At 41.9% G+C, this 144,179-nt stretch overlaps 2 protein-coding genes, 1 long non-coding RNA gene and 1 pseudogene across 10 annotated transcripts; all 4 read left to right on the plus strand.

Moving 5' to 3' along the window:
- The first annotated feature begins 795 nt into the window (after positions 1-795).
- VAMP7 (vesicle associated membrane protein 7) lies at positions 796-59,850 on the plus strand. Of its 6 annotated transcripts, none has more exons than XM_077987741.1 (8): positions 796-946; positions 8,649-8,738; positions 14,607-14,664; positions 17,086-17,223; positions 19,443-19,533; positions 34,930-34,997; positions 55,502-55,594; positions 57,970-59,847. In XM_077987741.1, the coding sequence occupies exons 1-8, from the start codon at positions 816-818 to the stop codon at positions 58,036-58,038; spliced, it is 738 nt and encodes a 245-aa protein (XP_077843867.1). In that variant the 5' UTR covers positions 796-815; the 3' UTR covers positions 58,039-59,847.
- Positions 59,851-70,135: 10,285 nt separating this feature from the next.
- On the plus strand, positions 70,136-105,534 carry IL9R (interleukin 9 receptor). 3 transcript variants are annotated; one of them, XM_077989021.1, is made up of 11 exons: positions 70,136-70,269; positions 92,171-92,347; positions 94,279-94,555; positions 96,157-96,270; positions 96,700-96,811; positions 97,104-97,282; positions 97,617-97,762; positions 98,483-98,684; positions 99,017-99,122; positions 100,505-100,589; positions 102,368-105,534. In XM_077989021.1, exons 4-11 carry the CDS (start codon positions 96,192-96,194, stop codon positions 102,938-102,940), a joined length of 1,482 nt encoding a protein of 493 aa, XP_077845147.1. In that variant the 5' UTR covers positions 70,136-70,269; positions 92,171-92,347; positions 94,279-94,555; positions 96,157-96,191; the 3' UTR covers positions 102,941-105,534. The 3 variants fall into 3 exon arrangements, with proteins under 3 accessions (XP_077845147.1, XP_001100521.2, XP_077845148.1); XM_001100521.4 differs by lacking the exon at positions 94,279-94,555; XM_077989022.1 differs by lacking the exons at positions 70,136-70,269; positions 92,171-92,347; positions 94,279-94,555; positions 102,368-105,534 and adding an exon at positions 94,568-94,809 and having other exon boundaries at positions 100,505-101,144.
- A 13,757-nt stretch (positions 105,535-119,291) lies between these two features.
- LOC106996530 (large ribosomal subunit protein uL23 pseudogene) lies at positions 119,292-121,142 on the plus strand (annotated as a pseudogene).
- A 9,113-nt stretch (positions 121,143-130,255) lies between these two features.
- LOC114674715 (uncharacterized) lies at positions 130,256-131,778 on the plus strand. The gene is made up of 2 exons (XR_003725833.2): positions 130,256-130,328; positions 130,454-131,778. It is a non-coding gene; the product is annotated as an uncharacterized LOC114674715 (long non-coding RNA).
- Positions 131,779-144,179: the final 12,401 nt, after the last annotated feature.

Genomic DNA, 144,179 nt, shown 5'->3' on the forward strand with positions numbered 1-144,179 from the left:
CTACAGAGTTGAAATATGGTAATGGCTGAAAATTATCTATTTGTTTTAGCAACACTGTTGAGAATTTTGTCTGTAAAGGAGAGGTAGGAGAAAGACCACTAGCTTTTCTGTGTTTGGTGAGGGGGCATAGGGTATGGGGTTAAGAAAGGTGACTTTGGAATGTTTTAGATGAGAGAAATTTTGACAGCCTTTAAGTCCTGATAGTAAAGAGCCAGTTAGCAGAGAGCCGTCGAGGAGTCATGCAACAGCAGGGTTCATCAGAGGAGCTTGACTCTGAGTCAGCAACAGGGAATAGGGATGGAAGAGGGCTGGCTTAGATCAAAGGAGAGTAGTCGTTTATTATTATTATTATTATTATTATTATTATTAGTGCAAAAAGAACAGGAGAAAGGATTGGTGAGAGGTACAAGAAAATTAGAAAATTTCATGGCGAAAGTAGAGGCAGCTCCTGTCAGATGAACTCTATTTTGTCTGTGAAGAAACAGGCGACGCTGCCTACAGAGACTAAGCAGGAGAGACGGGGCCAGCTTGGTTCTTCATTTATGCCGCCCACCATTGCTGGTAGATTCTTTATCTAGCCTGCATCCTCTCATTTTCCTGGATCCCTATACGGCGTTTGACGCTGTTTACCACAAGAAATGTCGAACGAACGTGAGACACTCAGGGATACTCCAGTCGGAACTACTACTCCCAGAATGCAGTACGGCTCCTGGGAAGTGCGGGCAGCTGGGAACGCAGCAGGCCTAGCCCTGTCGCCTGCTGCCATTGGAGGAGCGCTCCCACTCCCAAGAGGCCACGCGTAGGCGGGGCGCTTCATGCGGAAGTCGGCGGCGTCCGGTCCCGGCGTCCGGTCCCAGCCTGCTCTGGGAGCTGGCAGTTGGCGACACTTCGCTGACCCGCGCCCCTCGGTCCCGAGCCCGCGCGCCCTTAGAGGGTGCCCGGACAGGTAAATGGAGTGGGGCGCGCTCTGCGGGAGGCGAGGAGAGAGCGGAGGCGTAGACGGAAAGGTGCTGGGGTGGAGCGAGGAGGCAGTGCAAGGGTGGCTTGGGCTTCTCTGGTGTCGACAGTTTCAGTTGTCGGGCAGGACCAGTTTTGGCGTCTTATGCCACTGGAAAGGCTTCGAGTTAGAGTGTCAGAATGCGTCACGTAAGCTGTCATTACAGGAGGGAAAAAATGTTAACTTTCTCTCAGTTTGCATTCTACAAGACCTTTCTGTAGCATTTAAATCTCTTGAGATCCCCCGAGTCTTCCAAAAACTCTCTACGTCCTTGTTCCATGACGTCACTTTCTGCTTCACCTTCTACTTCTGGCTGTTTATGCTCCTTCGTGGGTTCCTAGCCCCTTATTCGCCCTTCCTCCACTGCTCAGTATTGACAGTCCCCTTCTTCGTCTGTTCAGGAACTGTATTTCTGACCGACCCGTTTCCTCAGCTTCAGACCTGTTTGGTGTTTTTATTAGTGGTCAATGTTTATCAAATTCTGACCGCGTACTTTGGTAAATGCTTTACATCTCCCCCTCCCATAACTCTCACAAACAATCAACTGTCTTCATTCGGCCTCATTAATTGCTTTCAACTACCTGTATCTCCATTCTCCCTCCATTGATCCCAGAGGATACAGTCATGTTTGGGATATTAATTCCCTTTGAATACCTGTGGCTGAGAGCAGATCCATTCATATATTTAACAAATATTTATTGAACGGCTGGTATATGCTCGACACTCTTTTAAGTGCAGGGGATACAGCTGTAAATAAGACTTAAGAGGTTGCTACTCTCAGGAACTTACATGTTTGTGTCTAGAGGGGAAAACAGGAATAATCGGGATTATGTTATATATTGGTTAATGCGAAATAAAACAGGTGGTTGACTTGAAAGGGTAGGATCCTATCCTAAGAAAGTCAGAGGGATCGGACTGGGTCTCAGAGCATCGTCCAGAAAGAATAGTTGTAATACCAACAGGAATAATCTTGATCTGTAACATGACTTTTCATAAACACCTCTTCTTTTCCCCTGTCTAAGCAGTGTTTATTCTTCATTCTTCTATCTCCTCCAAGGTTGTTGCATCAGAATTCATGGTTTATCTATAGTTGGTTTATTCCTTATAAGACCCAGAGAGAAGAGTGGGGGATTGAATTACTATTAGCTCAACTGCTTTATCTTACTGAGAAAGATAGTTTGGTTGTGAAAATATTATTCTTACCAGGTCCTTCTGAATATAAAGTTATCTACCATTTATAGTATATTTAAAACCAAAATATGCTCAATGTTCACTCATTTATTCAACAAATATTTGAGGAAATATTAGATGGTAGGCACTGTGCTGAGCACTGGGAAAATAGGGTAAAATAGACACTTTGAGCTCTCTTCCAAGGATAAATAATCCTAACAGTATACTGAGGAAATTCCTAAGGCATAGGCTGACACCTACATTCCTGTTCTTCATCCAAGGTGAGATCATCACAAAACATTAAGACATTTTCTGAGCAATTGTGGACATTCTGAGATTATTCACTTATTATTCTTTATCGCGTTTATTTATATGTCTTTCCCCCTTGTTCTATGGCTCCCTCAAGTATTGGAATCCCTTCTTCCTTAACTTTATACCTCTAGTGTCTACTTTGACTGTCATATAGTAACCTGCCAGTACATACGTGTTGGATTGAGATAGACTCCCTATTTGATCAAATTTAAATGACATGATTTATACAAGGCCTTCTTTATGTAAGGCCATCAGCCATATTCCTCAACCTTCTCATTCACCAAAGGTGGACCATTTCATCTTATCAGGCTAACTTATGTACCTTCTTTACTTTGTTCTCACCTCTATGCTTTCTCGTTCCATCCATCCCTCCTAAAATGATCTCCTATCTCTTCCCAGGCACCTTGTGTACCTCCCTCCATTAATTTAGTGGGCCAGTTAGTTTAATAATCTGCTCATGATATAAAGGTGGAAAAAAATTAATTTCATTTTTATATTTCCTATGAAACATTCTGCCAATGAACTCTTGCAAGAATTAACATAATAGGTCCTCCTGCAATAATATAAATAATGATACAGAATACTTTTTAAAAATTTTGCATTGCCTTTCACCATGTGCTATGTAGTGAGTTAATTGTACTACTTTATTTGAACAGTTGTATAACCTCTGTTCACACAGCATGTTTTGGTATCATTTGGTTTCTACTTGGTAGAAACACATCTTTTTTTGTTTGTTTTGTTTTTTGAGACGGAATCTTGCTCTGTCACCTGGACTGGAGTGCAGTGGCGCGATCTCGGCTAACAGCAACCTCCACCTCCCAGGTTCAAGCAATTCTCCTGCCTCAGCCCCCTGAATAGCTGGGATTACAGGTGCGCACCACCACGCCCAGCTAATTGTTTTTTGTATTTTTAGTAGAGATGGGGTTTCACCATTTTTGGTCAGGCTGGTCTCGCCACGCACCTCGGCCTCCCCAAGTGCTGGGATTACAGGCATGAGCCACCGTGCCTGGCCAAGAAACACATCTTTGAGTATTACTTTCTCCTTCGCCTGAGATAATTTAAGTAGTAATGTTATTCTGCCACATTGTTATTTTCAGGATGTCAGTTAAAGTCTTAAGTATTAAAATTAAAGTTTTTTGGTTTTTTTTTTTTTTTTTTTTTGAGGCAGAGTTTTGCTCTTGTTGCCTAGGCTGAAGTGCAATGGCATGATCTTGGCTCACCTCAACCTCCATCTCCTGGGTTCAAGCGATTCTCCTGCCTCAGCCTCCCAAGTAGCTGGAATTACAGGCCTGCGCCACCACGCCTGGCTAATTTTGTATTTTTAGTAGAAACAGGGTTTCTCCATGTTGATCAGGCTGGTCTCGAACTCCTGACCTTGGGTGATCCACCTGCCTCGGCCTCCCAAAGTGCTGGGATTACAGGCATGAGCCACTGCGCCCAGCCAAAACTGAAGTCTTATTCCATGCAGATATCTTTCAATTGTAAATCATTACTGCAAAAGACAAATTTTGTCTTTATAACGGATTAAAAACAACAGCAGTACAAGAGTGCTTGAGTCATGACTGTCATGAATTTAGGATGTGCCAACCTAAGATCAGCCAGATGCTTCTAAGATGTAAACATTAAGCATTGTCATTTTAGGTGATTTATTGACACCTATTTCTTTATAGACAGGAATGCAAGTGCAGCACTGAATTGTGTGCCATTGCTCATTTATAAGACACACATGTAGATGATCCAGAATATTGTTATACATTTTTCAGCGTTGTCAAAATACAAATGCAGAATTAAAAGATTTCTCAAAACACATGGACTTGGCCTTTCCCCTTAGTTACCTGAAACTGTCTTCAGCCTCTACTTGAAGATGCTTTTGCTGAGAAGGAGCAGTTTCATCATTGCTGTTCTATTTTATTACCAAATTTTTTTATACAGGCAATTCCTTACTTACAAATGTATATATTTTAAAAGTACTGTTGTAAGCTTGTTGTTTGGAACGCTGGATGTATTTTCTTCTATAAATAATGCTGTCCATGACATTTACATTGTTATGCCAACCAGTATCATTTTAACTTTTAATTTAGTGGACTTGAAGACCTTCCCCACAATTTACAATAACTCCTCTATTAAAAGACTGCATTTATAATTCTCATTTGAATTCCCTTATAGCATATCTTTTTTTTGAAACCCAACAACTAGAACAAAAATATCATTTCTTTAGTCCCTTAACATAGTAAAAACAGACTTTTCTAACTCTAAGCTGTTGTGGGTGACCCTTCTAGCCCTTAGCTCTAAGGACAGTCCTCCAGTATGAGCAAGGAAAAAGAAGGGATAGAGGTTTTAGAGAGGGAGGCAAGTTGGGCAATATGAGTATCTGGAAAGGGAAGAGTAGGATTTGTTTGGGTGAACAGTGAGTTTCTAAAATGGAAGTCTGCATTGCTTGTCAGCTTTTTGGCTAAGATCAGGTGTAGTATCAGTTTAAAATGGGGGCTTGTTGTGGGTTGAATTGTGTCCTCCAGAAAGCTGTGTTGAAGTCCTAACCCGTGGTACCTGTGAATGGGACCTTATTTAGAAATAGGATCTTTGCAGATGTAATTAAGATGTAATTGAAAATGAGGTCACACTGGAGTAGAGTGGGCCCTTGATCCAATATGACTGGCATCCATATAATAAAAGAGAAGAGACACAGAGAATGCAGTGTGAAGACACAGATACAGAGTGCACCATGTGACTACAGAGGTAAAGATTGAAGTGCTGCATCTCCAAGCCAAGGAACACCAAGGATTGCCACCAAACTATCAGAAGCTAGAAAGAGATAAGGAAAGATTCTCTCCTACAGGTTTCAGAGGGAGCATAGCCCTGCCAACACCTTGATTTTGGACTTTTAATCCTCAGAACTGGTAGGCAATACATTTCTGTTGTTTTAAGCAACCAAGTTTTTGGTACTTTATTACTGCAGCTACAAGAAACTAATACAGGGTTCTTAGCAGGAATGAAGTAGAATTGGGATGATGGCTGTGGGACCAAGTGAGGAGTGAATAGGAGAACAAAGAGGAACAGAGTTGATATGGGGCTTTCCTTTATGTTGCATTATCTTTTTTCTTCCCTTCTCTCTCTGGCTTATCTTTTCATTCTTTTTCTTCTTGGATCTTATCTTTATATAGCACTTCATGGTTTAGCAGGCATTTATATACTGCTAATAATTAGCAGAGCCAGGTTTTCTAACTTCAAATGCAGTGTTCATTGTACCACAGTTGTTTCTGTTATCCCAATACTCATCAAGACGTTATGGATTCTATTACAAGACGCTTACAGTGGGGGCAGGTAAGACTTCATAGGTGGGATTTTTAGCAGTATAGGAGAGAGGAAGGAATTCCCATTAGTGACATCTGGAAGGAAAGTAAAATTTCTGTTGCTATGTACCCACTGTTTAACAGTCATTTTTAAGTTGGGGACTGTTTTTATTGAATGAAACACTACTTGCCTATAACTTATATCCATTGTTCCTAGTTATATTCCGAATAATGTGCTCCCTGTTCCAGGTGACTGTACTTTATATAAACTCAAAAACTATTGTAATGTTCCTTCTAAGTCCTCTTTCTCATGTTACATATCTCTAGTTCCTCCAGCCAGTCTTCAGATGACATAATCTCCATGTCTCTCACCCATATTGTCTCCCTTTTGTCCAATCATTAAATATTCTACCCAGAATTGAATTCAGTATTTCACATATGTTCTAACCAGCACAGAGTGTAATGGGACTAGTACTTAAACAGGTCAAGACACCCTGTTTCTTAATGTACTTTGAGATTATGTAAGCATTTTTAAGCAATATCTCATACTGTTGGTTCATAATGAACTTACAGTCCACTGAAACACTAGATCTTTTTGTATTAATTGTTGCCAAGCTCAGTTTTCTTCTTGAACCTGCACAGGGACTGAGGCTCCTACTTTTTCATCTCTCTGTTCCAGGGACCATATGATTTCTTATCTCTGTTTCTCTTTGCGTTTTTGTTCCTCTCTACTGTATGTCTCTTTGACCCTAAGCAATGACCTCCTTCCTTGTTATAAAATTTCATTGATGGTTTTACAGTCTTCATTCTCTTTCTTTCCTTTTGGCTTCTGGGCCACCACACTTTTGGCTTTCCCATTTGGTCCTCCTTAGTCTTTGTGAGTCTCTATCTACCTTTCCCTCAACTGTTGGTTGTGCTTTGGGTTTTTTCCTCAGCACTCTTCCTTTTTTCTGTATGCAATTTATCTTCAGCAAATAAATCATGTTTAAAATGGCAGATCTAACTGAGCTCATCTGGGAATAAAAGGGCACAGAATCAGTCCCGGAGGAAAGTCAACATTTAGAGGTCAGGTAGAGGAGGAAGAGTCAGCAAGAAGACAGAAAGAGCAGCCAGAGACGTAGGAGCATTTCAAGGAGGGTTGGTCAGCAGTGTTGACTGCCTGAGAGGTCAAATAAGGTAAGAATAGAGAAGCAACCACTGTATTTTGCAACACAAAGGCTGTTGGTGACCTTAGGAAGCGTGGTTTTTTGGAGTGTTAAGGGCAACAGCCAGATTATAGTAAGTAGAAGAATTAAAAGGAGGCAGAGGAGCAGAGATAATGCGTAGCAATGCTTTGAAGAAACAGAACAGGGCCAGGCATGGTGGCTCATGCCTGTAATCCCAACACTGTGGGAGGCCAAGGCAGGTGGATCTCTTGAGCCCAGGAGTTCAAGACCAGCCTGGGTGACATAGTGAAACCCTGTCTCTACAACAAAATACAAAAATAGCTGGGTATGGTGGCACACACCTGTAGTCCCAGATACTACGAAGGCTGAGTTAGGAGGATCACTTGAGCCTGGGAAGTGGAGGCTGCAGTGAGCCGAGATTGTGCCACTGCACTCTTGCCTGGAGCTTGGGTGACAGAGCAAGATCCTGTCTCAAAAAAAAAGAAAAGAAACAGAACAGTAGGATCCACAGTTAGGGAGGCTTTAGGATCAAGGGAAATTAAAGTATAAGACAGCAATTTGGAAACTATAACTTGCTACCTATGTGTAAGGAGAATTCTAGAAAGAAGATGGTCGAGATCACAACCCTGAGGAACAACTTCAATTCAAGAGTAGGAATGAAACAGAGACCCCCAAGAGACATTCAGCCCAAGAGACAGATGAGCACCTTCTGCTCTGTGTGCTGTCCTTCCATGCTGGGATTGCAATAAGGAATCTGCATATTCCCTAGTCTCAAGCAGTTTGTAGTTTGCTGTTGTGTTTCACAAAGTATATTTGTGTGAATCACCTGCATCCAGACAGACTTGTGTTAAATACAGATTCCAGGGCCCTACCTCAGGCCTACGGAATCAGAATTTCAGGAAGTGATGCGAAGAGTTTGAATTTTTAGCAAGTGACTCATACTCTGCCACACAAGATGATTCGTATTCCCACTACAGTTTGAGAACCACTGGTATGTTGGGTGCTGAGCATGTTAACAAATAAGAGTAGGTTTAACAGTTAATCGAAGACTAGTAAAGCATTTGTTCATCTCTTTTTATGTTTACGTCATTAAATAAGAGAAGCTGGGCTTGTTAGGTGGGAAATAATAGCACATATTCATAGGCAGACTTAAGGAAAATAATCTTAAACTCATGCCATATTGTTTTAGTAATGTTTTGTTTATGAAGGGTCTTACCATTCCTTTCTTGTGGAAGCTTTGAGTTATTTTCACTTTGTTTCTATTATGGATAATGACTTTATACTGGCAGTGTACAGTAAAAGGATAAGATTATGGGCTCTAGAACCGTACTGCCTAGGTTTAAATTGCAGCTCCACACTTACTAGCTCTGTAATTTGGGGGAAATTATTTAAGTCATTTGTGCTTCAGTTTTCTCATCTATAATAGAAGTATCATAATAGTGTATAATCTCATTGAGTTGTGAGGACTAAATGGATTAATAATTATAAAGTACTTAAAATGGTACCTGGCACATAGATAGCAAAGGTACATAAAGATGTCTTCATTCTTTAATGTAGAATTAAAGCCTGCTGTTAAGTCTGTTGTTAAGTTTCATGTTATAGTACCTTGTTAGATATTATCTCCAGGTAGTATGTTGGCAAATAATAGTAAGTTACTTTTGAAAGATTATGTCAAATAAATATTCTAAATCTGTGTCTTTTTCCTTTTGATAGACTGAAGCCATGGCGATTCTTTTTGCTGTTGTTGCCAGGGGGACCACTATCCTTGCCAAACATGCTTGGTGTGGAGGAAACTTCCTGGAGGTGACAGAGCAGATTCTGGCCAAGATACCTTCAGAAAATAACAAACTAACATACTCACATGGCAAGTGAGTTCTGTTCTGCATGTGGTAAGGGATGAAAGAAGGGAATTCTGTTACTGTAATCAGAATGGTAGAAAAGTAGAAAACAAGCTTCTAGGTACATAATTTGAATAAGCTGACAGAATAGTAACCTTCAACAACTTAGAAAATATCTGGTTTTGTTACTTATAAATTTAACTTGTAATTATTTTATTCTGTTATTGAAGTGATATTATTTTATTTTGAAGAAAGATATGGAAATGTTAAATATAAAAATGACTTTGCTCTAGAGCTGTGTGATATGTGAAATGATTCAGATAAGATAGATAATGTTCCTTTGTTCGTTCTTTCAGTAAATATTTACTGAGCGCTTAACTATTGCCAGGCACTTTGCTTGGTGCTGGGGATATAACAAGAAATGTAGTATTTGCCTCATAAGGGTTATAGTTTAATGAGGGAGGCAGTCAAATCCATGATGTCAAGGGTGGGAGGGTGGGAAGTAGTAGATAGGAGGATGGTATTCCAAGTAGAAGGAACAGCAGGTAGAGAAGTATGGAGGCATGAGATCATAGGGCGGGCATATTTAGGGAATTGCAGACTGTTCTCTGTGACTGGTGCCCAGGATGGTGAAAATAAAGCTAAAGAGAGATGGGTAGAAGAAAAGTCATGTAGAGCCTTGTAGGCCATATTAAGAGCTTGGACTTTACCCTGTGGGCAGTGGGAAGGCATTGAAGGTTTTCAGCCAGGATGTGACACAGTCAGGTTTTATCTATTTATTTATTTATTTAGAGACAGAGTCTCACTCTGTCACCCAGGCTGGAGTGCAGTGGTGCGGTCTCGGCTCACTGCAACCTCCATCTCCCAGGTTCAGATGATTCTCGTGCCTTAGCCTCCTGAGTAGCTGGGATTACAGGTGTGTACCACCACGCCCAGCTAATTTTTGTATTTTTAGTAGAGACGGGGTTTCACCATGTTGGCCAGGCTGGTCTCAAGCTCCTGACCTCAAGTGATTCACCTGCCTTGGCCTCCCAAAGTGTTGGGATTACAAGCGTGAGCCACCGCGCCTGGCCTTCAGTCAGTTTTTGCTTTAGAAAGATCACTCTGGTGACTGTTAGAGTGGCCATAGATGGGAAATCTTAGTAGTTAGTTTTAAAAAGTGCCTCAACCTTCCCCATAGGCACTTGAAAATCTTTTCTTACTTAACCCAGCCTTACTTCCTTAGTTCTTATCTCAGAATGAGGTCCTTATTACTTTCTATGGCTAACCCCTTATACAGTTTAAGGTCCACTCTAAGCTACTGTGAGAGAGACCCCCGAGATACAGTATTAATTTTAGTGAGATAGTCCAGAGATGAGTGGTTTGGGATGTTGGGGTGGCTCTGCCATTTCCAATTCCCTAATTCCCAAAGCAATTAGTGCTTTCCACCTCTGGCCAAGGCAGCTCCTTTGGTGCTTGTTATATCCCAGTGCTTGCCCAGTAATTTTAAAGGAAGGACCCAGAAGTGGCCTGATATTGTTGAGAAGTTTCTACTTACATCTTATTGTTCACTACACAGTCATGTAGCTAACATAGCTAGAAGGGAGGCCAGGAATTTTCTTCTGGCTATCCAGTCGTAGGCTCAACTAAAACTCTGTTACTCTGGAGGAAGTTATAGGATATCAGGGGATGACTTGCAGTCTTCCAGTCTGCTCTTCTGGCCACCCAGATATTTCAGTGAACCTTTCTTCCCAAACATAGAATACACCTCTTCTCTGAGAAAGGTAGCTCAAAAGACCTAGTCACTGTGTTTGGCTCCAAGTCCAGCATGTCTAGGTGGTACACAGTCCTCTCCATCAGGCCCTGGTGTGGCTCCTGTGGTCTACTGACCATAAACTAAAAGATAAGTCATATGTTTTCCCTGCTCTCCCAGCCTAACCCAGTAGACAACGGTTCTGCTTTCTTGGAGGAACTCCCTCACCTTTTTTCCCTGACTCCTGGCTTTGTTCTACAAGAAGTTCTTCCTTTCTGGCCACATCCAAAATGGGAGTTAGAGAGTATATCATCTTTGGGAATTGTACACATTTTGTAGCCCTCTTCCTGCCAGCATAGGTTTGTGGGCCTAGAGGTTAAGGGTTAAATAATCCTAGCCTCTTATGATTTGGGCTTTATACTTTCCCTAAAAATGTATTAGACTTACAAACTGTGTTTCTAGGTAGCTCCTGGGAAAATGTCCAGGGAAAGCACATGTAGTCCTTTTAGAGGCAAGACTGGGAAATAGGGCATATATCTTCTGCTCATGTATTATGAGCCAGAATTTAGTCACAGCCATATGTAGCTTTAAGAGAGTATAGAATATGTAATCCAATTAAAATGCAGTTATAGTAGAAGGAGATGTTATCTGTCTGCCATGCCTCTCTACCTGTGCCTCTGATCTAGCTGTGTTATTTTGAGCTTTGGTACCTTTTTTCATGCTTTTGTTATCTTCTAGGAATGTTGTTCTCCTGTTAAGCCTCCATGTAAACTTTTGCTCACTTTACAGGTCCCAAGCGAAATACTTTCTTAATTTGTAGTTTAATGCCTCTAAAAGGGCAGTTCTGATCATGTTCAACAGATACTGTCTGCCCTCAAGGTAAAATTCCTTAACAGGACTTGGAATATTCTTCAAGATCTGCCACTTTTTCCTTCTCTGGGCTCATCTTTTACTACTTTAGTCCTCAGTTTTGCTTTCCAGCCATACGTAGCCATTTGCAGTTCAATGCTAGGTTCTTTCTCTCTTCCTAGCCTTTGCAATAGCTGTTACCTTTTACTGGAATATATTTATCTGCTTACTTTTTAAAAAATCTCACTTCGGGTTCCTGAACTTAGATGTTTCCTTTTCCAGAAACCCCTGAACACTAACACTGAGTCAGTCACCCCAATCAGACACTCTTTTTATGTGTCTACATAGCATCTAATTTGTTCATATTGTAACACTTATCACACTGTATTATTATTATTATTATTGTTATTTTATGTTTTATTTTTTTTTGAGATGGAGTTTCACTCTTGTTGCCCAGGCTGGAGTGCAGTGGCGCAATCTCAGCTCACCACAACCTTCACTTCCTGGGTTCAAGTGATTCTCCCACCTCAGCCTCCTGAGTAACTGGGATGGCAGGTGCGCGCCAGCATGCCTGGCTAATTTTTGTATTTTTAGTAGAGATGGGGTTTCACCACGTTGGCCAGGCTGGTCTCAAACTCCTGACCTCAGTTGATCCACCCGCTTCAGCCTCCCAAAGTGCTGGGATTACAGGCATGAGCCACCGTGTCCGGCCTCAGACTGTATTATAATTGAAATGATTGTTTATCTCTGTACCCTGACTGTAGGCTTCTTGATGGCAGGGATCATACCTTGCTACCTTTTGTGGCCTGTGCACCAAGTGACTCACAAGTCTGGTTTAGGAGAAACAAATTTTATGGGTAAAGTGATGACTTTCATTTTGGGCATGTCATGTTTAAGCTGTCTATGGTATGTCTAGTTGGATATGTCTAGTAGACAGTAGTGTAGGTCGTCCTGGAGCTCAGGAGATAGGTCAGATCTAGATTTGGGAATCATTAGCACAATTGTGGTAGCTGAAAACAACAACAAAACATGAGAATGCGTGCTGCCCTCCAGGGAGTAAGTGTGAAAAAAGCAGGAGGCTAATGAAGCTAGAAAACGTTAGTGTAGAGGGAAAGGGACTATGATATAAACCAGGTATATTAGCCTGCTTGGGCTGCTGTAACAAAATACCATAGACTGAGTGGCTTAAACAACAGATACTTGTTTCTCACAGTTCTGGAGACTGGGTGAGGTGCCCACCGATTCAGTTCTTGATGAGGGCCTTCTTCCTGGCTGGCAGATGGCTACCTTCTTGCTGTGTTCTCAGGTGGTGGAAAGAGAGTGATCTCTTTCTTCCTCTTTTTCAAAGCCACTAATCCCATCATGAGGACCCCACCCTCATGACCTCATCTGATCTTAAGTGCCTCCCTAAGGCCTTGTCTCCAAATATAGTCACACTATAACATATGAATTTTGAAAGGGCACAGTTCAGTCTATAGCACCAGGCAAACCTGATGTCAAGAAATCTAGTGAAGAGAAAACACTTTCCAAAAGAAAGTGGTCAACACTATCATATGTTTCAGAGAGAGCCACTGGATATGGCAATGTGGAAGTCATTGGTGGAAATGGTGCAAATAGTTTTAGAGTGTTAGAGGAAAAGATTTTGCCTGAGTTCCTGTATCTCCTTGTAATTCATGTCAGTCCTCTGTGAACATTAATATAATTCAACAGGTACCCCTATCTATCCACTTGCCCAAGGTATAAATCTGGGAGGCAAAATTTAGTTAACCTGTCTCATGCCAGTCACCAAGTTCTATAAATGCTGCCTTCTATCTGCTCTGTCCCTTTTTCTTTATTACCCGTTCTACTTTAGTTTATTTCCCTCCTCATTTCTTACCCGGTATACTGCAGTAGTCTCCTGTCTGGTCCTCCTTTGAGTCAGTTTTCCACACTCTAGCCACTGTGTCCTTTTTAAAGTGCAAATCTGATCACAGCCTCCCTAGGCTAAAACCTTTGGATGCTTGTTCATTATTCTTAGGATAATGCACAGTGTGGTTTATAAAGTCTTGTATAACCTGGTTTTTGCTGACTTGTCCAGCCTCGTCTGTCCAGATAATTTACCTTTTCTTCACATTCTGTACTCTAGTCATGTGAGCCGATTTTACTTTCCTAAATCTATTATGTGCTATTTTATCTCTAGGCCCTTATGCTTGCTGCTTCCTCTCTGGAAAAACTCTTCGCTGACTTTTTTTTGTTGTTGTTGTTTTTGAAACAGGGTCTCACTTTGTTACCCAGGCTGGAATGCAGTGGCGCAGTCTCGGCTTACTACAGCCTCAACTTCCTGGGTTCCAGTGATCCTCCTGCCTCAGCCTCCCGAGTAGCTGGGACTATAGGCGTGCGCCACCATGCCTGGCTAATTTTTGTATTTTCTGTAGAGATGGGATTTTGCCATGTTGCCCAGGCTGGTCTTGAATTCCTGAGCTCAAGCAATCTGCCTGCCTCAGCCTCCCAAAGTGCTAGGATTACAGGCATGAACCACCACACCTGGCCTTTCACTCACTCTTTACCTTGCCGTCTGTTACTTATTCTTCAGGTCTTAAATCAGACATCACTTGTTTCAGGAAGTCTTTCTGGTTACCCTTTGGCAAATCTCCATTTCGTGCCTCATCTATTAATATGTCCCCAGAGCACCATGTACTGCCTTTAACTTTCCTGTCATCCTGTTTGCCATGCTGCACTGTAATTTCTTATACTGTGATCCCTGTGAAGACTGGGAGTTGGTGGTTTTGCTTTTTTGTATCGTCAACTTCCAGCACAGTAACTAACTCAAAGTAGGTACTCAAATGTTGAGAATTTGGTAGAAAAGATGTTTGCTTTAAGAACTTAGGAAAAAGCAAAGAAAACCATATGGCAAAGAAAACCATATGGCCTATTGGGGGTTAATCTTAATTACATGCTCCTCCTAAGATGTCATCTCTTGTTCATGCTTTGAGAGTCCAATTATGCTTTTGCAGCTGTGGTTCTAATGGGTAATACACATGCTGTTGTGCTATGTAGCTAGAATAGAGATCTTCCTTTTATTTCTTATTTACTTCTCTCAGTTTGACTTGAAAGAAACAGGTATATTGGGAAGGGGAAGAGGGAGAATAGACTGTATCCGTAAGTAATGTGGTGACATTGGCAGTACTGAACTTGCTTATACATAGATAGAAGATAGAAGTAAAAGTGATGTTGCTTATAACCACAGTAAGTTTTATATCTTTTATTCTACAGTTATTTGTTTCATTACATCTGCCAAGACAGGATTGTATATCTTTGTATCACTGATGATGTAAGTAACTTGAAGACATATTGCTATTTAACTATGTGTACTATTAATACAGCCAGTTCTTTATTATCTACACCAGGGGTCCCCAACCCCCAGGCTGCAGACTGGTACAGGTCTGTGGCTTGTTAGGAACCAGGCCACATAGCAGGAGGTGAGTGGCCTATGAGCGTTACCACCTGAGTTCCACCTCCTATCAGATCAGCAGCAGCATTAGATTCTCATATGAGTGCGAACCCTGTGATGAACTATACATCCGAGGGATCTAGGTTGCATGCTCCTTATGAGAATCTAACTAATGCCTGATGATCTGAGGTGGAACAGTTTCATCCCGAAAACATTCCCCCTCCCCCAGTCCTTGGAAAAATTGTCTTCTACAAAACCGGTCCCTGGTGCCAAAAAGGTTGGGGACTGCTGATCTGTACCTATGGTGGGCAAAGGTGATGCGAACTTTACATAGCTGGAATTGTTAATATTTTGCATTTGTCATATAGAGCAGCAAATGATAAGAAAACTTGATACTGGGGTATGTGCAAATCAATTCGATTTTGGTAGAGTTTTAGCTTAGCCTGTTGCAACTTCTATATTCTATTTTGTAGTGAGAATTGGTGTTCATAATTATAATTCTTTGATATCAAAACCTCTCAAAAATTGTTTACCTGGAATGTTAAATTAGATAACGTCATTCCTTCTATCAGTAGTTAATGAATTCTTTCATGTGTGTGAACTTTGGAAAAACAAAATTACAGTACATTATGATCAGCTATATAAACCTGTAGTTTACATTGGCTAGGTATGACTGTCGGCTCTCAGCCCAAAATTCTCAGTAACTTAATGATGTCATTAAGGTCCTTTCTCTTTTCTGCTTTCCTCCGTGTCTCCTTCTTCCCAGGCAGGTTGCCATTATGGTTATGTAGAGCTACACACTTATTTATTCATGTCCAGAGAAGAGGGACTGTGTCTTCTTGAGTGTCTTATTGTAGGAATGAGGAAGCTTTTCCCAGCTGCATGCCCTCCCCCCCCCCTTCTTTCAAAGTGAACTTCCTTTCATGTCTTATTGGCTGCATGCTCATTTCTAAACTGTCTACTGACAAAGAGACATGGAATTGGCATGGTTGCCATAGATCAGGGTTCCTAATCTTTGTTGTATCACAGACTCGTCACTTGTGGAACACTCCCAGAATGCTTTTGTTTTCTTTTTTTAATTTTCCTTTTCCAGAATGCTTTTAAATGTATAAAACACACACAATTCTAACAAAGCCAGTTGTATTGAAATATATATATATGTAGTTTTCAAAATATTTTAAAAACTTGATGTAGTCATATATATGCTTCTTTATTAACTCATTAACAAGGTCTAGTCGTGGGTCTAATAACTAATAATCTTGATGTGATGGGTGTTAACAATATTTTGAGATATCTATAACTGTGATGGTATATGAAAAAAGATTTCTGTTGGTGATAGTTACAGGTACTGTTAATACTACCTTGGTTATGAATATACTACCTATATTCACAATTGAAATATAAGTTAACAATTGATAAAAATAATGATGTGATTATCTTTTTTTCTATCCAAGTACAAGGGCCCCTTGAATTTGGACCATTGACCCCAATTTAAGAACCCTCGGCTTAGACTAAGCATCTTGGGTGAAAGGGAAATGACTGTCAACCATAGTGATCATCACAATGATTTTTATCTCTGGCTTCACAATATTTTCCAAAAGTAGAAAAAAATCCAGCTATATGTGAAATGACTGATGTGAAAGAGCTTGGAGTAGATAAAAAATAATAATGAAATCTGGGATAGTCAGAGTCGAGCCTCGTATTTCTTGAGCTGTAATTTGATACACACATACACATACATACATAAACACACATACACACATTCATTTTTTTCCTCTAAGGTATTCTTCTAGAGAACACACATAATTTTTGGCTGGCTGAGATTAGACATGAGTATGTCACTTGATCTTTTCAAATGTACCACCACTATTGAAAAAATTCAATTTGAAGTTAATATCAGTAGTATTATCTGTGTATATGAAAGACTGTATGATTATTATGGGATTTATTAAACATATTCTTGTGCTGGGCCTTCTAATAGATCCTGTAAAATATATGGAGGAAGTAAAACCCAATTCCTGATGTCAAGAAGTTGATAATTATCATTATCTTCAGTTGTCAATGACCGGATATATCTGGATTCACTCTCAGCTCTTTCATTTACTAGTTGTTGGACCTTTGGACAAGTTAGTTACTTTTTCAGGGCCTTCCTTTACTTATCTTTAAGATAGGATCATTGCTAGTTCCTCCTCATAGAATCATTGCTCAATCAATGTTAGCTATTTTTTATTGTTGTTCTTAATCACTCACATCATCTTTGTTTACTTTCTAAATGTGAGTTCTGTGTTGATCTCTTTTCAGGATTTTGAACGTTCTCGAGCCTTTAATTTTCTGAATGAGATAAAGAAGAGGTTCCAGACTACTTATGGTTCAAGAGCACAGACAGCACTTCCATATGCCATGAATAGCGAGTTCTCCAGTGTCTTGGCTGCACAGCTGGTAAGATCTTTCTCAGGATAAGGTATTTTGATTTTTATCTTCTTTATTACCTTCAAATGCTATGAATCTAGGGGGCCCTGACCTGCAATATAGTTTTCTGATTGTGTTACTGTAAGTCAACATAATAAAACTTCCCTGATTAAAAAAAATGTAAAGGAGCAATTTTAGGGTAGAAAACAGTGATATTCTTTATTATCTCTGTATTCTCTATTAATAGTGGTCATAGTGTCTCATGATCGGAAGAGCATTAAAGATCATCTAGTTCAACTACCCATCTGATGCTTAAATGTGTTCAACATGCCAAATGATCTTTTAACCTGTACGTAAACCTTCTACCCTTCCATGAGGCAAATTTAATTTTCTAACAACCCAAATTAATAATTTGAAACTCTCTTCATCTGTATGAGTCCATAATTATCAGCTTCGTGAGGTTTTACATGTGTTTATACCTGTGAAATACCACTGTACTCAAGACAGCATTTTAATCTCCCTAAAAATTCCCTTATGTCGGTCCCCTCCCCCACACTCTGCCCCAGGCAACCACTGATCTGTTTTCTATCACTATAAATTAATTTTGTCTTTTATAGAACTTTCTGTAAATAGAATCATACAGTATGTACTTTTTTGTGTCTTGATTGTTTCACTCAGTGTAAGGCTTTTGATATTCTTCCATGTTGTATAAATCAGTAGTTTGTCGCCCTTTTTGCTAAGTAGTAGTATATTCATATACCACAATTTGTTTATCCGTTTACCTGTTGCTGGATATTTGGGTTGCTTCCAGTTTTCAGCTATCATGAATAAAGCTGCTGTGAATCTCCATGTATGTCTTTGTGTAGACATATGTTTTTATTTCTCTTTGATAAATACCTAGGAATGGAATTGCTGGGTCATATGGTAGGTGGTGTGTAATTAAAAAAAAAAAATCATCACTTTTTTTTTCCAAAGTGGTTGTACCATTTTATATTCTCACCAGCAGTTCCAGTGTCTCTGCATCCTTGCCAATACTTGATGTGGTCTTAAGTTTTGCCATTCCAGTTGATGCGTAATGGTATCTCATTGTGGTTTTAATTTATATTTTCATGATGTCAGACACCTTTCAAAATGCTTCCCTTTTATCCACGAAACTATTTGAGTATAAAGACCTAAGCTCTAGGTATGATTTTGTTGTGAGTTTAAAAAAATGATGTATTGTAATTGAATACTTTCACTTCTCTTGTGTTTTTAATACTGAGTATTACATTTCTAAATTTTATACACACAGGCACACACATACACACACACACACATACTCTTCTGGCAATAAAGGCTTTTTAAATTGGTTACTTATAAACCTTTATTATTCAAGCAGTTGGTTTGTTTCATACTCCCCACTAGGAAATGTTCATCTATGTATAACTGTATAAAACACTACCAACAACAAAAATACCAGTGCTTAGTCAAAAGTAAATAGGGTCAGCTAGAAACAATACTTTCAAATTAACCAATTTGTCATTAGCTCCAGATCTGTGTGACCTTCTGAACAAAATCTCTACCTGTTCCTTCATCTGTAAATAGAGATAATAATAGCATCGTTTCATAGAGTTTTGGGGTGGATTAAGTAATATCCCGTTTGAAGCACTTAACACAATGAAATGACTGGAACATTGTGTATTAAGCATCCCGTAATTGCTAGCTATGGATAACAATTTCAAAATATAAATTATCAGTGTCTTAGATTCTAGATCCTGTGAGAAGCCAATAAAAATAGTTTATATGTTGTGATCCTGGCAGATACAAGAACAGATGCTAAGAAGCTGGGCCAGCCCCTACCTCATCATACTCAAGAAGTGGGGAACGATTTTGCAGCATTCTTTCCCCCACTGCCCCAACTACAGTCTTTTTTCTCCTTTCTTCCTTGTCTGAGCACAGATTATATATGCCCCCAAATCTCTGCCCCATAAGTCACATGTATATTTGATATAATATTTATTTTTATTTTATTTAAAATAAGGTAATTTTTAGACTATATACTTATAGTTTGTATAGAAGCATTTTTTTATGCTGCCCGTATTTTTTCCTGGGTATTGTAACATTTTTCCAGTGAAGTGACATGTATCTTTTATATCAATAGAGACATAATTTTATAGCATTCCTCAGTGTAAATTGTCATTCCCTTTATTTATGTTTTCCTATTGTAAATAATGTCTGGGTACCGTAAGTTAAAACTTATTTTCTTATAGAAGCATCACTCTGAGAATAAGGGCCTAGACAAAGTGATGGAGACTCAAGCCCAAGTGGATGAACTGAAAGGAATCATGGTCAGAAACATAGGTATGTTTCATGGCATAGTTTCATACATGTGGGCAAAAGTAATAAAGATTACTTGACTGGGGTCAAATTATTCTAGAGAAGCCAAAATAGCACTTCCTTATTCTTACCATTGGGAGTTAATTGTCAGCTGAGACACCTATGATACTGTCTGCTTGTGCAAATGGTTTCTTCTTTGTCCTTGCAACTATTCTTCATTCTAAATTTATTACTTTGCTTAGCGAGACTAATTTCTAAGAACCTTATGATAATTCAGCAGTTTAGAATAATTTGGTCAGTTTGGTCATACAGTATTTCGCTGAGTTAATGTATCACAGGTTACCTAACCTTGCCTGAATTTTGGATGCATGGGTTCTTTAGCACAGTGTTACTCAGAGTGCTGTTTTGCAACCAGATAAGGAGCTTGCTGAAGAATGTCAATCAATGTTGTGCTTCCTTCATTGAGGCCCTCTTGCTATGAAAATAATGTCAATTAGCCTGAACAGTATGCTTAGAGACTTAGTCAACCAGTTGCAAACACTGTTAAGTAGCACTGATGTAGAAGTTTATGCTATAGTAACAGTACTGTTATGTCTTTGTGCCTATTATGTTTTTCTTATTTTCTTGAGATTAATTTTCAGGAATGGAATTAACAATCAAAATGCGGAAACATTTTCGTGGTTCTTGATATGTATGTCTCAGCTATTTAAAGTGATTTCCTTTGATTTTAGTTTTAATTATATATCTAGATAGAGACTAGAGAATCTGTTGAGACAACTACTATTTGTTTTACTCTTTTTTTTGGTCACCAAATGTATTTATTTTGCCTGAAAGTGGAGGCAGACAATTGCTACAATATTATTTATTGCAGTCGCATAAAGTGTCCAGAAAAATCAACATTTTTAATCAACTCCTTTTAAATGACTTATTTATTTTTAGAGTTACAGAAACAGCAAATTTAAAATGTGACAAGAACATTCCCAGTTAATTCCCTTTCATTTTTTTAACAGCTTAATTGAAATATAATTCACATGTCATATAATTCACCCATTTCAAGTATAGTCAGTGGTTACTATATTCACAGAATTGTGCAACCATTGGTGCAATCAATTTTGTAACGTTTTTATCATCCCTAAATGAAACCCTGTACTCATTTGCAGTTACTCTTCATTTCTCCTCAACTCTCAGACCTAAGCAACAATTAATTCCCTTTTCATCTTCATAAATTTGCCTATTCTTGACATTTTGTATAAATGGAATCTTGTAACATGTGGCCTTTTGTGTCTTCGTTCACTTAGCATAATGATTGTGAGGTTCATTCATGTCATAGCATAAATCAGTACTTCTCTTGTATGACTAATAATTCCATTGCATTAATGTATTTTATGTATCTAGTCATTAGTTCATGGTCTAGTTATTATAAATAATGCTGCTATGAACATTTGTGTACAAGTTTTTGTGTGAGCATATATATATATATGTTTTTGGTTCTCTTGTTTACATACCTAGGAATAGAATTGCTGGATCACATGGCAACTCTTCAACATTTTGAGGAAGGGCCAAACTTTCTTAAAGTGACTGTACCATTATACATTCCTAATAGCAATGTATGAGGATTCTGATTTCTCCACATCGTTGCCAAAATGTATCTTTTTTGATTATACCCAGTCTAATGAAATGGTATTTTATTGTGATTTTGATTTGCATTTCCCTGGTGACTAATGATGTTGAGCATTTTTTCATGTGCTTATGGCCCATTTGTATATTTTCTTTACCTTTGGAGAAATGTCTATTTAAAAATACTTCGTTGTTTTTAAGTGGGTGATTTGTCTTTTTATGGTTGAGCTATAAGAGTACTTTATATATTCTGGATACTAGACCCTTATCAGATACATGATTTTCAAATATTTTGCTCTATTCTGTGGGTTGTATTTTCATTTTCTTGATGGTGTTCTTTGAAGCACAACAGTTTTTATGAGGTTCGATTTATTTTTTTCTTTAGTTGTTTGTGCTTTGAATATCATATCTAAGAAACCATTGCCTAAACCAAGATCATGGAGATTTACTCCTTTGTTTTCTTCTAAGACTAGTTTTAACTCTTACATTTAGGTCTGTGATCTATTTTGAGTTAATGTTTATGTATGGAATACAGAAGAGATCCAACTTAACTATCTTGAGTATGTATATACAGTTGTTCCAGAACCATTTGCTGAAAAGGCTTTTCTTTCCCTGTTGAATGATCTTAGCATTCTTATAAAAAATTAGTTATCAATGGATGTATGGCTTTATTTCTGGACCTTCAATTCTGTTTAATTTATCTTTATGCCAGTACCAGGCTGTCATGATTATTATAGCTTTGTAGTTTTAAAATCAGGAACTATTAGTCTTCAAACTTTATTCTTTCTCAAAATTACCTTGACTATTCTGGGTACCTTTCATTTTCCTGAACTTTAGGATGAGCTTGTCAATTTCTGCAAAAAAAAGCTATCTGGGATTTTGATAGGGATTGTGTTGAATCTATAGATCAATTAGGGGAGCCATTTTAACAATATTAAACTTTTGATCCATGAACATGGGCTTTCTTCCTATTCATTTAGATTTTCTTTAATTTTTTCCAACAATGTTTTATAGTTTTCAGTATGCAAGTCTTACATGACAAAGACTCTGCTTCACCAAGTTTTAGACAAGCTCCTCTGAGCACTCTTTTAAACTAGGTCTCATCCTTGGGCTCTATCCTTGGCCTGCCTAAGGAAGTCTTAGCAAAGAATCCTGCTAATACCCCACCCTTGATCAAGTTCCTCATCCCCTATATTTGATATATAAGTCCAGCCAGCTTTTAGCAGGAATCCTGTTAGGCCAGTTTAGAGAGAATGCCCTTGCCCTTGATGTCTCCTCTTAGTAATTTTCCATCTTCTGACCCCCTCACTCTGTTCATAGGCCACAAATCCCCACTGGTCTTGGTTGCATTAGGAGTTGAGCTCAATCTCTCCCCTCCATTGTGATAGCCTTGACCTCTATTGCAGTAATCTCAAAATCTGCCTTACCATTTTTTAACAAGTATCAGAATAATTTTTCTTTAACAATATCTCTTCTAACATCCTTCTTGCCTTGTTCCTAACTATTTTTTTTTATGCTATTGTAAATGGAATTTTTCTGTTTCATTTTTGGATTGTTCAGTACCAATGTATAGAAATTTTATTGATTTTTATAATTGGTCTTCTATCATACAACCTTGTTGTTCTCATTTATTAGTTCTAATAACTTTTTAATAGTTTCCTTAGGATTTTCTCTATATAGAATCATGCTACTTGCGAATAGAGATAGTTTTAATTGTTCCTTTTCAATCTGGATGCTTTTCATTTCTTTTTATTGCTTAATTGCCCTAGCTAGAACCTCCAGTATAATGTTGAATAGAAGTGGTAAGAGTGGACATCATTGTCTTATTCCTGCTCTTAGGGAGATCTTGAAGAGTCTTTCACAATTAAGTATGAGGTTTTTCATAGATGTCCTTTATCAGGTTGAGGAAGTTTCTTTTTCTTGTTCGTTGAGTGATTTTATCATTAAACAGTGTTGGATTTTGTCAACTTTTTTTACATCTATTGAAATGATGGTTTTGTTCTTTATTAATATGATATATTATAATAATTGATTTTCAGATATTAAACCAACCTTGTGTTTCTGAAATAAATCACACTGCATCATGGTGTATAGTCCTTTTTGCATATTATTGGATTCATACTGCTAGTAGTCTGTTGAGGATTTGTTAAATGTCTGTATTTTTAAGAGTTGTTGGTCTGTCGTTTTCTTTTCTTGTGATGTCTTTGTTTGGTTTTGATACCAGGGTAATGCTGGGCTCATAGAATGAGTCAAGAAGTGTTCCCCTTTTCTTCTATTTTGGAAAGAGTTTGTGAAAGTTTTGTATTAATTCTTCTTGAAATGTTTGGTAGAATTCACCTCTGAAGCCACCTGGGCTTGGGCTTTTCTTTGTGTGAAGTTTTTTTGGTTTTGTTTTTGTTTCCTGAGGCGGGGTCTCGCTGTCACCCAGACTGGAGTGCAGTGACACAATCCTCTCTAATTCCTCTTTCATTCCCTTGGTGGGAGAGTTACCTGCAGTCTTGACCTCCTAGACTCAGGTAATCTTCCCACCTAAGCCTCACGAGCAGCTGGGACTGCAGGCATGTGGCACCACGCCCGGCTAATTTTTGTTTTTTGGTTTTTGTGTAGAGACAAGGTCTTGCCATGTTGCCCAGGCTAGTCTCAAACTCCTGGGCTCAAGCGATCCACTTGCCTCAGCCTACCAAAGTGCTAGGATTACAGGCATGAGCCTCCGTGCCCAGCCTGAGGTTTTAAAATTACTGATTTAGTCTCTATACTTGCTGTAGCTCTATTCAGATTTTTTTATTTCTTGAGTCTGTTTAGCGGTTTGTATCTTTCTAGGAATTTGTGCATTTCATCTAAGTTACCTAATTTATTTACATACTCCTGTTCATAGAATTTCCCTAAGATCCTTTTCATTTTGTAAGTTTGGTGGTGATGTCTCCTTTTTCATTCCTGATTTTAGTAATTTGAGTTTTCTCTCTGTTTTACTTGGTCATTCTATGTAAAGGTTTGTCCATTTTATTGATCTTTCTAAAGAACCAACTTCTGGTTTCATACATTTTTTTCTATAGTTTTTCTGTTTAATTTTTTCACCCTAATATTTATTTCCTTCCCACTGCTAGCTTTGGATTTAGTGTACCCTTCTTTTCTAGATCCGTAAGGTGGAAAGTTAAGTTGTTAGGTTATTAATTGAGATCATTTGTCTTAGCTCTGGCTGCCATAACAAAATTCCATAGACATAGTGGCTTAAACAACAGAAATTTATTTTCTCACATTTCTGGAGGCTAGAAGTACAAGATCACGGTGCCAGTACGGTCAGGTTCTGGTAAGGGCTCTCTTTCTGGCTTGCAGACTGCATTTTCTCTCTCTGTTCTCCCACAGGGCAAGGAAAAGAGAGCTAGCTGTCTAGTGTCTTTTATTTACTTGATACATAATATTTGTACACATTTATGGGGTATGTGTGATATTTTGTTACATGTAAAGACTGATCAAGTCAGGATGTTTGGGGTGTCCATCAGCTCAATAATTTATAATTTCTGTGTGATGGGAACATTTCAAATTATCTCTCTAGCTATTTTGAAATATATAATACACTGTTGTTAACTTCAGTGAACCCTACTCTGCTGTCAAACATTAGAACTTATTCCTTCTATTTAACTGTATGTTTGTACCTATTAACCAACCTCTCATATTCCCTGCTCTGCCCCGCATACCCACACCCTTCGTAGCCTCTGGTATCTATTACACTATTGGCTACCTCCATGAGATCAACTGTTTTAATTCCCACATGTGAGTAAGAACATGTGATATTTATCTTTCCATGCCTGCCTTATATCACTTAACATAATAACCTCCAGTTACATCCATGTTGCTGTAAATGACATGACTTCATTCTTTTTCATGGTCAAATAGTATTCCATTGTGTTTATATACTACATTTTCTTTATGCATTCATGCATTCATGGACACTTAGGTTGACTCCATATCTTTGCTATTGTGAATAGGGATGCAATAAATATGCAAGTGCAGATCCCTTTTATACACTGGTTTCTTTTCCTTTGCATAAATACCCAGTAGTAGGATTGCTGGATCATATGGTAGTTTAATTTTTAGTTTTTGGAGAAATCTCCACACTAGTTTCCATAGTAGCTACACTAGTTTACTTTCTCACCAACAGTGTGTAAGTGTTTTTTGTTTTTTTTTTTCTTCATCCTAGCCAACATCTGTTATTTTGTGTCTTTTTAGTAACCATTCTAACTGCTGTGGTAACATGATATCTCATTTTGGCTTTTATTTGCATTTCTATGATGTTGAACATTTTTTTCATATACCTTTTGGCCATTTGTATGTCTTCTTTTGAGAAGTGGTTATTCATGTCGTCTGCCCACTTTTTAAGGGGATTATTTGTATATCTCCTGTTGAGTTCGTTATGTATTCTGGATATTATTCCCATATCAAATGAATAGTTTGCAACTATTTTCTCCCATTCAACTGGTTGTCTCTTCACTCTGTTGATTATTTCCTTCGCTGTGCAAAAGCTTTTTTTGTTTAATATAGTCCTATTTGTCTATTTTTCTTTTCGTTACCTGTCCTTTTGAGGTGTGTTAGCCACAAAATCATTTCCTAGACCAGTGTTCTGAAGTGTTTTCCCTATGTTTTCTTCTAGTGGGTTTATAGTTCTGGGTCTTAAATTTAAGTCTTTAATCTATCTTGGTTGATTTTTGTATGTGATGAGAGACAGAGGTCCAGTAATTCTTCCACATATGGATATCCAGTTTTCCCAATACCATGTATTGAAGGGAGTATCCTTTCCCCAGTGTACATTCTTTTTTTTTTTTTTTTTTTTTTTTTTTTTGAGACGGAGTCTTGCTCTGTAGTCCGGGCTGGAGTGCAGTGGCCGGATCTCAGCTCACTGCAAGCTCCGCCTCTCGGGTTTAGGCCATTCTCCTGCCTCAGCCTCCGGAGTAGCTGGGACTACAGGCGCCCGCCACCTCGCCCGGCTAGTTTTTTGTATTTTTAGTAGAGACGGGGTTTCACGGTGTTAGCCAGGATGGTCTCGATCTCCTGACCTCGTGATCTGCCCGTCTCGGCCTCCCAAAGTGCTGGGATTACAGGCTTGAGCCACCGCGCCCGGCCCCCAGTGTACATTCTTGGCACCCTTGTTGAAAATCAGTTGCCTATATATGTGTGGCTATACTATGTGGATCAATGTCTGACTTTCACTATTCTATTCCATCGACCTTGTATCTGTTTTTATACCAAACCTTGCTGTTTTGGTTACTGTAGCCTTGTAATATGTTCTGAAGTCAGGTAGTGTGATGCCTCCAGCTTTGTCCATTTTGCTCAGGATTGCTTTGGCTATTTGGACTCTTTTTTGGTTCCTGAAATACTAATTTTAGGATTGTTTTTTCTGTTTCTGTGAAAAATGACATTGGTACTTTGATAGAGATTGCATTGAATCTGTAGATTGCTTTGGGCTTATGGTCATTTTAATAATATACATTCTTATGATCCATGACCATAAGATGTCTTTCTGTATCTTTGTGTCATCTTCAGTTTTTTTCATCACTGTTTTGTAGTTTTACTTGTAGGAGTCTTTCACCTCCTTGTTAAATTTATTCTTCGATATTTTGTATTTTCATAACTATTATAAATGGGATTGCCTTCTTGATTTCATAAAGTTTTATTTCACCAAGTTCATTATTGGTGCGTAGAAGCATTACGGATTTTTGTATGTTGATTCTCTATTCTGCAACTTTACTGAATATATTTATCATATCTGGGAGTTTTTTGGTGGAGTCTTTAGGGTCTTTTAGATATAAGATCATGTCATCTGCAAAGAGAGATAATTTAACTTCCTCTTTTTCAATTGGGATCCCCATATTTCTTTCTCTTGCGTGATTGCTCTGGCTAGGACTTTCAGTATTGTGTTGAATAGGAGTAGTGAAACTGGGCATCCTTCCAGTACTATGTTGAATAGGAGTGGTGAGAGTTTTCCAGTTCTTAGAGGAAAGGCTTTTAGTTTTTCCCATTCAGTATGATGATAGCTGTGAGTTTGTCATAAATAGCCTTTATCATGTTGAGGGATGTTCCTTCTATGCCTAGTTTTTTGAGAGTTTTTATCATGGAGAGATGTTGAATTTTTTTTGATACCTTGAACTATATATTTTTATATGAATAGATAAAAGTAGAATATCCTATTTTCCTTTTGAGCTATGTCATCATATGGCTACAATTAGGGATGAAAATGGAAATGTTTCACCCTGACCCATTGCAATTTCTATGTTACACATTTGCTCTTTTTTTTTATTATTATGCTTTAAGTTTTGGGATACATGTGTAGAATGTGTAGGTTTGTTACATAGGTGTACACATGCCATGGTGGTTTGCTGCACCCAGAAATACATTAGGTATTTCTCCTAATGCTATTTCTCCCCAGCCCCCCACCCCCACCCCACAACAGGCCCCTGTGTCCATGTGTTCTCATTGTTGAACTCCCACTTATGAGCGAGAACATGCGGTGTTTGGTTTTCTGTTCCTTTGTTACTTTGCTGAGAATGATGGTTTCTGGCTTCATTCATGTCCCTGCAAAGGACATGAACTCATCCTTTTTTATGGATGCATAGTATTCCATTGTGTATATGTGCCACATTTTCTTTATCCAGTCTATCATTGGTGGGCATTTGGGTTGGTTTGAAGTCTTTGCTATTGTGAATAGTGCTGCAATAAACATAAGTGTGCATGTGTCTTTATAGTAAAATGATTTATAATCCTTTGAGTATATACCCAGCAATGGGATTGCTGGGTCAAATGGTATTTCCAGTTCTAGATCCTTGAGGAATCGCCACACTTTGACAATGGTTGAACTAATGTACACTTCTACCAACAGTGTAAAAGTGTTCCTGTTGCTCCACATCCTCTCCAACATCTGTTGTTTCCTGACTTTTTAATGATTGCCATTTAATGATCGCCATTGTAACTGGTGTGAGAGGGTATCTCATTGTGGTTTTGATTTGCATTTCTCTAATGACCAGTGATGACGAGCTTTTATTAATATGTTGGCCACATAAATGTCTTCTTTTGAGAAGTGTCTTTTTATACCCTTCACACACTTTTTGATGGGGTTGTTTTTTTCTTGTAAATTTGTTTAAGTTCCTTGTAGATTCTGGATATTAGCCCTTTGTCAGATGGATAGATTGCAAAAATTTTCTCCCATTCTGTAGGTTGCCTGTTCACTCTGATGATAGTTTCTTTTGCTGTGCAGAAGCTCTTTAGTTTAATTAGATCCCATTTGTCAATTTTGGCTTTTGTTGTCATTGCTTTTGGTGTTTTAGTCATGAAGTCTTCGCCCATACCTATGTCCTCAATGGTATTGCCTAGGTTTTCTTCTAGGGATTTTATGGTTTTAGGTCTTACGTTTAAGTCTTTAATCCATCTTGAGTTAATTTTTGTATAAGGTGTAAGGAAGGGGTCCAGTTTCAGTTTTCTGCATATGGCTAGCCAGTTTTCCCAACACTGTTTATTAAATAGGGAATCCTTTCCCCATTTCTTTTTTTTGTCAGGTTTGTCAAAGATCAGATGGTTGTAGTTGTGTGGTATTATTTCTGAGGCCTCTGTTCTGTTCCATTGGTCTACATCTCTGTTTTGGTACCAGTACCATGCTGTTTGGGTTACTGTAACCTTGTAGTATAGTTGGTAGTCAGGTAGTGTGATGTCTCCAGCTTTGTTCTTCTTGCTTAGGATTGTCTTGGCTATATGGACTCTTTTTTGGTTCCAAATGAAATTTAAAGTAGTTTTTTCTAAATCTGTGAAGAAAGTCAATGGTAGCTGGATGGGGATAGCATTGAAACTATAAATTACATTGGACAATATGGCCATTTTCACTATACTGATTCTTCCTCTCCATGAACATGGAATGTTTTTACATTCATTCGTGTCCTCTCTTATTTCCTTGAGCAGTGGTTTGTAGTTATCCTTGAAGAGGTCCTTCACATCCCTTGTAAGTTGTATTTCTAGGTATTTTATTCTCTTTGTAGCAATTGTGAATGGGAATTCACTCATAATTTGGCCCTCTGTTTGTCTTTTATTGGTGTATAGGAATGCTTGTGATTTTTGCACATTGATTTTGCATTCTGATACTTTGCTGAAGTTGCTTATCAGCTTAAGGAGGTTTTGGACTGAGACGATGGGGTTTTCTAAATATACAATCATGTCATCTGCAAAGAGAGACAATTTGACTTCCTCTCTTCCTATTTGAATACCCTTTATTTCTTTCTCTTGCCTGATTGCCCTGGGCAGAACTTCCAATACTATGTTGAATAGGAGTGGTGAGAGAGGGCTCCTTGCCTTGTGCTGGTTTTCAAAGGGAATGCTTCCAGCTTTTGCCCATTCAGTATGATATTGGCTGTGGGTTTGTCATAAGTAGTTCTCATTATTTTGTGATACGTTCCGTCAATAGCTAATTTATTAAGAGTTTTTAGCATAAAGCGGTGTTGAATTTTATCAGAGGCCTTTTCCGCATCTGTTGAGATAATCATGTGGTTTTTGTCGTTGGTTCTTTTTATGTGATGGATTACATTTATTGATTTGCATATGTTGAATCAGTCTTGCATTCCGGGGATGAAGCCCGCTTGATCATGGTGGATAAGCTTTTTGATGTGCTGCTGGATTCGTTTTGCCAGTATTTTATTGAGGATTTTCACATCGATGTTCATCAGGGATATTGGCCTGAAATTTTCTTTTTTTGTTGTGTCTCTGCCAGGTTTTGGTATCAGGATGATGCTGGCCTCATAAAATGAGTTAGGGAGGAGTCCCTCTTTCCCTATTGTTTGAAATAGTTTCAGAAGGAATCGTACCAGCTCCTCTTTATAACCTCTGGTAGAATTCGGCTGTGAATCCTTCTGGTCCTGGACTTTTTTTGCTTCGTAAGCTATTACTGCCTCAAGTTCAGAACTTGTTATTGTTCTATTCAGGGATTTGACTTCTTCCTGGTTTAGTCTTGGGAGGGTGTATGTGTCCAGGAATTTATGCATTTCTTCCAGATTTTCTAGTTTACTTGCGTAGAGGTGTTTATTGTATTCTCTGATGGTAGTTTGTATTTCTCTGGGATCAATGGTGATATCCCGTTTATCATTTTTTATTGTGTCTATTTGATTCTTTTCTCTTTTCTTCTTTATTAGTCTCCTAGCAGTCTATTTTGTTAATCTTTTCAAAAAACAGCTCCTGGATTCATTGATTCTTTTTGGAGGGTTTTTCATGTCTCTGTCTCCTTCAGTTCTGCTCTGATCTTAGTTATTTCTTGTCTTCTGCTAGCTTTGAATTTGTTTGCCCTTACTTCTCTAGTTCTTTTAATTATGATGTTAGGGTGTTGATTTTAAGTCTTTCCCAGTTTCTGCTGTGAGCGTTTAGTGCTATAAATTTCCTTCTCAATACTGCCCTAGCTCTGTCCCAGAGATTCTGGCATGTTGTATCTTTGTTCTCATTGGTTTCAAAAAACTTATTTATTTCTGCCTTAATTTCATTATTTACCCAGTAGTCATTCAGGAGCAGGTTGTTCAGTTTCCATGTAGTTGTGCAGTTTTGATTGAGTTTCTTAATCCTGAGTTCTAATTTGATTGCACTGTGGTCTGAGAGACTGTTGGTTATGATTTCCATTTTTTGCATTTGCTGAGGAGTGTTTTACTTCCAATTATGTGATCAATTTTAGAATAAGTGTGATGTGGTGCTGAGAAGAATGTATATTCTGTTGATTTGGCTTGGAGAGTTCTGTAGATGTCTATTAGGTCCTCTTGGTCCAGAGCTGAGTTCAAGTCCTTAATATCCTTGTTAATTTTCTGTCTCGATCTGATATTGACAATGGGGTGTTAAAGTCTCCTGCTGTTATTGTGTGATAGTCTGAGTCTCTTTGTAGGTCTCTAAGGACTTGCTTTATGAATCTGGGTGCTCCTGTATTGGGTGCATATATATTTAGGATAGTTAGTTCTTCTTGTTACATTGATCTCTTTACCATTATGTAATGGTCTTCTTTGTCTCTTTTGATCTTTGTTGGTTTAAAGTCTGTTTTATCAGAGACTAGGATTGCAACCCCTGCTTTTTATGTTTGTTTGTTTTTTGCTTTCCATTTGCTTAGTAAATATTCCTCTATTCCTTTATTTTGAGTCTATGTGTGTCTCTGCACGTGAGATGGGTCTCCTGAATACAGCACACTGATGGGTCTTGATTCTTTATTCAGTTTGCCAGTATGTGTCTTTTATTTGGGGCATTTAGCCCATTTACATTTAAGGTTAATATTGTTATGTCTGAATTGGATCCTGTCATTATAATGCTAGTTGGCAATTTTGCTCGTTAGTTGATGCAGTTTCTTCATAGTGTCGATGGTCTTTACAGATTGGTATGCTTTTGCAGTGGCTGGTACTGGTTTTTCCTTTCCATATTTAATGCTTCCTTCAGGACTTCTTGTAAGGCAGGCCTGGTGGTGACAAAATCTGTCACCATTTGCTTGTCTGTAAAGGATTTTATTTCTCCTTCGTTTATGAAGCTTAGTTTGGTTGGATATGAATTTCTGGGTTGAAAATTCTTTTCTCTAAGAATGTTAAATATTGGCCCCCACTCTCTTCTGGCTTGTGGGGTTTCTGCTGAGAGATCCGCTGTTAGTCTGATGGGCTTCCCTTTGTGGGTAACCCGACCTTTCTCTCTGGCTGCCCTTAACATTTTTTCCTTCATTTCATCCTTGGTGAATCTGACGATATGTGTCTTGGGGTTGCTCTTCTCGAGGGGTATCTTTGTGGTGTTCTCTGTATTTCCCAAATTTGAATGTTGTCCTGTCTTGCTAGGTTGGGAAAGTTCTCCTGGATAATATCCTAAAGAATGTTTTCCAACTTGGTTCCATTCTCCCTGTGACTTTCAAGTACAGCAACCAAACATAGGTTTGGTCTTTTCATATAGTCCCATATTTCTTGGAGCCTTTGTTCATTCATTTTCATTATCTTTTCTCTAATCTGGTCTTCATGCTTCATTTCATTAAGTTGATCTTCAATCTCTGATATCCTTTCTTCCACTTGATCAGTTCAGCTGTTGATACTTGTGTATGTTTCACAAAGTTCTTGTGCCGTGTTTTTCAGCTCCATCAGGTCATTTATGTTCTTCTCTAAACTGGTTATTCTAGTTAGCAATTCCTCTAACCTTTTTTCAAGATTCTTAGTTTCCTTGCACTGGGTTAGAACATGCTCCTTTAGCTCAGAGGAGTTTGTTATCATCCACCTTCTGAAGCCTACTTCTGTCAATTCATCAAAGTCATTCTCCACCCAGTTTTTTCTCTTGAAATTGTCAGCCTTTTTGCACTGGTTTTTTTCATCTTCATGGATTTATCTACCTTTGGTCTTTGATGTTGGTGACCTGCGGATGGGGTTTCTGTGTGGACGTCCTTTTTGTGGATGTTGATGCTATTCTTTTCTGTTTGTTAGTTTTCCTTCTAACAGGCCCTTCTGCTGCAGATCTGTTGGAGTTTGCTGGAGGTCCACTCCACACCCTGTTTGCCTGGGTATCACCAGCGGAGGCTGCAGAACAGCAAAGATTGCTGCCCGTTCCTTCCTCTGGAAGCTTCGTCCCAGAGGGGCACCTGCCAGATGCCAGCCGGAGCACTCCCATATGAGATGTCTGTCGACCCCTGCTGGGAGATATCTCCCATTCAGGAGGCACGGAACTCAGGGACCCACTTCAGGAGGCAGTCTGTCCTTAGCAGAGCTCAAGCGCTGTGCTGGGAGAGCTGCTGCTCTCTTCGGAGCTGGCAGGCAGGAACGTTTAAGTCTGCTGAAGCTGAGCCCACAGCCACCCCTTCCCCCAGGTGCTCTATCCCAAGGAGATGGGAGTTTTATCTATAAGCCCCTGGCTGGGGCTGCTGCCTTTCTTTCAGAGATGCCCTGCCCAGAGAGGAGGAATCCAGAGCGACAGTCTGGCCACAGCGACTTTGGGGAACTGTGGTGGGCTCTGCCCAGTTCAAACTTTCTGGCCGCTTTGTTTATACAGTGAGGGGAAAACTGCCTACTGAAGCCTCAGTAATGGCAGACGCCCCTCCCTTCACCAAGCTCGAGTATCCCATGTCGACTTCAGACTGCTGTGCTGGCAGCAAGAATTTCAAGCCAGTAGATCTTAGCTTGCTGGGCTCCGTGGGTGTGGAATATGCCGAGCTAGACCACTTGCCTCCCTGGCTTCAGCCACCTTTCCAGGGGAGTGAACAGTTATGCCTCGCTGGCATTCTAGGCAACACTGGGGTATGAAAAAAATCTTCCGCACCTAGCTCAGTGTCTGCCCAAATGACCACCCAGTTTTGTGCTTGAAACCCAGGGCCCTGGTGGCATAGGCACCCAAGGGAATCTCCTGGTCTGCAGATTGCGAAGACTGTGGGAAAAGCGTAGTATCTGGGCCGGAGTGCACCATTCCTCATGGCACAGTCCCTCACGGCTTCCCTTGGCTAGGGGAGGGAGTTCCCGACCCCTTGTGCTTCTTGGATGAGGCAACACCCCACCCTGCTTTGGTTTGCCCTCTGTGGGCTGCACCCACTGTCTAACCAGTCCCAATGAGATGCACCGGGTACCTCAGTTGGAAATGCAGAAATCACCCACCTTCTTCATTGATCTCACTGGGAGCTGCAGACCAGCGCTGTTCCTATTCGGTCATCTTGCCACCCTGAGATGTTGAATTTTATCACATGCTTTTTTTTATCAGATGCTTTCTCTGCATCTATTAAGGTGATCATGTGGCTTTTGTTCTTCATTCTGTTGATGGAATGTTTCATATTTATTGATTCGCATGCATTGAATCATCATTGCATCCCTGGGATAAATCCCACTTGATCATGGTGTATTATCTTTTTGATGTGATGTTTGATTTGGTTTGCTAGTATTTCATTGAGGATTTTTGCATCTGTGATCGTCAGGGATGTTGGCCTGCAGTTTTGTTTTTTTGTTGAGTCCTTGTCAGGTTTTGGTATCAGGGTAATGCTGGCCTTATAGAATGAGTTAGAGAGAATTCCCTTCTCTTGAACTTTTTGGCATAGTTTGAGAAGTGATGTTAGTTCTTCTCTGTAAGTTGCATGGAGTTCTGCAGTGAAGCCAGCTGATTCTGGGCATTGTTTTGGTTTTGTTGGGAGACTTTATTACTGATTCAATCGCATTACTCATTTCTGGCCTGTTCAGGTTTTCTATTTCTTCCTGATTCAGTCTTGGTAGGTTGCATGTGTCCTGGGATTTATCCATTTCTTCTAGGTTTTCCAGTTTATTAGCGTGTAGTTGTTAATAATATTTCTATGGTCACTTCTTCCAATTTTTAGATTTGCTTTAATATGCAAGGACTTTTTCCTGAGGGTGTATCTATGGTGTTGGTTGGGCAGGGCACTTTGACTTTGATTATGGGTACATTCAGTAGTGTAGTCTGTATAATTTCTTCAGCTATAAACAGCATCAACCATGTCTGTATTTTTCTTAGTGGCTCAGGGTGTAGTTGTTACGGAGGCTGTGGTGAAGTTTTGCTGGGTATGGGGACTCCAGGTGGGCTAGTCCTTGTTTTCAAGTGGTGTCACCAGTGGGTGAAGCATGCCTGTCCTTTGGCCCCAAGACAGTGTATTCATTAAGTTATATTACTTTTTTAAAAAAAATTATTTTATTCTGCATGCATATACTTAAAGGCGTAAGTACTTCTGTAGTAAATATGAGCTGTCAAGAATACCAGTTTTGTAAGTTATATCAGATGTGAATTAAAACAAAGATAACGATAGCACATATGTAATGTAAAACTTGACCTTTTCTATTTTTCCAATATTTTCAGATCTGGTAGCTCAGCGAGGAGAAAGATTGGAATTATTGATTGACAAAACAGAAAATCTCGTGGATTCTGTAAGTGTGGAATCTGATAATATTTTTCAGGATGTAAAGTGGAGAAAGTATGGATGATGGCTAACATAATTGGGAAATGCCTTGAATTCAAAAATTTGGTGGGTTTTTTTTTTCCTTTCTCATTTCCATTATGTGATTACTTTGTAATAATGAGGATAACAGTGAGGCACAGAAAAAAAAACATCATCCCCTATTAGCCATTAAGGTAGCTTTGGTTTGGAAAACATACTTAGTATACAGAAACAATTTTCTAAAGCTTTGGATTGAGGCCTATATAATTTAGCACCTCAACTGCATGTACCAGTCTGTTCACTTTACACATTTGTAAAACATGAAACAAATGTGCAAGACATTTGTGACCCAATACGAATCCTGAAAACTGGACAATTCACTTTCTTGCTTACACTGATAGTTTCATCTTGCGTTGTATCAATCAAGAGACATGAATTGGAAAGGGCCAATAAATAAGCCTTAAAGGAGACAGTGTGTCCTTGTGAGCTGCTTATACTATGGTTCCATATGTCCTCACATTTTCAATGCAGTTACTGTGAATGAAAGTTTTAAGGAAAGATGACAGTTGTATGGTGAACAGAAGGAGGACAGAGATCAGCTACGATTTGGGTCTACACAATTATAAATTTAAATGTACAGTACAGGTTTACACCTTGAAACAAAACAGTGATTGATTATGTTCGTTGTGACTGACAGCTGGATTGTAGTGGTTAAGAACACAAGCTCTAGTATCAGGTTGCCTGGATTTGAATCCACCTCTGCTACTTACTAGTTGTGTGACCTTAGGCAAATGACTTAACCTATTTGTGCCTCAGTCATCATCTTCTGTAAAATGAAGATGCACCCACTTCAGAGCATTTTAAGGATTAAATCAGATAATGCATGTAGAGTGCCTAACACAGTATTTGATACATAGTAAGAGCTATTTAAATGTTCGTCATTATTGTTAATTTTACAGAGACATCTATTAGCAGCAGGTTTTAGAATATACAATCTACTATCAGGTTTTCTAGGAGTTTATAAACAGTTTTTTCATCAAAGCATGTGGTAATTGGAGGAAGGATGGTACCATACAGGAAGTCAAAACACCTGGATTCTAGATCTCACTTTTTGACCCATTGCTGGGGGGAAAGAAAACAGAGAAGTATCTGATTCCAGATCTGCAGAACAATATCTTTGATACTTCCAGACTGTCTCTTAGTTACTCTTAATTCTTGAGGATTACCCTGCTTAGCTGGAATAGTCTGTCTTTGACCAATACTAGTATAATCTGTACTTTCCAAATAAAAGTCTTAATTTTGTTGACTTCATGACTGAAAACAACAGAGGGTACTAATGAACTAACAGGTATCTCTCTTTATGGTAGAATAATATACATGCAGCAAATTGTATCAAGTATACTACTTTTAAGTTATAGCTCAATTATTTTTCATGTGTATCTATACCCTGTAACCACCACCCAGAACTAGATAGAAAACATTTCCAGCACCCCAGAAGGCTGCCTCATACCCCTTCCAGTTAATAATCCCCAATAGATTTAATTATGTTTCTGACTTATATCACCATAGATAGTGTTTTGCCTGTTCTTAAAATTTATTTGTCTCTGGCCACTTTCACTCACCATTATGCCTGTGAGATTCATCCACTTTTTAAATTATAGTTATCACATATTTTTTGTTGTTTTGTATTATTCCATTATACAAATCTACCACAATTTGTTTATCCGTTCTTCTCTGTGGGGCTTTATTTCTGGATTCTCTATTTTGTTCTGTTGGTCAGTTTGTCTACCTTTATGCCAGTGCCACGCTGTGTTGATTACTATAACTTTATGGAATTCTTGAAATTAAGTAATGTAAGTCTTCCAACTATATTCTTGTCCAATATTGTCTTCACTCTTTTAGGTGCTTTGCATTTCCATATATGTTTTAGAATAAGCTTGTTTTCCATCTCTCAACCCCACAACAATGTGTATCTTTGTGACTGCATTTAATATATAGGTCAATTTAGGGAACATTGGTATCTTGACAGTATAGAGTTTTTTGGTCTGTGAACATGACATATCTCTGCTTTTGCTTAGGATTTAAAAAATTTTTCTCAGCAGTATTTTTTAGTTTTTGATGTACTGGTCTTGCACATATTTGTTAAATTTGTCCTTGATAATATCATGCTTTTGTATTGTGTAACAAATTTTTAAATTTTGTTTTTAAGTCTTTATTGCTAGTATATGGAAAGAAAGTTGGTTATTGTATATTGACCTTGTTTTTATCCTGCAATCTTAGAAAAATTCACTTACCAGTTCTGGTTACTGTTTTGTACATTGCTGCCTTTTATTTTCTTTGCCTTATTCTGGCTAGAACCTTCTACACAATACTGAATACAAATGATAACAGTGAACATCCTTGCCTGTTGATCATCTAGTGGGGAAAAATTCTATATTTTTTGAAAAAAATAAATTCAGTGTTAAGTTTGTGGTTTACTGTGGATTTTTTTGTAGGTACCCTTTAATAGGTGGAAGGATTCCCTTTAATTCCTCATTTGAGAGTTATATTCATGATTTTATCAAATGCTTTTTCTCCATTTATTGAGATTTTTGTTTGGTTTTTCTCCTTTATTCAGTTACTGTGGCAAATTACATTGCTTTTTGAATGTTAAACCAACTTTGCATTTCTGCAAGGTCATGACTTATTATCCTTCTTATATAACACTTTATTGGATTTGCTATTGTATTGTTCAGGAATTTGGCATCTATGTTTATAAGAGATAGTGGTCTGTAATTTATTTTTGTTTTTAGGTTTTGGTATCAGGAATATGGCTGGCCTCATTAAACAAGTTGGGAAATGTTAACCTCTCTGTCTTCTGAGTTTAGGTGCTATTGGTATTATCTGTCGTAGATGTTTGGAAGAATTTACTAGTAAGGCAGATTGGGCCTCGAGGTTTCTTCGTTAGAAAATTTAAAATCTGCCATCTTGCTGTTTGTTTCCTATTTGTCCCACCTAGTCTTTGTGCCCTTTTTTTTCTGCCTTCCATTGGATTTAGTATATTGTTATTCCATTATGTCTCCTTTGTCAGTTTATTGGCTATAGCTCCATTTTGTCATTTTCTGATTGCTTTAGGGTTTACAGTATGTCTTTGATTTATAATCTCCCTTAAAGTGGCATTTTTCCACTTCATGAAGAGATAAGAACATTATAATAGTTTACTTCTGTTTCTTCTTGGCCTTTATGCTATTGTTGACATATTTTTATTTACACATATATTAAAAACTTCAGAATACATTGTTAACTTTTTTGTTTAAAGAGTTATCTTTTAAAGAGATTTAAATAATAAGGGAAGTCTCTTCTATTTACCTATGTATCTACCATTTCAGTGCTCTTAATTCTTTTGTGTAGGCCGAGTTTCTATCTGATGTTATTTTCTTTCTGCCTGTATGCTTTAATTTAACATATAATCTTCCATTGTAGTTCAAGTGTGTAGGTCTACTGGAAATGAATTTCAGGTTTGGTATGTCTGAAAAGTTTTTATTTCACTTCCTTTTCTTTCGAAAGATATTTTCACTGAGTATAGAATTCTAGGTCAGTGATTTTTCTTTTCCTTTAATACTTGACGAACAGTGGTTCATCACTGTCTTTTACATTGTTTCTGACAAGAATTTTGCTGTCATTCTTACATACATAAAGTGTATTTTTTTTTTTCTTCTGGATGCTTTAAAGATTTTCTCTTTATCATTGGTTTTAAGAAATTTGATTACAATATATATGCCTTGATATATATTTCTTTATGTTTCTTTGGCTTTGAGTTTGTTGTAGTTTTTATGAAATTATGAAAATCTTTAGCTCTTTCTACGCTTCCAGTTACATCTATATTAAGCCACTTGAAGCTGTCCCACAGCTCACTGATGCTTTGTTCATTTTTCAGTCTTGTTTCCACTGTGTTTCATTTAGAATAGTTTGTATGGCTATGTCTTCAAGTTTACTTATCTTTTCTTCTGCAGTTTGCAATCTGCTGTTTCTGCCCTGTGTATGTTTCATCTTTACAAGTTTGTTTTGGATCTTTTTTATATCTTCCATGTGTCTCCTTAACATGTGCATACTTTCCTCTACCTTCTTGAGTATACGAAGTGTATTTATAATTGAAGTGCTTATTCTACTTACATGTAATGCAAATTTTGATAGTTAGGTGTATCTTGCTCTTTGTTTTTTATTTGCCCCATCCCCATCCTCTTCTTTTTTATTTTGATTGCTCAGGTATTTTTAAATTGTTTTTTTTTAAATCATCTCTATTTGTTTTTTAACACCTCTATTGAGAAATAATTCACAGACCATACAAACTGCCCATTTAAAGGGTACACTTCAGTGGAATTTAGTATATTACATTATTAAAACTATGGTAAAATATGTATAACATAAAATTTTGCCATTTTAACCTTTTTAAAGTGCACAATTCAGTGGTGTTAATTACATCCACAGTGTTGTGTAACCATCACTACTACCTATTTCCAAAACTTTTTTATCACCCCCTAACAAAAACTCTGTAACCACTAAGTAATAATAACTCCCCATTCTCCTTACTCTCAGTCCCTGGTAATTCTAATCTACTTTCTGTCTCTGTGAATTTGCCTATTCTAGATATGTCATATAAGTGGGATCATACAAAATTTGCCCTTTTGTGTCTGGCTTATTTCACTAAGCATAATACTTTATTGCTTTAAAAAAAAAATGCTAACAATCACCTGAGCCTTCAGTGAGTCTTAATCTTTTTGCTGGGTGGAGGGTCTCACCTTGATGTTAATGGCTACTGACTGATCGATCAGGCTGGTGGTTGCTGAAGGTTGTGGTGGCTGTGACAATTTCTTAAAATAAGACAGTAGTAAAGTTTACCACATTGATTGACTCTTTCACAAAAGATTTCTCTGTAGTATGTGTTGCTGTTTGATAGCAATTTACCGACAATAGGACTTCTTTCAGAATTGAAGTCAGTCCTCTCAAATCAGCTACAGTTGATGTAATTTTCTAAATTTTTGTTGTCATTTCAACAGTGTTCACAGCATCTTCACCAGGAGTAGTTGCCATCTCAAGAAACCACTTTCCTTGCCCATGCATAAGAAACAACTCTTCATTCATTAAAGTTTTATAAGAAACTGCAGCAGTTCAGTCATGTCTTCAGGCTCCAGTTCTAATTCTAGTTCTCTTCTGTTTCTACCACATGTGCAGTTACTTGCTCCACTGAAGTCTTGAACCCCTCAAAATCATTTGTGAGGGTTGTAATCAGCTTCTTCCAAACACCTGTTAATGTTTATATTTTGACTTCCTCTCACGAATCGTGAATGTTCTTAATGGCATCTAGAATGACGAATCCTTTCTAGAAGGTCTTCACTTTACTTTGCCCAGATCTATCAGAGGAATCATTATCTATGGCAGCTATACTAAATGTTTTTCTTAAATAATAAGACTCGAAAGTTGAAATCACTCCTCGATTCATGGGCAGCAGAATGGATGTTGTATTAGCAGGTGTGAACCCCGAAAGTCTGAGACAGGTCTCAGTCGATTTAGAAAGTTTGTTTTGCCAAAGTTGAGAGTGCACACCCATGACACAGCCTCAGGAAGTCCTGACAACATGTGCCCAAGGTGGTCAGAACCCAGTTTGGTTTTATGCATTCTAGGGAGACATGACACATCAGTCAACATATGCAAGATGAACATTGGTTCAGCCTGGAAAGGCGGGACAACTCGAAGCAAAGGCAGGAAGACTCGAAGTGGGGAGGGGGCTTCCAGGTCTTAGATAGGTAAGAGACAAATGGTTGTATTCTTTTTTTTTTTTTAATTTATTTTTTATTATTATTATACTTTAAGTTCTAGGGTACATGTGCATAACGTGCAGGTTTGTTACATATGTATACTTGTGCCATGTTGCTGTGCTGCACCCATCAACTCGTCAGCACCCATCAACTCGTCATTTACATCAGGTATAACTACCAAAGCATTCCCTCCCCCCTCCCCCCTCCCCATGATAGGCCCCGGTATGTGATGTTCCCCTTCCCGAGTCCAAGTGATCTCATTGTTCAGTTCCCACCTATGAGTGAGAACATGCGGTGTTTGGTTTTGTGTTCTTGTGATAGTTTGCTAAGAATGATGGTTTCCAGCTGCATCCATGTCCCTACAAAGGACACAAACTTATCCTTTTTTATGGCTGCATAGTATTCCATGGTGTATATGTGCCACATTTTCTTAATCCAGTCTGTCACTGATGGACATTTGGGTTGATTCCAAGTCTGCTATTGTGAATAGTGCTGCAATAAACATACGTGTGCATGTGTCTTTATAGCAGCATGATTTATAATCCTTTGGGTATATACCCAGTAATGGGATGGCTGGGTCATATGGTACATCTAGTTCTAGATCCTTGAGGAATCACCATACTGTTTTCCACAGTGGTTGAACTAGTTTACAATCCCACCAACAGTATAAAAGTGTTCCTATTTCTCCACATCCTCTCCAGCACCTGTTGTTTCCTGACTTTTTTAATTTTTTTTTTTTAATTTTTTTTTATTATTATTATACTTTGAGTTCTAGGGTACATGTGCATAATGTGCAGGTTTGTTACATATGTATACTTGTGCCATGTTGGTGTGCTGCAACCATCAACTCGTCATTTACATCAGGTACAACTCCCAATGCAATCCCTCCCCCCTTCCCCCTCCCCACGGTAGGCCCCAGTGTGTGATGTTCCCCTTCCCGAGTCCAAGTGATCTCATTGTTCAGTTCCCACCTATGAGTGAGAACATGCGGTGTTTGGTTTTGTGTTCTTGTGATAGTTTGCTAAGAATGATGGTTTCCAGCTGCATTCATGTCCCTACAAAGGACACAAACTCATCTTTTTTATGGCTGCATAGTATTACATGGTGTATATGTGCCACATTTTCTTAATCCAGTCTGTCACTGATGGACATTTGGGTTGATTCCAAGTCTTTGCTATTGTGAATAGTGCCGCAATAAACATATGTGTGCATGTGTCTTTATAGCAGCATGATTTATAATCCTTTGGGTATATACCCAGTAATGGGATGGCTGGGTCATATGGTACATCTAGTTCTAGATCCTTGAGGAATCGCCATACTGTTTTCCATAATGGTTGAACTAGTTTACAATCCCACCAACAGTGTAAAAGTATCCCTATTTCTCCACATCCTCTCCAGCACCTGTTGTTTCCTGACTTTTTAATGATCGCCATTCTAACTGGTGTGAGATGGTATCTCATTGTGGTTTTGATTTGCATTTCTCTGATGGCCAGTGATGATGAGCATTTTTTCATGTGTCTGTTGGCTGTATGAATGTCTTCTTTTGAGAAATGTCTGTTCATATCCTTTGCCCACTTTTTGATGGGGTTGTTTGTTTTTTTCTTGTAAATTTATTTGAGTTCTTTGTAGGTTCTGGATATTAGCCCTTTGTCAGATGAGTAGATTGCAAAAATTTTCTCCCATTCTGTAGGTTGCCTGTTCACTCTGATGGTAGTTTCTTTTGCTGTGCAGAAGCTCTTTAGTTTAATTAGATCCCATTTGTCAATTTTGGCTTTTGCTGCCGTTGCTTTTGGTATTTTAGACATAAAGTCTTTGCCCATGCCTATGTCCTGAATGGTACTACCTAGGTTTTCCTCTAGGATTTTTATGGTATTAGGTCTAATATTTAAGTCTCTAATCCATCTTGAATTAATTTTCGTATAAGGAGTAAGGAAAGGATCCAGTTTCAGCTTTCTACTTATGGCTAGCCAATTTTCCCAGCACCATTTATTAAATAGGGAATCCTTTCCCCATTTCTTGTTTCTCTCAGGTTTGTCAAAGATCAGATGGCTGTAGATGTGTGGTATTATTTCTGAGGACTCGGTTCTGTTCCATTGGTCTATATCTCTGTTTTGGTACCAGTACCATGCTGTTTTGGTTACTGCAGCCTTGTAGTATAGTTTAAAGTCAGGTAGCGTGATGCCTCCAGCTTTGTTCTTTTGACTTAGGATTGTCTTGGAGATGCGGGCTCTTTTTTGGTTCCATATGAACTTTAAAGCAGTTTTTTCCAATTCTGTGAAGAAACTCATTGGTAGCTTGATGGGGATGGCATTGAATCTATAAATAACTTTGGGCAGTATGGCCATTTTCACAATATTGATTCTTCCTATCCATGAGCATGGTATGTTCTTCCATTTGTTTGTGTCCTCTTTGATTTCACTGAGCAGTGGTTTGTAGTTCTCCTTGAAGAGGTCCTTTACATCCCTTGTAAGTTGGATTCCTAGGTATTTTATTCTCTTTGAAGCAATTGTGAATGGAAGTTCATTCATGATTTGGCTCTCTGTTTGTCTGTTACTGGTGTATAAGAATGCTTGTGATTTTTGCACATTAATTTTGTATCCTGAGACTTTGCTGAAGTTGCTTATCAGCTTAAGGAGATTTTGGGCTGAGACAAGGGGGTTTTCTAAATATACAATCATGTCATCTGCAAAGAGGGACAATTTGACTTCTTTCCCTAACTGAATACCCTTGATTTCTTTCTCTTGCCTGATTGCCCTAGCCAGAACTTGCAACACTATGTTGAATAGGAGTGGTGAGAGAGGGCATCCCTGTCTTGTGCCAGTTTTCAAAGGGAATTTTTCCAGTTTTTGCCCATTCAGTATGATATTGGCTGTGGGTTTGTCATAAATAGCTCTTATGATTTTGAGGTATGTTCCATCAATACCGAATTTATTGAGCGTTTTTAGCATGAAGGGCTGCTGAATTTTGTCAAAGGCCTTTTCTGCATCTATTGAGATAATCATGTGGTTCTTGTTTTTGGTTCTGTTTATATGCTGGATTATGTTTATTGATTTGCGGATGTTGAAGCAGCCTTGCATCCCAGGGATGAAGCCCACTTGATCATGGTGGATAAGCTTTTTGATGTGCTGCTGAATCCGGTTTGCCAGTATTTTATTGAGGATTTTTGCATCGATGTTCATCGGGATATTGGTCTAAAATTCTCTTTTTTTGTTGTGTCTCTGCCAGGCTTTGGTATCAGGATGATGTTGGCCTCATAGAATGAGTTAGGGAGGATTCCCTCTTTTTCTATTGATTGAAATAGTTTCAGAAGGAATGGTACCAGCTCCTCCTTGTACCTCTGGTAGAATTCAGCTGTGAATCCATCTGGTCCTGGACTTTTTTTGGTTGGTAGGCTATTAATTATTGCCTCAATTTCAGAGCCTGCTATTGGTCTATTCAGGGATTCAACTTCTTTCTGGTTTAGTCTTGGAAGAGTGTAAGTGTCCAGGAAATTATCCATTTCTTCTAGATTTTCCAGTTTATTTGCGTAGAGGTGTTTATAGTATTCTCTGATGGTAGTTTGTATTTCTGTGGGGTCGGTGGTGATATCCCCTTTATCATTTTTTATTGCACCAATTTGATTCTTCTCTCTTTTCTTCTTTGTCTTGCTAGCGGTCTGTCAATGTTGTTGATCTTTTCAAAAAACCAACTCCTGGATTCATTAATTTTTTGGAGGGTTTTTTGTGTCTCTATCTCCTTCAGTTCTGCTCTGATCTTAGTTATTGCTTGCCTTCTGCTAGCTTTCGAATGTGTTTGCTCTTGCTTCTCTAGTTCTTTTAATTGTGATGTTAGAGTGTCAATTTTAGATTTTTCCTGCTTTCTCTTGTGGGCATTTAGTGCTATAAATTTCCCTCTACACACTGTTTTAAATGTGTCCCAGAGATTCTGGTATGTTGTATCTTTGTTCTCATTGGTTTCAAAGAACTTCTTTATTTCTGCCTTCATTTTGTTATGTACCCAGTAGTCATTCAGGAGCAGGTTGTTCAGTTTCCATGTAGTTGAGCGGTTTTGATTGAGTTTCTTAGTCCTGAGTTCTAGTTTGATTGCACTGTGGTCTGAGAGACAGTTTGTTATAATTTCTGTTCTTGTACATTTGCTGAGGAGTGCTTTACTTCCAATTATGTGGTCAATTTTGGAGTAAGTGCGATGTGGTGCTGAGAAGAATGTATATTCTGTTGATTTGGGGTGGAGAGTTCTATAGATGTCTATTATGTCTGCTTGGTGCAGAGCTGAGTTCAATTCCTGGATATCCTTGTTAACTTTCTGTCTCGTTGATCTGTCTAATGTTGACAGTGGAGTGTTAAAGTCTCCCATTATTATTGTATGGGAGTCTAAGTCTCTTTGTAAGTCTCTAAGGACTTGCTTTATGAATCTGGGTGCTTTTGTATTGGGTGCATATATATTTAGGATAGTTAGCTCTTGCTGTTGAATTGATCCCTTTACCATTATGTAATGGCCTTCTTTGTCTCTTTTGATCTTTGATGGTTTAAAGTCTGTTTTATCAGAGACTAGTATTGTAACCCCTGCTTTTTTTGTTCTCCATTTGCTTGGTAGATCTTCCTCCATCCCTTTATTTTGAGCCTATGTATGTCTCTGCATGTGAGATGGGTCTCCTGAATACAGCAGACTGATGGGTCTTGACTCTTTATCCAGTTTGCCAGTCTGTGTCTTTTAATTGGAGCATTTAGTCCATTTACATTTAAGGTTAATATTGTTATGTGTGAACTTGATCCTGCCATTATGATATTAACTGGTGATTTTGCTCGTTAGTTGATGCAGTTTCTTCCTAGCCTCGATGGTCTTTACATTTTGGCATGTTTTTGCAATGGCTGGTACTGGTGTTCCTTTCCATGTTTAGTGCTTCCTTCAGGGTCTCTTGTAAGGCAGGCCTAGTGGTGACAAAATCTCTAAGCATTTGCTTATCTGTAAAGGATTTTATTTCTCCTTCACTTATGAAACTTAGTTTGGCTGGATATGAAATTCTGGGTTTAAAATTATTTTCTTTAAGAGTGTTGAATATTGGCCCCCACTCTCTTCTGGCTTGTAGAGTTTCTGCCGAGAGATCTGCTGTTAGTCTGATGGGCTTCCCTTTGTGGGTAACCCGACCTTTCTCTCTGGCTGCCCTTAAGATTTTTTCCTTCATTTCAACTTTGGTGAATCTGGCAATTATGTGTCTTGGAGTTGCTCTTCTCAAGGAGTATCTTTGTGGCGTTCTCTGTATTTCCTGGATTTGAATGTTGGCCTGCCCTACTAGGTTGGGGAAGTTCTCCTGGATGATATCCTGAAGAGTGTTTTCCAACTTGGTTCCATTTTCCCTCTCACTTTCAGGCACCCCAATCAGACGTAGATTTGGTCTTTTTACATAATCCCATACTTCTTGCAGGCTTTGTTCATTTCTTTTTCTTCTTTTTTCTTTTGGTTTCTCTTCTCGCTTCATTTCATTCATTTGATCCTCAATCGCTGATACTCTTTCTTCCAGTTGATCGAGTCGGTTACTGAAGCTTGTGCATTTGTCACGTATTTCTCGTGTCATGGTTTTCATCTCTTTCATTTCGTTTATGACCTTCTCTGCATTAATTACTCTAGCCATCAATTCTTCCACTTTTTTTTCAAGATTTTTAGTTTCTTTGCGCTGGGTACGTAATTCCGCCTTTAGCTCTGAGAAGTTTGATGGACTGAAGCCTTCCTCTCTCATCTCGTCAAAGTCATTCTCCGTCCAGCTTTGATCCGTTGCTGGCGATGAGCTGCGCTTCTTTGCCGGGGGAGATGTGCTCTTATTTTTTGAATTTCCAGCTTTTCTGCCCTGCTTTTTCCCCATCTTTGTGGTTTTATCTGCCTCTGGTCTTTGATGATGGTGACGTACTGATGGGGTTTTGGTGTAGGTGTCCTTCCTGTTTGATAGTTTTCCTTCTAACAGTCAGGACCCTCAGCTGTAGGTCTGTTGGAGATTGCTTGAGGTCCACTCCAGAACCTGTTTGCCTGGGTATCAGCAGCAGAGGCTGCAGAAGATAGAATATTTCTGAACAGCGAGTGTACCTGTCTGATTCTTGCTTTGGAAGCTTCCTCTCAGGGGTGTACTCCAGCCTGTGAGGTGTGGGGTGTCAGACTGCCCCTAGTGGGGGATGTCTCCCAGTTAGGCTACTCAGGGGTCAGGGACCCACTTGAGCAGGCAGTCTGTCCCTTCTCAGATCTCAACCTCCGTGTTGGGAGATCCACTGCTCTCTTCAAAGCTGTCAGACAGAGTCGTTTGCATCTGCAGAGGTTTCTGCTGCGTTTGTTATTGTTTACTGTGCCCTGTCCCCAGAGGTGGAGTCTACAGAGACAGGCAGGTTTCCTTGAGCTGCTGTGAGCTCCACCCAGTTCGAGCTTCCCAGCGGCTTTGTTTACCTACTTAAGCCTCAGCAATGGCGGGCGCCCCTCCCCCAGCCTTGCTGCTGCCTTGCCGGGAGATCGCAGACTGCTGTGCTAGCAATGAGGGAGGCTCCGTGGGCGTGGGACCCTCCCGGCCAGGTGTGGGATATAATCTGGTGTGCCCATTAGCTTAAAGCGCAGTATTGGGGTGGGAGTTACCCAATTTTCCAGGTGTTGTGTGTCTCAGTTCCCCGGCTAGGAAAAGGGATTCCCTTTCCCCTTGCGCTTCCCAGGTGAGGCGATGCCTCGCCCTGCTTCAGCTCTCGCTGGTCGGGCTGCAGCAGCTGACCAGCACCGATTGTCCGGCACTCCCTAGTGAGATGAACCCAGTACCTCAGTTGAAAATGCAGAAATCACCGGTCTTCTGTGTCGCTCGCGCTGGGAGTTGGAGACTGGAACTGTTCCTATTCAGCCATCTTGCTCCACCTCCCGTTTCCTGACTTTTTAATGATCGCCATTCTAACTGGTGTGAGGTGGTATCTCATTGTGGTTGTATTCTTTTGAGTTTCTGATGAGCCTCTCCAAAGGAGGCAATCAGGTACGCATTTATCTCAATGAGCAGAAAGGTGACTTTGAATAGAATGGGAGGCAGGTTGGCCATAAACAGTTCCCAGCTTGACTTTTCCCTTTAGCTTAGTGATTTGGGGGCCCCAAGATTTATTTTCCTTTCACACAGGCATGAAACCAACATTTGTCTCCTCATACGTCTCCATCAGAGCTCTTGAGTGACTAGGTTCATTGTCAATGAGCAGTAATACTTTGAAAGGAATCTTTTCTTTTTGAGCAGCAGATCTCCACAGATCTTCTGTACACCATCCTGTAAACAGATGTGCTATCTTCCAGGTTTGTTGTTCCATTTCAAGAGCACAGGCAGAGTAGATTTAGCATAATTCTTAAGGGCCCTAGATTTTCAGAATGTAAATTACCATTGGCTTCAACTTAGTCATCAGCTGCATTGGTCCCTAATAAAAGTCAGCTTATCCTTTGAAGCTTTGAAGCCAGGTATTGGCTTCTCTCTATGAAAGTCCTAGATGGCATCTTCTTCCAAAAGAACGGTGTTTTGTTTACAGTGAAAACAATCTGTTGTTTAGTATAGCCACCTCTATCAATCTTAGCTAGGTCTCCTGGATAACTTACTGTGGCTTCTCTGTCAGCACTTGCTGTTTCACCTTGTACTTTCATGTTATAGAGGTGGCTTCTTTCCTTAAACCTCATGAACCAACTTCTGCTAGCTTTAAACTTTTCTTCTGCACCTTCCTCGCCTCTCTCAGCCTTCATAGAGTTGAAGAGTTAGGGCCTTGCTCTGGATTAGGCTTTGGCCTAAGGAAATGTTATGGCTGGTTTAATCTTCTATCCAGACCCCTGAAACATTCTCCATGTCAGCAGTAAGGCTGTTTTGCCTTCTTATGTGTGTGTTCACTAGAGTAGCACTCCTAATTTCCTTCAAGAACTGTTCCTTTACATTCACAACTTGGTTAACTGTTTATCACAGGACACCAAACTTTAGACCCATCTCAGCTTTGAACATGCCTTACTCACTAAGCTTAATTATTTTTATCTTTTGATTTAAAGCAAGGGATGTATGACTTTTCCTTTCACTTGAATTCATAGATGCCATTGTAAGGTTATTAATTGGCCAAATTTCAATATTGTGTCTCGGCAAATAGGGAGGCCTGAGACGGAGAGAGATAAGAGAATAGCTGGTCAGTGGAACAGTTAGAACACACAACATTTATCAGTTAGCTCCATCATCTTATATAGGCATAGTTTATGGCACCCTAAAACAATCACAATAGTAACATCAAAGGTCACAGATCGTCATAACAGATAGAATGAAAATAATGAAGTTTGAAATGTTATAAGAAGTACCAAAACGCAGACATGAAGTGACCACATGCTGTCAGAAAAATGGTGCTGCCGCATGTTCTCACTCATAAGTGGGAGTCGAACAGTGAGAACACATGGACACACGGAGGGCAACATCACACACCGGGGCCTGTTGGGGAGTTGGGGCTAGGGGAGGGAGAGCATTAGGAGAAATACCTAATGTAGATGACAGGTTGATGCATGCAGCAAAGTACCATGGCACATATATACCTATATAAGAAACCTGCACGTTCTGCACATGTATCCCAGAACTTAAAGTATAATAATAATAATAAAAAGAAACAAAAAGTACAGGCCAAGCAGAAAAAAAACACCAGAAAAATGGTGCTGATAGTCTCATCATGGGGTTTCCACAGACCTTTGATTTGAAAAAAAAAAAAAAAACCAGTATCCATGAAGTGCGATAACATGAAGTACAATAAAAGGAGATATGCCTGCAATTCTTTCTGTTGTTCTTTATTGTTTTCTGCAGTTCTGTTTCCATGTACGATTTTTTTGCTTCAAACTGAAGTTCTTTTATTGTTTGTTACAATGTTGATCCTGATGGGAGATTCTCTAAGCTTTTGTCTGAAAATCTGGTTTCATCATTTTGTTGAAGAATACTTTATAGTTTTTTAGTTTTTCACAATGTCAATTTAAAAAAAAAAAATTTAGTGCTTTAAAAATGCCATTCCATTTTTCTTTGGCTTTCACATGTTCTTGGAGAGATTGTCATCTCTCTTAGTCTTCCTTGAAAAATAGTGATTCTTACCCCACCTTTGGCTGTTTTTATTGTTGTTGTTTGTTTTGTTTTTTTTAAGACAGAGTCTCTCTCTGTCACCCAGGCTGGAGTGCAGGGGCATGATCATGGCTTACTGCTGCCTCCACCTCCCGGGCTCAAGTGATCCTCCTGCCTTGCCTCAGCCTCCCAAGTAGGACCACAGGCATGCGCCATCACACTTAGCTAATTTTTAAAATTTTTCTTAGAGATAGGGGTCTCCCTATGTTGCTCTGGCTGGTCTCAAACTCCCAGGCTCACGTGATCCTCCCACCTTGGCTTCCCAAAGTGCTGGAAAGATAGGCATGAGCCACCACACCTGGCCCCCTTTGGCTGGTTTTAAGAGTGTCTTTTTATATTTGGTTTTCAACTTTTTATATATGGTTATTAGCTTTCGGTGGCTGCTATCACAAATTATCACAAATCTGGTGGCTTAAAACAACAAAAATTTATTTTCTCCCACCGCTGGATTTCAGAAGTTCAAAATTAGCTTAACTGGGCTGAAATTAAGGTGTTAGCAGGGCTACACTCCTTCCAGAGGCTCTAGGAGAGAATCTGTTCCGTGCCTCTTCCAACTTCAGGTGGCTGCCAGTATTTCTTGACTTGTGGCTGTATCATTGTAGTCTCTGCCTCCATATTCACATTACCTTCTCCTTTGCATGTGTGTCAAGTCTCCATCTACTTTCCTTCTCTAGAGACATTTGTGATGTCATTTAGGGCTCGTATGTATAATCCAGGATACGCTCTTCATCTCAAGATTCTTGACATAATCACATCTGTAAAGACCCCTTTTCCAGATAATATCACATATGTCACATTCACAGGGATTAGGACACAGGCATATCTTAGGGCAACATCTAACAATTGTTCTTTATAGGTGAACTTGTTTTAACAGGTGGTTTGTCAGTGTTCAGGTGTTGACCTGAGGATGGTGGAGGAATCTCCATTACAACCTGTTGAATCACACAACTATGTTCGGATTTATTAGTTTCATTCCTCACTGCTTTTTCTCATCTACATCATCTTCCTGTTTCTTGAATTATGTATTGTGAATTAGTCTTTGTAGTATATCCTCACACATCATCTTCATATGAGTTTGTGGGTGATAATCCCTTCAAGAACAAAAGTGTTATTTTGGTCTCATATTTGAACAATGTTGACTAGTGTAGAAGTCTAGGGTTAAGATCATTTTCTCTCAAAATTCTCTGAATATTGCCGCGTTTCAGTGCATGAAAAGTTTAGGCATCTAAGAAGCTCAACAACTATATAGCTTAAACGTTTTTTATTTGGGCCAAGTTTGAGGACTGCAACCCAGAAGCGTAGATTCAAGTTGCTCTGAATATGTGTTCTAATTAGCAGCCGTTACAAGTAGGTTTTTAAAGGAAAAAAGGAGAGGCAGTATCTAATTTGTTTACCAAGAATTTACATTAAAAATAACAAGTTATTGATTGGCTATACATTGTCCTTTGTATCACAGATTCCAGGAACATGAAGATAATGGTCGAGGGAGCTAGTCAGCAACAAAATGCCTTTAAACAGTTGCCCCTCTGGGTATTGTGTGGGGGGTGTGACTGAAGTCCCCATACTCATGTCTTCTGGGCCTGATAAATTTTATATACCTCACATAGCTCAGGCTGCTCTGAGCTGTTTTTCTTTTCTCATTTCCCCCTTTTGATCAAAATTTTTCTCTTCTGAAAGCATTGATGATTAGCATTTTAGATGTAAGTTTATCCCATGTCACTGGGGAGACTTATTCCCAGATATTCTTGTCCCATGTTGGATGGAAAGAGGTAAAAAAGGTACTATGGCTTAAAGAACTTAATGAGGTCTCCAGGCTAAATTGATTGGCAACACAGAGGGGCAGAGCAACAGGATCTCAGTCAAGCCATCCATTCATGATGGAGCCATGGCATGAACAACTATACAGTTTACTCAAGTCCACCCCCACTTATGACACCAACTGCAAGTTTGGGGATTCCCCAAACCACCCTCAGATTTGATACTTCATTAGAAGGATTTATAATACTCCATAAACACTGTTATACTCACAGTTATGGTTTATTACAGGCAAATTATGCATAGTAAGACCAGCCAAGGGAAAAAGTGTATAGGGTGGAGTTTGGGAAGATACCAAATGTAGAGCTTCTGTTGTCCTCTTCCCATGGAGTCAGGACACATTACTCTCTTGGCATCAATGTGTGACAAAATGTACAGAGCATTGCCCAACAGGGAAGCTTACCCAAGCCTTAGTGTTCAGAGTTTTTATTGGGGTTTTATTATGTAGGCATTATTGACTGACTGTCCTCTGGCTTGATCTCAATCTCCAGCTCCACTGGCTGTGATCCACAGCCTCCTAAATCACACAATTATTTTTTTCTGGAGTGTCTTTTCCCCACCCTAAATCACACTGTTACTATCTAGATTACAATCTATTAGAAAAATAAATCAAGGCTGTGCATGGTGGCTCATACCTATAATCCTAATATGTCGGGAGACCAAAGCCAAAAGATCTCTAAAATCCAGAAGTTCAAGACCAGCCTGGGCAACAAAGTGAGACCTTATCTCTACAAAACAAAACAAAAAAAAAACCAAAAAAAAAAACAAAAAGAAAAAATTAGGTATGATGGGGTGCACCTGTAGTCCTAGCTACTTGGGAGGCTGAAGATGGAGAATTGCTTGAACCCAGGAATTCAGAGCTGCAGAGAGCTATGATCACACCACTGCACTCCAGGCTGGGTTACAGAGGGGTAACCTCCATCTCAAAAAAAAAAAAAATTTTTTTTTAAAGCCCATTTATGATAGCATCAAAAAGAGTAAAATATGAATATATTTTAACCAAGGATGTAAAAAATGTGCACACTGATGAAAGAAATTGAAGAAGACACAAATCAATGGAAAGATATTCTATGTTTGAATCAATATTATTAAAATGTTCATACTGCCCAAAGCAATACACAGATTCAACACAATCCCTATTGAAATTCCAATGGCATTTTTCACAGAATAGAAAAAACAATTCTAAAATGTGGATGAAACTAGAAGACATTATATTAAGTGAAATATACCAGATACAAATGGACAAATACTGTATGATTTCACTTATATATGGGATCTAAGAAAATTGTTGATTTCAGAAAAGCAGAGAGAGAACAGTGGTTGCCAGGGGGTGGGAGACATGGAGAGATGTTGGTCAAAGTGTATAAACTTACAGTTATAAGATGAATAAGTTCTGGATATTGGACATACAGCATGGCAACTATAGTTAATAATAATGTATTGAATATTTGAAATATGCTATAAGAATAGATCTTAAGCATTCTCACCACACACCCAAACAAGTAACTATGTGAGGTGATGGATATTTTACTTAGCTTGATTGTGGTAATCATTTCATGATGTATACATATATCAGAATATCACATTGTATACCTTGAATATATACCATTTTTATTTGCCAATTATACTTCAAGGCAGAAAAAAATAAAATGAGTAGAAACAAAAGGTTGGAGTTCTGAAATGTTACTAAAAGTAACATTTGCCTTTTTTCAATATTCTTGCCACATGGTAGGTAGGTCCTTTTAGTCTGAAGATTCAAGTATTTCTTATTTGGGGGATATTTTCTTCAGTTAGTCCTTTGATTATTGATCTTTCTCTTTTGGTTGTATTCTCTCCTGTGACTGCTAATAGGTGCCTAAATCAGTACCAGGCACATAATAAGCACATGTTAAGTATCTGTTGATTTTATAAATCGATCCTGGATTTTCTTGATCAGTTTTCCATGTATCTTACATCTTCTTTCATAATTTACAACCTAGACATTTTGCTCTGTTTTCAGAGCAATTTTTTTTGAATTGTTACTGCAGAAGCTGCTTTTGCTCATTTATGTTCTGCTTTTAAAAAATTATGCCAGTCATTTTATTAAAATACAGTTTTTGGAATATTGTCTTATGTTATCTAATTTTTTATGTCCTCTGATGACTTTGTGTGAAACTAGTGCAATTGAGATACTTATTAGACATTTTTTATTACTATTATTCTATCTTGTTTCCCATATTAACTTAGTTCCATTAAGGACTGTTTGCCCCCATTGCTTTTTTTGTCTCCACACTTTAAGCACTATTTCTTCTCAAAAGTTCTAGTCCATATGTATATTCTATTCAACATATATATTTAGCTCTAGATGTAACCAGTTTTGGTCTGTGCCTCCAGGTGGCATCCTGTGCACTCTTCATCAAGTGAAACCCAAAGGCTGGTGCCCCTGTCAGTTGTTCTACCGCAGAGACTTTGTGGAGTATGTGGTTGGAGATTAATCTATGGTTAAGGGAGTGGTTTTTTTTAAAACCAGTATGTTGAAGTATGATATACATAAGTGCGTCAACTGTGAGCATACAACTTGTATTTTCACAAAGTGAACATACCATGTAGAACCAACACCCAGATTAAGAACTATAGCATGAACAGGACCCCAGAAGCTCCCTTTTGCCTTCTGTTAGTCGCTGCTCCCCTCCAAAGGTGGCCGCTGTCCTGATTTCTCCACATAGATTAATAAAATACAGCAGGGGCCTAGAGTGGTGGCACACAACTATAGTCCCAGCTACTCGGGAGGCTGAGGTGGGAGGATCGTTGGAGCCCAGGAGGTCGAAGCTGCAGTGAGTCGTAATTGTGCCACGGCACTCCAGCTGGGGCGACAGAGCAAGACCCTGTCTCAAAATAAATAATAAAATATAGCAGGTACTCTGTTTATGTCAAGTTTCTATTGCTCAAAATGATGTTTATGAGATTCATCTGTGGTAAATTGGGTAAATGTAGTAGTAGATTGTGAATTGTCATTGCTGTATTGTATACCATGTTATGACTCTCCTACAATTTATTTATGCATTGTACAGTTGATGGGCATTTGGGTGGTTTCCAGTTAAAGGTATGAAAAGTAGTGCTATCCAGAACATTTTTGTATATGTCTTTTGGTGAATTTGTGCATAAATCTGTTGGGTACATACCCAGAGTGGAATTGCTGGATTATTAGGAGATTTCGTTGGTTGGTTGGTTGGTTGCCTTTTTGTTTTAAACTCCTTGTATCCTGGTGGGAATCGTTCAGTAGATACTGAGAAATTGATGAGGCAAAAGAAAATGGATAGCAGAAGGAATGAAGTTCTATGGGTTTTGGCCCTCACTAAAGTAAATACATATCTTCCTATGGAAATCAAACAGGTTTTTATGGCTCAAAGCCCCAGAATTTTACTGGGCAGAATAGGCAAATGTGCTTGCAGTCAGCTGGCTTTAAAGGAGCCTTTCTTATTGGAAGTACAGAGAGGAAAATGCTTTTCCACTAGGGGAAGAACCACTTCTGGTGCTCAACATCATGTGCATTGCTGCAGTGGAGAAGAAAAAAGAGGGAAGCCTTTTAATTGGGCTCATACTGCTTATGATACGCCTGGCAGAGTCTTGCTTTTGGCAGCTATTGAGTATGAATGGCCAGTCTCTACTTGTAAAGAGAGATCATTGGACTTAAACAGAATTAATGGAAGTAAAATGTTCGCATGTTGTTATTGCAAATCATTCATGTAGTCAGTGCCAGGGGTTAAACAATTCTTGTCTCTTTTCTAGTCTGTCACCTTCAAAACTACCAGCAGAAATCTTGCTCGAGCCATGTGTATGAAGAACCTCAAGCTCACGATCATTATCATCATCGTATCAATTGTAAGTTTTTGTCCTTTTAGTGTACGGCTTTATTTTTCAGTCTCTAAGAAATTAGGTACTAGAATTATTTCTCAGTGATTAACACTCTGAAATGAGCTACGTATGTCTTTTAATAGTGAAACACATGACCAGGCAGTGGCTTTCCTATGAAGTCACATAGGAAATATCTCTACTTAAACCCCTCCTTCCTATTGAGAATTATTATATATAAAGAGACATATAAAACTGACATCACAGAAATGTAGTTATTTTAAATAAAGATATTTCTGTTTATATGTAATGGGTTTATTGTTTTTATTTGTATATTAATTATGTATTTTTAAAGTTTTAATTTCTAATATGGCAAATGCTGATAATTATAATCCCCCTTAAACAAGAACTCTTTGAAGTCCTCAGTAATTTTTGAGTGTGTAAAGAGGTCCTAAACCACAACTTTAAAAACTATTGCTAACGGGTGGGGGGTGCTTCACCCTGTTCATGGTCAGATAAAGTTGCCTTTCCTCCCCATCCTCCAGTCATGTCCAGAAGCCCAAAGTTACCTCCAAGCAGATACCTCTGACCCTGCATCTCCTCGACCACAGTTTAAGGGTCCTCTGCCTTAGACAGTTGGATTTATCTAAAAGAGAAGAGCAGTCATAGAGCTGTAGATTTTATACTGGAAGTAATTGTCATGGCCTTGAATGGTTCCTTGCTCAGGCTTCTCTTTCTTTTTTCTTTTTTTTTTTTTTTTGAGGCGGAGTCTAGCTCTGTCACCCAGGCTGGAGTGCAGTGGCGCGATCTCGGCTCACTGCAAGCTCCGCCTCCCGGGTTCCCGCCATTCTCCTGCCTCAGCCTCCCGAGTAGCTGGGACTACAGGCGCCGCCACCACGCCCGGCTAATTTTTTTGTATTTTTAGTGGAGACGGGGTTTCATTGTGTTAGCCAGGATGGTCTCGATCTCCTGACCTCGTGATCCGCCCGCCTCGGCCTCCCAAAGTGCTGGGATTACAGGCTTGAGCCACCGCGCCCGGCCTCAGGCTTCTCTTTCTAACATCACATTTTAGGCTCCTGAGCTTAGCTTCTTACTGTTTGGTCTGGGAGTTTAGGTTGATTTGTGCAGCTGAATTTTTGTTAAATTCAGAATATATTTACTGATTACTTACTACATGCAGAGCACAGCTCTAAATGCAATATCAATCTTTGCCAAAAGGTGTTGTCACCTAACGAGATGTACTTCAGCTTCAAAAATCCTTATATTACAGCTGTGACAAATAGTCAACTTTACATCAAGTTGGTAAACTTTACATTTGTTTCTTGTGTATGTGTGAATATGATGTCAGAAGTTCAACCTATTCATTAATAAACAGAATTTGCTGTAATCTGCCTCCCAACCCTGACCATATTTACAGTTCCCTACAAGGCAAATGCTTTGCTCACTTTTGGAGCAAAGGGTATGCAATTCATAAATGCATCCTTTTCCAAGCTTGCAAGTAATGAAATCAGTCACTTAAAGATCTCAAGAAGTTGCAATTTAAAGCAAAATAAAGCCAGGCATAGTGGCTTATTCCTGTAATCCCAGAACTTTGGGAAGCTGAGGTGGGAGGATCGCTTGAGGCCAGGAGTTTGAAGCCATCCTGGTCAACATAGTGACACCGTATCTCTACAAAAATAAAAAATAAAAATAAAGCAAAATAAAGTGACTAATGCAGTGAACCTAATGTTTAAAATCTGTTTTTTTGTAATATAATAATGTGAACAAGTAGTGACTATTTTATAATTTAAAATTAAAATCTAAAATTAAAAAGCAAACACATCTGTAATAGCACCAGTATTTTTGCAGTGTTACTTACATCATCTGCTTTTCTTTGTTTTGGTCATCGTAATTATTGTGTCATTATCCACTGAACAGTTCATAGCAGTATTCTTTCCCATAAGTGATACAGATGAAAGCCTTCTACTCAGGCTTTTAAAATATATTCTTATATTAATCACAAATTAAATTCATGTGCAAAACCTAAAACTATAATTAATGAAATCATAGTTCAGGAGAATTATGCTTATTTGTGATTTTTTTATGACTTGTTAATCACACGTCAGTAAGAGTTGCTCATTTAGCCTTGATTCTGCCGAGTTACCAGTGAAGAGCAACAACCCCACTGCTTTCTCTCCCACTGAAGGAAACGCTAGAATTCAAGCGGGTGTGAGTTATACCAAAAAGGACAATTTTAACTACACTTCTGTCTTGGAAAATACTTGATTAGTGTGTTCCTTTACTACATAACTGCTACTCTAATGGAATCAGAAGTATTTCTTAATAAGGCTCTACTTTCCTATATATATTATTTAGAATAACATGATTGATTCAAGAAAATAAAATTGCCCTCCTCCTCCCTCCAGGTATTCATCTATATCATTGTCTCACCTCTCTGTGGTGGATTTACATGGCCAAGCTGTGTGAAGAAATAAGAAAAAGTTATCATTAACCAAGGATATGAGAGAACAAGGAGTTAAAAGCAATCCATGTGACTCAAGCCTTTCACATACTGACAGATGGTATCTGCCAGTCTCTTCAACCCTCTTCTCACTTTTTAAAATCTTGTTCCATGCCTCCAGGTTTACCTTTGTCTTATCAACCAGTTTATTCCCGTGAACTTCAGATTGAACCATTCATTGCAGCAGTAGCCTTAAAATGGCTTTTGTTTATTTCTTTGGTTTGTTTACTAGTGTCATCTATTTAGAGCAACATTTTTGTTTTTAATTGCACAAAGCTGTCGCCACTAGTCTTATGAGCTATCTACTAAAACTGTGGAGAAATTTTGTATGTGCACACAGAAGTATTCAAGAGACAGTATTGCTAACATCTCATTTTAATGTCTTTTGTTAATGAGAAGTTTTAGGTGCTTCAAAACAATATAAATGGATAATAGTTGTGATTTGGGGAATTGTAATGACGTTGGTGCTGCTTCCTTCTAAGAGCTCAAAGTATGAAACATTCTTATTTCAGTTAGAAATGTTCAGATGGGGAGCATTTTGCTAGGCCATTAGAAGCACACAGATTATCCTTGTTCTCCTAGTATTCCCTTTCAGGAATAAAGTTCAGTGTGCTGATCATTCACAATACAGTGGATAGCTTGATATCTTCTGTTTTCCCATTGCAGTTGATTTGAGAAGATGAAGGTTTAAACATTGTTGAAGGTTGCAGTTTTTTAATTGTGTTCCTTCTTCTTCTGTGAATATTTAGGGAAATCATGTCACTAATAGAATATGTAGTAGAGGGAGCGGGGAGGTAAATTCCTCTGACTTGCCAAAGAAAAAGAAGGGAACCACAATGGATGTGTTAGCATTTTAGCTGTGCAAAGGGGAGGTAGTGTGGGAAAAGTGTTTCCATTCTGGGAAAAGGCCAAACCTAATACGGTCAGCAGTCAACTCTAGGGTTTGGGCTTGACTCCTGTTGAATAATAGTTTGAGCATTCTTTGTGGTTTAATAAATTCTTAAATCTGCCTAGTTTTGATGAATTCTTTTGTGAAACTTGAAAGAGAATAGACAGTATGACATACAGAATTAATACAAAACAGTTTAACCATTTAACTGCAGTGTAAGAAAATTGGACTGTAATCATATCGCTACTGGCATCTGTTATCTAGTATGCATTTCTGGTGTGTATCTGAAGGGAAGACATTTTCTACCCTAGATCCAATTGCATTTATTTATCAATAAGTGCCATTAAATTGAAATTATATTACATTTTACACTTTCTCAATGAATGAACAAATGAGTCTGTAGAATCTAGCCACCTGTTTAGCCTAGTCATGTGCCTTGAACATATATGTGTCCCATAATCTAGCTCATGGTACCTGTTCTTCCATCCAAACCTTTCAATTCATGCTATCTGATTCATTTATTTGACATATATCTTAGGCCCACTTGAACTCTTTTCTTGTTTATCTAGCATAGCACAAATGTTTTTCCAGTCTTCTTTATCAACACTAATGCCTCTTAATTGCATCAGCATTTCCTATTGGAAAATACATCTGTCCCAGAAAAACATTTGGCATTCCTGAATAATTTCCAAATGTTTTTAATCCAAAGAAAAAGGTTTCAAGTTTATTTCCCTTTCTTATACACACCTGAATAAAATTGATGTGCATGTTTTAGGGATCAATAACCTAACTGTTCCTTGGTCTATTTATGTATAAGAATGCTTTTTAAAGCACATGTCTCATTTTAAATGACGCACAAACTGAAGACGTTAATAAAATTTAAGAGTAATACAATGATTTGCTTGTTTTAGAAGTTCTTTCTGGAACCTAATTTCTTCTGATGACATTTGCCATTGTGTACAGAACAAAAGTATTTTACTTATGCCGAAAATATATTAAAAAGTGTTACCTGGAGACTTTCAGTAAAGATCTATAGCATAGTTTCAGGTGTGTAGAATTTCTTCAAAAGACACAAATGAACTTAAAAAATATATAGCCCATGGTGAAACCAATGAAAGATTCTGAAATGATCACACAGCCTTCACAACGATTGTCGTGAGCCCATGATTTAGATAGATCTGAAAAAGAATCCCAGGGATTGTCATCCAGTTCAGCACAATTCTGAAAAGTCTTTCTATCTAAAGTTAAATGACTGGTTCTGAAAGAGACTCAAAGGGAAGGCATAATGGTGGGAGGGAATAATTCATTATAGCAAACAGGGTTACCTAAACAGAAATAAAAGAAAAACGGGCACAAATCAAATATACAAATAGGTCACAACAAAATAATCAGTCACTTGGGACCTCTGAACGTAAGGTGGCTAAAGTCAGGTATAGAATATGTTTTTGTTACAGGCTGCAGTAACTTAAAAACAGCCTATTTAAGTTCTCCCTTGGCTTTATCCAGATTTCAACTGAAGTATGCATTCTCTAAAACACACTTAGAGAAAAATAAAAGATGGTTATTTATTTGGTTATGAATAAAGGAAGAAGTGACACCAACTATTTCTCTTCAAACCCGTGGCAAAAAAAAAAAAAAGTGTCACAGTCCAAAAGTTTCCTTAATAGTGAATGTAGGTGCCTTTAGATAATAGTTTCTTGCTTGACTCTGTTGGTATCTATCTTTTCTGGCCTCAAGATAGACAAAGATACTGGGTTGCTTCCCAGGGTATCTTGATGGAAATTAATGTAACAACTATAACAGCAGCACCCTAGACCCTACCAAAGTGTTCTACATTAGAAGCAAGTCTATTTCTTGCAATGCCATCTTCTCAAGTATAATAAACAGGGTGGAAGTAGTGGTTGTGGTTGCCGTGTATATCAGTGTGAATCCAGTGAAGACAGCAGAGCCAAGACAAGTGTTTGGAAAACAGAGTTTAATATAGGATTCAAGGTTACACAAATGTGTGACAAACTGGGAAGTGAAGGTCTGGAAGGCAGGTACCAGAAGATCAGAAGAACAGTCCTAGCACTTTCACTGGAGGCATTGACATAGGCAGACAGGTCAGAACTTGCTGGAAAACCTGAGAATCCCTGTATGTCTGCTTGCTGATATGGTTTTGCTGTGTCCCCACCCAAATCTCACCTTGAATCGTAATCCCGATAATCCCCACATGTCGAGGGAGGGACCTGGTGGGAGGTGATTGGACCATAGAGGCAGTTTTTCCATGTCGTTCTCATGATAGGGAGTTCTCATGAGATCTGATGGTTTTATAAGTGTTTGACAGTTCCTCCTTCACACACTCACTCTCTCCTGCCGCCTTGTGAAGAAGGTGGCTGCTTCCCCTTCCACCATGATCGTAAGTTTCCTGAGGCCTCCCCAGCCATGCGAAACTGTGAGTCAAACCTCTTTCCTTTGTTAACTACCCAGTCTCGGGTAGTATCTGTACAGTAGTGTGAGAGTAGACTAATAGACTTGCCAAAGTTGGTGTGTGAAGAGAGAGACATGTGGAAAGGTTTACGGAAGCCACAGCTTCAGTAGAGCTGATGCCAAGTACCAAGTAGTAGGCTTGCAGCCCCAGCTGGTTGACTAGCAGTCCACAGAATGAGTTGGATGTGGAATGGAAAAGATTGAGGAAAATCTGGGACACACCAGGCACCTAAGCATCTTTGTGTCCTTTGAAGGGTACTGACCTCCACTTTTTTTCTGCTTTCCAAGTCTCATGTAAGTTCATCTCACTGATAAAAGCTAACCCTAAAACCATCTAGGGTAAGGGGATTCTACGAAATTCTCAGCTGCTGGCAAGAGCAATGGTGCCAGTCTAGCATAGCCCAGTTCCTTCTAGACTCATTCATAGGATTGGCTCTACTGCTTTATCAAGACAATTTTGGTAAGTTAAAGCATTCTTCTGGTCAGAATACACTGTACAAAATTATTTTGGGTTCATGCTCTTTATTAAACCCAAACAATCTAAATCCCAAATGCTGTGACTTTCTATATCTCTTCCAAAGAGAAAGAAAATCATGGCAATATTCTGTATAAGAAAACTAACATGCACAGGCTGACACCGTGTTTTTTCTTTTTAAATCCCCATTCCCAGTTTAGAAAAGCACAAAGAAAACTTTAAAAAGACACAGGAAGGGGAACATCACACACTGGAGCCTGTCGTGGGGTGGGGTGAAGGGGGAGGGATAGCATTAGGAGATATACCTAATGTAAATGAGTTAATGGGTGCAGCACACCAACACGGCACATGTATACTTATGTAACAAACCTGCACGTTGTGCACATGTACCCTAGAACTTAAAGTATAATAAAAAATAAATAAAAGAAGTGAAAATGGCTGGTTCCTGCTTTAACTGATGACATTCCACCATTGTGACTTGTTACTCCCCTACATTAACTGAGTGATTAACCTTGTGAAATTCCTGGCTCAAAAGCTCCCCAACTGAGCACCTTGTGACCCCCGCCCCTGCCTGCAAGAGAACAACCCCCTTTGACTGTAATTTCCCACTACCCACCCAAATCCTATAAAACATCCCCACCCCTGTCTCCCTTCGCTGAATCTTTTCAGACTCGGCCCACCTGCACCCAGGTGAAATAAACAGCCTTGTTTCTCACACAAAGCCTGTTTGGTGGTCTTTTCACAGGGACACGCATGACACCAATGATGACCTTAAATGATTTTTAATTAACTTCAGCTTAATAGGCCACATCATTTTCAGGACCCAACTGTTAAAAGACAAAATTACAGCACATCTAGGTTTGCAGATCTTAACTGGCTTTTGTTTGAGATTCTAGAATCAGGCAGCAGTCAGGACCAAAAATGGTTCAGAATGCTCTGCCACATGACATCTGCAGGTTATATTTATAACCAGAGAAAAGAAAGTGACATACAGAAAACAAGTGAAATACAGAGACAGCGCCATTGGTTACAGCCTGGATTAGCCTTTATGGAACCTAGTTTGAACAGTTGGCCACCTGCCATTGGCTGACACTTGGCAGCTGTGATTGGTTTAGCCTCAGCTATTTGTTATAAACACATTTCTAAGTCAGATTTTCAGTTTGTTTATATACTTTAGGTTGTAGTTCTTTACAAGGACTTGTTGGGAGGCTTCTAAAGCCCAAATTTAGCAACTCCTCACTTTTGGTCAGCCTATTAATTTTTAGAAATTGACCAAAATTTTGGGCATTGTCATCATGACTCCACTCTCTGTCATCATTGTACTTATTTGGTCTCAGTATGGAATTCAGAAGTTCTTATTTGGTCTCAGTTCCCACTGGGCAATAGCAGAACAGTGAGTTTTGTAAGATGGAAACAAGGAAACAGAACAATGGAAAATAACAGCTGATTGGTTATGTAAACCAAATGTAAAATTCTAAGGCCCCTAACAACCTGAATGGACTCCTCTCGGCCAAGGGGATTCCAGGGTTAACCAGAAAATCTAGTTCAGACCATTGTGAAAGAGGGGGTTGGACATGCCTCATTATACCCCTCCAGCATTAACATCAACACAGACCTTAGGTCTGATAAGAAACATTTATAATCTTTTTTTCTCTGAAGACTGCTACTTGAAGGCTTCATCTGCATAATAAAACCTAGGTCTCCATAACCCCTTATCCACCCAGACATTCCTTTCTACTGATAACAACTCTTTCAACTAATTCCCAGTCAGAAAATTTTAAAATCTACCTATGACCTGGAAGCCCCCACCCCTTGAGTTGTTCCACCTTTCCAGATCAAACCAGTGTAAATCTTACATGTATTGATTGATGTATTTATGTCTCCCTAAAATGTATGAAACAAGCTTTACCCTGACCAACTTGGGTAAATGTCATCAAAACCTCCTGAGACTGTGTCATGGATGTGTCCTTAACCTTGACAAAATAAACTTTCTAAATTCACTGAGACCTGTCTCAGATATTTTGGGTTCACAGTTAATATCAGGTTACTTTTTGGGTAAGGGTTAAAGCAGACTGGAATCCCTTCTTTTTCATGAAACACTGGTCTGTTTTGGGATTTATCTGCTTCCTTAAAGCTTCAGTTTGGTTGAGTGGCATTTAGCATCAGTGATTCCATTCTAGTTTGGCCTGGTCTGTTGTGGCCTAATGCAGGAGCCCAGTTCAGAACAATAGCCTGCCATAATTTGTTTAATAACTCTCCCCTTTTGGTCAGGTTCTCACCTAGGTGAGAGTGTGACCAAAACACAGGGCATTAGTAGTACTCTCAGTCACCATCGTTTTGGGTTTCTGGTTTCACTATAACCCCAAAGGTTCTTAGCCACGCCAAAGAATTGGTGTCGCGGTAGCCCGCGGTGGGAGAGACACGGATCGGACCGAGAGAAAAAAGCTGTAGGCTTTATTGAGCAGAGTGGCAGTACAAAGTTTCCACAGCGTGGAAGGGGTCCTCAGCGGGTAGCCAGTGTTAGATTTTTTGACCACCTTTTAAACTCTTTAAGGCGGGAAATACGTGCGGCAGGAAGATGTTACCAGAGCCGGAAACAAAGACAATTAACATGTCTCAGATCTTGAGGAAAACTGGAATTGTAACTTAAGTTTGATGACTTTATAACCTTGCAGCGGCAGGGCAAAGGAGACAGGATCTCACAGGATTTTACAAACTGTGTTTACAAGGAATCGGAATTGGGAGCATAGATAAGGTCCGCTGGTCACAGGAAAACAGGCTTTTAACATTCCTTTTAGTTTCAGGGGAGGGGGAAGGGAGAGAGGACACAGGGAAGCTTACAGTGAAATTTTCACTGTTTATAGCTTTCCTGGGGAAGAAAACACATGCACAAATTCTGATGTTAGGAATATTTTAAGCACATATCTTCAATATTATTCATCCAGGACCGAAGTAAGTCCGGTGGCAGAAAATGAGTGAGTTTCACAGCTATGTGATAAAGCCTCCATAAAAATCACTGAAAGAGGTGGAGGATCACTTGAGGCCAGGAATTTGAGGCCTGCCTAGGCAACACAGTGAGACTCCATCTCTACAGAAAATAAGACAGTTGGGTGTAGTAGTGTCCACATGTAGTCCCAGCTACTCAGGAAACTAAGGCAGAAGGATTGCTTGAGGGCAGGAGTTGAAGGCTGCAGTAAGCTATCATTGTACCCCTGCACTCCAGGCTTGGGATAGAGCAAGACTTTGTCTCTTAAAAAATCCTAAAAGATGGGGTTTAAGGAGATTCTAAATTGTTAAATACATCCAAGTGCAGGGAGCATGGCAAACCCCAACTCCATGAGGACAGAGCTTCCGCACGTGAGACCCTTCCAAATCTTGCTTTGTGTGCCCCCTTATCTGGCTGTTCATGTGTTTTCTTTACCATGTCCTTTATAATAAACTGGGGTCTTAGTCCTTTCAGGTTGCTGTAACAAAATACCATAGACTGGGTAACTTTTAAACAACATAAATTTGTTGCATATAATTCTGAAGCCTGGAAAGTCTAAGATCAAGGCACTGGAAGATTCCATGTCTGGTGAGGGCTCATCTCTCAGAGATAGTACCTTCTAGCCATGTCCTCACATGGCAGAATGGATAAACAGGCTACCTACAGACTCTTTTATAAGGGCACTTGTGCCATTCATGAGGGCAGAGCCTTGACTATTGGGGGAACCCACCCCCAATATTTCTACATAGGTTGTTTCTATTTTCCATAAGTGTCAGCTGGCTGATAAATAAAGAGAAAGAGTACAAAGAGAGGAATTTTATAGCTGAGTCGCTGGGGGTGACATCACATATTGATAGGACTGTGATGCCCACCTAAGTCTCTGACCAGCAAGTTTTTATTAAGGGTTTCAAAAGGGGAGGGGGTGTAAGAACAGGGAGTAGGTACAAAGATCACATGCTTCAAAAGGCAAAAAGCAGAACTACCAGTAAGGGTCTAACAAAGATCACATGCTTCTGAGGCAACAGGACAAAGGGCAAAAGCAGAACTACTGATAACGGTCTATGTTCAACGGTGCACATATTGTCTTAATAAACATCTTAAATAACAGAAAACAGAGTTCGAGAGCAGAGAACTGGTCTGACCACAAATTTACCAGGGCAGAGTTAGTTTTTCCCCACCCTAGTAAGCCTGAGGGTACTGCAGGAGACCAGGGCATATCTCAGTCCTTATCTCAACTGCGCAAGACAGACATTCCTGGAGTGGCTGTTTATAGACATTCCCCAGGAATGCATTCCTTTCCCAGGGTATTAATATTAATATTCCTTCCTAGGAAAAGAATTTAGTGATATCTATCCTATTTGCACGTCCATTTATAGGCTGTCTGCAAGAATTAAAATATGGCTCTTTTTGCCTGACCCCACAGGCAGTCAGACCTTATGGTTGTCTTCCCTTGGTCCCTAAAAATCGCTGTTATTCTGTTCTTTTTCAAGGTGCACTGATTTCATATTGTTCAAACACATATGTTTTACAATCAATTTGTACACTTAACACAATTATCACAGTGGTCCTGAGGTGATGTACATCCTCAGCTTACAAAGATAACAAGATTAAAGTAAAGACAGGTATAAGAAATTATAAAAGTATTATTTGGGAACTGATAAATGTCCATGAAATCTTCACAATTTATGTTCCTCTGCCACAGCTCCAGCCAGTCCCTGTGTTTGGGGTCCCTGACTGCCCTCAACACTTGATGATGAATTACCTGTTAAAACCATACTCTTGGAGGTTAGGTTTCAACATATGAATTTTGGGGGGACACCAACATTGAGATCATATTAACCAGTAAACATAAGTAAATGTTTCTCTGAGTTCTATGAGCCATCATAGCAAATTATCAATCCTGAGGAGGAGGTGTGGGACTGTTCAATTTGCAGCCAAGTCATACAGAAGTGTGAGTAAACTGGGGATTTACTAGTTGTGATTGGCATCTGAAGTGGGGGGCAGTTTGGTGTTATTGAGCCCTTAAACTATTAGGTATGTAATAACTCCAGTTAATTTATGTCATAAATTGAATTATATGGCACCCAGCTGGTGTCCAGAAAGTCGGAGAATTGGTTGATATGGGAAAACCCCTCATATATTTGTTGTCAGAAGTGAAGTATTGAGAGTATAGATGAAAAACAGGTTTTTTTTCTTTTTACAGATGTAATAGTTTTAAATTAACTATTACACCTGAGGGAGAGAACTTTATAAAATAGAGTCCACTATTTATATTCAGTATATTCTGCTTTTAGTCTATAGATTCTACTCATTTCCAAAGTGACCTAGGTTAACACTTTCTGCCCATCACCTGCAGTGAGGTTTTCCATAAATTTGTAATACAGTTAGATTCTTGGTCCCATTCTGTATTTTATCCTTGGATACTACTACACCCTAAATAGTTTGATTTAATTTGTGTAGCTTGTGATTTATTCTTTGGGCTGTAAAATTCTATCAGTTTTACAAAATGCATAGTGTCAGGTATCCACCATTAAAGTACCATACAGAATACTTCAAACACCCACCCTATGTAACCACTGATTCATTTATCTCTGTAATTTTGCCTTTTCCAAAATATCATATAAAATGGGGTGAAATGGTGGGTAGCCTCTTCAGGCTGGCTTCCTTCACTTAGCAGTATACATGCAGGATTTACCCATGTCTTTGCATGTGTAGATAGTTTATTCCTTTCTATTTATGAATGGTACTGCATTGCACAGATGCACCCCAATTTGATTATGTATTCAGTTATTGAAGGAAATTCTGATTACATTTTGACATTATGAATAGAACTGTCAGCTATTGAAAGAAATTCTGATTACATTTTGACCATTATGAGTAGAACTGCTATACATAATTACATGCTGGTATATGTTTGAACATAACTTTTCAAAACAGTTAAAGACAGGCAATTTAGGGGTGCAATTGTCAGATTATAAGGTGAGAATTGTTCAGCTTTGGAAAAAAACTGCAAAAGTGTCTTCTGAAGTGGTTGTACCATTGTGCGTTCTACCAGCAATGAATGACAGTTCCTACTGTTCTTCAGCCTCCAGCAACTGGTTTGTCAGGGCTCTTTTAGAGTTCAGCAGTTCTAAAGGGTGTGCAGCTATCTCATTGTTGTTGTAACTTACAATTTCCTAATGATATGTTGAGCACCCTTCTGTATGATTATTTGCTATCTGTATATTTTATTTGATCAGGTGTCCATTTAGCTATTTACTAATTTTAATTGGGTTTTTAGTTATCTTATTGCTTCTTTTTAAGAGTTCATTTTGTGTTACCATTATTTTTAGAGACCGTGTCTTGTTATATTGCTCAGACTGGTCTCAAGCTACTAGCTTCAAGCAATCCTCTCACCTCAGCCTCCCCAGTAACTGAGATCACAGGCATGAGCCACCCCACCCAACAACTCTTTATATTTTTAATACAATTGTTTTAACCAGATATGTATTTTGTAAATACTTTCTCCCAGTCTGTGTCTTGTCTTTGTTCTCTGAATAGGCTCTTTCTCAGAGTTGAAAATTTAGCTTTATAAAGTCTGTGTTATCAGTATTTTTTCTTTTGTGATTTGGCTTTTGGTATGTGTTAAACCTCAGCACCAAATCCAAGGTCACACAGGCTTTCTTCTAGAATGTTTATAGTTTTGCATTTCAAATTTCAGCCTATGGACTATTGTGAGTGAATTTTTGTGTAAATTTTAGTTTGTATTACATTATTTTCATTCCATGTGGTTTCTAAATAATTGTTCCATCACTATTTTTGGAAAATACACGGGATAGTGAATTTCCAAAATGATGGCACTGAGTAAACGAATACTGCATTGTAGTGATTTCTCAAGAGAGCCAGGAGGGGGCCCACATCCACCGATAAACTGTGAGCAAGAGCGTCCTGTGCTGAATCCTGATGGCCACCAGATGGCACGTGAACCCGCCTCTTCTGACCATCTCCCCTCAGATGGTGGGAGCCGGGAGACAAGAACTTCATTTTCCTCAGTCTTCAGAGGATTCTGCACAGGAAGGGTTCATGTAGAAAAATATAACCCCCAAATCCCACTGTTGCCATTGCACCCTGAGATCATTCTCAACATCCAAGACATAGTGGCTACAATATATATTCACACAATGTCCTCTAGTAGTTAATATCCACTCAGCGGCCCCTACTACTGATGGAATCATGTCCACACAGTGGCCGCTAATGAAATTCACACTCTTTTGAGAGTGATTGGTTTCACAGCTTTGGCTGAAATGGAGCCTCTATAATGAAGTTTGATGTCATCTCTACTTTCCTGGTATGGTATTGATATGGTTGTTTTATAAAGTAATTTACTTTCCAGTAAATTCATACTTACAGGAAACATGCAATAGCAGTACAAAATACCTTTTATCCTTTCTCTGATTCCCCAGTGGTTACTCCAGTACCAGAATTGCAACTTCACGCAATCTGCCTACCCAGTTCACTTTACTGCCTGTGCCGACTGTGAGAAAAATGTCTCTTTCCCTTTGGATCCAGTTTCCTTTTCCTGTGACTATCTCTCAGTTTCACAACCTTGGCAGATTTAAAGAATAGAGATGAATCCAAGCTGCTTCTGTCATAGTTTTGCCAATGCACTACAACATAGAAGTTTCTCATTGCCTGAGGTAGTAGCTGGAGTTCTTTGTCTCATGACCAAGAAGGTTAAGGAGTGCAGACACAAAGGGTGAGGTTGGAGTGAAAGTTTAATAAGCCAAAGTTGAAAGCTCTCCGCTATGGAGAGGGGACCCAGAAGAGGGTTGCTGTTTTTACAGTTGAATGCAAAGGCTTTTATAAGAAACCAGTGAGGACTGGGTGTCTCATTTGCATAAGGTGTGAATTTCTGGTGGCTGCACCCCATCTTCTTAGTGCACATGTGGGCTCTTAGCTTGAGTTACTACCTATTGCTTTGTTCCCCTTACTGTGCATGTGTCAGGGGATGGAATCTCATCCTGTCACTCTCCTGATTAATGTTCTCAATGAGTTTCCACTGGCCTTAGAACAAGGTCCACATGGTTTTCCATGGTTTTCTGGCCCGTGAGTGCTCATGCCTGCTGCCCTCTCCCATTCAGTCAGCCCCAATTACCTGCAGTCCAATTTGCTTTCAATTACAGGGACATAGCAGGCTTGTGGGTGTCTCAGGAATTTTATGCATGTTCTCTTAACCCATGCACCCAGTGCCCCCAGCCTTATCAAATTTTCTAAGACTTTGTCCAGCTAATTCTGATGTAGCAGGACAAGCTGCAGACAAAACTCCTCAGACACCAAGTTAAAGAAGGAAGTTGTTTATTCGGCCAGGAGCATCGGCAAGACTCGTCTCAAGAGCCAAGCTCCCTAAGTAAGTGATTCCTGTCCCTTTTAAGGGCTCACAACCCTAAGGGGGCACGCATGAGAGGATCATGATTGATTGAGCAAGCAGTGGGTACGTGACTGGGGGCTGCATACACTGGTAATTAGATCAGAACAAAACAGGGCAGGGATTTTCACAGTGCTTTTCTATACAATGTCTGTAATCTATAGATAACATAACCAGTTAGATCATGGGTCGATCTTTAACTACTAGGCCCAGGGTGTGGTGCCGGGCTGTCTGCTTGTGGATTTCATTTCTGCCTTTTAGTTTCTACTTGTTTCTTTTGAGGCAGAAATTGGGCATAAGACAATATGAGGGGTGGTCTCCTCCCTTATTCCCCCACCTTTGAGAATCTCACTCAATAGTGGGAGTTCTCACTTTTATTTCACTACCCATGTCTTCCTGCAAGACAGATCGATAGTGATTCATATAGTACACTTGTGCTGAAGCATTTTGGTGAACTAAGGTAGCGATGAAGCTTTTTATCATTTGAAGAAGTACAGGAGCAAACAAGGGAGCAGTAAGCAGGTTCCTATTACTATTATAACTCTTATTATAAGAGTTTTAAATCTTTCTAGCGTTGGGAACCATTTTCCAAACATGACCCCAGAATGAAATCCATGCCACACTTGCATGGGCACATGTGCCAGTATGGTCATATCTGTAACTATGTCATCAACTACTCACCCTTGATCATCTATGTGTAGACAGCAATTAGTAAGGTTAAATTTCCCACAGACCACCTCCTTCAGTTGCTAGCAAGTAGTCAAGAGCCAGTCTATTTTGATAGATAGCATTTCTCATCTGAGTTTCTTGCCAGGCCAGAATAGTCAAGGCTCTGCCGGTTTTATTAGTGATTATTTCTAAGACAGCTTGTAACCGTATGATTCGGTTGATCATGTACGTGGGGGTCCGGTATCCCCACGAGCCGTCTTGTGCCCAAGTAGCAGGCCCCTAATATTGTATGATTCTCTCAGGGGATCGTTCATCATCTTTCCAATTTCTTATAGCTAGTGCCAATAACACAACTACCTGCCCACTGGTCAGGTAATTTGGCATAAGCTCTATGCCCACATATCCAGTATAATCCAGTGGGGGCTGTCCAGTCCCGGTGGGACTCCGGGTGGGTCCACACAGTTTGCAACTTTGGGAATTTACTAAATGTATTCCTCTCTGTGTGATTTGAACTCCACCAAGTGACTGTTTTTGTGGTACCATTATACAGATTCTATCCCAGACAACTAAGTCATCCTATGGGGTGAGTGAATTCTTTTCCTTCTCTAGCCATGCAATCTTGTCCAATAATTGAGGCTTTTAGGACCCAGAAATTATCAGGGTGATTCTTTGAGCTGGGAATTCATCAGGAGCTGGGTCTGTAGGTACTAATTCTCAGGCTTCCCATGGCCCTTGATCTCCCATTACAGTTCTCCACATATATAATATGAAATGACATTGAGAGACTGGGCTACATGCTCAGCTAATTGCAAAAACAAATTTCTTGTTTTTCCTGGAATTTCTGGTACTGGCACATTTAGTTCATCATAAAAAGTTGGAAACACTGGCTCAGGAGAACATTTGTAAACTTCTCCTCCAACCAAGATATTTACTCGAGGATCCAGTCCGGCCCCATTGATTCCTAAAGTCACATGCTCCCCCTTTTTCCAGCGAGGATCAAGGGGATTGGTTATTACTGTCTTTAAGGGGTTACATTGTCCCTTAGTACAGGAAGGGCCATTTGTTCCTTTCTGAAGATGGACTGGATCCTTTTCATTTTTTATCTAAGTGGCCCAAATGACACAAGACCAGTATCCACATTCATTTCTACACAATCTTAATTCATGACAAATGTACTTATTTTCAGTCACATAGCCTTTTTCCCAGCTAAAGGAGCCACATCCCCTTCCTCATTGCTATTAATGACAGCACAGGCATCAAATTTCAAGATTATGCATTTGGGCACCTCTTTTTCTTCTGTTCTGGCTAATACTTTACTTGGATCATTTATGAGGCCCCACCAGTCTTCAGTCTTTAATTTTATTTCAAAAACTGTGGACATGGGAGGCTTAGAGGGGTCATAACACACATCCAGTCGGTCGTTTCCTGGGCTACATACCTTGTACTGAGTGTCATATATACATGTTCCTGTTAAAGTTCCTAGGCATTCATTGTAACTATAGAACAAAAAGATTGTTTTAACTTGTTGCCCTACCTTGGTAACTGGATGTCTACACTGAGAGCAGTCCTCCATATGGGGAAAATCAGTGGAAGTGTTTACAAGTCCAAATTATAAGGAAAATGAGTCCTATGATGATTCTCCTCATGCTTTGGCCGCGCATAGACCAGTCAGCTTCCGGGTGTGACTGGAGCAGGGCTTGTCGTCCTCTTCAGAGCGCTTTGCAGGAGTTGTCCTGGCTCGGTTTTGCCTCCTAGGTTTCAGCGGCTGCAGGTTTCACATGGCTGTGGTGGATCCAGGCTGGGATTCCTTCTACCTTTACAGCCATAGGGGTGGTCAGGATTACAGTCTGAGGTCCTTTCCACCATAGCCGCAAAGGGGCTACGTTCCAGTCCTTGATCCACACGCGATCACCTGGCGAGAAAGGGTGAACTGGAGAGAATAAGCTGATGGGACACCTCTCATTTACCCAAGTTGAGATTGTCTAATTTTTCCTAAAGCTTGTAGCTATTGCTGTAATTCAATTTGACCTATCTCTTGGGTAGTGCCTGGAAGCTCCCGTAGTATAGGAGGAGGCCTATGATACAGTATTTTACAAAGGGAGTATCCTGTTTTCTTAGAAGGAGTGCATCTAATTTTAAACAATACCATAGGAAGGGCCTGTATCCACTTTAATCCTGTTTCCTGACATACTTTCCCTAAACTAATTTTGAAAGTCCGATTCATTCATTCTACCTTTCTGGAACTTTGAGGTCAGTAGGCGACATGTAGCTTCCCAGTGATTGCTAACACCTTTGCTGTCTTCTGTACCAAGTCAGCCACAAATGCCGGCCCATTATCTGAGCTGATTCTTAAGGGCAGTCCAAACCTAGGAATAAGATCTTGGAGAAGCATACAGCTTACCTCGTAGGCCTTTTCAGTTTGTGTTGGATAAGCCTCCACCCACCCAGAGAAAGTACACACAATAACCAGAAAATACTTGTTACCTCCACATTTCGGCATTTCTGTGAAATCCACCTGAAGATCCTCAAAAAGAGCCGCTCCATAAGCTTGCATGCCGGGTGGAACAGTGGGGCCTTGCCTCGCATTGTGCTGTTGGCAAGTAACACACCGTTGTGCTACTGCTTTGGCAAGGGCTGGCAAGTGTGAGACGTAGAAGTACCGGCCTAACAATTTTTCAAGTGACTCTTGTCCTAGATGAGTAGTTTCGCACATGGCCAATGTGATTGTGGCTCCTAGCAACTGCAGCACAGCTACCCTCCCATCTAGCAGTCTGATCCATGCTCCTTTTATTACTTGCCCCCTTCTGCGTAGAAGAAGTCTTTTTCTTCCTTAGAATAGGTAGGTACCAGGTCAGGTGTTTGAGGGAGTAAGGGGGCTACTACTGATGCCCGGTAAGGGGTGGATGCCGCTTTTTGAGCTTCTGAATCAGCTTGAGAGTTTCCTAAGGCCGCTGAGGTGGAGGCTCGCTGGTGTCCCCTGCAGTGCATGACTGCCACCTTCTGAGGTTTCCACACTGCCTCTAATAATTGTAGAATTTCTTGTTGATATTTTACGTCCTTTTCCCCAGAGTTTAACAGACCCTTTTCCTTATAGAATGCTCCATGCACTTGGAGGGTTAGAAAGGCATATTGAGAGTCAGTGTAGATGTTTACAGTCTTACCTTCACTGAGTTCTAGAGCCCAAATTAAAGCAATGAGCTCAGCCTTCTGGGCTGAAGTGCCCTGTGGCAACGGTTTGGCTTCAATGATAGCATCCGAAGTTACCACCGCATATCCTGCACATCTTTCTCCTTGTGGGTTGATGAAGGTACTTCCAACCATGTATAACTCCCAGTCTATTGATGCCTATGGCTGGTCCCGAAGGTCAGGTCTGCTAGAATAGACTGAGTCCAACACCTCTATACAGTTATGCTCGACCCAGCTCTCTGATACTGGGAGCAGGGGGGTGGGATTTAGGGTGTTACAGACTTCAATAGTTACACGGGGATTTTCACATAGCAAGCTTTGGTACTTGGTTTATCTAGCATTTGTTAGCCAATGATGTCCTTTGGTATTTATCAAAGTTGCCACAGCATGGGGGGCCTTTATATTCAGGTTTTGCCCAAGGGTCAGTTTATCTGCTTCTTGTGCTAACAGGGCTGTTGCTGCCAGGTCCCTTAGACATGGTGGCCAGCCTTTGGAAACCCCATCTAGTTGTTTTGAGAGATAGGCCACTGGCCTTGGCCAGGACCCCACAGTCTGGGTTAAAACTCCAACTGCCATTTTTTCTCTTTCTGACACATAGAGTGTAATGGGCTTTGTCAAATCTGGTAGTCCTAGGGCTGGGGCCAACACAAGTTTTTCCTTTAACTTAAAAAAGGCTTGTTATTGTAGAGACCCCCCATTCAAAAGGCTCCTGGTTGCCCCACTTTGTAACCTCATACAAAGGTTTGGCTAGTACTGCAAAGTTTGGAATCCAGAATCACAAAACCCCACAGCTCCTAGGAATTTCCTTACTTGCCTTCTGGTTCTAGGTTCTGGTAGGCTGCAGATGACCTGCTTTCTTTCTGACCCCAGGCTGCACGCCCCTTTCCGAATAGTGAATCGCAGGTAGCATATCTGCTGTCTGCAGACTTGAGCTTTCTTCTTGGACACCTTATACCCACAGTCCTCCAGGTGCTGAAGCAGGGCATCTGTCCCTTTTGCACACCCGACTGCTGTGGAGTGTCCCAGCAGAAGGTCGTCCACTTACAGGAGCAAGACACAGCCTAGGTCTTTAGCAGGAAACTTTTGCAGGTCTCGAGCCAGGGCCTCCCTGAAGATAGTAGGGGAGTTCTTGAACCCTTGGGGAAGCCAGGTTCAAGTGTACTGACTAATGACACCTGACTCTGGATCTTCCCACTGAAAGGCAAACATCTTCTGGCTCTCAGGAGCTATTCTGATGCTAAAGAAGGCATCTTTTAAGTCCAGAAAGGTAAACCAGCTGTCCTCAGCCAGCAGCAGCCCTAACAACGTGTAAGGGTTAGGAACTGTTGGGTGCAGAGTCACTGTAGCTTGGTCGACCAAGTGCAAGTCCTGTACTGGCTGGTAGTCCTTGGTCCCTGGCTTAGAGACAGGCAGGAGGGGCGCGTTCCATGGAGACTGGCAAGGAACTATAATTTCACAGGCTTTCAAGCACCTAAGATGAACCTGGATTCCTTTGAGAGCTTCTCTGGGAACCGGATATTGCTTTTGTCTAATTGGTTGGGCCCCAGGCTTAACTTCTATGAGTACGGGGGCTTGGTTGACGGCCAGTCCCGGAGGATTATCCTCTGCCCATACTCGGGACCATCACTTAGCTAGAGCTGGTTTTATCTCTTGGCCTGGCTCGGTTAGAAAAAGTCTCCATTCTTCTTCCTGGGGGACTGTGAGGGCCATGATAACTCCTGTTCCCAGTAACTCTAGCTGTAAAGAGCCCTGTTTTGTAAAAGAGATGGTGGCTTTCAGCTTGCTAAGCAAGTCTCTTCCCAGCAAGGGCAAGGGACAGTCAGGCATGTATAAGAACTGGTGAACTATCTCATGTCCCCCCCACCGAGCAGGTCCGTGGTAGACAGAAAGCCTGCTTAGTGGAAACTCATGTTGCTCTGATTATATCGATGGTTTTCTTGGATAAGGGGGTGACTGGGGTGGTCACTACTGAATGTTCAGCATCAGTATCGACCAAAAACTTAATGTCCTTTCCCCCAGTTGTAATCCTAACCATGGGCTCCTTGGGGGTGCTTGAGCCCAGTTCCCTTCAGTCCAGTAGCCCTTCAGCCAGATTGAACAAAGCTCCCTCAACTTTATCTGAGGTCTTTTGTTCCCAATCACCTTGCTTTTCATTCAGTTGGGGACACTTATCTTTCCAATGTCCTATTTCCTTACAATATGCACATTGGTTACCTTGCAAGTGTGGGCGATTAGACTGGGTATTCTTCCCGGAACCCCCCTTTTCCTCTCCTTTTGGGGTAATTCCCCTAATGGCCATGGCCAGTAAGTTGGCGTTTTGCCTAGCCTGGCATTCACCTTCCTTATGGCTTTCTCTGCGGCTTGTTGCATCTCTATTCACGAACACTTGATTGGCTATTTCCAGTAACTGTGAGGTATTCATACCCGCAAACCCAGCCTGTTTCTGCAGTTTTCTCCTGATATCTTCCATGCTTTGACTAACTAAGGCCATGTTAATCATGCGCTGATTGTCAGGGCTGTCTGGATCAAAAGGAGTGTATATACGGTAAGCCTCACACAGTCTTTCATAGAATTGCGCTGGACTCTCCTCTTTTCCTTGGATGACCTCAGAGACCTTATTTACATTTGTGGCCTTTTGAGCCCCTTTCTTTACACCTTCTATTAATGTCTCACGGTACCGCCTTAGCCTCTCCATGTCTGGTCCCTCGTTCGGGTCCCACTGGGGGTCTGTTCCTGGCAGTTGAATTCTTATATATTCTTGGGGGTTTTGGTAATCAGCTGGGACTTGCTCCTCTAGCCACTTAGTTGCCACCTAAGCACCCTTCACCTTTCATCTGTATTAAAGAGGTACCTGAGCAGCTGGTGGCAATCAGCCCAAGTAGGATTATGGGTCTGTATAATAGTTTGGAGCAAGTGAATTAAAGCTTGAGGCTTTTCAGTGTAAGATGGAGTACTATTTTTCCAATTGAGGAGGTCAGCAGAGGTGAAAGGTTGATACACAAAGGCACGCCTTTCCACCATGTGTCTGTCCCCATCTACCCCAGTATATTGCTGCTCTCTCAGGGGCATTTGGATTCCAGTCTTGGGCTGTAGGCGAGCTGCCAAGGGAGTACTTTCTCCTGCGGCTTCACTTCCTCTCTTGTCTACTCTGGGTGGTCTAGGGGTGTGGTAATCTGGTGGAGGTGGAGATGCTGCTGGCTCAGGGGTGGGGAGCCCTTCCTCCCGATAAGGAGGGGGTATTGCTGGTACCAGTTCCTGCCATGATTCTTCTGGTGTTGGGTCGGACAGGACTTCTGGTGCCAACTTCCCTCGGCAGGTAGAGTGAGAACCTTCCTTAACTAACTATCCCTTTGCTACTAGTACAGCTGCTGCCTGTCCTCTTAACCACTGTGGTGGGGTCAAAAACTGGCTGTAACCAAGAATCTATATATGGGAACTGATCTGGGTGCCCTGACTTACAGGTGCCATACCTTTGAGACAAGGGACCTCTCCAGGCTTCCTTCTGATGGCCAACCACCTCTAATGCTGGCCAGTCTATCTCACACAAAGTTCTAAATTTTCCTGGGGTCATGGTGACTCCATAGTCTCCTTTAAATCCCGTTTTGAAAATTTTCAACATAGTGGGATGGGCTTACTTTGTGCCTGACCCATGTTTCCTCGAGACAAAACACCACGCTCACACCACACACATACCACAAAACAAAGAATGGGTAAAAAGGGCACACACACAGTTTACAGTTTTTACAGTTTACACCAAACCAGAATCAAAACCAAAATCAGAGTATCAAGAAAATCAAGAAATCCAAGCCAGGTCAAAATGAAAACCAAAGTATCAAGCAGTTCAAGTCAAGTCAAAAACAAAAACTAAAGTGCCGGTACAGGCACACCATGGGTGATCAGACCACTCAAATGGAGTGGGCAAGTTCCAAAGACTAGTCTTACCAAGTTTCAGATGTCCAGACTCCAAGTGCTAGTTCCTTCCCGGTGTTCAGCCACTTTGTTGATCCTCGTGGGGGCCTGCCACACACTGCTTTGGTGAGGCATTCCACCAGGGCAATTGCCTACCTGGGAGTGCTCTCAGGATCTATGTCACTCAAGCTGGCCAGAGTCCCCCACAGGGATGCTCCACAGGGCAGGCCTAAGCCACCTAAGGGACTGCCTCAACCGTCCATTAGTCACCTCGCTTCCCAGTCAGGGAACAAAGAAGTAGCAGGACAAGCCACAGACAAAACCCCTCAGACACTGAGTTAAAGAAGGAAGTGGTTTATTCAGCTGGAAGAATCAGCAAGACTCGTCTCAAGAGCCAAGCTCCCCAAGTGAGCGATTCCTGTCCCTTTGAAGGGCACACAACTCTAAGGGGGTGCACGTGAGAGGGTCGTGATTGATTGAGCAAACAGGGGGTACGTGACTGGGGGCTGCATGCACCGGTAATCAGCACGGAACAGAACAGGACAGGGATTTTCACAGTGCTTTTCTATACAATGTCTGTAATAGATAACAGAACCGGTCAGGTCAGGGGTCAATCTTTAACTACCAGGTACAGGGTGTGGCGCTGGGCTGTCTGCTTGTGGATTTCATTTCTGCCTTTTAGTTTTTACTTCTTCTTTCTTTTGAGGCAGAAATTGGGCATAAGACAATATGAGGGGTGGTCTCCTCCCTTACTGTAAAGTCACAGCAGTTGTGATATCTAACAGTAGAAAAGTTGATCATGTTTTTTTTCTAAAAGCACTTTATTCCTCCCATCTGAAACTGTACTCTTTGACCAATATCTCCCCCATTCCACCACCCACCTGGATCATGTTTCTTTTAGTCCATTCTGCCAATCTCCATCTCTCGATTGGAGAGTTTATCCACTTACATTCAAAATAATTACTGATAAGGAGACTCACTTATATCATTGTGCTATGTGTTTTCTATATGCCCTATGGCTTTTTTTGTGGTCCTTTATATCCTGCGTTACTGTCTTCTTTTGTGTTTAGTTGATTTTTTTTTTTTTTTTACAGTGAAACATCCTAATTCTCTTCTCATTTCATTTTGTGGATATTCTATGGCTAAGCTATTTTCTTTGTGGCTACCATGGGATTACATTTAACATCCTAATATTATGACACTCCAATTTGAATTTATATCACTTAACTTCAGTAACATACAAAAACCAGACCAGGAACAGTGGCTCATGCCTGTGAGAACTTTGGGAGCCCGAGGCCAGATGATCACTTGAGCCCATGAGTTTGAGACCAGACTGGGCAATATGGTGAAACCCTGTCTCTACTAAAAAATACAAATATTTTCCAGGTGTGGTGGTATTCACCTGTAATCCCAGCTACTCAGGAGGCTGAGGCATGAGAATCTTTTAAACCAGGGAGGTAGAGTTTGCAGTGAGCCAAGATCACTCCACTGCACTCCAGTCTGGGTGACAGAGTGAGATTCCATCTCAAAAAAAAAAAAAAAAAGAAAGAAAGAAAAACCAATTAGCCAGGCATGATGACGCACGCCTGTAGTCCCAGCTACTTGGGAGGCTGAGGTGGGAGTATCAGCTGTACCCAAGGGGTTCGGGTTGCGACGAGCTGTTATTGCATCACTGTACTCCAGCCTGGGTGACAGAGTGAGACCCTATCTCCGAAAAACAAACAAACAAAAAAAAGATGCCCCTATACAGTTCCATCCCCACTCCTTTTCAGTTACCAATGTTACAAAATTACATATTTATACATTGTATGTCCAGAAATATAAACTAATAATTTAAATGCATTAATCTCATACATTATGTAGAAGACAAAATGTGAAGTTACAAATCAGTTACATTAATACTAGCTTTTACACTAATACTCATTTTTTCATGTATTAGTCTCTTAAATCAAGTGAAATAACAAAAAATAGAATTGCAACCCAAAGTTAATAGTGGCTTTTATAACTGCCCATGTATTTACCTTTACTAAGGTCTTTATTTCTGGCCAGGTGAGGTAGCTCACGCCTGTAATCCCAGCACTTTGTGAGGCCAAGGTGAGAGGATCACCTGATGTCAGGAGTTCAAGATCAGCCTGGTCAACATGGCGAAACCCTGTCTCCACTAAAAATACAAAAATTAGTTGGGTGCAGTGGTGCTACTCGGGAGGCTGAGACGGAAGAATTGATTGAACCCAGGAGGCGGAAGTTGTGGAAAGCCGAGATTGCACCATTGCACTCCAGCCTAGGCAAAAGAGCAAGACTCCATCTCGCACACACACACACAAAATTATTTCCTCTTATGGCTTCAAATTAGTGCCTAGTGTCCCTTCATTTCAACCTGAAGGACTCCTTTTGGCATTTTTTTGCAGGGCAGGGCTAGAGGTAATGAACTCACTCAGCTTTTGTTTCTGTGGGAATGTCTTAATTTCTCCCTCACCTTTTAAGTACAGGATTCTTGATTGACAGCTATTTTTTTCCACTGCTTTAAATGTATCAGCCCACTGCCTTCTGTTCCCCAAAATTTATGATTAGAAATCTGCTGATAGCCAGGTGCAGTGGTTCACACCTGTAATCCCAGAACTTTGGGAGGCCAAGGGATCATGTGAGGTCAGGAGTTTGAGACCAGCACGGCCAACAAGGTAAAACCCGTCTCTACTGAAAATACACACACACACACAAATTAGCCTGGCATGGTGGTGTGCACCTGTAATAGCTACTCAGGAGGCTGGGGCAGGAGAATTGCTTAAACCCAGGAGGTGGAGGTTTCAGTGAGCCCAGATCGCACCACTGCACTCCAGCCTGGGTGACAGAGCTAGACTCAGTATCAAAACAAACAAACAAAACCAAAAACTCCATCTCTACAAAAAAATTAAATAAAATAATTAGCCATTAGTGGTGGCAAGTTCACTTTCACTGAACACTCTGTAAACCATGCCTTGGAAACAATAATCTCAACTTTGTGCACTCCACTGGTTGCGGACACAATTTTGGATTGAACATCAGAAGCACCACATCCCAAGTTACAGGTGAATTCTCCTTCACATTAGGTTTGAGTTGACCACTCAAACGCGGGCATACCTGGCCTGGTCATCCAGGTAAGGGCAAGCCTTCTTTCCATGGTGGGACACCCCTGAATAGAGTGGGCCACAGGGAAAAGGGAGGTCCAAATCCCTCAGGGACACCTCAGGGATCTTGTAATCCCTTAACTAAACCCAACATGGGTCCAATTCATTCTTCAATTCATTCCTACTCGCCCTTGAGTTGCAGTCTTAAAAACTGACCCCATTTTAATCCACAAACTCTCAAAAAGAATTGTATAATTTTTTTTTTTTTTTTTTGCATTCAGAGGTCCCATATGTTCAGGTCTTTTTGGCTTTATCCCCAAACCCCCAAATAAAAATTATCATGTATGCTTCCTGAAGGGGTGGCCTGCCCCTCTACACCTGTGGGTATATTTCATCAGGTGGGACGAGAGACTGAGAAAGTAAATAAGACATAGAGACTACATATAGAGAAACAACAGTGGGCCCAGGAGACCAGCAGTCAGCATACCAAGGACCTGCACAGGCACCGGTCTTTGAATTCTCTCAGTTTTTATTGATTATTATTTTCATTATCTCAGCAAGAGGAATGCGGTAGGAGAGCAGGGTGATAATAGGGAGAAGGTCAGCAAGAAAACATGTGAGCAAAGGAATCTGTGTCACAATTAAGCTCAAGGGGAGGTGCTATGCCTGGATGTGCACGTAGGCCAGATTTATGTTTCTCTCCGCCCAAACATCTCAGTGGAGTAAAAAACAAAAAAGCAGTATTGCTGCCAACATGTCTCACCTCCTGCCATAGGGTAGTTTTCTCCTGTCTCAGAATTGAACAAATGTACAATTGGGTTTTATACCAAGACATTCAGTTCCCAGGGGCAGGCAAGAGACAGTGGCCTTCCTCTATCTCAACTGCAAGAGGCTTTCCTCTTTTACTAATCCACCTCAGCACAGACCCTTTACGGGTGTTGGGCTGGGGGATGGTCAGGTCTTTCTCATCCCACGAGGCCATATTTCAGACTATCACATGGGGAGAAACCTTGGACAATACCCAGCTGGGGTAAAGTTACAAATTAACAACATCTCAGCAAAGCAATTGTTGAAGGTACAGATCAAAATGGAATTTCTTATGTCTTCCCTTTCTACATAGACACAGTAACCGTCTGGTCTCTCTTTCTTTTCCCAGGATCCCTCTAAGTTCACTCAAGAACTCCTTTGATTTAACCTGACAAGACATATTCACGCCATTCCCACAAAGAAAAATCACACATATGGTCTTTAGCTCAAGCATAAACAAATAAAGCTCATGCTCATAATCCTAATGATAAAAGAGTTTGGGCAGAAGCTGTCATCGACAGAGAACCCAATTGGCAATACCAGTCACAAACAAACGTGAGGCAGATAAGATTATATAATAACGTGCTTGTTGGAAGGAATGAAAAAGGCTGTGATAAAACCTGTTAATTTTTCTAAGTTATGAGAAATCACTCAGGAACCATCTGAGAACTCCACCCTTTTCCAAGCTGGACTGGTGGAGGCAATGCATAAATATGCATATTCAGACCCTGAAAGCCCTGAGGGCCAATCCATTCTGGCTGTACAGCTTATAGGTCAGGCTTCCCCAGACATCAGACAAAAACTCCAAAAATTAGAGCAAGGCCCACATAGTCCCTTTCCTAGTTTATTAAATATAGCCTTTAAGGTTTTCTTTTTTTTTAAATTTATTTATTATTATTATACTTTAAGTTGTAGGGTACATGTGCATAACGTGCAGTTTTGTTACATATGTATACTTGTGCCATGTTGCTGTGCTGCACCCATCAACTCGTCATTTACATCAGGTATAACTCCCAATGCAATCCCTCCCCCCTCCCCCCTCCCCATGATAGGCCCCGGTGTGTGATGTTCCCCTTCCTGAGTCCGAGTGATCTCATTGTTCAGTTCCCACCTATGAGTGAGAACATGCGGTGTTTGGTTTTCTGTTCTTGTGATAGTTTGCTAAGAATGATGGATTCCAGCAGGACATGAACAGACATTTCTCAAAAGAAGACATTCATACAGCCAACAGACACATGAAAAAATGCTCATCATCACTGGCCATCAGAGAAATGCAAATCAAAACCACAATGAGATACCATCTCACACCAGTTAGAATGGCAATCATTAAAAAGTCAGGAAACAACAGGTGCTGGAGAGGATGTGGAGAAATAGGAACACTTTTACACTGTTGGTGGGATTGTAAGCTAGTTCAACCATTATGGAAAACAGTATGGCGATTCCTCAAGGATCTAGAACTAGATGTACCATATGACCCAGCCATCCCATTACTGGGTATATACCCAAAGGATTATAAATCATGCTGCTATAAAGACACATGCACACGTATGTTTATTGCGGCACTATTCACAATAGCAAAGACTTGGAATCAACCCAAATGTCCATCAGTGACAGATTGGATTAAGAAAATGTGGCACATATACACCATGGAATACTATGCAGCCATAAAAAAGGATGAGTTTGAGTCCTTTGTAGGGACTTGGATGCAGCCTTTAAGGTTTTCAACGACTGGGAGGAAACCTCAAAAATAAAAAAGGCTCAATTGGAGGAGGAAAAATGCCATTGCCAAGCGAATTACATAGCAATGGCATTGGCATATTATTTTTTGTTAGCTAATAAACCCAAGACTCATCCCTATAATAGTAACAGAATGGGGGCCTATAATCACTGCAGGAATCCAGGACACTAGAGTAGAGAATATCCCAAACCTCCGAATTACAAGCCACCCCCCAGGACCTTGTCCTCATTGCAAACAAGAGGATCATTAGAAGAGTAAGTGTCCCTCTCTCTGTCATGAGGGGACCACCTCTTCCTTCTAGGCTGTTACAGCCACGACCTCATCAACCTATCTCACAGGGGGGTCCTGCAGGATAAGGACAAGGGCAAAGGCAAGGACAAGAACCTCTAACTCTATTCCTGGATTATGATCAAGCCTCTGAAAGTCATCCTCTAGATGACTGATGGGGCATTGAGGCCGTCCAGACTCCTATCTTTTCCATCTGTATGGATGAGCCTCAGGCAAATCTGATTGCGACTGAACCAGAGATAATGTTCCTTATAGATATGGGGGCCAGTTATTCAGCTTTAAATGTTTATTAAGGCCCAATGTGCTAGTCCTTCATTTTCCTCATGGGTATTGCATTAGTTCATTTTCACACTGCTGTAAAGAACTACCTGAGGCTGGGTAATTTATAAAAAAAGAGATTTAATTGATGCACAGCTCCACACAGCTGGGGAGGCCTCAGGAAACTTACAATCATGGTGGAAGGTGAAGGAGAAACCAGGTACATCTAACACAGTGGCAGGAGAAAGAGCAAATCGGGAAGGGCCACACTTTCAAACTATTAGATCTTGTGAGAACTCACTATCACAAGAACAACATGGAGGAAATCTGCCCCCGTGATCCAATCACCTCCCACCAGATCCTTCCCTGACACATGGGGATTACAATTTGACATGAGATTTGGGTGGGGACAGAGCCAAATCATATCATTCCTCCCTGGTCTCTTTCAAATTTCATGTTCTTCTCACATTTCAAATCTAATCATGCCTTCCCAATAGTCCCCTAAAGTCTTAACTCATTTCAGCATTAACTCAAAATCCACAGTACAGTCTCATTTGAAACAGAGTAAGTACATTTTACCTATGAGCCTCTAAAATAAAAAACAAGTTAGTTACTTCAAGATACAATGGGGGTGCAGGCATTGGGTATATGTTCCATTCCAAATGGGAGAAATTGGCCAAAACAAAGGGGCTACAGGCCCCATGCAAGTCTGAAACCCAGCAGGGCAGTCATTAAATCTTAAAGCTTCACAATGATCTCTTTTGACTCCATGTCTCACATCCAGGTCACACTGATGCAATGGATGGGCTCCCAAGGCCTTGGGCAGCTCTTCCCCTGAGGTTCCGCAGAATGCAGCCCCCACAGATGCTTTCATGGGCTGGTGTTTCCCAGGTGCATGGTGCAAGCCATCAGTAGATCTACCATTCGGAGGTCTGGAGAACAGTGGCCCTCTTCTCCAGCCTGGACAAAAGAGCAAGACTCCATCTCAAAAAAAAAAAAAAAAAAGAAAAGAAAAGAAATGTTTCAATTTTTATTTAGCAGTTTGGTGATGTTTCTTTGCCCAGAAATATGCCCCGAGGAATTTAGCTCTTGTTTATATCAATTATCCTATGGTAAAATTGGTTTTATTCTATGTAATTTCACTTTAAGTAGCAGTTTCCAAGGACCTATCAGCAACATTAAGTGGAGACTTACTGTATTCCCAAAGAGTTAAAAATGGGTGTTTAAACAAAATTTTGTACATAAATAGTCACAGCACCATTAATCACTATAGCCAAAAACTGTTAACACCCAAGTTTCCATCAAGAGAAGAATGGATAAACAAAATGTGATATATCATGGATTGACAGTCAGGTGTGCTGGCACATGCCTGTAATCCCAGCACTTTGGGAGGCCAAGGCAGACGGATCACCTGAGGTCAGGAGTTCGAGACCAGCCTGGCCAACATGGTGAAAACCCATCTCCACTAAAAGCCTTCTTGATGGGCACTGAGTTTTCTTTTGAGCTAATGAAAATGCCCTGGAGCTAGCTAGATGGTTGCACAATGCCCCACTAAATTCCAGTGAATTATATACTTACAAGTGGTTACAATGGTAACTTTTATCAAATAAATTTACCTCAGAAATAAACTCATCTCGTATGATTTTTAATTCCCAGTGTCTTGGACTTGTTCCTCAAAGAACATGGAGCCAAGTTGCAGCTTTCATGAGCCCTGATTAATCCACTTATATTTGGGGCCAAAGCCCAAGGTCATGGGAGAAATAGCTCTTTCTTATAAACCAGGGGCTTTCACATTTGGACAGCAAAGCACCAAATGGAACCTTGAAATTCACCTCAGAAATAATCACCAAATGTGCAATGGGTTTTGGTCCCTAATGCTCTTCCCTCAAAAAACACATGCATGCTATAGCCTCTATATTTTCAGGTTTGCTGAATTCATCTTACTTAATCATAAAGCCCTTGGAGAGTTTACCCTGTGTTAGAGACAAATAATATAATGCTAGGTGAGGCCGTGATCCAAGTCCATGACCGAAGAGCACAGAGTGATTACAGGAGTAGCTTGGATCTGAACTAAGATACTGTTGAGTTCCCATCGCATTTATAGAACACGATTAGGTCCTCTTGATTTCAAGTTTCAAGGTGGGGCTGGCATTTCAGTTGACATTTATATATATTCCCATGTAAATATATGTGTGAGCATTTTTAGCACATAAATTTAATTTGCTAAGGGTTTCAGCTAGTCACTTATTCCTGACTAACTCCACCTGAGGTGTGGCCAGCTTGACATTACTGCTGAGGAGCAGGTTTCCTTGGATGAAAAAAGGAAATAACTGCCAAAAAAATGAATTCTGATACGAGGGCTTTCTTGCTGGGCTAGAGTTTCAAATGAAGTTGACAGTTTGTCCCTCAGACTCCATGGGTTAAGAATTTGCCATCCAGCAGGAGGCGACAGAGGGAGCCATTGGGTTCATGGGTACATGAATACTCACTTGCTCATTGCTTTTCAATACTTAAATATTAATAATTCATCTGCTTAAATGTCTAAGCTTACTTTACTAATATGTCCATTGTATAGACAAAGATATTTGCAAATATTTCTGTAGGTTGTCAAGATATACACTAGGACTTTTGTCAGTTAACGGTACCTATTGATTACATAAACATAAGTGTTTAAACCTGAAATCCCTTGCAACTGCTAGCATGGGGCTAGAGAATACAGCAAGGTAATAGTCTGTCCAGTAAATTCTTATAAAATTGCAATAATCAATTGTTCCATTTGCCTTTCCTTCAGTGCTGAAGTTTTATTTTTCTTTATTAATTATCCCAAACATGAACTTGGAGTACAATGACACAATTACAGCTTACTGTAACGTTGAACTCATGAGCTCAAGAGATCCTCCCACCTCAGCCTCTTTACTAACTAGGACTATAGGCATGTACCACCACTCCTGACTGTTTTTTAATTTTTAACTTTGTAAGAGATGGGATCTTGCTGTGTTGACCAGGCTGGCCTTGAACTTCTCACCTCAAGTAATTCTCCTGCCTTGGCCTCCCAAAGTGTTGGGATTACAGGTGTGAGCCTCCCTGCCCAGCCATAAATGTAATTTATTGCACATTTCAAAATTGCCAAGAGTAAATGTTCTCACAACAAAGAATAAGTATATGAGGTGATGGATATGTTAACTACTTTGATTTAATCATTTCACCTTATATTCCTAAATTCTAATATAACTTTGTACTCCGTAAACATATACAATTATAATTTGTCAATGTACCACTTAAAGAATTATCCAAACCTGGGCAATGTGGCAAAACCCTGTCTCTACAAAAAATACAAAAAGAAGAAAATAGCCAGGCATGATGGTGCCTATCTGTGGTCCCAGCTACTTAGAAGGCTGAGGTGGGAGGATCACTTGAGCCCAGGATGTCAGTGAGCTGTGATTGCACCACTGCATTCCAGCCTGGGCAACAGAGCAAGAATTGTCTCAAAAAATAAAGACATAAATAACATATTTAAATCATCCAAGTATACACTGTCTACAAGAGACTCACTTTAGATCTAAAGACACAAATAGGATGAAGGTGAAAGGATAGGGAAAGACATGTCATACAGATAGTAACCAGAAGAGAGCAGAGGTGGCTATATATAAATAATCCAATCACAGACAGATTAATACTTTACAGGCCGAGTGCAGTGGTTCACACCTTGAATACCAGCACTTTGGGGGACTGAGGCGGGCAGATCTCTTGAGGCCAGGAGTTCAAGACCAGCCTGGCCAACATGATGAAACCCTGTTTCTACTAAAAACACAAAAATTAGCCGGGTGTGGTGGCGAATGCCTGTAATCCCAGCTACTCGGGAGGCTGAGGCACAAGAATCACCTGGACCTGGGAGGTGGAGCTTGCAATGAGCCGTGATCGTGCCACTGCACTCCAGCCTGGACGACAGAGAGAGACTTTGTCTCAAAAAAAAAAACACTTTGGAAAAAAAAAGATTAATACTGTATAAGTCCACTTACATGAGGTACCTAGCATAGTCAAATTCATAGAGACAGAAACCAGAAAGGTGATTGACAGGTGGTTGTCAAGTTGAGGGGAGGAGGGAATGTAGAGTTGTTGGTTAAGGGTACAAAGTTTCAGTTTTGCAAGATGAAAAGGATTGTGGAGATGGGTGGTGGTGATGGTTGCACAACAATATAATAGTGCTTAATATGTTAATATCACTGAACTGTACACTTAAAAATGGTTAAGATGGCCAAATGTGGAGACTCATGCCTGTAATTCCAGCACTTTGGGAGACCATGGCAGGGGGATCACTTGAGGCTAGGAGTTCAAGACCAGCCTGGGCAACACAGTGAGACCCATTCTGTAAAATAAAAGCAAAAAATTAGCCAGGTGTGGTGGTGCACACTTGTAGTCCTAGCTATTCAGGAGGCTGAGGCAGGAGGATCGCTTGAGCCCAGGTGTTTGAGGCTGCAGTGAGCTATGATTGCATCACTGCACTCCAGCCTGTCTCAAAAAAAAAAAGAGTATAAACCATTGGAAGCATGCTGGGTCCATACAAATGTATAAACCATTCTTAGCTCACAAGTTTTAAAAACTAGGCTGGATTTGGCCCGTGTAGTTTGCTGACCTCTGTTCTACCTCATAGGGCTGTGACAATTTATGTAGTTTAACATATAACAAGTCCTCTCTGTATCCATCTTACAGATAAGGAAACTGAGGCTCAGAGAGGTTAATGTTTCTTCTTGTATGCATTGTTATAATTTATTCCATTTATTTATTTATTTGAGACAGGGTCTCACTCTGTTGCCCAAGTTGGAGTGCAGTAGCCTGATCATGGCTTACTGCAGCCTCAACCTCCCCGGGCTCAGGTGATCCTCCTACCTCAGCCTCCTACTGGGACTACAGGTGCACACCACAATGCCCAGCTAATTTTTGTATTTTTTTTTTTTGTAGAAATGGAGTTTCACCATGATTCCCAGGGTGGTCTTGAACTCCTAGGCTCAAACAATCCACCCACCTCAGCCTCCCAAAGTGCTGGTATTACAGGCATGAGCTATCATGCCTGGCCTATTCCTTTTATTTAAGATATATTTTTACTTAAGAGGTATTTTTTGCTTATATATTTTCTTTTCTTTTTTTTTTTTTTTTTTTTTTGACAGAGTCTTTCTGCATCAGCCAGGTCGTCGGAGTGCAGTGGCATGATCTTGGCTCACTGCAACCTCTGCCTCCTGGGTTCAAGCAATTCTCCTGCCTCAGTCTCCCAGGTAGCTGGGATTACAAATGTGCACCACTATGCCCAGCTAATTTGTGTATTTTTAGTAGAGATAGGGTTTCACCATGTTGGCTGGGCTGGTCTCGAACTCCTGACCTCAAGGGATCCATCGGCCTCAGCCTTGATTCTTTTGTATAGAACCGCACCTGGCATTGTTTCTTTTGCATAGTTTCTATTTCTCCTCTGAGATTGCCTATCTATTCATTGGGAGCATATTTTCCTTTATATATCTGAGCATAGAGTATCTGCTTTAAAACCTTTGCTATTCCAACAACTTATTCCTGGAAGTCAATCTTCATTGATTATCTTTTCTCTTAAGTATGGGTTAAGAAAATAGTTCTGTTTCTTCATGTGTCTGATAATTTTGTTTTTATCTTAGAAATTGTGAATGATATACATTGTTGAGACTGTGTGTTCTGTTATATTTCTCTGGAGGGTGTTTAAAATTTTTTTAATTTCTCCCTATCCAGCCCTTGTGGTCTCTGCTTCTGAGGTTATGATATGGGTAGTGTGGTCTGCTGGTCTTGAGTTGGTAAATTCTGGCTTCAGCAAGATGGAAGGCACCCTGACAGGAAGAAGCTCTCTTGGTAAGGACACCAGTGCAGGGATGGCTCCAGTGAGTAGAACAGTATATGCTTGTAGCAGATAAGACAAGTATATGCTTGTAGCAGATAAGACAAGCTTGTAGCAGATAAGTCAAGCTGATTAAAATTCAACCTCAAAGAACACACAAGTAATAAATACATGAAAAGATGCTTATCTTGACTAATACTCAAGGAAGTACAAATTAGAACCACATTGAAATATCTTAGCCTATCAGATTGGCAAAGATGAAAAAGACTGATAACGTTTACTGTTGGCATTCTTTCATTGTTGGTGAGAGTAAAAGTCTGTGCAACACTTTTTATGTAGGGCCACTTCTCAGCATCTATCAATATTTTAAAATGCTAACCCTGAGACCCCACAATTCCACCCGTAGCAATTTATCCTACAGTAAGACTCACTCTGTTGGTTGAAGATCCACGCCCAGAATTGTTCACTAAATTCATTTAAAATAGCATATATACTTGAGCCCAGAAGTCTGAGGCTGCAGTGAGCTATGATCATGTCACTGCACTCCAGCCCAGCCTGGGTGACAGAGCAAGACTCTGTGTCTAAAGAAATGAAAATAAAAATAAATAAAATAGCATATACAGGCAACAATCCAAATGTTCATTGCAGAAATTATGATTATTACTGTTTCTCTTTTAAAGACAGGGTGTCACTCTGTTTCCCAGACTAATCTTGACCTCCTGGGATCCTCAAGTGATCCTCTGGCCTCTGCTTCCTAAAGTTCTGGGATTACAGGTGTGAGGCACTGGGCCTAGACATTGCAGGGATTATTAAACGGTGGTGTCTACTACCATCAAAGGTATGAGGTAGGTTTTATGTGCTGACCTAGAAAGATGGTGCAAAAACATAGGGGAACAAGAAGGCTGCAAAGTGGCAGCACAGCAGGAGTCTTTAAGAAATAAGCATTTGTTTCAGCTTAAGAAGTGTCTGGCTGGGCGTGGTGGCTCGCACCTGTAATCCCAGCACCTAGGGAGGCTGAGGTGGGTGGATCACTTGAGGTTAGGAGTTCGAGACCAGTCTAGTCAACATGGTGAAACCCCATCTCTACTAAAAATACAAAAAAATTAGCTGGACTTGGTGTCAGGTGGCTGTAATCCCAGCTACTTGGGAGCTGAGGCAGGAGAATCATTTGAACCCGGGAGGCCAAGGTTGCAGTGAGCCGAGATCGCACCACTGCACTCCCACCTGAGCGACAGAGTGAGAGTTGGTCAAAAAAAAAAAAAAAGACTGGGTGCAAGGTGGCTCATGCCTGTAATCCCAGCACTTTGGGAGGCCGAGGCAGGAGGATCACGAGTTCAGGAGATCAAGACCATCCTGGCCAACATGGTGAAACCCCATCTCTACTAAAATACAAAAAATTAGCTGGTTATGGTGGCGCATTCCTGTAGTCCAGCTACTCAGGAGGCTGAGGCAGGGGAATTGCTTGAACCCAGGAGGTGGAGGTTGCAGTGAGCCGAGATCGCGCCACTGCACTCCAGCCTGGCGACAGAGCAAGACTTCATCTCAAAAAAGAAAAGAAAACAAATAAACAAAACCCCCAAGAAACAGAAGTGTCTGCATGGACTTGTGCCTAACTACTCACAGTGACTACTTCTGGGGGGAGGTGAAAGGGGACCCTGTTAAATAATTTTTCTTTTGTATTGCTTTTCTTCAACTGAGTCTGCATTACTTTTATGTTTAATACTCTCCCCACCCCTGATGCTCACAGGTTGCTTTAGCTGGTGGAAGGAGAACCTACACCTCTGGTTTTGGCAAAGTATAGAAGGGGACAAGAGCACTGCTCTGCACCTGCACAGGTCCTTGCCTCCTGGGGTCAGTTTAATGCATCTCAGTGGTGTTTCTTGGGAAGAACACAGTGGACACTCACTTGCCAGTCAGTAGACAAATCACTGAAGTCCATGTCTGGCAGTTCTCATTGTCATGGGGACTGTAAGGTTGTCATGTCTCACAGTTCCCTGACTTACAAGATTAGTGCTGACAGACATTCTCAGCTCTGTTCGGGAGAGCAGCTCTGTAATGTGTTTGTGGTTTCAGATGTGGGCGGCCTGTGTGAACCTGTCGTGCAAGGCTCACGTCACCAACTGCTGCAGTTATCTCCTGAATCAGGCTGAGGGTCTTTGCTGTGCACCCAGAGACAGTTGGGTGACAAATCACCTCCAGGCTGGGGATGCCTCAGACTTGTGATGGGACTGGGCAGATGCATCTGGAAAGGTGAGTCTGTGCTTTGGGCTTCCCGACCTCTCAAGTCAGCTTGAAATTCAGAAGGCAGAGAGGGACAAGTGGCCCTCCATCCCTGGGCCCAGGGAGCCACTGTGGAAGCGTGGTGTTTGAGAACACCACCCTAGCTTTACCTCCTCTAGTGTCCTGGCCTTGGGTATCTCTTAGAGATGGCAAAATTTGCAGTGCTGAACTCAAGGATTACAAACTAATTTCCAGTCCTGTAAGGGTCATGGGTTCTGCTGTGGCCAGTGTGGAAGGAACTCTGCTTCCTCAATGATTGAACTGACCTTTGTGGGGGTGCCTTTGTTGGGTGAAAATGGGCATACTTGGGCCTCAGTTGTGAGGGCCACGGGGTGGAGCTGAGGTCTAGGCCCCCATTTTATCTTCCTTTGATTTATGCTGTTCTGGGCTCACCTTCTTTCCAGAGCTTAGCTACACGAGGTAGATTAGTATCAAGAGTGGGTATCCTCTCAGCGTGTCTTCAAGTAGCATCCCAGAGCCCCGCTCCTGGGTACCCACAACATGAATACCATCCAGAAGCAAGGGCAGCCTCTGTAGGGGGAGTGGAAAACATTTATCAAACAGTTGAGATGGGTGCAGGGGATGCAACATGATCAAACAGGGTCTTGCCTTAAGGAGCCTCATGTAGGGACACCACACAGTGATGACCTTCAACTGCAGTGGGGCAGCAAGGCTGTGGGAGGTGCGTGTTGGGCAGGAAGAGCACGGACATCATTTTCCCATCTCGCCTCCAGACTCCCAGAGAATTGTATCAATACCCTTACTCCAGCCTTGGCCCATGGCCACTGCCCAACCCCTGGGCCCTGTCAGTTCAGGACTGTGCAGAACGAGAGTTGCTCAGGCTCAGGGATTCCATCCAGCTGGGGATGCCTACTAGGGGACTGGGGGAAGGCCTCATGAAAGACCATACCTGTGATGGGGAGGGAAGCTGGCAGAGGGTACAGTGGGAAGCAGAGCAGCAGGGGTCTCCTCCATGCCTCTCTGCTTCTCACACCCACCCTCGCCTGCTCCCCTCTGCCCTGGGTCTGTGCCCTTGTCCACCCAACAACACCTCTGCAGTGCCGAGTCCAGCCCTGACTTCTTCCTGAGCTGTGGCCCAGCGTTCCCACAGACATCTACCTCATGGATGCAGCACCGCCCCCCATCCTCTTTTCTGAAAGTGTGTGGAAAATGCCTCTTGGTGCCATCTCTCTCCCACCCTGCCTTCCCTGCACCTTCTGGATGAGGTGTCTGTTGTCTCTGTACTTGCCTCCAGCTGGCCTTTCTGACCCCATCCCTCCTGCCTCCTGCCCATCCCCATCCCCACCCCTGTCGGCACCTCCACACACTCTGTGCCCAACAGCATTGGGGATTCCCACTGTGCTGAAGGAAGTCCTCATGTGGTCCAGAGAGGAGCTGGCCCCTGCTCCCATTTCCAGACCCATTTTCTAGCAGAGCCTCCATGTCCCCAGGCTCCAGCTGCTTCTGGGATACCAAGGTCTGCATTTCTTCCTCTTCCCCCAGCAGACAGAAGACCTTGCTGGACAAGTGTTCACTTCAATAGTAACTTCCATCCTATCCACCTCTATGGCTGCCAGCCTCCTGAATGGTCCAGAAGAACCGGGATACCCTTCCCTGTCCCCATTAAAAAAGACAAAATATGACCAGACATGTTGGCTTATGCCTGTCATCCCAGCACTTTGGGAGGCCGAAGCGGGTGGGTCACTTGAGGCCAGGAGTACGAGACTAGCCTGACCAACATGGTGAAACCCTGCCTCTACTAAAAATACAAAAATTAGCCAGGCGTGGTGACTCATGCTTGTAATCCCAGCTACTTGGGATGGACCAACTCTCCAGTCCTACTTTGAAACTCTCAGGTGTCACATGTGGATCCTGCCCTACCATCCCCCTTCCCTGTCTAGAAACGAGGCCTGCTGAACTTGGAGCCACCCCACTCCCTGCTCTCAAGCCATCTGCTCCTGGGTTAGCTTGTGGCTGGCCTGGACTGGTTCTACACAGATGTGGGTGTTTCTCCACTGCTGGGGCAGCGGTTGTCCATCCTGGGGCCTGGGTCAGCTCTCAGAGGAAAAGCAGAGACCTTCCCCTCAGATGGCCATACTCCCTTGTCACTGTACCCAGCCTGCACAACAGCCACAGCTGAGAGCTTTCCTCTGCACTGAAAATGCACAGCTGTACCTGGTAAGCTGAGCAGGGCAAGGTCACCACCCTCCTACAGATGAGAAAACTGAGGCTCGGAGACCTGGGCTTCCCCAGGCCCTGGTGGTCACTCCAACCCTGCCTTCACATATCCCAAGAGCAGGCTGACTGTCCTCCCCATTCCCACCTTTCCAGTAACTGCTGCAAGAAGGGACAGACACTGCTGCAGAGAACTTGCCACGGTGTCTCATGCTGCGGCCGGTGGTGCCAGGCTGCACGCTCCATTCTAGGGAAGGGTGAGCTTCCTGATCATCAGTCTCAACAGGGGACGGTCCTATGAGTACCTGTAGTGGGGCGGGGTGGGGTTAGAGTAGTGCCTGCTGCCCGTTGAGGTGTGCGGGTTCCTTAAGGGCATGCATGCTGTAGTCTGCGTGCATGTCTGGTTTTTTCCTCCTCCTTATCAGTAATCAGTCTTGTATAACCAGGCTGGCCCTGCTTCCTGCCTAGGGGCTATCTGTGTACCATCTGGAGCTGCAAATGGGGTGATAGGGCATCAGTGGCCTTCCCACACCCAAGCACTTCCTGACACCCAGCCCCTCATCTCTGGCCAACCTCTGGCTCCCCCAGGGATCCTGGGACTCAGGCCTCACACTCCAGCATTGGGGGACTTTGCCCTTCTGGTGGTGCTCTCCTTTGCAGGTACCTTGGAACAGGGGTGCGACAGAGTTCAGGAAGTTGCATGGATACTCTGCTGCCACCCTCATCCACCTTTCTGGGGCAGACCACTTGGATGGGTCTTTAAGAAGACAAAAGGGAGAGAGAATGCAGAGGCCGGGTGTGATGGCTCATGCCTGTAATCCCGACACTTTGGGAGGCCTAGGCAGGTGGATCCCTTGAAGTCAGGAGTTCAAGACTAGCCTGGCCAACATAGTGAAACCCCGTCTCTACTAAAAATACAAAAAAAAAAAAATTAGCTGGACATGGCGGCGGATGCCTGTAATCCCAGCTACTTGGGAGGCTGAGGCAGGAGAATCCCTTGAGCCCAGGAGGCGGAGGTTGCAGTGAGCCAAGATTGCACCACTGCACTCCTGCCTGGGCAATAGAGGAAGACTCTGTCTCAAAAAAAAAAAAAAAAAATTGCATGGAGTTTGTCTGTGTGACCCTGGGCAAGTCATTTCCCCTCCTTGCCTGTGAACCAGGACAGTGCTTCTCCCTCGTGGAGCTGTTGTGAGAATTAAAGTAGAAAATGCACTTGTGGTGGTTGTTGGTAGTGATCAGTTCCCCCAACCCTGACTCCCCGGCAGGATGGGGCCTGGGCCCAGGGATGGGGGATGGGCTGGCAAAGGATGCCCATCCCAGAGAGGAGTCTTCTTGGCAAATGTGGAAACCAAGCTGAGTCAGAGTCCAGGATCTAAGTTTGAGGGTGCTCCTTATACCCTGCAGCCATGAGTCTTTGGCTGGGTCAAATGTCCTTTCTGAGCTACAGTTCCTTATCAGTAAAGCCTGGGCAGTGGTGCCAGGACACTGGACACAGTGTGAGTGCAGGTGGGGACCCACTGACCACTCTGCTGGGGAGCAATTCATGGGGAGCACCCCTCTAGGGAGGGATGATTTGCACAGGCCCTCAGCCCAGTCCCTTGCAGGCTGGACCTTGGAGAGTGAAGCCCTGAGGCGAGACATGGGCACCTGGCTCCTGGCCTGCACCTGCGTCTGCACCTGTGTCTGCTTGGGAGTCTGTGTCACAGAGGAAGGACAAGGTGAGGGCTGGGTACTAGTGTTTGTATGAGGTGGGGGGAGAACTGGGGCATGTTTGGGGGACTGGGTTGTCCAATGTCAAGTCCCTAGGGAAAGATTTGGCTCAAACTGTGCTGGGGCATGTCCTCTAAGAGTCATCCTGGGCCTCAGTCTCTAGTCTCCCTACCTTTACCTCCCTACCTTCAGTCCCTGGACCGACCCTAGTCTCCCTTCCTTCACCTTCTTGATGCCTCTCCGGGTCTGACTTGCCCGTGTACCAGGAGTCAGCACCCATCATTTCCCAGGCCTCCCAGTGCTTCCCTGGACAGATTCTGGGATCATTCACTGGTGACTGCCCTGCTAGGGTGTCAGCTGTCAGATCCCCCCCAGCCCCCTAGCTCAACTGTGCCCTGAAGCACTTACTGTGGGCTCCCAATGATCACTGTCTCCAGGGCCAAGGGCTGGAAACTTCACCTGCCTCACCAACAACATTCTCAGGATCGATTGCCACTGGTCTGCCCCAGAGCTTGGCCAGGGCTCCAGCCCCTGGCTTCTCTTCACCAGGTGAGGGTGGAGGGCCATGCTGGGGGAGCAGTGAGGGGCCTGAAGGGACTTAGGGTCCCACGTTGAAGTTGGGCTGGCACATGGAGGAAAGACATGGCTTTCCACGGGAAAGGAGGGAGACTAGGCTTGCCAGAAAGGAGACAGCTGCTCCCAGGATGAGTTCTAAACATGCTGCCTGAGCCCTTCCCTCCTCCCGTGCTCTGGACAGGGATGAGGGTGAGGTCCCCAGGATTGAAGCAGCTACGCCAGGACAGTGTAGCAGCCCCGTGGTGCTGACACATGCCCTTTCCAGCAACCAGGCTCCCGGCGGCACACATAAGTGCATCTTGCAGGGCAGTGAGTGCACCGTAGTGCTGCCACCCGAGGCAGTGCTCGTGCCATCCGACAATTTCACCATCACTTTCCACCACTGCGTGTCTGGCAGGGAGCAGGTCAGCCTGGTGGACCCGGAGTACCTGCCCCGGAGACATGGTGAGCAGCGGCTATAGGTCTGGGGCGGGGCCCCTTGGCGAGAACATCCTGGCTGCTTGGGCGTTGGGAGCAGGGCCCTGCAGCCTGTGACCCCTGTGGCCCAGTGAGTGGGCAAGATTTGGAAACCACCTAGTCTAGCTGCAGAGGCCAGAGGAAGTCATTGCTGTCCTGTCCCGCCTGGGGCTTTTCTTGACCAGTCTCCCAGTGAGGTGCCTGGTCTGAAAGGGCCTTGACCATGCCCCTTGGGAATCTTTCAGGCCCCAGTCTTGTGTATTCCAACTGACACACCCAGACCCATGGGGCTTCGGCCTCACGTGGATTCACTCTGTTCCAGTTAAACTGGACCCGCCCTCTGACTTGCAGAGCAACATCAGCTCTGGCCACTGCATCCTGACCTGGAGCATCAGTCCTGCCTTGGAGCCAATGACCACACTTCTCAACTATGAATTGGCCTTCAAGAAGCAGGAAGAGGCCTGGGAGGTAACACTTTGGCTGGCTTTCCCTGGGGGCCTCTCTCCTGGGAACAGCAGTCCAAGGCAGACCCCCCACTCTACATAGGGAGATGTCAACTTATAGTGATGAGGAGGGGAGGAACTAGAGCAGTGTGTGTGTGCACACACACATGCTGGCATGCACATGTGCATGCTTTGTGTGTGTGTATGGGAGTAGGGTGAGTGTGCCTGTGTCTCTGTGAGTATGTGCACATAAGTGTGAGTGTGCATGTATGTGTTTATGTGTGCACACATGTAAGTGTGCACACTCACATTTGTGTGCCCGTGTTTATGTGTTTGTATGTAAGTGTACATATGAGTGTGCCTGTGCCTTGTGTTTGTATCTGTGAGTGTGCACATGGGTATGCCTATGTGTATGAGTGTGTATGTGAGTGTGGTGAGTTGCTTCTGTGCACGCTTGTGTATATGAGTGTGCATGCAAGTGTGAGGAGTGTGAAAGTGTGCCTGTAGACATGTTTGCCTGTGTGTGCATATGTGTATTGGTGGGCAAACGCAGCTGTATCTGTGTGTGAGTGTGAGTGTGCCTTCTCTGTGTGTGTGTGCACATGAATGTGGTGAGTGTGCCTGTGTGTTAACACAGGTGTGTTCGTGTGTGTGTTATATGAGCATATAATGCATGTGTGTATTCTCAAGGGCTGAGGCACCCAGCCCCACCTTCAGCACCTGCTAACTGCCCCCACCCCCACAGCGGGCCCAGCACAGGGATCACATTGTCGGGGTGACCTGGCTCGTACTTGAAGCCTTTGAGCTGGACCCTGGCTTTATCCTTGAGGCCAGGCTGCGTGTCCGGATGGCCACATTGGAGGATGACGTGGCAGAGGAGGAGCGTTACACAGGCCAGTGGAGTGAGTGGAGCCAGCCTGTGTACTTCCAGGCTCCCCAGAGACAAGGTGGGCGCTGCTGTGGCTGCTGCACTTCCAGAGTCTGGGCTGGGCGTCTTCTCCCCTGTTCACTTCACTCCCCGCACCCTTTCACACTCCTGGAAGCCCCTCCCTAAGGCAGCCATACCCCAGTTGATCCCCTTCTTCTGAAGGTCTGAGGTCTATACGGCGGAAACAAACACCTGCCAAGGTCCTTCAGCAGGTGACACAAACCTCCAAGGCCCATCACAAACCTTCCACTTTAGCCCAGGGCACTAAAGGGCGCACCCTTGCCATATAGGTTTGTGGGGAGCCTCCTGGCACTGAGGCTGCTCACAGCCCTGGGCCCTTCCTGCCCACAGGCCCTCTGATCCCACCCTGGGGGCAGCCAGACAACACCCTTGTCGCTGTGTCCGTCTTCCTCCTGCTGATTGGCCTGACTTACCTCCTGTTCAAGCTTTCACCCAGGTAGGTAGCTGATGTGTGTGTGTGTGTGTGTGTGTGTTTGTGTGTACATGTGTGAGTGGGTAATAGTGTACATGTGTTAGTGTGTGTGTGCAGATGTGTCACTGTGTGCATGTGTGAGTGTGTGGTTCGTGGGGAGTCAAGGGCCACCCTTGTCTGGTTCCTCCCCTCCCCTCTCCACTGTTTGGTCCTGGATGGGGTGGTCTTTTCAAGTCTCCACCCTGGGCCAGAAGAGGGTTCACAAGTTGCCAGGGGAGAGAAGGGAAGGGGGATCTGTGGCAGAGGCCGAAGACAAGGGCAGTGTGGTCCCGACCAGACCCAGAGTCACCGAGATCAAGAGCCCAGATCCTAGTCTTCTGCCTCTGGAGGAGCTTGGTTTGTTCATCTGTTCACACAGTCTACGAAAGGACAGTTGGGTCATCTGGTGTGCTCAGGACCCTGTTCTCACCCTGGCAGATGCCTTAGAGAACAAGATAGACAAGGACTCTCTTTAAATAAACCGTCATGCCTCATGCACCGCATGTCAGGTTACAAGAAGGAGTGCAGGGGCCATGTCAGGCAGCAGATGTGAGGAAGAGGGTGTGGGGAGTGGCTGTTGGGTAGGGCTAAGCGGGAGGGTGCTTGGCTTCTCCTTGGAGCAAAGGAAAGTGTGAAACTGTGTGATACGACCTAGTTTATGTTTTGAGGAATAGATTGCTGGGACAAGGGGACACAGGGGACCTGCTGGAGGCCAATGGGGGCCAGTGGGGTGCCCACAGGCAGATGATTCAGCATGAGCCAGTGAAAGAAGCGGAGACAGAGCAAATCTGAAGGAATTGCGGGGTTTTAGGAGGAGAAACAGAGGGGACATGTGGGTGGATGAGATACGAGTGGTGACCCCTGAGGTGGGGAAATGGGGGACACCCTTGCGGGGAGGTTGGGGAGGTCTATTTGCACCTGTTGGGTTGGAGCCCCAGGTGACATCCTTGTGGGAGGGTCAGTGGATCCTTGGCAGCAAGTCTGGTGCTCAAGGAGACACTGGGTGGAGTGGGAGCCACAGACCTTCTGCTGATGGCAAAGACGGGGTTCCTGCAGGTGCTGGCTCCCTCTGTGGGCTGAGGACCCGGCTGGTAACTCCCCGTTCTGAACCCACCATAGCAGCTCACGCTGTAAAGGATGCCTGCCTCAGTATAAATCAGTTCTGTGAGGCCGTTAAGCAAGGAGGCCCAGTTGGGTCCTACCCTGAGAGTGGGTTGGAATGTGATGAGACGGGAGAGAGGCAGTGGCAGGGACAAGGTGGGCGGGCCTCCTGCTGATGGAAGGAAGCTGAGCCTCTGCAGTGACCTCAGGCCACCTCAGGCCACGTGGGTCCCCACAGGCCTCTGACTGGCCTCTGCTGGCCTCAGGGTGAAGAGAATCTTCTACCAGAACGTGCCCTCTCCAGCGGCGTTCTTCCGGCCCCTCTACAGTGTGCACAATGGGAACTTCCAGGTGTGTGCAGAGACCATGGCAGGGCGTGGGGGGCAGGGGTTGCCCAGAGCTCTGGCCTGCCCGGGATGTTGGCTTTCATGAGGGTTGGTGGCCAGTAAGGGAGGCTTGTCAGTGCTTGGAGCCTTTTCTGTATATTCAGTGAATTTCAGTTTATACGCGTGTCTCAAATGGCGAAAAACTAGCTTTATTTTCCATTGCTGATTTCTTTTTGTTCTCATGTCTCCAGTTCCATTGTCGATGGAAAAAATGCAAATGTCTCATGACTTATCTCTGTCCCCTCTGGTTTGCAGCTGTCTGCACCCACCATGTGCCTTGCCTCCTCCTTCTGTGAATGTGTCTGTCCTGTGGCCGTGGGGAAGGGTCTGTGGTGTGTGCACTGCCCTTGGGGCTCTCAATGCCTCTGGGCTCCTGCTCTGCCTGGTCCCCTGGTTCTCGCAGATTTCATGCTGGCACCACAGCTGAGGAGTGGGCTCTGCACTTCCCCCTCTGTGGCCCTGTTGGGCCCCCACAGCCCAAGAATCAGTGAGCAACTTGGGGGTTGCATCAGGCCCTCCCCTCCCTGCTGGGCTGGCGGTTCGTGCCCCCTGGGTGGGAGGAGCGGGAGAGGGAGGAGGGGGGTGGGAGGAGGGGGGTGGGAGGAGCAGGAGAGGGAGGACTCCAGTGAGTGGTCTCTGGTTTTTTCCCTGAGACTCCTCACTTTGGACAAAGGACAAGAAGCAGTGAGGGCCCCTCCCTGGGTTCTGGGCCAAGCTGACCCCTCTTCTCCAGGATCTTCCCTCCCTGTGCCCTAGGGCATCCCTGGGCCCTGTGTGGCAAGGATGCCCCCTCCACACTACTGCTCCAGCTTACTATGCAGAGAAATCCTTTTGTCTCTCAGTGAGGAGCCTAGTTTTCGAGATTTTTGTCCAAATATTCAATTTGAACCATAAACCGGGCACCTGGCTCTTAGCAGAGTCTCCCCCGTTCCCCAAGGTGGTAGGTGTGACTGTCAAGAGCCTGGGCAGCCGAGGACAAGGCTGAGAAGGGCACAGATTGTGATTGTCCCCGGGACTGTCATCCTGTTGCAGGCACCAACCCTTCCCTAGAGAACAAGGACACCTGCTAGGGGTTATTTAGACCCTCTGGTGGGGATCTGGTGCCATAGGTTGGTCTTCAGGGAGCAGTGCAGTGATGGAGGGTGTGGTGTGTGTGGTGAATGGAATGGAGGCTCCTGGTCATACCAAGGGAATAGCTTCTTTTTGGAGGCGGGGGCCTCCTGTGGCCCCACAGAAGGATCCAGGTCTGCTGGCTATAGCCTAGTGCTTTGAAAGTCACCGGTCTTGACAGCGACTTTTGTGTGTGTGTGTGTGTGTGTGTGCGCATGTCAGGTGGGAGTGCCCAGTTTCTGTAGCTGCTGAAAGGCCCTGAGGCACATGCTGTCAGGAGTTGGCTCTGTCCTGGGCAGATGTCACCATCTGTACCTTGTTTCAAGCTGCTGTGAACACCAGGCCCTGTGCTGGGGGAGCGATGAGGGGCCTGAAGGGACTCAGGGTCCCATGTTGAGGTTGGGCTGGCACATGGAGGAAAGACAGAATGTCCAAGACACAGGTGATGCTTGGCCTCTGGGTGTACTTTGGGCTGCTATGGGGAATGGCACCTCTCAGCCCTCCCAGGGAAACCTCAGGAGGGCTTTCTGGAGGAGGAGGGAGACTAGGCTTTCCAGAAAGGAGGCAGCTGCTCCCCGGATGAGTTCTGAACATGCTGCCTGAGCCCTTCCCTCCTCCCTCACTCTGTTCCAGACTTGGATGGGGGCCCACAGGGCCGGTGTGCTGCTGAGCCAGGACTGTGCTGGCGCCCCACGAGGAGCCTCGGAGCCCTGCATCCAGGAGGCCATTGCACTGCTAACCTGTGGCCCAGTGCATCCTTGGAAATCTGTGGCCCTGGAGGAGGAAGAGGAGGGCACTGGGACCAGGCTTGCAGGGAACCTGAGCTCAGAGAATGTGCTGCCAGCAGGGTGTACGGAGTGGAGGGCACAGATGCTTGCCTATCTGCCACAGGAGGACTGGGCTCCCACGTCCCCCACTGGGTCAGCTCCCCCAGACTCAGAGGGCAGCAGCAGCAGCAGCAGTGACTACTGTACTTTGGGTTGCTATGGGGGATGGCACCTCTCAGCCCTCCCAGGGAACACGCAGAGCCCTGGGCCCATCCCAGCCCTGGCTTGTGGTCTTTCCTGTGACCATCAGGGCCTTGAGACCCAGCAAGGAGTTGCCTGGGTGCTGGCTGGCCACTGCCAGAGGCCTGGGCTGCATGAGGACCTCCAGGGCATGGTTTTCCCTTCCGTCCTCAGCAAGGCTCGGTCCTGGACGTTCTAGGTCCCTGACTTGCCAGATGCATCATGTCCATTTTGGGAAAATGGACTGAGGTCTCTGGAGCCCTTGTCTGTGACTGAACCTCCTGAGAAGGGGCCCCTAGCAGTGGTCAGAGGTCCTGTCTGGATGGAGGCTGTAGGCTCCCCTTCAACCCCTCTGCTCAGTGCCTGTGGGGAGGAGCCTCTATCCTCAGCATCCTGGCCACAGGTTCCTCCTTCCACTGTCCCTTTTCTTTATCCCTGGCCTCTCTGAGAAGAGGGGTGTGGTCTCTCAGCTGTTCTGCCCTCATACCCTTAAAGGGCCAGCCTGGGCCCAGTGGACACAGGTAAGGCACCATGACCACCTGGTGTGACCTCTCTGTGCCTTCCTGAGGCACCTTTCTAGAGATTAAAATGAGCTTGATGGCTATTCCAAAGTGTTGATGGCTGGGAGGAGGGGCCAGAGGAGAGGTGAGGGGTGGGGTTTGTCCAGCCCTGGGCTTTCTGGGCTCTAGAGACAGCACAGTGGAGGCTCAATGACAGTTCTGGGGACAGCAGGGCGGAGGTTCAGGGGCAGTTTCGGGACTGCAGGGTGGAGGCTCAGGGACAGTTCCTGGGAGGCCAGCACCCTCGTTCCTCCTTGTCCTCATCCTCCCACTTGCTCCAGGAAAGTGAGAGCTGAGGCTGGAGCTCCCAGACAGTCAGGGCTGGAAGTGACCATCCAGCAGTGATGGTGGTCTGTGAAGGGTCCTGCTTCTGTCTTCAGCCTCTCAGGGGCTGGGTTTGGTGAGGAGCTGTGGTCTGGAGAGAGTGGCAGTTGCAGCAGAACATGCCTGCATTTGTTTCCTAGGGCTGCCGTAACAAAGTGCCACAAAATGGGTATCTTAGAACCACAGGGATTTGTTATCTCACAGTTCCAAAGTCCAGAAGTTGGAAACAAAGATGTTGGCAGTATTCCCGACCACATGTTCTTAGGCTCCCATGAAACAGAAGTTGATACGAGGCCAAGCAAGTTTCCCAGACAAGGCTTCATTGAGTCTTATGGCCCGAAAGGTTGGGCAGAAGAGAGACAGTGCAGGAGGAAGGGTTCTTGGCTGGCTCCCCAGAGGGAATGCATTGTGGTGTCTTAAGGAGGGTGACATGCATAATTTATGAGCTAAGTGAGTGTCATTACATGTATGGGGTGGAGTGAAGGGTGCTCAGATGCATGCTAACACATACGTTGCGTGATCAGAAAATGGCAGATAAGCCCCTCCCTGGGTGAGGACTTTAGTATTATCATAAGGCCAGGGTAATTCTCCTGGCCTTGTGCACAAGCAGGTGATACAGTCAACTCCCCTGAGTAAGACTTATGGCATGATGCTACTTATCTTATTTTTTTTCAGACAGTTGGCAAGGTCTGGTTAGCGAGTATGGTGCTGCAAGGTCTAGTGGTCAGCAGGCATGTATGGAACAACACGTTAGTGGGGGTGGGCCAAGTCCCATTTCTACTCTGTCTCAGCAGGGCCATGCTCCCTCTGAAAGCACTAGGGAAGGATTAGTTTCAGGCCTTTCTTCAGCTTCTGTTAGTTTCTTGGCTTGTGACACCAAAGCTGTAATCTTTTTTTTGTTTTGTTTTTGAGACAGAATTTTGCTCTTGTCACCCAGGCTGGAGTGCAATGGCACAATCTCGGCTCACTGCAACCTCCACCTCCCAGTTTCAAGCGATTCTCCTTCCTCAGCCTCTGGAGTGGCTGGGATTACAGGCACCTGCTACCATGCCTGGCTAGTTTTTGTATTTTTAGTAGAGACAGCATTTCTCTATGTTGCCCAGGCAGTTCTCAAACTCCTGATATCAAGTGACCCGCCTGCCTCTGCCTCCCAAAGTGTTGGGATTACAGGCATGAGCCACCAAGCCTGGCCAAAGCTCCAGTCTTTACAGGGCTTTTTCCCTGTGTGCATTTCTGTGTCCAAATTTCCCCTTTTAAAAATCACAATAATAGTGGATTGAGGCTGGCCCTGATGATTTAATCTTAACTTGATCATCTGCAAAGATGCTATTTCCATATGAGGTCACATTCACAGGTACTGGGGTTAGGACTTCAACCTAGAGGGCCTGACTGCTGGCCCCAAACACCATGGCCCCTCCCCAGCATGCCCCATCCCCTTCCTGGGTGCCCCAGGCAGATCACAGGAGGGCCTGACTGCCGGGCTTTGGGCTGGCATTGGGATCATCTGCCTAGTTAGGGCTGTGACCAGACTGAGATAGGGGGACCTGACTCCTGAGGCAGGGCTTGAACTCTAGACCAGATTTCAGACTAGTTGAAACAGGCAAAAGTACCCCTCCATAAGACACACCCACTGGTGCCAAGTGAGTTTGTGGTTCTCATGGCAACACCTGGAAATTACTGCCCCTTTCCATGACAATGACCTGAAAGTTACCACCCCTTTTCTAGAAATTTCTAAATAACCTGCTCCTTAATTTGCATATAATTACAAGTGAGTATAAATATGTGTGCAGAACTGCCTCTGAGCTGCTACTCTGGGCTCACTGCCTATGGGGTATCCCCTGCTGCATAAGGAGCAGTACCTCTGCTGCTGCTGTGCACAGCCGCTTCAATAAAAGTTGCTGTCTAATACCACCGACTCGCCCTTGAATTATTTCCTGGGTGAAGCCAAGAGCCCTCCTGTGCTAAACCCCAATTTCTGGGCTCATCTTCCCTGCATCAAGAGGGTTTTGGGGCTGGGAGCGCTGAAGTTTTGAAGGCAGGATGAAATGGAACCTGTTCTCTCACTGGGCCCTGAGCCACAGGGAGCAACTGTCCTGGGGGCTTTCATGCTCCCTGCAACCTGAGCAGAAAGAAGTACCTGCTACCTGACACCCCCAAAGGCAAAAGCCCTTTCTGGCTCAGATAGGCAGCCCTCCCACCCTGCATGCCTGCATAACTTCTAGGGTTTTGTGGGGAGCCTCAGCAGAGCTGGATCCTGGTCTGTGGGGGCGAGGCAGGCCCCAGAATATATCTTTAGTATCCAGAGAGTGGGAGGGGTGTGGACGGAAGTGAGGTACAGGCATCCTCAGCTGTAACCAAGTATAAAAATACTAGTGTGAATCCACTTCCTGTAGCTGGGCTCTGGGGATCCCCGGGCTAGTGCATTTATAACAGGGGTTGTGTGGCTCATGAGGCTCCATGTGTGACCTGGGCTACCTCATGATCACACAAACGAACCCACAGTTAGGATGCCTCTCCTGTGTGGCATGGACACGTTTTCATTCAACTCACAAACTTTCCCTGAGTGGCTCCTGGAGAGCTGATTTTGGGCTGGAACCTGAGTTATCTACGAAAAATACAAAAGTAATTAGCTGGGCATGGTGGTATTTGCCTGTAGTCCTAGGTATTTGGGAGGCTGACGCAGGAAGACTGATTAAGCCTGGGAGGCAGAAGTTGCAGTAAGCCAAGATTGTATCACTGCACTCCAGCCTGGGTGACAGAGTGAGACCCTGTCTCAAAAAAAAAAAAAAAAAAAGGAAATTTAAAAAAGAGAGATGCGACAACCCTTGAAGACCATGTGATGAGGTGTGGATTACAGCAGGGCAAGGTTCAAAAGACCATGTGAGCTCTGAGGAGGCGTCGCTGATCACTGGGCATCTGTGAAGTCCTCAGAGAGAAGGTGACTTGGACCTGAAATGATGACACTGTGGGCTTAGGAGCTGGTGGACAGTGTGGTTGGAGCACAGGTGCAGAATGTGGATGGCCAGGCCCAGGCAGCACTGGACTGTGGAGAAACTCGAATGCCAGGCCAATCCCTGCTGAGGGAACACTGGGGACTGGGTTTTCCTCTTTTTATTTTATTTTTATTTATTTATTTTTTTGAGATGGAGTCTTGCTCTGTCACCCAGGCTGGAGTGCAGTGACTCGATCTTGGCTCACTGCAACCTCTGCCTCCCGGGTTCAAGCAATTCTCCTGCCTCAGCCTCCCGCGTAGTTGGAATTACAGGCGCATGCCACTGTGCCCGGCTAATTTTTGTGTTTTTTTAGTAGAGACGGGGTTTCACCATGTTGGCCAGGCTGGTCTCGAACTCCTGACCTTGTGATCCGCCCACCTCGGCTTCCCAAAGTGCTGGGATTACAGGCATGAGCCACCCCACCTGGCCTCCTCTTTTTATTGAGGCAAAAAATCACATAATATAAAAATAACAGATGTACAATTCAGTGACATTTAGTGCATGCGCAATATTGTGCAACCATCACCTCTTAGTTCCAAAATATTTTCATCATCTCAAAAGGAAGTCCCACCTATTAAGCAACTATGGCCTAATCTGCCCTCCCTCTGACCACCACTAACCTGCTTTCTATCTCTATGGATACCTATGAATGGAATCGTATAATATGTGACCTTTTGTGTACAGTTTCTACCAGGTTGTAGCAAGTGCCAGCACCACAATCCTTTTTATGGCTATTATTATTCATATTCTTGTATAGATATACCACGTTTTGTTTGTTGATTCATCTCTTGATGGACATTTGGGTTTCAATTTGTTTTGTTATCGTGAATACTGCTGCTATGAAGACTTATGTACATGGCTTTGTTTGAATACCTGTTTGCAATTATTTTGTGATGTATCTAGAAATAGAATTGCTGGGTCCTATGGTAATTTTATGTGTAGCCTTTTGCAGAACCTCCAAACTTTTCCATAGTGGCTGTGTCATTTTACATTCCCATCAGTGATGTTCACATTTCTTCACTTCTTTGCCAACACTTGTTATTTTCTGTTTGTTTGTTTGTTTGTTTGTTTTGTTTTTTGAGACAGAGTCTCACTGTGTCACCCAGGCTGGAGTGCAGTGGCACAGTCACAGCTTGTTGCAACCTCCTCCTCCCAGGCTCAAGCAATTCTCCTGCATCAGCCTCTCAAGTAGCTGCGATTACAGGCGCTTGCTACCAAGCCTGGCTAAGTTTTGTATTTTTAGTAGAGATGGGGTTTTACCATGTTGGCCAGGCTGGTCTCAAACTCCTGGCCTCAAGTGATCTGCCCGTCTCACCCTCCCAAAGTGCTGGGATGACAAGTGTGAGCCACTGTGCCTGGCCTTGTTGTTGTGGTTGTTTTTGGTAATTGTTATTCTAATGGGTGTCAAGTGGTATTTTATTGTAATTTCCATTTGCCTTTCCCTGATGGCTAGTGATGTTGAGCACCTTTTCATGTACTATTTGTGTATCTTCTTTGGAGAAAAGTCTTTTCAACTCTTCTTCCCATTATAAAATTGTGGTTTTTGTCCTTTTGTAGTTGGGTTCTTTATATGTTCTGGATAGTATACCTTTATCAGATATGACTTGCAATGTTTTTCTCCCATACAGTCGGTTTTCTTTTAGCTCTCTTGGTAATGTCCTTTGAAGTACATAAGTTTTAAATTCTGATGAATTCCAGCATATCTATTTTTTCTCTTGTTTCCTGTGCTTTTGGTGTCACACCCAAGAAATCATTGCTAAATCCAATGCCAATAAACACATGAAAACATGCTCAACATCACTTGCCATTAGACAAGTGAAAATTAAAACCACAATGAGATACCATTTCATACCCATTGGAGTGACTATCTTTTATAAAAATGGAAACTTACTAGTGTTAGTGAGTATATGGATAAATTAGAACCCTTGTGCATTGCTGGTGAGAATATGAGATGATAGAGGTAATGGCTGCACAACATTGTGAGCATACATAGTGCCACTGAGCTACACACTTAAAAAATGTTTAAAATGGTAAATATTATGTTATGTGTCTTTCCCCACAACAACAAATGCTTAAAATGGTAAATTATACCACACACAGCACAATCTTCTTCAGAACTGATCCTGAAATAATTCCATGTGCGATGAAAGGAGACCCTTATCTCCTACAGTGAGAAGTAGCCTTTTTGTTCACACTGCTGCTGTACGTCCCAGGCTCTTCCACACTCACCAAGCACAATCTCACCAACCAGAGTCCACTCCCACCTGGCCCACTGGGGCTCCTTCCATCATCCTATTCCCCTATTTAACTCACCCCATGCCCTACAAACCATTGTCAATCACAGATCTGTTTACCATGTCTGTAGTCTTTCCTTTGGGATCACACAGTATGTGATCTCTTCAGACTGGCTTCTTTCACTTAGTGATATGCATGACAGATTCATCCCTGTTTTTGCATGGCTTCATAGGTCACCCCTTTCTCTTACTGACTAGCATTCCATTTAATGGCTGTACCCAGCTTGGTTATTCATTCACTTATTGAAGGTCATCCTGACTCCTTAAAGTATTTGGCCATGATGAAGAGATCACTTGTACATAATTGCATGTTTTTCTTCATTTGGACCTAATTTTTCAAAGCAGTTATCTAAATATCTAGGAGTGCAATTGCTGGCTTCTATGGTGAGAGCATGTTTAGCTTTGAGAAAAACTGCCATATTGTTTTCTGAAGTTGCTGTACCGTTATACATTCCACTATCATTAAATGAGAGTTTCTGTTGCAATTTTTCTTGCATTAAAAAAATGTTTTAGCCATTTTAGCAGATGTTTAGTGGTTTTCATTGTTACATTAAGTTGCCTTTCCCTCATAGCAAGTGCTATTGAGCATTATTTTGGATGCTTGTTTGCCGTCTGTGTTTTTTTTTTTTTTTTTCCAAAGTCTTCCTCTGTTGCCCAGGCTGGAGTGCAGTGGCATGATCTCAGCTCACTACAACCTCTCCCTCCCAGGTTCAAGTGATTCTCCTGCCTCTGCCTCCTGAGTAGCTGGGTTTATAGGCACGTGCTAATTTTTGTATTTTTAGTAGAGATGGGGTTTTGCCATGCTGGCCAGGCTGGTCTTGAACTCCTGGTCTCAAGTGATCACCTGCCTCCATTTCCTAAAGTGCTGGGATTAGAGGCATGAGCCACCACATTTTGGGCATATCATCTATATATATTTTTTTGATGAGGTCTCTTTATCTTTTAATTGGGTTTTTTTTCTTCTTGTTGAGTATTAGAATTTCCTTGTATATTTTGCACACAAGTCTTTTTTCATGCTTGTTTTGTAAATATTTTCTCTCAATCTGTGGCTTTTTTTGATTCTCTTAACAGGATATTTCAGAGTAGTCATTTTAAATTTTAATGAAGTCCGCATTATCGTTTTTTTCTTTTACGGACTGGCTTTTGGTATTGTATCTAAGAACTCATTACCAACCCAAAGTCATGTGGATTTTCTTCTATAACCTTTACAATTTTACATTTGATCATTTAAGGCTACAGACTATCTTGAGTGATTTTTTTGGGGGTGAGCTATGAAGTTTTTGTCTACATTCCGTGTTTTCCCTATGGTTTCTGATTGTCTATTGCCATTTGTGGAATAGACTTTTTCTTTCCCCAGTGAATTTCTTTAGCCCCTTTGACAAAATCAGTTGACTGTATTTACTTGGGTCTTTTGAGTTCTCTATTGTGTTCTGTTGATCTGTTTGTCCATTCCTTCACCAATATCACTCTCCTCATTCCTTTAGCTTTGTGGTAAAGCTAACAATAATGAGTGTACTGCTCCTAAACAAGTAGTATCTGCATTTATTTATATATTTTTATTCTTCTCAACTGTGATCTAAGGTTTTCTGAATGCATATTTGTATGTATTTTGTTAGATTTATACCTAATAAATTCAATTTTGAGGGTGCTACTGTAAATGATTTTTTTTTAAATTTCCAGTTCAAATTATTCCTATACATTATTGCTGATAGAAAGAAAATCAGGTAGTGTGTGGTGGCTCTTGCCTGTAATCCTAGCACTTTGAGAGGCCTAGTCAGGAGGATCATTTGAGCTTGGGAGTTCTAGACCAGCCTGGGCAACATAGTTAGACCTCCCCGCCCTTAAAAAAATTTTTTTTTTAATTTAAAAAAATAAATAAATAAAGGGAAATCAGGTGGTGCCGGGTGCAGTTGTTCACACCTGCAATCCCAGTGTGTTGGAAGGCTGAGGCTGGAGAATCTCTTGAACCCGGGACTTGGAGGCTGAACTCAGGAGCTGTGATTACACCACTGTACTTCAGCATGGGCGAGAGAGCCAGACCCTGCCTCTTAAAAACAAAAGAGAGAAAATCAATTGAGTTTTGTCTACCAGCCATCTTTTTTTATGAGATGGAGTTTGGCTCTGTCACCCAGGCTGGAGTGCAGGGACACGATATTGGATCACTGCAACCTGCGCCTCCTGGGTTCAAGCAACCCTCCTGCCTCAGCCGCCTGAGTAGCTGGATTACAGGCATGTGCCACCATGCCCAGGTAGGGTTAGGGTTAGGTTTAGGGTGAGGGTGAGGGTGAGGGTGAGGCTGAGGGTAAGGGTGAGGGTGAGGCTGAGGCTGAGGGTGAGGCTGAGGCTGAGGGTGAGGGTGAGGCTGAGGCTGAGGCTGAGGGTGAGGGTGAGGGTGAGGCTGAGGGTGAGGGTGAGGCTGAGGCTGAGGCTGAGGCTGAGGGTGAGGATGAGGCTGAGGGTGAGGGTGAGGCTGAGGCTGAGGGTGAGGGTGAGTGTGAGGGTTAGGGGTAGGGGTTAGGGTTAGGGTTAGGGGTTAGGGTTAGGGTGAGCGTGAGGGTGAGCGTGAAGGTTAGGGTTAGGGTTGGGGTTAGGGCTAGGGTTAGGGCTAGGGCTAGGACTAGGGCTAGGGTTAGGGCTAGGTAAGTGTGGCTTACAAACTGGAAGACAAAAGACATTTTAAAAAACCTAATAGCTAAGTTAGTTTTTTAAGCTATTAATATTGCTAAAATTATTGCTATAGAAAAGAGAAAAAAACATGCTGAATAGAACTCTGTTCTTAGAGATTTCTCCTGAAAAAGTCACATGTTATTTCTTCTCACCTCCATTGGCAAAAAAAAAAAAAAAAAAAAAACAAAAAAAAAAACACGCTATGTGGTCATGCAAAACTTTAAGTAGGTGGGTTGGAATAGTCAGAATGAATTAATAAAAACTGAACTGAAAATATTTGGAGAACAGCACCAATGACTATCATGAATGCCAACATGCATCCCTGACAACCCCATGCTGTTACTCTCCAAACTTTTTATGTCTTGCAAAGTATTAGAACTTCCTATCTGAAGCCATAGCACTCAGAGGGACTGCAAAATACATAATGACATCTCCTTTAGGATGTACTTAGATAATTCAAGGAAAAGAAGTCAAATAATTTAAAAAGTGCTTTTGGGTACAGCTATTTAGCAGTAGGGGGTAAGATTAGAGATAGATTGTAAAGATAATAGTAGGGTTAGGGTTAGGATTAGGGTCTGGGTCAGAGCCAGGGCCGGAAGTATGGTTAGAGGTGGGGTCATGGTCAGGGTCAAGATCAGAGTCAGGGTCAAAGTCAGGGTCAGTATTAGGGACCAGGGTAGGGATCAGGGTTTAGGGTCAGGGTCAAAGTCTAGAGACAGGATTGGGGTTAGGATTAGAATCAGAGCTTTGTTCTCCTCAGGACCCACCTGAGGAGAGGACATGACTTTGGAGCACCTGGTAGTGTGTCCACAGTGAAGACCAGAGTTTCGTTGTCCTCAAGACTGACCTGGGGAGACGTGGCTGCGGGCCAGTGAGGAAGGTGAGGCAAAAGCTTCCTGTCTGGCCCCGTGTGCTAAAGAGGGAGTTCTGCCATGGGCTTTACTTCACACGTTATATCCTGCAAGTCTTGTTTTACAAAAGCATCCCTTCCTCGAGGCTTTGGTTGCTCATCATCACAGCGTGTCATAACACGTGATAAGATTTCGGTTTGCTTCAGCAGGAGATCTTGGTATAGAGAAAGGAGAAATGCTTAGAGCCACTGTCAGGACAGTTGGGATGAAAGCTGGGGATGGGCAGAGGCTGGAGGAAACATGTGCACCCCCTGTAAACACTTTTATTCATGTTTTCGTTACTCATTTTTCTTACAATGTTAAAGTAGTAAAAATGGTATGGAGAAATTGAAAAGTAGGCATATTAAAACTTGCAACATTATTTAAGCCTAAATATATTATTTGTACCTCATGAACATTTTTTATTTTGTTGAGAAAGTCTAAGGTTAATTGGCAGCACATTTTAATAGTAGATAGAATAATGTCTGTTTTATAAACATTGACATCCTACATTATATGTGTGAACCCTGAAAATCTGAGACAGGTCTCAGATTTTTTAGAAAGTTTATTTTGCCAAGTTTGAGGATGTGCCTGTGATGCCTCTGCAGGAGGTCCCAACAACACGGGCCCAAGGTGGTTGGGGCCCAGCTTGGTTTTACACACTTTAGGGAGACATGAGACATCAATCAATATGTGAAAGATGTACCTTGGTTCAGTCCAGAAAGGTGAGACAACTTGAAGAGAAGGCCAGACAGGGAGCTTCCAGGTCATAGGTAGGTAAGAGACAAATGGTTTCATTCTTTTGAGTTGCCGGTTACCCTCTCCCGATGAGGCACTCAGATACGCATTTCTCTCGGTGAGCAGACGGGTGACTTTGGACAGAATGGGAGGCGGGTTTGCCCTCAGCAGCCCCAGCTTGACTTTTCCCTTTAGCTTAGTGATTTTGGGTCCCCAAGGTTGATTTTCCTTTCACAAGGTCTAACATGTTTTCCTATGAGCATTAAGTATTCATTGTGTATTTTATTACACAAGGCACGGATTTTTAAAAAATCATCAACTTCATGACTAGCTATATAGACATAACTACATAGAGGTTCAACTAAATTTGGAAACATTCCAGAGTTTTGGTTTCTAATACTTCTTTGTGATTCTTTAAAAGGTAAAGTATTTTTTTTTCCGTAAAGCATAGTAACATCTAAAATCACCCGTAGAATGTCCTGCCATTTTTTTTCTCTAGTTTCCCCATTTTCTGCAAAGCCTCATTGAGGAAATTGACTTTGAATATCCTTTTACACTCTTCTGTTTTAGAAAGCATTGTGGTAAAACATTGAATCTTCATGGTCACAAGTTTTGTTCACATTCTTTCTTTCTTTGAATATTTTTTTCCCAGTGGCCAATATTTGATTCTGTTGTATTATGGCTAAAAGGTAGGCATGGAACAAAATAAAGACAAGAAGTCTTTGGAAGAAGTGATCCAGTCACAATGAATCAATTTGCCATTGGAACATATTTTTACAAAGTCACTCTTTTGAAAATATTTAGTCATGAATTGAAACAGAGTCTGGTAGATTATTTTTTTTCCTGGTCTAAGGTGAACAGCGTTTTAGAGAATGAACCCAGGACACAACCGCAGCACAAGAAAAAAATATGATAAATAAGTTTACACATATGTGTTACCAACAGAAAACATGTAAAGAACATTTATTTTGATTTATATATCAGTCTGCATTAATTTTTTTGTGTCATAAATGCTCTTATTTAAAAAACAGGACTAGTTAACAGTGTCAATTACTAGCAATTCATGGTATAAATAAACAAGGAAGTGTTCAAAAAATATAACAATGTTTTAAATATAGTTATATTTTATAGCAGTTTTTGACTTACACAGAAATTGCAAAAAAGAAAAATTGCAGAGATTTTCCTTGTAGCTTCAACCTACTTTCCTCTCTTATTAACATCTTCTGTCAGTGTGTCTCACATGGCTTATTAATATCTTACATAATGTGTCACAGTTAATGAACAAATACTGATAGAGTATTATTAACTAAAATTCATATTTCATTTGGATTCCCTTAGTTTCATCTTACCCTGACCCATCCAGGATCCCGCATGGCATGTAATCATCACGTAGGCGGCTCCTGGATGTGACAGCGTGTCCGGCTTTCCATCTCATGATGACCTTGACAGTATTGAGGAGGATTGGTCAGGAATTTTGTAGAATGTGTCCCCCATTGTGATTAAACATGGAATTTTTCTTATAATTATACTGAGATTCTGGGTCTGGAAGAAGTAGATCACAGAGGTGAAGTGCTACTCTTGTCACTTCACTTTCTCAAGGTGAACTGTTGCCTTTGATGTTCACTTGGATTGTTCGGCAGAGCTAGATTTCTCCACTGTGCATTATTTTTCCTCCTTGTCCATACTGCACATGTTCTTTCGGAACAAGTCACTATGCGGAGCCCACACTTACAGAGTGAGGAGCTCCACCTTCTTGATGGCTGACTGTCTACCTCAATTTTTTGGAATTCTTTTGCAAAGGAGATTTCTATTCAACTCCATATGCTTATTCACCTATGTATACAAACACAGACACCTAATTACTTAAAGCTTTAGTTACTATTCAGCACTACAGCATTATGTTGCACAATTCATTCCTGTGTTGGTCATGGGTAGCTCTTTTTATTGGCTCCTGTTTTTCTTTTAATACAAGAATTAACTTTTATTTATTTTTATGACATTTTTAATTTTTTTTCGTACATACTTACTTTCTGATACTTCAAGATTATCCTGGCTCATATATTTACTGTCCCAGTTCTAGTACCAGGCTCTAGTATCAAAGAGCCTGATTCCTTTGAGAATGGTAGGAAAACTTACATCTGACTGCTGAATGAGCATATTATATCTTGTCCCTCCTTAGCAATGCTAGGAAGTATATGTGTGTATCTAACAGACCTATACACACCTAATTATAAAGGTTTCTATGTGGAACTGTACGTATCTGTATTAAACCAAATGTAAGTTTATGTTGATGTCTCCACCTCTGATCTACTATTACATGAATCATTCTAGCCTTCTCCCCTTGCTAATTTGTAACCTCCCACTTCAACAGTGAGGGACCTGGTTCCTACCATCTGCAACTTATGTAAGTCATTGTTTTTTTGTTGTTGTTGTTGTTGTTGTTTTTTTGAGACGGAGTCTCGCTCTGTCGCCCAGGCTGGAGTGCAGTGGCGCGATCTCGGCTCACTGCAAGCTCCGCCTCCCGGGTTCACGCCATTCTCCTGCCCCAGCCTCCTGAGTAGCTGGGACTACAGGCGCCCGCCACCGCGCCTGGCTAATTTTTTGTATTTTTAGTAGAGACAGGGTTTCACCGTGGTCTCGATCTCCTGACCTTGTGATCCGCCCGCCTCGGCCTCCCAAAGTGCTGGGATTACAGGCGTGAGCCACCGCGCCCGGCCGTAAGTCATTGTTTAATCCAGATACAGATACTGTGGTTTTACAATTGTTCACAATTACTCCTGTTGGAAAGAACTTTATAAAATAGAATCCAGTGATGAAGTGTAGTCCATTTGCCTTCAGCCTACAGAATCTATTCATTTTTGAAGTGATTAGGTCAACACCGTTTTCCCTACACCTTCATTGAGTTTTTTCCTACATTTGTGTCTTAGTCCGTTTTGTGCTTCTGTAACAGAATACCTGAAGCTGGGTAATTTATAAGTAAAAAAGGTCCATTTGGCTCACAATACTGGTGGCTGGAATGTCCGAGATTAGGCAGTTGCATCTGGTGGGGCCTCAGTCTTTTTCACCTCATGGTGGAAAGTGGAAGGGGAGCAAGGGGTGCACCAGAGATCACATAGCAAGAACGACAGCAGGAGGGAAGCCAAGGAACCCAGACTCTTGTTAACTCCTACTCCTGCAGGAATTAATCCATTCCTGTGAGAGCAGAACTCACTCATCCCCATGGAGGACATTAACCTATTCATGAGGGATCCGTCCTCATGACCCAAACACCTTCCACTGGGCCCCACCACCCCACACTGCCACACTGGGGGTCAAATTTCAACACGAGGTTTTGCAGGGACAAACCACATCTAAACCATAGTAATTTGTAGCATAGTTAATTTCTTTTTCACATGATGCATTCTGTGTTGGGATACTCCATATCCCAAATAATTTTATTTAATTTGAATAGAGTTTGGCTTACTCATTTGGCTGTAAAATTCTGCGTGTTTTGACAAATGCGTAGTGGCAGGTATCCGCTATTAAAGTATCATATGGAATGCTTCAAATCCCCACGCCATCGAGCCAATGGCTTCCCATCTGTGTAGTTTGCCTTCTCCAGAATCTCATTAAATGAAGTCACACTGTGTGTATTCTCCTCAGACTGTCTTCTTCCAGTTAGCAATGTGCATGCAAGATTCACTCATGTCTTTGTGTGAGTTGATAGCTTGTTCCTTTCTATGGCTAAATAGTATTCCATTGTATGAATGTACCACAGTTTGGTTATGCATTTTGGGGAGCAAAACCTTCCTCTTCTAACTTTGTTCCAGGGTTGGAGACCTTCAAATTAACTGACAATAGATACATTAATAGGAGAGGCAATATTTGGTTTCTTATTCCACAAGTATTGTAGGACAAAATTCATCAGATGGCAGGATCCAGTTTACAAACAGGTAAAACTAGCCCAAAGACAAGAAACTAGACTAGAATCTGGCCGGGCGCGGTGGCTCAAGCCTGTAATCCCAGCACTTTGGGAGGCCGAGACGGGCGGATCACGAGGTCAGGAGATCGAGACCATCCTGGTTAACACGGTGAAACCCCGTCTCTACTAAAAAAAAATACAAAAAACTAGCCGGCCGAGGTGGCGGACGCCTGTAGTCCCAGCTACTCGGGAGGCGGAGGCAGGAGAATGGCGTGAACCCGGGAGGCGGAGCTTGCAGTGAGCTGAGATCCGGCCACTGCACTCCAGCCTGGGTGACAGCGCGAGACTCCGTCTCAAAAAAAAAAAAAAAAAAAAAGAAACTAGACTAGAATCTGATAACCTGCAAGGGCTATAGATTTCCTTTTATTTATTTAAATTTTTTATTATACTTTAAGTTCTAGGGTACATGTGTGCAACGTGCAGTTTTGTTACGTAGGTATACATGTGCCATGTTGGTTTGCTGCACCCATCTACTCGTCATTTACGTTACGTATAGTTTTCCTCAAAAAAGTTTTTTTTGAGACAGGGTCTGGCTCTGTCTCCCAGGCTGGAGTGCAAAGGTGCAATCTCAGCTCACTGCAACCTCTACCTCCTGGGTGCAAGCCATCCTCCCTCCTCAGCCTCGTGATTAGCTGGGACTACAGGCACCTGCCATCATGCCCATCTAATTTTTCTATTTTTAGTAGACATGAGATTTCACCATGTTGCCCAGGCTGCTCTTGAACTCCTGGCCTCCCAAAGTGCTGGAATTATAGGCATGTGCCCCCACGCCCATCTGACTTATAGTTTTCCATTGAAACATAAAATTTATCTCTGTAGTAACCATTATTTTTGATCATAGATAATCAAAGTAAGATTATTCTTGTTTCAAAAATAAGTCTAGCCTTGTTAGATTTTGCCTGATCATTTATGTAAGTTTAGTAAGAATAAGAGCTGACCACATAGATGCTTTCAAGCTTCCTTGCTGCAAGTTTTCATACAGAATCTCAGATTGGACTTTTAAAGGCCTTATTGAGGCTAAAAGCCAAGCCAAGAACATACTATCAAATTTCAGCTGCAGACCTTATAGCTTTGTGTGAATTCCTCTCTGCTTGAGGCCCTCAAAATAGCCCCAAATTACTGGGCCTACAAGGAAATGACCTTCCTTACTAATCTGTAAGGCTGTGAACCCCATAATCTAGGTATCAGACTGGCTTTTCTCAGAGGGCTTTGTAAGCATTGACTCCATAAAAGTCAACCTTAGTTCCTTACAATTGCTGGTCATAACTGGTCTGAGGTACACTTCCTAAATATGATATTTCAGTAAAAACCTTGATAATATAGCCAAAGTTTCCAATTATGTCCTGTTACAAGGTGAACAGATTCTTACTGGACTTTTGCTAACAACTATATTGTCATGAAAGTAAGAGTATTAAGAATTTCAAAATTCTAGAGAAATCAGGTGGGGAAAAAAAGATAAATGCTCCATTTCTGTTTACAAAAGCATAATCTACTAAAATTGTTGTGAGTTAGAGTTAGCTTGAGAGTGGCCAGGTGTGGTGTGTAATCCCAGCACTTTGGGAGTCTGAGATGGGCAGATCATGAGGTCAGGAGATCAAGACCATCCTGGCTAACATGGTGAAACCCCGTCTCTACTAAAAAATACAAGAGATTAGCTGGCGTGGTGGTGGGCACCTGTAGTTCCAGCTACTCGGGAGGCTGAGGCAGGAGAATGGCGTGAATCCGGGAGGCGGAGCTTGCAGTGAGCCAAGATCGCACCACTGCACTCCAGCCTGGGCGACAGAGCGAGACTCCATCTCAAAAAAAAAAAAAAAAAAAAAAAAAAAAAAAAAAAAACAAGAGTTAACTTAAGAGAAAGAGATTTCTTTTTTTTCTTTCTTTTTTGAGACTGAGTGTTGCTCCGTCTCAATTTCTCAGTGTGGTAGGCAAAAACATGTTTATTAACAGGCCAAAATATCTAGTTTCTCTGTAAAAATAAGAAGCCAAAACTATATAAACTTGAATTACTTATGTTCAGTAATTAATGTTTTAGTATTGTATCTTATTTATAAATGATGTAGATATTTAATGGAAATATTTTACTTAGCTTAACTTTAAGGTTAAAAATTACCAAAAGTATTTTGGAAACTACTATTAGGCAGATTTACTGTAAAAAACTTATTATTGTAATAATGTTTTTCACTTTTCACAAGATGGCACCAAAAATGACGGAAACTCCTGCCCCTCCTAAAGCCCAAGCCAAAGCAAAGGCTTTAAAGGCCAAGAAGGCAGTGTTGAAATGTGTTCACAGCCTCCCAAAAAAAGAAGATCTGCACCTCACCCACCTTCCAACATCCCAAGACACTGCGACTGCGGAGGCAGCCCAGATATCCTGGGAAGAGCGCCCCCCCCGGAGAAACAAGCTTGACCATCATGCTATCATCAAGTTTCCACTGACCACTGAGTCAGCCATGAAGAAGATAGAAGACAACAACATGCTTGTGTTCACTGTCAATGTTAAAGCCAACAAGCACCGGATCAAACAGACTGTGAAGAAGCTCTGGGACGTGGATGTGGCCACAGTCAACGTCCTGATTCGGCCTGATGGAAAGAAGAAGGCATATGTTCGAATGGCTCCTGATTACGATGCTTTGGATGTTGCCAACAAACTTGGGATCATCTAAACTGAGTCCAGCTAGCTGATTCTAAATAGATGTATATCTTTTCACCCTAAAAAAAAGGAAATAATGTTTTTCATAAGAATGACAACTTAAAATCTTAAAGCTTATAGATTTGATTCTAATTATCTAGTAAGTATAATATTAGCTTCTTGCAAGCACTCAAGCAGAATAGAAACTTGTTTGTTGGCCGGGCAGGGGGCCTACCATGAGTATACTGTGAGCAAGAGGACCCTGCAGTGTCCTTAGCTGCCAGCAGGTGGCGCACTGGCACCACACCATGAGCAAGAGGACCCTGCAGTGTCCTGGTCGGCAGCAGGGGGCGTGCTGCCACCACACTGTGAGCAAGAGGATCGTGTAGTGCCCCCAGCGGCCAGAAGGGGGCGTACCCCCACTACAAGGCAAGCAAGAGGGCCCGGCAGTGTCCCCAGTTGCCAGCATCGGGAGTGCTGCCACTACACTGTGAGCAAGAGAGCCCTGCAACGTCCCCAACTGCCAGCAGGCGGCGTGCCGTCACTATACTGCGAGCAAGAGGGCCCTGCAGTGCCCCAACGCCAGCAGGGGGCGCTGGCCACCAGTGTAAGAAAGAGGGCCCTGCAGTTGCTCTAGTTGCCAGCAGGGGGCGCACTGGCACAGCACTGTGAGCAAGAGGGCCCTGTAGTGCGCGACTGCAAGCAGAGGTCACCGGAGCCAGGCTTTTCAGATTACTGATGTTTCGCCCGTCTGTGCGCCGCTCCCCTCGGGGCGTGCATCTCTGCGCCTGCACTGCGCCCCTTCAGGCCCACGCGGCGTGCGTCTCTGCGCCTGCGCCGCGACCCCCCCCCCCCCCCCCCGCCTGCGACTCTGCGCTTGCGCGGTGCCGGCCTGCGACTCTGCGCCTGCGCCGGCCTGCCCCGCGCCTGGCGTGCGACTCTGCACCAGCGCCAGCGTTGTACCTTTGTGAGGGCGGAGCTGCATTCTCCTCAGCCCAGACATTGAGAGCATCACGAGGGCGGAGCTGTGTTCTCCTCTGCACAGACCTCGGGGGTACCGTGAAGACAGAGCAGCGTTCTACTCTGCCCAGACTCTGGCGTGGGGAGCCCCGCGAGGGCGGAGCTGCCTTGTGCTCAGCACGGACGTTGGCGGCACCGCCTCGCTTTGGGACAACTCGGGGCCGCATCCACAGTGAATAAAATCCTTCCTGTTTCTAGCCCTGAATAACGAAGGTCAGAGACTACTTAGAATGGTTCAGTGTGGAAAACGGGAAACCGAAATCCCCTCTGAATCCCGCGCACAGAGGTTCTCTCCACCCAAGGGTTAGGGTTAGGATTTTAGGGTTAGGGTTTTAGGGTTAGGGCGAGTGCGAGCGTTAGAGGGTAGAGGGTTAGAGGGTTAGGGTTAGGGTTGTGAGGGTTAGGGTTAGGGGTTAGGGTCAGGGTTCGGAGTCAGGGTCGGGTTAGGGGCTAGGGTTGGGGGTTAGGGTTAGGGTTTAGGGTTAGGTTTAGGGTTTAGGGTCGGGGTCAGAGTCAGGGTTAGGGTTAAGGTTTAGGGTTAGGGCTAGGGCTAGGTTTAGGGCTTAGGGTTGGGGTTAAGGTTCGGGTTAGGGGTTAAGGGTTGGGGTTGGGGTTAGGGGTGAGGGTTAGGGTCAGGGTTAGAGGTTAGGGTCAGGGTTAGGGGTCAGGGTCGGGTTCAGGGTCGGGGTCAAGGTTAGGGTTAGGGGTTAAGGTTTAGCGTTAGGGGTAGGGTTAGGATTGGGTTAGCGGTAGGGTTAGGGTTAGGGTTGGGTTAGGGTTAGTGTTAGGGCTAGGACTAGGGTTAGGGGTTAGGGTTAGGGTTGGGTTAGGGTTAGGGCTAGGGCTAGGACTAGGGTTAGGGGTTAGGGTTAGGGTTGGGTTAGGGTTAGGGTTTGGTTCCATGTTAGGGTTAAGATTCAAGTTAGGGTTCGTGTTCTTTTTGGGTTAGGTTTAGGGTTAGGGTTTGGGTTCGGGTTAGCGTTTATGTTTGGTTTCAGGTTAGGGTTGAAGCCGTTCTCCTGCCTCAGCCTCCCGAGTAGCTGGCATTATAGGCACACACCACCATGCCCAGCTAATTTTTTTATTTTTCGTAGTGACAGTGTTTCACCATGTTTCCCAGGTTTCTCTGGAACTCCTGACATCAAGTAATCCACCTGCCTCTGCCTTCCAAAGTGCTGGGATTACTGGCATGAGCCACTGTACCCAGCCTTCACTTTCTTCTCTGTGTCAGAGATCTCTAGCAAGATACCTTTTCAGAACTTTTATTGCAACGGAAGTATTTCAGAACTTTGTCAGGTTAAACTGTTAAGGGTATGTCTGTTTTTCTATGATACACTCAATTTAGGAATGTATGACTCAGTAATGAAAGTTGATCTGGCATCACCCTTGGCATTTGAGTTCCTAGGTGGAGAAGGGTGTGTTTTCAGGCATGATAATGGCTTACAGGAATGCAGCACCCCAAGAGGACCCTAGCAATTGGGAGAATTATGTTTACATGACACTAAGCCCCAAATAACCTTAAATTCTAAATAAAAGTTCCAAGGGTAATTTGTATAAGGGTCTTGTTTTTTGTTTTTTGTTTTGAGATGGAGTCTCACTCTGTCACCCAGGCTGAACTGCTGTGGCATGATCTTGGCTCACTGCAACCTCCACCTCCCGAGTTCAAGTGATTCTCCTGCCTTACCCTCCAAAGTAGCTGAAATTACAGGTGCCTGCCACTATGCCCAGCTAATTTTTTGTGTTTTTAGTAGAGATGGGGTTTCACCATGTTGGCCAGGCTGGTCTCGAACTCCTGACCTCATGATTTTCCCTCCCCAGCCTCCCAAAGTGCTGGGATTACGGGCGTGAGCCACCGCACCCAGCCAGGGCCTTGTTTTTAAAGAAAATAAATTATATGACAGATTTGTTTCATATACATAAATATATATATATATATATATATATATATATATATATATAAACTATATTCGTGAACATTTTACTCAACGTTTAAAAATCTTTAAGACCTTTCAGTACATAAAGCTTACATAACAAAATCTGGCAAAAGTGTATAAAATCTAAACACATTTCTAAAAGAGAGGGTGAGGCTTTCAGGGTGGCTATGCTGTGTTGAACGTGGGCAGTGTTCTCTCTCTCGTGGTTTTGCTTATATGGCAGTTCCAGCTCACAAGAGCCCTTGGAACCTGTCTGTTGGCCTGCATCCTGTGGCATTTGGCAAGTGAGATCTGTTTAATATAAGATGTCCATAAAGCCAAGGTTATGATATCTAAAAATAATCAACACTAATTCCCCAGAAATTTTGTCTTTTTTGACCAAGCCACTGGTGCAATGTGGAGTCACTGCATTATATGCAAAAAGAATAGTGCCCTCACTCCAGAGTCTGAACCAGAACTGACCCTCAGTGGTGACTCCCCCTTTATTCTGGAGGTGTTAACATTAGCTGTGGCAATGTAAAAACGGTGTTTCTGGAGGCAGTGGGGGCCGAGAATGGAAAATCCTCTGCAGCCGTCAACATGGAGAGTGAGACAATGCAGGTGTTGACTCACGGAACTGGACGAGAATCTACTAGCCCTTCTCCAGTGAGAGTCTCTGTCATTTCATAGAAGGCTTAAACGCAGGGAGGGCATGGGGATTCCGTGTAAACTTCAGTAAGGTGCATAAACAGAGGCCGTGATGTGTTTTTTCTCCGACCTTTTCCAGGAAGATCTGACCCCAGGGTTGCAGCGTGATGCTCACTAACAGAAACTGACTCAATTGTGTTATGTCTCTGATCTTTTCCAAGGACATCTGGACCCAGGGTCGCAGTGTGATGCTCGCTAACAGAAACTGATTCAATTGTGTTTCCAGGTTTTGGGGAATATCTTTAATTACTGCATGAATGTTTGTAAACTGTTGGGGCTAAATACGAAAGTTGCTCTTCAGGTGCCGTCTCCACCGAGCCACTGTGTACATTTTCTTTCTCTCTCTTGCAGCTGTTCTCTTCCTACAAACTGAACGAAAATGAAAAGGAAGTCATTTCTGCATGTGTCACAGAGGCATCCTTTGGTTCTAAAGGGAGCTGAGTTGGATTCCACAAGCGCATGGTCCTTGTAGCATGTGAATAGGATTCAGTCACGGACGAGAAGGAAGGGTTCAGGGGAGACTGTCACCGCCCTGTCCAGGCTAACACTCCAGCTGCCCAGGTGACAGGCTGGCCTGTGTTTGTGTTGTGTAAGTGTGTACAGCTGCTAATGTAGGGTCCAGAAACATCTTACAGAGTAAGCCTATCCCTACATGTAGTTTTATGTGGGTATAAATTCATTTCAGTTCTTAACATGAACATTTGTACAGTGCTTCCAAGTGAGGGTTTGACTGCCTCACATCTGGAATCCTTCAAGTTTATCCTTCTTGGAGTCAGTGTCGTGAACGTTTTCCCCTAGGTCAAGAGTCTGCTGTCAACATGGTGTTCTCTAATTACACGGCTTCATACAACTCCCAGCTCTGTGGACATATATTTTTGTATTTAAGGTGTTTCTTCTTTTACTTCTGTTTATAGTTCATCCTTGACACTGCTCTTTTCCCACTGTCTTTATCTCAGGTCCTTTCCAAGCTTTCATCCTGGCTGACTTCTTTTAAGTAATGGAAGGAGAGGACGTGGGGTCAGTCAGCCTGACTTCCGATCCCTTCTCCACCCATTGTGGGGAAAAGAAAGAGATCAGCCTGTTACTGTGTCTATATAGAAAGAAGTAGACATAAGAGGCTCCATTTTGTTCTGTATTTGAGATGCTGTTAATCTGTGACCCTACCCCCAACCTTGTCCTTGCAAGAGACATGTGCTGTGGTGACTCAAGATTTAATGGATTTTGGGCGTGCAGGATGTGTCTTTGTTAAAGAAGCGCCTGAAGGCAGCTTGCTGGTTAAAAGTCATCACCATTCTCTTAATTTCAACTATCCAGGGACACCTGCACCGCCAAAGATTCCAGGGACCTCTGCCTAGAAAAGCTAGATATTGTCCAAGGTTTATCCCCATGTGATAGGATGAAACAATGCTGCTAAAAGGTTTATGGAGATGTTTGCATATGTATCTCAAGGCACAGCATTTTCCTTTAAACTTATTCATGTCACAGAGATCCTTGTTCTTATGTCTTACTGTTGATTTCCTCCCTAAAAACGATCCTATTGTCCTGCCACTCCCTTATCTTTAAGATGGTAAAGATAATTATCTATAAATACTAAGGGAACTCAGAGACCGGTGCCGGCGTGGGTCCTCTGTAAGCTGAGCGCCGGTCCCCTGGGCCCCGCTTTTCTTTCTCTATACTTTGTCTCTGTGTCTTATTTCTTTTCTCAAGTCTCTTGTTCCACCTAACAAGAAACACCCACAGGTGTGGAGGGGCAGGCCACCCCTTCAACCCATTACTTGACAAATTAAAGCTGTGTTTAGGCTTCATTTATGTCATGGATTTCTCAAGAGTTACAATTTTTTGATACATTAATTACAATTATAGGATCATTTAAAGATCAAACAAGACAATGTATATTGATGTGTTTTGTAATATTTGTTGTTGTTTGTTTGTTTGAGACTGAGTCTCACTCTGTCACCCAGGCTGGGGTTCAGTGGCGTGAGTGAACCTTGGCTCACTGCAACCTCCGCCTCCTGGGTTCAAGCGATTTTCCCGTCTCAACCTCCCGAGTAGCTGGGACTACAGGTGCCTGCCACCACACTTGGCTAATTTTTGTATTTTTAGTAGAGATGGGGTTTCACCATATTGACCAGGCTGGTCTTGAACTCCTGACCTTGTGATTCACCCAACTCGGCCTCCCAAAGTGCTGGAATTATAGATGTGAGCCACCGCGCCTGGACTGTAATCTTTAAAGCTCAATAGAAATGTAAGATCTTGCTATTATTATGCGATGATAAAATCTTTCATTCTTTGCTTTTTCCTTGGTTGCTGGCCTAGAAATTGAATCAATTCTGTTCTCTCTTTTTTTAAAAAAATAATCTTGAACGTGTGAAATTGCTGATATTTTAATATGTTGCTGATGTTTGATCTATTTGAATGGTAGCTTCCTATGGTTTCTTCTAGTAGTTAAAACTATCAGGCCAGGCATGGTGGCTCATGCCTATAGTGCCAGCACTTTGGGAGGCCAAGGTGGGCAGATCACCTGAGGTCAGGAATTTGAGACCAGCCTGACCAACATGGTGAAATCCTGTGTCTACTTAAAATACAAAAATTGGCAGGAGAACCACTTGAACCCGGGAGAGGAAGGTTGCAGTGAGCTGAGATTGCATCACTGTACTCCAGTCTGGGCAACAGAGTGAGACTCTGACAAAAAACAAAAACAAAAACAGAAAGAAAAAACTATATCAAAGTGATATATTTGTATAGTGAAACCCCAGACAGTGCCACTAAGTGAATGATGATATAATACTCTTATTTCTTATTTTGCTATGACGTTAGTTTCTCAACAATCACTCCACCTGCCGGTTTGGTCTTTTTTCCCATTGGGATTGGTTTCCCTTAAATGTCTGGTGATTCTTCATTGTACACATTTAATAGTGACACAGGAAGAAGAAGAAAGGAGTCTGTTATCATTAGTAAAAGGCTCGTCTAGAGGTTTTTTTTTCCGGGAGTTGATAGGGTTTCCACATGTTAGTAAGTGATGTCTTTGGTCTAGATGGTTTCCTTTCTCTGGAGAAAAACTTCTCCTCTCCTCTCTGGAAGGCAGGTGCTTGCTGTTGGTTGTTGGTGTTCTACTTACTGGTTACCTGAGGGGTGGGGTGCAGGCATCGGTGAGGGAGGATAACAAGGGTTGACTGTTAATGTACAGATTTTAATCAACCTTCCTGTTTTCTGACGCCTGCCTCACTTCTCTGCCCCTCACCCCCAGGAAGGTCCACAGATGATACTCCTTCTCAAGGCTGCGAGGCCATCAAATCACTTTTTTGTCTCTGCTGTTCTCTCTACGTGATGGATAACCATCATGGTTTCTTGGGAGGGAAAGGAAACAACTGGGCCAGTATTTGGTCTACCATCTTTAAGTTGGAAGCTTCTTCTTCCAACTGAAGCTAGAATAACAAAGCTTGAGAAAGCGTTTTTAAAATATCTAGTATCTCAACTTTTGGGGACAATTTGAATATCTTAAGGCACTAAGTAACAGAGTTTTCTGAAAAGGGTGATGGGGGAACCATTAATTAATTAATCTCTGCTTTAAATATATTGCACCAGGTTTGTGTATTATAATTCACACTCAAAAAGTACAGATTTAATTTTGATATATTTTCTTTGAAGAAATAGCTTAACTACTCTTCAGTGCTGCATTTACGATGTGGCCAAATCTTTGAGATAAAATTATTTCTCTCTATGTAAATGAAGATGTTGTACTTTGAAAAATCATTCCTTTCGGCATTTTTAGATCTTTCTCAGTTTTCTTGAACCTTTTGTGCAAGAGCAATGACCTTATATTTCCACAATATTCCTATTAAACACTTAGCTGTGGGCCTGAAAGAAATGTGCAGTTCTGTTAGAAAAAAGGTGGAGAAGGTAGTATCACTATTCCTCTTTCATGGATGGGCAAACAGGTTCAGGAATTTTCCAGAACTGAGGTTTTCTATCTTATAATTGGGTGTTCTTTGTCTCACAACGTGCACTTCGTCCTTCTGTATGGATTTCTTTGCTGAGGCTGACTGTGAATTTTGGCTCTCACATGCTAAGTACACATTAATTTCTTATCCTTTATTCCCACATAGTGTACGAGTGATTTTGAGAGGGTCCTGGATGGCATGGTCCTCAGGTGCTTGGCAAAATGGGTCTGCTCTCTCCTAGGTAAGCCTGGCTCTAGGCCCTTTTCCATGTCCTGGCCTTCCCCAGCAGTCCCTGGAGCCCTCTGCTAACCAAAACTCCACAGTGAAGCACCACCCGAATGGTGACCTGTGAAGGGTTCCCAGTTTGGGACACGTTATTCCTCTTCTGTAAAAACTGCATACTTTCAGATAGACTCTCAAGCAAAGGCACAGAAAATTATGATTAGATTAATGATCTTTCAGAGGTTTCCTATCTCTGAGGTCATCTGAGCCAGTAGTTTTCAAAATGAGTTGCGGGCTTCATATCCTCAAATGTTGCATTTAAATTCTAGTTAAAAATAGTTTCACCACTGTATTTTTCCATTCTAAGACAGATTTTTTTCCCATGCTTTACTTATTCTGGAGTTAGCCTGCATCTTACAATTGATCCACTGCATTTCATATGATGAGATCTCTTCTGTTCTTCTAAAAAATTATCAATAGTTTTGTGATGGATATTGATTTAATAGCATCTCAGAATGTAAAACATCCAGGTTACGATCATTAACTCTTCTACAATATTTACATGCAAGAAGGCAATATTTCTTTCTTTTTATAAGCCAAATTATATCTAGCAGAAACTCCCATGTGTCGAGATGTGGAAGATTCCAATTCACGGAAGTTTCTCGTCATATTCTGTGCCAGACACTGGAGGCTGGGATGGTGGCACTTCATGCTCCTCACCTTCCTGTCTCACTACTTTTCCTGTGACTGCTGACTGCTGGCCCTTTACTCTGAAGGGGGTGAGAGGACCACTGCCCTGGCACTGGGGAGGGGATGTTCCTCACAGCACAAGAAGTGCCAGGAAGGCAGCCGTCACATGCCGGAACCTTGGCCACACCAACCACATCTGGGGAACTGCACATAACTAGGGCCTAGCCCATTAGGAATGCTACTGTTCTGGGAACATCTCCCTGGCATCCTCATTTTGTTTTCCCATTGGCTAGTCCAGCTTAACTTAACCCTTAGATGATTCTAGATTTCCCTAGAAAATACCTAGGTGAGAGTTATCCAGGCAAATTCTCTTTTCCTCCTTTAAACCCCTAAAGGCTATATATTTTGTGTGTGTGTGTGTGTGTGTGTGTGTGTGTGTGTGTGTGTGTGTATGTGTATGTGTTACAGAAAGACCTAATCTGCAAAAGCACAGCTTGGCCTTCAGAAAATAGATGGGAAAAGGGCTGCTTTATTATTTCCTGGTGCCTCCAAAGCACACACAAAGAGGATATAAGTTAGTACTTTCTCTAATAATTCCATCTGTAACATTGAGCATTTAAATACCTTGCCCATACAAGTGCATCATAAAAGGTAGCATTAATGAAACAATTAAATGTCTCAACCTGTCTTTTTGTAAGCCATGAAATAAATTTCTCCCATTATCTCTATGTATATGTTTACCATTTGTGCAAATATACCACTGAATAGAGATTGTAGACAATTTTTATTTTGATGACAGTCCACTCATGTAAAATTACACACAAAAATAGTACTGTAACCCAGGTGCATTGCCAGATCCAAGTAAATGTGAGCCAAGGCCCATTTGTTCATGCATGTGTTTTTATGATTTTGTCTGTTCCTTTTCTGACTTACATATTTATAATACAGAATGTGAGAAGAGGTAGCTCTTTGTAGTTATTTAGCTTTAAGACATAGAAAACTCTTCTAGAATCTTTAAAAAGTAATTGCAAGAATTTTTTGAAAGCTTCTTGAAATTACAAGTCAAGATTTTTAAAAAATTATTATTCTTTGAAACTACTTTTCTGTATACATCAATATTTATCAATAGCATATAAAATAAATCAATAGCAACAAAATAAAATGGGAAAGGATGGTAATGGCCATCTCATATTGCTTATTTCTTTTTCTTTTTTTTTTTTTTTTGAGACAGAGCCTCGCTCTGTCGCCCAGGCTGGAGTGCAGTGGCCCCATCTCTGCTCACGGCAAGCTCCACCTCCCGGGTTCACACCATTCTCCTACCTCAGCCTCCCAAGTAGCTGGGACTACAGGCGCCTGCCACCTCGTTCGGCTAGTTTTTTTGTATTTTTTTTAGTAGAGACGGGGTTTCACCGTGTTAGCCAGGATGGTCTCGATCTCCTGACCTCATGATCCGCCCGTCTCAGCCTCCCAAAGTGCTGGGATTACAGGCTTGAGCCACCGTGCCTGGCCTTGCTTATTTCTTTTATAATAACTAAGTCATATAAATTGAGCTCACAAAAATATTTATATTAATAAAATTATAATTTACCATTGGTAATGTTTGAGTTTTTCTTGTACATTTTTATGTAGCAAGAAAAACAGTTTTTACTGTTAAAAATGGTTTTTAAAAAATCAGAGCAAGCCTAAGCCCCTTCATTTTATAAATACAATAACCTGAGGCTCATCAGTGCTGGTGACTCACACAGGCACACACTCAGCATTGCTGGAGCTCAGGATCCAGAATGCATTTGAACAATTCGTGCTAAATTAATAAATGTACTTTAAAATAGGCCCATATTAATCCCCAAATAACTAAACCTGTGGAATTTGTAAAATAAGATGTTTATGAATGAGGACATGGCATTTTGACTTAGTTCTGATTCCCCCCTTTCTGAAAGCAGAACCTACAGTCTATTTTCCCATTGCTAGATTTCAGAAGAGAGCCTGGTGTCACTTACAGCAGACATTGCAGATGCCTCAGCATTTCGGATGAAGACGGTAAAGACCTTCTTTGTTTCATAAAAACCTTTATTTTCCAGGGGAGAAAACACAGGTTGGATCTAAACTCAATCTTCCTATTGAAATATTTTAATGACACTGAAAGAGGTTGTTGCATTTGGCAGGTGCAGGTGGAGCTGTGCCGTCCTGCACTGAAGCCCTGCAGTCCTGACTTCTGAGTGGAGCTAGAGGAGAATTATATTAATGTGTTTGCACTACTTGCTCAATTGTAAAGCATAACAAATATATTTAAGGCATGTTTTTTTAAATGAGAATAAAATAGTTTAACAATGTTTATACACCTATTTTAGTTATTACATTCTCTAATCTATTTTTATCCTCACAACCATGGAAGCGCTCCACCATCTCCATTTCAGGAAGTAGACAGTAACTGAACAACACTATCTTCTTTTAAAAAACATTTATTTCATTATGAAAGTTTATGGTTTATGTAATTAATACCTTTTTGTGGTCTGCATTCAATGGGTGTGGGCATCTGCACACTGTCGTGGGTCCACCATTGTGAAATCGCACACAGTGGTCTCACTGCCCTAAACAGCCAAGGCTCTCTGTCCATCCATCCTTTCCTCTCCCCAAGCCCTGTCAACCACTGATTATTTTGCTATCTATGTAATTTTCCCTTTTCCAAAATGTCACATAATGCCCACAGCAATGAATGCGAGTTTCTGTTGCTCCACATCCTCACCAGCATTTGCTGTTTTTGGTCTTGTGGATTTTGGCCATTCTAATAGGTATGTAGTGGTATCTTACTGTTGTCTTAATTGGCAATTCCTAATAACACATTATACAGAACATCTTTTCATATACTTAATTTCCATCTGCATATCTGTTCAGCTTTTGCCTATTTTTAATTGGGTTGTTTGTTTTCTTATTGAGTTTTAAGAGTTCTTTGCATATTTCAGATATGAATCCTTAGATATATTTTGCAAATATTTTCTCACAGTCTCTGGTTTGTCTTTTTATTCTCTTAACAGTATCTTTCACAAAACCAACAGTTTTTTTATGTTAAAGTTCAACTTCCCAATATTTTTCTTCGTGGATAATGCTTTTCGTGTTGTATCTAAAAGAATCACCAAATCCGAGGTTATCTAGAGTTTTTCCTTATGTTATCTTCTAGGAGTTTGAAAATTTTGCATTTCATATATTGATCTGATATCTACTTTGCATTAACTTTTGTAAAAGGTGTAAGGTCTGTTTATAAATTCTTTTTTTTTTTTTTTTTTTTTTTTTTTTTGCACATGGATATCCATTTGTTCTAGCACCATTTGTTAAAAAGACTCTCCTCTCTCCATTGAATTGCCTTTGCTCCTTTGTCAGAGATCAGCTGGCTGTATTTCAGTCTGTTTCTGGGCTCTCTGTTTTGTTTCACCGATGTATGTGTATATGTCTTCTGTTTTGCCTTTAGTTTAAAAAAATGTAATTGCTACCTCAATTTGCTTATGAATTCTCATTTGTAAATAGAAAAGCATAAATTAATGCCTGAGTATATTTTAGGGTAGATGTTGCCTTGAATACAGTGAGCAGAATGAGTTATAATTTTAAAGTGAATATAAAAATTTGACCATAGTGGTAACAGATTTGCGAACTAGTGATATCAATGACAGAGTCCATTGCAATATTGCTTCATCCTTTGGCTCAGCTCTGCTTCACACCAGGTAACTACCAATCCCTTTTGTGATTAGTTCAAGGATTTCTGTGGGGTGGAAAGTAGAAATACGATATCAGTGGAGGGAGAGAAGGCAGTTTCCCAGACTGGGAGCAGTCAGATCTCCAGTGGGTCCCAACACTGCTCTGTGGCAATATCTAGAGGGTGATGGAAACAGAGACAGGGTGCAAATGAGGTGGGTGCTGGCCCTAGGGTTCCCAGTGTCTCCTGGTTCCCATGGTCTATAAGACGTCTGAAATGAGACCTTCCGGGCTTTGGGGGGCCCCTGTGGAATTGGAAAATGAGGAAGTGAGCAGTGACAATCTAGACTGATTATTAGAGGTACGTCTCTCATTTTTCAGTAACCAAGGAGCCTTTGATTAGTAGTGAAATTGTGGCACCCCAACAATGGTGGAGTGGAATATCCTGCTACTCTGGAGGGGTGATGGCTCAGGGTCAAGACTGAACTAATTAGAAAAAGAAATGCACTCCAGGAATATCAAGTCCAAAACGAAGCTCTTCAAACCATCTGGGAAGAGAAAACAGCATGACAAGGAAAGGTATATTTATCTGATCCCAGGAATCAATATAAACATCCATGATAACCCCACCTATTTTTTAAATATATGATTTGGATGAAACAAGAGAAAGAGACTGATTGTTGCTGAGTCCCTGCTGCAGTCCCGACACAGCTGGAGATGCCCTGCTCCCCTGCTCCCCTGCTCCCCTGCTCCCCTGCTCCCCCGCTCCCCCGCTCCCCCGCTCTCCTGCTCTCCTGCTCTCTTTATTTTGTTGATGCTCATGAGGACCCTGATGTCTGAGGAAGAAGGTTCCCGTCCAGCTCTGCCCCTGGTGTGTCACGTGCCGGCCTTGTCAACGCACAGGAGAACCTGACAGGGTGAGTGTTATAACCCCAATCATAGAAAAGGAAACGTCTCAAAAGTCTTTAGCATCTTGCCCGAGTTCGGACACTTAGCAGAGGCCTGAGTTTAGATGCAGCCCCGTCTTGCTCTTTGACAGCCTCAGCACCACGTGCCCTGGGTGACCCACGCAGAGTCACTGACAACCCTCTTGGTTGGCTCATGGCACAGCGTGGAGCGAAATGGCCCACTGACTTTTCCAGACACTTTGACAATTCGTGATATAGTTTATGCGGTCACTCCCAGTGAGTTCTATTGTTCAGTTTAATAGAATACCTAATTCTGTGTTTATTATGAATAAAGGGAGATTTCTTGTGGTTTTTAAGAATATGAAGGATATCTATTTTGTATACAAGTTGGAAGTTCCAATACTATAGGAATCATAAGTGCAGGTTTTAATGATGGGTCTTTTATAAGACTGAATTCACATCAAACTGAATCAGTAACTCCGGCTGTATGAACAGGGTGAGACATTAAACATTTAATGAAAAGAATTCCTTTCTTAGGTTACAGCAAGGACTAAATATGTCTAATTATCATTCCCGCTAAGAAGATGTATTGTGATATTTGCAGTTAATCACTCATTCAGTTCCAAGGGTATTTATTAATTGTCTGCTCTGGGCATAACAACAATTGGAAGCAGTATGTTCACATGAAAAAAAACTTACCTGAGGCTCTAAGTCACAACTTTCCATGACCAGCACACATTTCTGATTTGAAATACATATCTAAAGCTTCAAATGCATAAATAGATATCCCAATCTAGAACTAAGTTAATAGTTGCTTAGAATTAATTGTTTAAATTATCTTGGGAACCAGAAAGATATGTCTACATGAAACAATAAAGGTTATATTAGAATTAATAAACTTTAGAAGACCATTTTAATCATAATATATAAGCATACTACCTAGGCACACTGTTTAAATACATCTGCAACCTACTATTTTTAGATTTAGGTAAATCATTAATCCTTAAATTTGGAAGATTCCAGTGTTAGAGCTCTAGACTATGAAACTTGGAAGTTTTTCTAAAATTTTTGAGTTTTTATCCAGAAATACATATTTTCCTGGCACTGAGAACTGCAAGAAATTTCACTTGGAGTCTCCAAATAGTCAGCCATGTGTGATGTCAACATCAGTGTAATAGATACTATCACAAACATCCTGTGACTTTTATTTTTTTTATATACTTTAAGTTCTGGGATACATGAGCAGAACGTGCAGGTTTGTTACACAGGTATACACGTGCCATGGTGGTTTGCTACACCTGTCAACCTGTCATCTATGTTAGGTATTTCTCCTAATGCCATCCTTCCCCTAGGCCCCGACCCTGCAACAGGCCCCCGTGTGTGATGTTCCCCTCCCTGTGTCCATGTGTTCTCATTGTTCACCTCCCACTTATGAGTGAGAACATGCGGTGTTTGCTTTTCTGTTCCTGTGTTAGTTTGCCAAGAATGATGGTTTCCAGCTTCATCATGTCCCTGCAAAGGACATGAACTCATCCTTTTTTATGACTGCATAGTATTCCATGATGTATATGTGCCACATTTTCTTTATTCAGTCTATCATTGATGGGCATTTGGGTTGGTTCCCAGTCTTTGCTATTGTGAATAGTGCTGCAGTAAACATACGTGTGCATGTGTCTTTATAGTAGAATGATTTATAACCCTTTGGGTATATACCCAGTAATGGGATTGCTGGAGCAAATGGTATTTCTGGTTCTAGATCCTTGAGGAATTGCCACACTGTCTTCCACAATGGTTGAACTAATTTACAGTCTCACCAACAGTGTAAAAGTGTTCCTATTTCTCCACATCCTCTCCAGCATCTGTTGTTTCCTGACTTTTTAACGATCGCCATTCTAACTAACATGAGTTGGTATCTCATGGTGGTTTTGATTTGCATTTCTCTAATGACCAGTAATGATGAGCCTTTGTTCATATGTTTCTTGGCCACATAAATGTCTTCTTTTGAGAAGTGTCTGTTCATATCCTTCACCCACTTCTTGATGGGTTTTTTTTCTCCTTGTAAATTTGTTTAAGTTCCTTGTAGATTGTGGATATTAGCCCTTTGTCTGATGGATAGATTGCAAATATTTTCTCCCATTCTGTAGGTTGCCTGTTCACTCTGATGAGAGTTTCTTTTGCTGTGCACAAGCTCTTTCGTTTAATTAGATCCCATTTGTAAATTTTGGCTTTTGTTGTCGTTGCTTTTGGCGTTTTAGTCATGAAGTCTTTGGCCATGCCTATGTCCTGAATGATATTGCCTAGGTTTTCTTCTAGGGTTTTTATGGTTTTAGGTCTTATGTTTAAGTCTTTAATCCATCTTGAGTTAATTTTTGTATAAGGTGTAAGGAAGGGGTCTAGTTTCAGTTTTCTGCATATGGCTAGCCAGTTTTCCCAACACCATTTATTAAATAGGAAATCCTTTCCCCATTGCTTGTTTTTGTCAGGGTAGTCAGGCATCCTAAACTTTAAAATTTAAGAACTTACATTTTTTTTAAAGTAACTGGCAACTGACAATCATTTAAAAATCCATAACCTAAAAAAATAATAATTCCTCCTAAGTTTTCAACCAAGAGAAGTGAAAATCTGTTGACACAAAGGTCTGAATATAAGTATTCATAACAACTTTCTTCTTAATAGCCAAATATTTTTAAAATAGTCTATCACTGAAGAGTAGATAAGCTGTAATATATTCCTACAACGGTTACTGCCCAACATAAGAATGACATATACACTGGAAATCACATGGACGTATCTCAAAGGCATTAGAATACATGAAAGAAACTAGGTATAAGAGAATATTCTATATGATTCCATTTATATCAAATACTTCTTTTTTGAGATAACATCTCACTCTGTCACCAAGGCTGGAGTGCAGTGATGTGATCACAGATCACCGCAGCCTTGACCTCCCAGGCTCAGGTGATTCTGCAGCCTCCTGAGTATCTGGGACCAAAGGGGTTGGGACCAAAGGGGTGTGCCACCACACCTGGCTAATTTGTGTGTGTGTGTGTGTGTGTGTGTGTGTGTGTTTTAAGAGATGGGGTTTTGCCATGTTGCCCAGGCTGGTCTCAAGTTCCTGGGCTCAAGTGATCCCCGCTTCTCAATCTAGTGCTAGGATTACAGACCTGAGTCATTGCATGTGGCCTGTATCATATTCTAAGACAAACAAAACTAGAGTGAAAGAAAGCAACTGCCGGAAGCTGTGGTGTGGGGCAGGGGTCACTGACTACAGCAGCATGCAAGAGAATTTTGGGGGTAATGAAATGTATTTTAATGGTACTGTTGTGTACATGACAATATGTATATTTGTCAAAATGCATTGATTTGTACACTTAAAATTACTAAATTTTGTTATATGTAAATTAAACTCAATTAGATAATAAAAAATAAACTTTTGATCCTGAAAAAATACCTACCTACATACAAACTACCTCTGAAACAAACTACTTTTTCAGAATTTCTAATTTAAGTATTCAGAAATATGAATGATGATGATGAATTTTAACAAGGCTTACATAATTCAATTCTGTTTTGGATCATGTCTGAGAGGCATATTAGCTGCTGGACTTATTTGGATTTCCTTACCTCCTTTGCATATGAAAAAATAAGAGGTTGAGACAGAAACAAGATATGTAATTTATGTACAATGAAACTTTCTACTGCCCAGGAGATGAGGCTTTCTATTGTCCAAAGAATTGTGCCTGGCAGCACAATTCACTGCTTCACAATTCATCGTTCTTTTTACCCTCAGAGCATCCTTGAAATGATTGACTCAACCATGAGAGAAACACTGTAAATATTCTCAGATGCAAACTCACAGTACCAGCTTCACAGAACACCTGCAGGTGCAAGTAACTAAAAATCCAGCTCAATTTTACTTTAAATACAAGGGAATTTATTGACTCAGGTGGGTAGTTCAGAAGGAGGCCAGGCTTCAGTGTGAATCTGAGCACAGAAGCTCATGGATGCTACCAGGACTCAGTCTCTTCCCAATTTTCTGCTCTGCCTTCAGTGAAGTCAGAATAATTCTGCATGTGACAAAATCTCCAGGAACAATTTCTGAGGTTGCATTCTTCACCAAAGAGGGAGCATGAACAAGCACACCCTTGTTCCTAACAACCTAGCGCAACTTGTATTTGACTCTAATTGGAACAACTCAGACCCCGCCCATCCCAAAGTCCATTAGGGGGACCAAGGGAGTGCTGTGTGGCACCCGGCATGAGCCTCAGTTATGTACTCACTTTGGAACCAGTAACTGTGACACAGGGTGAGACAGTGCTGGTTAAGTCAACCGGGACCCACCCCATGTTTCAAACCACGTGACTGAATAATTCAGGGCTCTGTTAGGAAGGAGAAAGGGGGATGCTTCTTAAATAGCACCCACCAGTCAACTACAATTTAATTTGACAGGAACCCGGAGGCCCTGCCATAGAAATCTCTCACAGTTGCTTGGAATGAGAGCACTCAATACAAAAATCCTATGGTAGCAACCCTATGGCCTCAAGGGCGCCACGCAGTTGGTGTGGAGGGTGGGGCAAGGAGGGTGGGGAAGGGCTCAGGGTCTTCTGAAGATGAAGCCAAAGAACAGATGGCACTGACTTAGCAGAGTGGAAAATGTTTAACCCCAAGAGATTCCTACAGAGGCAGCTAAGCCACACCACAGACTCCTAGAAGGGCTTGTGTTAGGGTTCCCAAGTGTCTAGGTAAGCTGAGGAGATGGTGAGGCAGACACAGAGGGTCGGTTCAAAGCACATTGGGAAGACTGATCCCAAGACCCCTCAGTCCACACTGGCAGTCAAATGCTCCTCCCTGACATCAGAAAAAGAAACAATTTATTTTCTTCAGATACTGAAACAGAACTTTTCTAAGCTCCAGGACACTGGATAATGCTGCTTATGCAAAGACAGTATTTAGTGAAAGCCAATTTACTGAGCAGGGAGATCAGCGGATTCTTTCTCCCTCTTGGCTCCCAGAATGCTGGGATCAGCTTGTAGTCTTAGGAGATTGGCGACCTCTTTTTGGAGAGGATCTGCAGATACCAACATTTTCAGGGTTTCCTCAGGTCCAGGAGTGCCAGGCTCCTGTGGACTCTTCCTTTGGGGAAGCAAAAGAAGACTCCATCTGTACACACAGAATGCATTAATTATATTTTCTTATTTTCTGTTTTCTTGACGCTCTAGCATCTAGTCTATACTGGGAAAAGATTGTCTTTCCCAGGACCAGCCAATTAAACTACCAATTCAGAACCCATACTCCTAACCACCTACTTTATCTAGCTCTGATACTGTAGGAGACAATACCGCCCTTCCTTAATCACCACAGGGTGAGGTACTAGACAACTAGAAATGGCCCCTATGCCCCAGAGCCTGCTGAAGCTATTAACGCTGGGCAGCCTAAGCCTGCCTGCCCTGCCTGCCCTTGCTGTCCCACAGAGACTACAGCAGAGGATCCTGCCCGTGCCTTCCCCTCTCCTGCCTCTGCCTGGGGCGTCCCTGTGCCTCCTATTTCTAGGGATCTATGAGTTTGAATGGGACAGTCACTTCCATGTCTCCAGGTCTTAACATCCCTGGTTAAAACAAATTCTGAGTACATTTTAAAACATAAGGCTTCCAATGTAATCTTTAAAACCCTTATATGGACAATTTTAAACATATATGTAAATAAACATGAATATAACCAACCCCTGTATATCTATAACCCTTCAGAACAACAAGAAACACATGGGCAATTCTGTTGTATTATGGCTAAAAGGTAGCCATGGACACGAAATGAAGACAAGGAGTCTTTGGAATAAGTGATCCCATCACAATGAATCAATTTTCCATTGGAACATATTTTTACAAAGTCACTGTTTTGAAAATATTTAGCCATGAATTGAAACAGAGTCTGTAAGGTTTTTTTTCCCGGTCTAAGGCGAACAGCATTTTAGAGAATGAACCAGGACACAACTACAGCACAAGAAAAAAGTATGATAATTAAGTTTACACATATGTGTGACTACTCTAACAGAAAACATGTAAAGAGCATTTGTTTTGATTTATATATCAATCTGTACTGTTTAATTTTTTGTGTCATAAATGCTCTTATTTAAAAAAACAGGACTAGTTAACAGTGTCAATTACTAGTAATTCGTGGTATAAATAATTAAACAAAGAAGTATTCAAAAATTATAACTGTTTTCAATAAAGTTTTATTTTACATCATTTTTTTTACTTACTCAGAAATTGCCCCCCCCCAAAATGCAGAGATTTCCCATGTAGCTGCAACCTAGTTTCATCTCTTATTAACATCTTCTATCAGTGTGTCTCACATGGCTTATTAATATCTTACATAATTTGTCATAGTTAATGAACCAATACTGATAGACTATTATTAACTAAAGTTCATATTTCATTTGGATGCCCTTGGTTCTGTCTTACTCTGACCCAGGATCCCATCCAGGATCACGCATGACATGTGGTCATCACGTCCCTGTGGGCTCTTCCTGGCTGTGACAGTGTGTCAGGCTTTCCATGTCGTGATGACCTTGATAGTACTGAGGAGGATTGGTCAGGAATTTTGTAGAATGTCCCCCATTGTCACTGCATGTTCTCAAGGTGAACTGTCACCTTTTATGTTCACTTGAATCATTTGGAAGAGCTACTGTTTTGTCAGGTTTCTCCACTTTGAAGTTATTTTTCCTCCTTGCCCATACTGCATGTGTTCTTTTGGAGCAAGTCACTGTGCAGAGCCCACACTTACGGAGTGAGGAGTTGGCTCCACATTATTGATGGCTGAGTGTCTACATCAATTACTTGGAATTCTTTTGCAAAGGAGATTTCTATGCAACTCTGTTTTCTTATTCACCTGTGTATACAAATACAGACACCTAGATAATTACTTTCAGCTTTAATTATTATTCAACACTACAATTCATTCCTGTGTTGGCCATCAGTAGCTGTTTTTGTTGGCTATTATTTTTCTTTGATATATTTTAATTTTTTTTAGTACTTACTTTCTGATACTTCAAGATTATCCCGACTCCTATATTTACTGTCCCAGTTCTAGTATCAGACATTTCTTCAAAGAGCCTCATTCCTTTCAGAATGGTAGGAAAACTTACATCTGGCTGCTGAATGAGCACATTGTTGAATGAGCACTTGTTCCTCATTAGCAATGCTAGGAAGTATATGTGTGTGTGTAACCTACCTATACACACCTAATTATAAAGTTTTCTATGTAGAACTGTGTGTATCTATATTAAACTAAACATAAGTTTACGTTCATGTCTCCACCTCTGATCTAATAGCACATGAATCATTCTAGCCTTCTCCCCATGCTAATTTGTAACCTCCCACTTCAACAGTGAGAAACCTGGTTACTACCATCTGCGACTTATGTAAGTCATTGTTTTATTCCAGATACAGATACTGTGGTTTTACAATTGTTCACAATTGCTTCTGTTGGAAAGAATTTTATAAAATAGAATCCAGTGATGAAGTATAGTTTGTTTGCCTTCAGCATACGGATTCTATTAATTTTCAAAGTGACTTAGGTCAACACCATTTTCCCTACACCTTCAGTGAGTTTTTTCCTACATTTGTGTCTTAGTCTGTTTTTTGCTTCTGTAACAGAATACCTGAGGCTGGGTAATTTATAAATAAAAAAGGTCCTTTTGGCTCACAATACTGGTGGCTGGAATGTCTGAGATTGGGCAGTTGCATCTGGTGGAGTCTCAGTCTTTTTCACCTCATGGTGGAAAGTGGAAGGGGAGCAAGGGGTGCACCAGAGATCACATAGCAAGAACGAAAGCAAGAGGGAAGCCAAGGAACCCAGACTCTTGTTAACTACCTACTCCTGCAGGAATTAATCCATTCCTGTGAGAGCAGAACTCACTCATCCCCATGGAGAACATTAATCTATTCATGAGGGATCCGTCCCCATGACCCAAACACCTTCCACTAGGCCCCACCGCCCCACACTGCCACATTGGGGGTCACATTTCAACACGAGTTTTTGCAGGGACAAACCACATCCAAACCACAGTAATTTGTAGCATAGTTAAATTATTTTTCACATGATGTATTCTGTCCTGGGATACTCCACATCCTGAGTAATTTTATTTAATTTGAATAGAGTTTGATTTACCCATTTGGTTGTAAAATTCTGCGTATTTTGACCAGTGCATTGTGGTAGGTATCCCACTATTAAAGTATCATATGAAATGCTTGAAACCCCCACCCCATGGAGCCAATGGTTTCCCATCTGTGTAGTTTGCTTTCTGCAGTGTCTCATTAAATGAGGTCACACTGTGTGTATTCTCCTCAGACTGTCTTCTTCCACTTAGCAATGTGCATACAAGATTCACTCATGTCTTTGTGTGAGTTGATAGCTTGTTCCTTTCTATGGCTAAATAGTATTCCATTGCATGAATGTACCACAGTTTGGTTATGCATCTTGGGGAGCAAAACCTACCTCTTCTAACTTTGTTCCAGGGTTGGAGACCTTCAAATTAACTGACAATAGATACATTAGTAGGAGAGACAATACTTGGCTTCTTATTCCACAAGTATCATTGTGGGACAAAATTCATCAGATGGCAGGATCCAGTTCACAAAGAGGTAAAAATAGCCCAAAAACAAGAAACAAGACTAGAATCTGATAACCCACAATAACTATAGCTTTCCTTAAAAAAAATTTTTTTTTCAAGACGGGGTCTGGCTCTGTCACCCAGGCTGGAGTGCAAAGGTGCAACAATCTCGGCTCACTGTAACCTCTACCTCCTTGGTGCAAGTGATCCTCCCTCCTCAGCCTCCTGATTAGCTGGGACTACAGGCACATATCATCGTGCCCATCTAATTTTTATATTTTTGGTAGAGACGGGGTTTCCAACATGTTGCCTAGGCTGATCTAGAACTCCTGGCCTCCCAAAGTGCTGGAATTGTAGGCATGTGCCCCCATGCCCGGCCAAGTTACAGTTTTCCATTGAAACATAAAATTATTCTCTGTAGTAACCATCATTTTTGACCATAATCAAAGTAAGACTATTCTTGTTTTAAATCTAAGTATAGTTTTGTTAGATTTTGCTTGATTATTTACGTAAGTGCAGCAAGAACAGGAGACGACCACATAGGTGCTTTCAAGTTTCTTTGCTGGAAGTTTTCATACAGAATCTCAGATTTGACTTTTAAAGGCCTCATTCAGGCTAAAAACCAAGCTAAGAACATACTATCAAATTTCAGCTGCAGTCCTTATAGCTTTGTGTGAATTCCTCTCTTCTTGAGTCCCCCCAAATATCCCTAAATAGTAAAGAAATGACCTTCTTTACTAACCTGTAAGGCTGTGAACCCTGTAATGTAAGTATCAGGCTGACTTTTCTCAGAGTGCTGTTGGGAACGAAGTTTTTGGTGTTCTAAAAAAAAAAAAAGAATTAACATGGGAACAAATAATCTCTTAGCAAGGCGAGCTTTACTTTCTGCAGAAAGGGTGCTACTCAATAGCTGTCCAGCCACAAGAGCACACCGAACAAAGGAGACAGAGTTACTTATAACCTGATGTGTCTACCCTACTGCTGTGTCCAGTTACCATTGGCTGGAATAGGACCTCACATTTTACACTTTACCCAATTGGCTATTAGTTTAAAACTTTCTTAATTAGGTAAGGGGAATAGAACAAAGAAAGAAAAGGAAGTTGCCAGGGATAGTTAAGGAAGCATCTCCAAATAAGGAATGGCATACACTATGGGCTGGGGCTTGTCTAGTTCTGTCCAGGCATGCCGGAGCAAGCTAGGACAACTGATTTGGAACACACACACACACACACACACACACAAATAGTGGATAGCAATCTTATAGTAAGAAATTGTGACTTTTTACAATCTTTGAAGAAGAACTTTCCCATTTCTCACAGTGCTTTGTAAGCATTGTCTCCATAATAGTCAACCTTACTTCCTTAAAATTGCTGGTCATAACTGATCTTAGGTACACTTCTAAAATATGATGTTCCAGTAAAAATCTTGATAATATAACCAAATTTTCCAATTATGTCCTGTTATAAGGTGAACAGATTCTTACTGGACTTTTGCTAATAACTATATCATCATGAAAAAAAGAGTATTCAGTAAGAATTTCAAAATTCTGGAGAGATTAGGCAGGGAAAAAAATGTAAACGCTTCATTTCTGTTTACAAAAGTATAATCTACCAAATTGTTGTAAGTTACAGTTAAATTAAGAGAAAGAGATTTCTTAAATTCAGAAACTAGAACATTAAAGAACCAGCAATGCTCTAAAAAGCTATAAAATTATAATCAATTTTCATCAGTTCATTCAGTGCCACGTAATCAATTCCAGTCTTGCTGGATCTTAGGTTAGCAGTCTCATGACCCCATCAATTTCTCCACCAGGCTTCTGGAGATCTTCACTGAGTCAAGTGTATGGTCTTAAAGTTATTTAAGCGATATCATCAGAAGTCTTTAACCAGAGTACCTGTCATACTCTTTTCCATGAGTCTCAGAGGGAGTCCTGTATCGGAGATGAACATTCTGACCTGTAGCTGATCGCAGGAGCTTTCAGGAAAGCATCAGGGGGAAATAATATCTAAATGACAAAGAATATGAAATGGCTGTGATTATACCACAGTTGACAAGGATATTTGATTTTTTCTGTGGCATACAACATTTATTTATTTATTTATTTAGAAACAGAGTCTCGCTCTGTCACCCAGGCTTGAGTACAATGGCGTGATCTCAGCACACTGCAAGCTCCGCCTCCCAGGTTCACGCCATGCTCCTCCCTCAGCCTCCCGAGTAGCTGTGACTACAGGTGTCCGCCACCACGCCCAGCTAATTTTTTGTATTTTTAGTAGAGATGGGGTTTCACTGTGTTAGCCAGGATGGTCTTGATCTCCTGACCTTGTGATCCCCCCACCTCGGCCTCCCAAAGTGCTGGGATTACAGGCATAAGCCACTGCACCCGGCACAACATTTAAAATAATAATTGGAATTATGACTCATAACTCTATACTGGCACATAGCATGGATAAGGAGGACATTGACAAATTTCCAGGAATTTTATATAATTTCTGAAAACAACATTTTAGTGATACAAATATAACACAGGGAAGGTTAGATATCTCTTTTTATTTGTATTTTTTGTAAGGTTTTCCTTATAAAAAATACATCCTACTTTACTTGTGAATCATGCCCTACTTTTCTTGCATGCTTTGCATAGAGTTGTTTCTAGTTATTCTATTGCTTCTAGTAGTTTTATTTACACATATT

This window comes from Macaca mulatta, chromosome X (genome assembly GCF_049350105.2).
Source record: "Macaca mulatta isolate MMU2019108-1 chromosome X, T2T-MMU8v2.0, whole genome shotgun sequence".
In the NCBI taxonomy this organism is placed as follows: Eukaryota; Metazoa; Chordata; class Mammalia; order Primates; family Cercopithecidae; genus Macaca; species Macaca mulatta.

Coding starts and splice junctions, on each gene's coding strand:
- IL9R (XM_001100521.4), top strand. CDS start 92,320: ATGGGACTGGGCAGATGCATCTGGAAAG. Junction 96,812..97,103: donor CCCTGGCTTCTCTTCACCAG/GTGAGGGTGGAG, acceptor TGCCCTTTCCAG/CAACCAGGCTCCCGGCGGCA. Junction 99,123..100,504: donor CTGTTCAAGCTTTCACCCAG/GTAGGTAGCTGA, acceptor TGCTGGCCTCAG/GGTGAAGAGAATCTTCTACC.
- VAMP7 (XM_077987741.1), top strand. CDS start 816: ATGCGGAAGTCGGCGGCGTCCGGTCCCGGCGTCCGGTCCCAGCCTGCT. Junction 947..8,648: donor CTTAGAGGGTGCCCGGACAG/GTAAATGGAGTG, acceptor TCCTTTTGATAG/ACTGAAGCCATGGCGATTCT. Junction 19,534..34,929: donor AATCATGGTCAGAAACATAG/GTATGTTTCATG, acceptor CAATATTTTCAG/ATCTGGTAGCTCAGCGAGGA.